General features: G+C 41.6%; 1 protein-coding gene across 1 annotated transcript; it reads right to left on the bottom strand.

Annotated features, from left to right (window-relative positions):
• Window positions 1-31,065: 31,065 nt before the first annotated feature.
• On the bottom strand, window positions 31,066-114,675 carry LOC134343748 (collagen alpha-1(XXVIII) chain-like). Its single transcript, XM_063042490.1, has 19 exons — window positions 114,604-114,675; window positions 112,409-112,480; window positions 99,810-99,878; window positions 92,201-92,272; window positions 78,074-78,142; window positions 71,154-71,222; window positions 70,947-71,015; window positions 69,468-69,536; window positions 68,315-68,383; window positions 67,324-67,392; window positions 65,492-65,560; window positions 61,790-61,870; window positions 61,650-61,685; window positions 60,051-60,087; window positions 48,660-49,214; window positions 45,786-45,967; window positions 43,753-43,978; window positions 36,616-36,791; window positions 31,066-32,114 (listed from the first exon to the last, which is right to left on the bottom strand). Exons 1-19 carry the CDS (start codon window positions 114,673-114,675, stop codon window positions 32,109-32,111), a joined length of 2,067 nt encoding a protein of 688 aa, XP_062898560.1. The 3' UTR covers window positions 31,066-32,108.
• Between the last annotated feature and the right edge of the window lie 3,874 nt (window positions 114,676-118,549).

Below are 118,549 nucleotides of genomic sequence, written 5' to 3'. Positions count from 1 at the left end.
ATAGAAAATAGGTGCAGGAGTAGGCCATTTGGCCCTTCGAGCCTGCACCACCATTCAGTATGATCATGACTGATCATCCAACTCAGAACCCTATACCTGCCTTCTCTCCATACCCCCGATCCCTTTAGCCACGAGGGCCATATCTAACGCCCTCTTAAATATAGCCAATGAACTGGCCTCAACTGTTTCCTGTGGCAGAGAATTTCACAGATTCACCACTCTCTGTGTGAAGAAGTTTTTCCTCATCTCAGTCCTAAAAGGCTTCCCCTTTATCCTTAAACTGTGACCCCTTGTTCTGGACTTCCCCAACATCGGGAACAATCTTCCTGCATCTAGCCTGTCCAATCCCTTTAGAATTTTATACGTTTCAATGAGATCCCCCCTCAATCTTCTAAATTCCCGCGAGTATAAGCCTAGTCGATCCAGTCTTTCATCATATGAAAGTCCTGCTATCTCAGGAATCAATCTGGTGAACCTTCTTTGTACTCCCTCTATGGCAAGAATGTCTTTCCTCACATTAGGGGACCAAAACTGCACACAATACTCCAGGTGTGCTCTCACCAAGGCCTTGTACAACTGCAGTAGTACCTCCCTGCTCCTGTACTCGAATCCTCTTGCTATGAATGCCAGCATACCATTCATCTTTTTCACCGCCTGCTGTACCTGCATGCCCACTTTCAATGACTGGTGTACAATGACACCCAGGTCTCATTGCACCTCCCCTTTTCCAAATCTGCCATCATTCAGATAATAATGTTTTCCTGTTCCTGCCACCAAAGTGGATAACCTCACATTTATCCACATTAACTGGCATCTGCCATGAATTTGCCCCCTCACCTAACCTATCCAAGTCACCCTGCATCCTCTTAGCATCTTCCTCACAGCTAACACTGCCACCCAGCTTCATGTCATCTGCAAACTTGGAGATGCTGCATTTAAGTCCCTCGTCTAAGTCATTAATATATATTGTAAAGAACTGGGGTCCCAGCACTGAGCCTTGCGGTACCCCACAAGTCACTGCCTGCCATTCTGAAAAGGTCCCGTTTATTCCCACTCCTTGCTACCTGTCTGCCAACCAATTCTCTATCCACATCAATACCATACCCCCAATACCGTGTGCTTTAAATTTGCACACTAATCTCCTGTGTGGGACCTTGTCAAAAGCCTTTTCAAAATCCAAATATACCACATCCACTGGTTCTCCCCTATCCACTCTACCAGTTACATCCTCAAAAAATTATATGAGATTCATCAGACATGATTTTCCATTCACAAATCCATGCTGATTTTGTCGGATGATTTCACCGCTTTACGAATATGTTGTTATCACATCTTTGATAACTGACTCTAGCATTTTCCCCACCACCGATGTCAGCCTAATCGGTCTATAATTACCCAGTTTCTCGCTCCTTTTTTAAAAAACGGAGTTACATTAGCCACCCTCCAATCCTCAGGAACTAATCCAGAATCTAAAGAGTTTTGAAAAATTATCACTAATGCATCCACTATTTCTTGGGCTACTTTCTTAAGCACTCTGGGATGCAGACCATCTGGCCCTGGGGATTTATCTGCCTTTAATCCCTTCAAATTACCTAACACCACTTCCCTACTAACATATATTTCCCTCAGTTCCTCCATCTCACTAGACCCTCGGTCCCCTATTACTTCCAGAAGATTATTTATGTCCTCCTTAGTGAAGACAGAACCAAAGTAGTAATTCAATTGGTCTGCCATGTCCTTGTTCCCCATAATCAATTCACCTGTTTCTGACTGTAAGCGACCTACATTTGTCATAACCAATCTTTTTTTTTCACATATCTATAAAAGCTTTTACAGTCAGTTTTTATGTTCCCTGCCAGCTTTCTCTCATAATCTTTTTTCCCTTTCCTAATTAAGCCCTTTGTCCTCCTCTACTGGACTCTGAATTTCTCCCAGTCCTCAGGTGTGCCGCTTTTTCTGGCTAATTTGTATGTTTCTTCTTTGGAATTGATACTATCCCTAATTTCCCTTGTCAGCCACGGGTGCACTACCTTCCCTGGTTTATTCTTTTGCCAAACTGGGATGAACAATTGTTGTAGTTCATCTATGTGATCTTTAAATGCTTGCCATTGCATATCCACCGTCAACCCTTTAAGTATCATTTGCCAGTCTATCTTAGCTAATTCATGACTCATACCTTCAAAGTCACCCTTCTTTAAGTTCAGAACCTTTTTTTTCTGAATTAACTATATCACTCTCCATCTTAATGAAGAATTCCACCATATTAAGGTCACTCTCACCCAAGGGGCCTCGCACGACAAGATTGCTACCTAACCCTTCCTCATTGCTCAATACCCAGTCTAGAATAGCCTGCTCTCTGGTTGGTTCCTCAACATATTGGTTCAAAAAACCATCCCGCATACATTCCAAGAAATCCTCTTCCTCAGCACTGTTACCAATTTGGTTCACCCAATCTATATGTAGATTGAAGTCACCCATTATAACTGCTATTCCTTTATTGCACGCATTTCTAATTTCCTGTTTAATGCCACCCCCAACCTCACTACTACTGTTAGGTGGCCTGTACACAACTCCCAACAGCGTTTTCTGCCCCTTAGTGTTATGCAGCTCTACCCATATCGATTCCACATCCTCCCAGCTAATGTCCTTCCTTTCTATTGCGTTAATCTCCTCTCTAACCAGCAATGCTATCCCACCTCCTTATCTTTCATGTCTACCCCTCCTGAATATTGAATATCCCTGAATGTTGAGCTCCTGTCCTTGGTCACCCTGGAGCCATGTCTCTGTGATCCCAACTATATCATATTCATTAATAACTATCTGCACATTCAATTCATCCACCTTGTTACTAATGCTCCTTTCATTGACACACAAAGCCTTCAGGCTTGCTTTTACAACACTCTTAGCCCTTATACAATTATGTCAAAAAGTGGCCCTTCTTGATTTTTGCCCTGGATTTGCCTGCCTGCCACTTTTACTTTTCACCTTACAACTTTTTGCTTCTATCCTCGTTTTACACCCCTCTCTCTCTCTGCACTTGTTCCCATCCTCCTGCCACATTAGTTTAAATCCTCCTGAACAACAGTAGCAAACGCTCCCCCTAGGACATTGGTTCCAGTTCAGCCCAGGTGCAGACTGTCCTGTTCGTACCGGTCCCACCTCCTCCAGAACTGGTTCCAATGTCCCAGAAATTTGAATCCCTCCCCCTTGCACCATTTTTCAAGCCACGTATTCATCTGATATATCCTCCTATTTCTACTCTGACTAGCACGTGGCACTGGTAGGAATCCAGAGATTATTACCTTTGTGGTCCTTTTTAGTTTATCTCCTAACTCCCTAAATTCACCTTGTAGGACCTCATCCCATTTTTTACCTATATCATTGGTACCTATGTGCACCACGACCACTGGCTGTTCACCCTCCCACTCTAGAATGTCCTGCAGCCGCTCAGAGACATCCTTGACCCTTGCACCAGGGAGGCAACATACCCTCCCGGAGTCTCGTTTGCGGCCGCGGAAACGCCTGTCTATTTCCCTTACAATCGAATCCCCTATCACTATAGATCTCCCACTCCTTTTCCTTCCCTCCTGTGCCGCAGAGCCACCCATGGTGCCATAAACTCGGCTGCTGCTGCCTTCCCCTGATGAGACATCTCCCCCCAACAGTATCCAAAACAGTATATCTGTTTAGGAGGGAGATGACCTCAGGGGACTCCTGCGCTACCTGCCTACTGCTACACTGTCTAGTGGCCATCCATTCCCTTTCTGCCTGTGTAGCCTTTACCTGGGGTGTGGCCAACTCACTGAACGTGTTATTCACGACTTTCTCAGCATCGCGGATGCTCCAGTATGAATCCAATTGCAGCTCCAGCCGCTCGATGCGGTCTGCCAGAAGCAGCAGCTGGACACATTTCCTGCACACATAGTCGTCAGGGACACTGGAAGTATCCTTGATTTCCCACATGCTGAAGTCACTGGGTAGAAAGCTGAAATTTTAAGGTTGTATTCTCCTCTCCAGTATGCAAACCAAACACTGACTTGGTGATCATTATACAGAACACTCAGTATGCAAGCAGGACTATAAGCTACTGTCGCATTCTCTATTTCACTCCTACTCTGACCCTTCTACCCTTGACCTTGTACATTGTTCCAGCAATGCTCAGTATTATCTCTGGGCCACCTCTTTATTTTATTGTTGATTATATTGTAGCCTAAACTCAAAGTTCAAAGTAAATTTATTATCAAAGTACATATGTCACCATATGCACCCGTGAGATTAATTTTCTTGTGTGAATTCACAGTAAATACAAAAAACACTATAGATTCACTGAAAGACCACGCCTATCGGGATGGACAACCAACCATCGTGCAAAAGATGAGAAATTGCAAATACAAAAAGAAAATAATAATAAATAAATAAGCAATGCATATCAAGAAAATGAAATGAGAGTCCATAGGTTGTGGGAGCAGTTCAGTGATGGGGCGAGTGAAGTTATCCCCTCTGGTTCAAGAGCCTGATGGTTGAGGACTATTAACTGTTCGTAAACAGTGGTGTGGATCCTGAGGCTTCTGTACCATTTTCCTGATGGCAGCAGCAAGAAGAGATCATGACCTGGGTGATGGATGCTGCTCTCCTGCAACGACGCCCCATGTAGGGTGTAGATGTGCTCAGTGGTGCATGATGGACTGAGCCATTTCCACTACTACTTGTAGTGTTGGTGTTTCCATAGCAGGCTGTGATAGAACCAGTCAGTATACTCTCCACCACATCTATAAAAGTTTGTCAAAATGTTAGATGACAGGCTGAGCCTTTGCTAACTTTTAAGAAAGTAGAAGCACTATCATACTTTCTTCATAATGGTACTTGCATATGGACCCAGGATAGATCCTCAGACATGTTAGCAGCGAAGAACTTTACGATGCTGACCTCTCCACATCTGATCCCCCTATGAGGACCAGCTCATGGACTTGATATTTCCTCCTAAAGTTTAGTCCAGATTTGCCACTTTGCCCATGAGATGGCTTTCTGGAGATCATACCTGGACCTCTAGGCTACTTGGTTACATGTAGGGATCTCCAGTCCATATTCCACACTCAAATCTGCCTCAAATGAATGCAATGTTTTTCATTCCACTTTCATAACTCAAATGATGTGTTTGAGCTAAAGTATATAATTTGCTCAATATCTGAATGTAGTTATACTTTTTTAAGGGCATGTAGAAAATTGTTGGATGAAAAATTGGTTTTCATACTGCTGGAGGGAAGAAAATAATTCTATGCAGTTTTAAATGAGTTTAATCCAGGTTGGAACATCAGTTTTGATGTTATTCAAACATTTTGCCCCTATTGCAGAGGTAAGCCATCCTTAATCTTCAATGCAAAATTTAAGCAAGTACATAAGGGATTGGTTCATGGCAGTTTGGTGTTTTGAGCAGTGGCCAATCAGCGATAGGGATTGATTCATGGCAGTTTGGTGTTTTGAGCAGTGGCCAATCAGCGATAGGGATTGATTCATGGCAGTTTGGTGTTTTGAGCAGTGGCCAATCAGTGATGGGGATTGATTCATGGTAGTTTGGTGTTTTGAGCAGTGGCCAATCAGTGATAGGGATTGATTCATGGCAGTTTGGTGTTTTGAGCAGTGGCCAATCAGTGATAGGGATTGATTGGCAAGAACAAATTAAAATAAGGTGGGGCAAGCGGAGAGGCCTTTGTTAGAGCGGCCATTGTTGGAGTGGACAGTGTAAGGTGGGATTTTGAGGTTTCACCAAGGAGAGGCTTGAGTGAGAGAAGACAATAAAATCTGCAAGGGATTTTTTTTCTCCCAGTTTATTTATTGTTTTCATTCAGTAAGAACAGTAGGGGTGACAGGCAGGATAATTGACAGCTCCTTTGCTGGATGTGGGAAGACAGAGAGACCTCCAGTGTCCCTGACTACAACACCTGCGAGTTGTGCAGCCAGCTGCAGCTTCTAACACTCTGTGTTAAAGAGCTGGAACTGGATGACCTCTGGGTCATCCTGGGAGGCTGAGGTGGTGATATATTGGACATATAGAGAAGTAGTTACACCCAAGGTGCAGGACACAGGAGACTGAGTGACAGTCAACAAGGGGAAAGAGGTTAAACAGCCAGTGCAGAGTACCCCTGTGAACGTTCTCCTCAAGAGGTATAAGACTTTGGATACTGTTGGGGGCAATGACCAAGCAGATAGAAGTGGTCATGTCTCTAGCACTGAGACTGGCTCTGCCTCAGAAGGGAAGGGGGTAGAAGAGGTGAGCTGTGGTGATAGGAAACTTGTTAGGGGAGCAGAAAGGAGGTTCTGTGGACAGGACCGAGATTCCCAGATGGTATGCTGCCTCCTATATGCCAGAGTTCGGGATATGTCTGACTGAGTCCTAAGCGTTCTTAAGTACGAAGGTGACTGCCATAAGTCATGGTCCATGTATGTACTAATGACATAGGTAGGAAGAGTGACAAGATTTTGCAAAGTGAGTTCAGGGAGTTAGGTGCAAAGTTAAAGGGCAGGATCTCCAGGGTTATGATCTCAGGATTGCTACCCATGCCACGTACTAGTGAGGCCAGAAGTAGGAAGATTTAACACGTGGCTGAGGAATTGGTGAAGAAGGGAGGGTGTTAGAATTTTGTATCATTGTGCTCTCTTCTAGGGAAGGTGCAACACGTTGCAATGTACAGATATGTGAATTTATAAGTCTAATTGCTTGTAGAAAGAAGCCGTCTCATATTCTGTTGGTCCTGGCTTTAATGCTGCAGTATTGTTTGCCAGACGGAAGCAGCTGAAACAGTTTATGTTTGGGGTGACTAGTGTCCCTGATGATCTTCCTGGCCTCCTTTATGCACCTGCTGCTGTAAATGTTCTCACTGGAGGGACGTTCACATCCACAGATGTGCTGGGCTGTCCGTACCACTCTCTGCAGTGCCCAGCGATCAAAGTTGGTGCAGTTCCCGTGCCAGGCAGTGACACAGCCAGTCAGTATGATCTCAATGACCATAAGACCATAAGACAAAGGAGCAGAAGTAGGCCATTTGGCCCATCGAGTCTGCTCCGCCATTTTATCATGAGCTGATCCATTTTATCCTATTTAGTCCCACTGCCCCGCCTTCTCACCATAACCTTTGATGCCCTGGCTACTCAGATACCTATCAATCTCTGCCTTAAAGACACCCAGTGACTTGGCCTCCACTGCTGCCCATGACAACAAATTCCATAGATTCACCACCCTCTGACTAAAAAAAATTTTTCGCATTTCTGTTCTGAAAGGACGCCCTTCAATCCTGAAGTCATGCCCTCTCATACTAGACTCCCCCATCATGGGAAACAACTTTGCCACATCCACTCTGTCCATGCCTTTTAACATTCGAAATGTTTCTATGAGGTCTCCCCTCATTCTTCTAAACTCCAAGGAATACAGTCCAAGAGCGGACAAACATTCCTCATATGTTAACCCTCTCATTCCCAGAATCATTCTAGTGAATCTTCTCTGTACCCTCTCCAATGTCAGCACATCCTTTCTTAAATAAGGAGACCAAAACTGCCCACAGTACTCCAAGTGAGGTCTCACCAGCGCCTTATAGAGCCTCAACATCACATCCCTGCTCCTATACTCTATTCCTCTAGAAATGAATGCCAACATTGCATTCGCCTTCTTCACTACCGACTCAACCTGGAGGTTAACTTTAAGGGAATCCTGTACGAGGACTCCCAAGTCCCGTTGCATCTCAGAACTTTGAATTCTTTCCCCATTTAAATGGTGCCCCTGTAGAAAGTCTTGAAGATTTGGAGGCTCATGCTGAACTTCTTCAGTTGCTTGAGGTGGAAGAGACGCTGTTACGCTTTTTATTTGCCACACAGCCGCAGTCCTTTAAATACACAACCTAAATGCAGCAAACATTTTCTTTTCTCTTTCCCTTGTCCTGGACAGTAACTTTCCAGCTTTTATATCTTTGAAGAACAGAACAAAAGCTAAACCTCTGGATGGATAGATCAGCAGATCCAAAATTATTCATGTCTTTGCTTCAGGAGTTCAAATTTAATCAAGATTTACCTGTCACATTTACTTTATTTTTGGCAAGTAAGTCATGGTAGTACATCATTTGCTTAAGGCAAGAGTAGATTAAGTTCAGGAGCCTTGTGACTTTTTCCTCAGCAGATACATGGTCAACAACCTTTAATTAGACATGCCAGCCAGTATAGCAATGCATCACCCATACTCAAATAAAACATGCAGTCAGTGAGATTGGATTACCATCTCTGAATTTGCAACAGTTAAATACCCTCTGAGTGGGATACCTCATCAGAACACTTGTGCATTTCACACCTAATCCTAGTAGATCTGAAGTGAACTCTGATTCACAGAGGCTCCTACCAGCAGCAGTTTTACCTTGTCTCAATCAAATCAAAAAACTTAAATAAAAATGTGATATTGCAAATGCTAGACAGCTAAACATCAGAACTGAAACTGTAGATAATTCAGATCTATTAGTGACTGTGAAAAGATGCAAAATCGTGTTTTGATGGAATAGTCCATTTGATGTTGTTGGGTAACATAATTGGGAGAAATGTATATAATTCACAACCATCGACATTGAAACATAGAAACATAGAAAATAGGTGCAGGAGTAGGCCATTCGGCCCTTCGAGCCTGCACCACCATTCAGTATGATCATGGCTGATCATCCAACTCAGAACCCTATACCTGCCTTCTCTCCATACCCCCTGATCCCTTTAGCCACAAGGGCCATATCTAACTCCCTCTTAAATATAGCCAATGAATTGGCCTCAACTGTTTCCTGTGGCAAAGAATTCCACAGATTCACCACTCTCTGTGTTAAGAAATTTATCCTCATCTCAGTCCTAAAAGGCTTCCCCTTTATCCTCAAACTGTGACCCCTCGTTCTGGACTTCCCCAACATCGGGAACAACCTTCCTTCACCTAGCAAGTCCAATCCCTTTAGAATTTTATACATTTCAATCAGATTCCCCCCTCAATCTTCTAAATTCCAGTGAGTATAAGCCTAGTCGATCCAGTCTTTCTTCATATGAAAGTCCTGCCATCCCAGGAATCAATCTGGTGAACCTTCTCTGTACTCCCTCTATGGCAAGAATGTCTTTCCTCAGATTAGGGGACCAGAATTGCACATAATACTCCAGGTGTGGTCTCACCAAGGCCTTGTACAACTGCAGTAGTACCTCCCTGCTCCTGTACTCGAATCCTCTTGCTATGAATGCCAGCATACCATTCGCCTTTTTCACCACCTGCTGTACCTGCATGCCCACTTTCAATGACTGGTGTACAATGACACCCAGGTCTCGTTGCACCTCCCCTTTTCCTAATCGGCCACCAGTCAGATAATAATCTGTTTTCCTGTTCTTTCCACCAAAGTGGATAACCTCACATTTATCCACATTAAATTACATCTGCCATGAATTTTCCCACTCACCTAACCCATCCAAGTCACCCTGCATCCTCTGAGCATCCTCCTCACAGCTAACACTGCCACCCAGCTTCATGTCATCCGCAAAATGGAGATGCTGCATTTAATTCCCTTGTCTAAGTCATTAATATATATTGTAAACAACTGGGGTCCCAGCACTGAGCCTTGCAGTACCCCACTAGTCACTGCCTGCCATTCTGAAAAGGTCCCGTTTATTCCCACTCTTTGCTTCCTGTCTGCCAACCAATTCTCCATCCACATCAATACCATACCTCCAATACCGTGTGCTTTAAGTTTGCACACTAATCTCCTGTGTGGGACCTTGTCAAAAGCCTTTTCAAAATCCAAATATACCACATCCACTGGTTCTCCCCTATCCACTCTACCAGTTACATCCTCAAAAAATTATATGAGATTCATCAGACATGATTTTCCTTTCACAAATCCATGCTGACTTTGTCCGATGATTTCACCGCTTTGCAAATGTGCTGTTATCACATCTTTGATAACTGACTCTAGCATTTTCCCCACCACCGATGTCAGGGTTACCGGTCTATAATTCCCCAGTTTCTCTCTCCCTCCTTTTTTAAAAAGCGGGGTTACATTAGCCACCTAATCCTCAGGAACTAGTCCAGAATCTAAAGAGTTTTGAAAAATTATCACTAATGCATCTACTATTTCTTGAGCCACTTCGTTAAGCACTCTGGGATGCAGACCATCTGGCCCTGGGGATTTATCTGCCTTTAATCCCTTCAATTTACCTAACACCACTTCCCTACTAACATGTATTTCCCTCAGTTCCTCCACCTCACTGGACCCTTGGTCCCCTACTATTTCCGGAAGATTATTTATGTCCTCCTTAGTGAAGACAGAATCAAAGTAGTTATTCAATTGGTCTGGCATGTCCTTGTTCCCCATGATCAATTCACCTGTTTCTGACTGTAAGCGACCTACATTTGTCATAACCAATCTTTTTTTTTCACATATCTATAAAAGCTTTTACAGTCAGTTTTTATGTTCCCTGCCAGCTTTTTCTCATAATCTTTTTTCCCTTTCCTAATTAAGCCCTTTGTCCTCCTCTGCTGGACTCTGAATTTCTCCCAGTCCTCAGGTGTGCCACTTTTTCTGGCTAATTTGTGCGTTTCTTCTTTGGAATTGATACTATCCCCAATTTCCCTAATCAGCCACGGGTGCACTACCTTCCCTGGTTTATTCTTTTGCCAAACTGGGATGAACAATTGTTGTAGTTCATCCATACGATCTTTAAATGTTTGCCATTGCATATCCACTGTCAACCCTTTAAGTATCATTTGCCAGCCTATCTTAGCTAATTCACGTCTTATACCTTCAAAGTTACCTTTCTTTAAGTTCAGAAAACACACATCAAAGTTGCTGGTGAACACAGCAGGCCAGGCAGCATCTCTAGGAAGAGGTACAGTCGACGTTTCAGGCCGAGACTCTTCGTCAGGACTAACCCTTTGTTACTGAATTAAGAATATCACTCTCCGTCCTAATGAAGAATGAGTTGGGGTTTCACTGTAAGAGGCTGGTCTGATGTGATTACGTTATTATGTAAAGATTTTTAGTGCAATTTTATGTTCAGGTTTTGGAGTTCAATAAATGTGTTATGGGTTTTCTTAAACATAAAATGCTTTATTTGCAAAACCCTACATTAGTGACCCAAATGCTCTAGGACGATACCAGAGCTATTGAGCAAGTCGGCCATTACGAGTGTCAGGTGATTTCATCCCTGATGCCATGACCACTTGGTTGGCCTCTCAACAGCGTTGCACCTTCCTCAGTAAATTCAACTCCTTTTCGCCTATTCCTACCTCCCATCATGGTGTACAGCACTCTTGGGTTCCTGTTGACCTGCATTCCACTTTGTTTGTTTTAATCTGCCATGATACACACCAACACCTCCTCAGGCCCCTTTACAAAGGCCCGTATAGTGTTTTGGAATGGGGAAAAAAGACTTTTATCATAGATAAGATGGGCAAACCTGAATATATTTCGATAGATTACTTTAACCCAGTGAACCAAGATTTAGAGTATTCTGCTGCCATCATGAGTGTGCCAACACGCCTCTGGATGAGCCAGAGCACCCGTTGTTCCTCCACCCATGGAACACAGGATCTGAGCCGGGTGACTCATTTGAGCTCTGTTCAGGCTCACGGTGCCCATTTTAGTCAATTCTTGGTGGTGAGGGGGTGGAGGGGCCCGTGTAGAGTAATGTAATTGGGAGAAATGTACGATATCCACAACCACCAACATTGAGTTGGGTTTCACTGTAAGAGTTTGGTCTAACGTGATGATGGTATCATGTAACGATTTTTAGCGTGATTTTCTGTTTAGATTTTGGAGTTCAATAAATGTGTTACAAATTTAATTAAACATGAAACACCTCACTTTGTTTTAGTTGCAAGAACCTACATCAGTCCGGTGTCTATAAGTACTGCCTAACCTGCTATGAATTGGGAGCCTTTACCATTGATCGAACAATTACTTTTTTCTAAGCAGGTTGCAGTCTACTTAAACCCCCATCTCCCTCACTGTGCATCGATAAGCTATTGATCCTCTTCACCAATATCATTCATCATTCTTTCGTCAAACCTTTTATAAAAGCTTATTTTTATATTGTGTACTTTGCAGACTAAATAAAGCCAGTTCCATGAAGCAGTGAATGACTATTGGGTTCTTTGTTCGTTTCTCTTAAACTTGAAAGGGAATAGAGGTGATGTTTTCACAGATTCTTAGCGCCACACAGCACAGAAGCTATCTCTTCATGCATCATGTCTATTCTGACCATCAGTCAGCTATCTACACAAATCTCTTGATCTATAGCCTACAATGCCCTGGTGATTCAGGTGTTCATTCAGATGCTTCCTAAATATATTAAGAGTACCTTCCTCTATCCTGGGCAGTGTGTTCTAGATTTCAACCATCTTCTAACTGAAACTGTCTTCCCTGTGATACCTTTTATGCTGCACATATGCTCTCTGGGCATAGAGTTTCTTACTTTCTAACATATTTATTCCTCTTGTAATGCTGTACACCTTTTTCAGGCCAATGCTCCCCTTTCCCCCCCCCCAAGTCTCAACGGCTCTAGAGAAACCAAACACAGTTTATTCAGTCCCTCTTTATTGCTGAATGTCCATCCCAAGTTAATCTTCTCTGCATGCTCATCCTATTGTATGGTGACCAGAGCTGCAAACAATACTCCAGCAGCAATCCAAACAATGTTTCATAAAGTTTTACTGAGACCTCCTTGCTCTTCTATCCTGTGTCCCCCCAACTAATGAAGGCAAATGTCCTGCATTCCTTCATGGTCTTTATCCACCAACACTAACACTCTGCAACTGGATCGGAGACTTCCTGAGCCCTGTGATCTGTAGCGACAGGCGACAACACCTCTGCCATGAATATTGTAAACATTGGTACTCTTTAGGCTACTACTCTTCTCCCTGTACATTCATGGCTGTTCAGCAAGGATTCAACTCCTTCCGCAAGTGCACAGTCGATGCCTCCATTGTGAGCTGTATCTCAGATAATGAGTTAAAGTGCAGGAAGGAGATAGAGAGCCTAAATATATCATTTCATGACAACAATCCTTCCCTCAATATCAAAAAAAAAATGGGGCTAGTCATTGTATTTAAGAAGGGGAGAAGTAGATATGCTTCTGTCTTCATCAGTTGTGCTGAGGAAGAGAGGCAGTTCTTAGGAGAGAAGATCACCTGTAGCCTGATCCAACAACACAGGTGCCACAGTCATGAAAGCTCACCAATGCCCCCACTTCATCAACAGGCTAAAGTAATCTTGCATGCCTCTGTCAACCCTTATCAATTGTTATTGATGCACTATTGAAAGCACCCTATCTGGATGCATCATGCTCCAGCCATGACCAGAAGAATCTGCAGAGATTTGTGGACACAGCCCAACACATCACAGAACCCAGTGTCCCCGTTGTGGATTCTGTCTATACTTCTTGCTGCCTCAGTAAAGCAGCCAGGATAACGGAGGAGCTCACCCACCCTGCACTGTGGGCAGGAGAGGCGGAAGCATGAAAACACATAACACCAGGCTCAAGGACAGCTTTCACCCTGCTGTTAGAAGACTACTAAATGGTTCTCTCATATGATAGGATGGGCTCACAGTCTATGTAGTTATGGCCTTGAGCTTTATTGTCTAACTGTACTGAACTTTCTCTGTAACTGTAGCACTTTGCATCAACACACATAGGCTGCATCATTGGAGGGAAATGAATCGCTACCAATTTGAGCTTAGACCGAAGGGAGCAGATGCTGGAGTAAAAGGTTGGGTGGGGGGGGGGCGCGGATATGGTAGCCAGTGATAGGTGAGCAGGAGAAGGGGAAAAAGGAATAATGTGAGAAGCTGGGAGCTGATAGGTGGGGGAGGCAAAGGGCTGAGGAAGAGGGAATCCAGTAGGAAAGGACAGTAGGACATGGAGTAAGGGAAGGAGAAGGAGGTGTGGAACCATAGGGAAGAAGTTGAAAGTGATGGGCAGGTTGTGAGGGTGGGGAGGGGAAAGAGACGGGGTAATGGAGCTGCAGGGATAGGAGAAATTACTGCAATTTAGGGAGTTTGATGTTCATGCCATCGGGTCCATACCTGCTCTTCCAATCTGTGTCTGACTTCAACGTGACAGTGCAGGAGGCCATGGGCACGTGTCAGAGTGGAACGGGAAGTGGGATTGAATTAGATGCTCAGCAGGAGATCCTAACTGTTATGGCAGATGGAATGAAGGTGCTTGAAGAAGTGATTCCTCCAATCTGCATCAGAGAGCAGGCTGCACGGGGAACAAAAAATGATAACATATGCAAGGCATTGCCTCAAATGGAAGGACTGTTTGTTATACAGATTCAGAATTATTCATCACATGTACATCAAAACATACAGTGAAATGTGTTGATTCAGAATCAGATTTAATATGTCATGACATTCATTGTTTTGCAACAGCAGTACATTGCACACACAATATTTTTAAACTATAAATCACAATAAGAAATATACATTATATATAAAATTAAAGGAAGGAAGTAGCGCAAAAAGGGGGCAAAAATTGAATAGTGAGGTAGTGTTCGTTTTTCATTAACACCCACAGGCCTGAGGATATCCTAGGGGCAGCTCTCAAGTCTTGCCACACATTCTGGCACCAAGTGCTGCCTGACTTGCAGAACGGCTCCAACATTTTGTATGTGTTTCTCAAGATTTCCAGCATTTGCAGAATCTCATATGTAAGCTTTTTGCTGTACCTCAGTTCCTGTGGCAATAACAAACCAATGCAATTCTTTCAGGGATGTTTGGACTTGTATATACTCCCTAGGCACTTCCCTTACTTAACGCCTCCATAATGCATCCTCACACACTTATCCAAATTAAATTACATCTGCCATTTCCCTGCCCAATGTAACAGCTGATCAATATCATTCAGTAGACTGGTTGCCTTCCTGACTATCAAGGATGGCATCGCTTTGCTTGTTACCTGCTCATTTACCAATCACACCTTATTATCTAATTTGCCAACGTACATAAGAAATGCAAAGATTCCAGCACCGATCCGCTTGATCACTTCAAATCATGAAAGCAAGCCCCTACTTCAGGTTTTGCTTGAGTTCTCACACATACCAAAGTTCAAAGTAAACTTATTATCTAAGTTGATCTATGCTACTGTATACTACCTTGGAATTCATTTTCTTGCAGGCATTTATTAAAAAATACAATAGAAATTTATGAAAAAACTATACACAAATATCAAATCATGAACACAAGTGATTCTGCAGATGCTGGACAAAGACTGACAAACACTAAAGAAGACAAACTATCCACACCCAAATCAGACCACAGTGCTTAAAAAGTATGAAAGCTTCTTCTTTACCTAGCAGCATATTTACCCATTGGCTGCTCCATCTTTAACTGTACTAATGTGTTACTCATGAAAATCTACCAAAGTGCTGGATTTAAATGCTTTCAAAGTATTGTTGCAATGGATTTTGCCTGTGTGGTTTAAAATTCATTAGCATTTCATCTGTCCTCATTTAGTTGTAGCCTTCGTCTTTTCACACCTGGCCTTTTCACTGTGACTGCCACTGGGAGTTCAGCAAATATCATTTGCTGTCAGAAGCATCCCCATCTGTTCCGTATGGATCAAATGGCTGCAATCTCCCATACTTTTCCAGCTCACTAACATATCCCTCACATTCAGTCCCTGTCACCTTTACTGTTCTGACTGGTGAACTTTCCATCACACTTACTGTCTCGTTGTTTACTCAGCAGCAATCCCAGAAAAGCATCACTAATGTAGCATGTATAATGATGGATTTGACATTCTACATTGCTGGTTAGTCAGACAGTATGATAGATTGTCTAACCAAACATCCTTTGTTGCAAACTGCTTAACGATTGTGGTTGAACCACAACATATAAAATGTCATATCACATAGTACATAACGTGAGGATACAGTTTACTACACTATCTGCTCTGCCTGTCACAGAGTAGTACAGCACAGAAACAGGCCCTTCGGCCCATCTATTTATACCAAAACCATTTAAGCTACCTGCTCCCAACAACCTGCACCCGGATCATATCCCCACTGTCCATGTACCTATCCACACTTCTCTTAAGTGTTGAAATCAAGCTCGCATGCACCACTTGTGCTGGCAGCTTATTCCACACTTTCCCGAACCTCTGATTGAAGAAATTTCGCATCACGTTTCCCTGAAACTTTTCACCTTTCACCCTTAACCCATGACCTCTGGTTGTACTCCCACACAACCTCAGTGAAAAAAGCCTGTTTGCATTTACCCTATCTATACCCTCATAATTTTGTATGCCTCTATCAAATCTCCTCTCAATCTTCAACGTTCTAAAGAGTACAGTCCTAACGTTTTCAATATTTTCTTATAACTCCAGACCTGGCAATATCCCTGTAAAGCTTCTCTGCACTCTTTCAACCTCGTTTATATGCTTCCTGCTGGTAGGTTGCCAAAACTGCACACAATACTCCAAATTAGGCCTCACCAAACTTCTTAAACAACTTTAACATAACATTGCATCTTCTGTACTCAACACATTGATTTATAGAAACATAGAAACATAGAAACATAGAAAATAGGTGCAGGAGTAGGCCATTCGGCCCTTCGAGCCTGCACCGCCATTTATTATGATCATGGCTGATCATCCAACTCAGAACCCAGCCTTCCCTCCATACCCCCTGACCCCTGTAGCCACAAGGGCCATATCTAACTTCCTTTTAAACATAGCTAACGAACTGGCCTCAACAGTTTGCTGTGGCAGAGAATTCCACAGATTCACCACTCTCTGTGTGAAGAAGTTTTTCCTAACCTCGGTCCTAAAAGGCTTCCCCTCTATCCTCAAACTGTGACCCCTCGTTCTAGACCTCCCCAACATCGGGAACAATCTTCCCGCATCTAGCCTGTCCAATCCCTTTAGGATCTTATACGTTTCAATCAGATCCCCCCTCAATCTTCTAAATTCCAACGAGTACAAGCCCAGTTCATCCAGTCTTTCTTCATATGAAAGACCTGCCATCCCAGGAATCAATCTGGTGAACCTTCTTTGTACTCCCTCTATGGTAAAGATGTCTTTCCTCAGATTAGGGGACCAAAACTGCACACAATACTCCAGGTGTGGTCTCACCAAGGCCTTGTACAACTGCAGTGGTACCTCCCTGCTCCTGTACTCGAATCCTCTCGCTATAAATGCCAGCATACCGTTCGCCTTTTTCACCGCCTGCTGTACCTGCATGCCCACTTTCAATGACTGGTGTATAATGACACCCAGGTCTCGTTGCACCTCCCCTTTTCCTAATCGGCCACCATTCAGATAATAATCTGTTTTCCTATTTTTGCCACCAAAGTGGATAACTTCACATTTATCCACATTAAATTGCATCTGCCATGAGTTTGCCCACTCACCCAACCTATCCAAGTCACCCTGCATCCTCTTAGCATCCTCCTCACTGCTAACACTGCCACCCAGCTTTGTGTCATCCGCAAACTTGGAGATGCTGCATTTAATTCCCTCATCCAAGTCATTAATATATATTGTAAACAACTGGGGTCCCAGCACTGAGCCTTGTGGTACCCCACTAGTCACCGCCTGCCATTCTGAAAAGGTCCCGTTTATTCCCACTCTTTGCTTCCTGTCTGCTAACCAATTCTCCACCCACACCAATACCTTACCCCCAATACCGTGTGCTTTAAGTTTGCACACTAATCTCCTATGTGGGACCTTGTCAAAAGCCTTTTGAAAATCCAAATATACCACATCCACTGGTTCTCCCCTATCCACTCTACTAGTTACATCCTCAAAAAATTCTATGAGATTCGTCAGACATGATTTTCCTTTCACAAATCCATGCTGACTTTGTCCGATCATTTCACCGCTTTCCAAATGTGCTGTTATCACATCCTTGATAACTGACTCCAGCAGTTTCCCCACCACCGACGTTAGGCTAACCGGCCTATAATTCCCCGGTTTCTCTCTCCCTCCTTTTTTAAAAAGTGGGGTTACATTAGCCACCCTCCAATCCTCAGGAACTAGTCCAGAATCTAACGAGTTTTGAAAAATTATCACTAATGCATCCACTATTTCTTGGGCCACTTCCTTAAGCACTCTGGGATGCAGACTATCTGGCCCTGGGGATTTATTTATGAAGGCCAATGCTTTCTTTATGATCTTATCCACCTGTGACGTGACTTTCAACAAATTATGTACCTGTGTTGCCAGATCCCTTTGTTCTACCACAATCCTCAGTACCCTACCATTCACCGTGCAAGACCTCCCTTGGCTGGTCCTATCAATGTGCAAAACCTCATACTTGTCTATGTTAAATTCCATCTACCATTTTTCATCCTATTTTTCCAGCTGATGCAGGTCCCTCTGCAAGCCATGATAGCCTTCCTCACTGTCCACTACACCCCCAATCTTGGTGTCATCCACAAATTTGCTGATCCAGTTAATATAGATCGTTGATACAGATGACAAACAGCAATGGACCCAGCGCCAGTCCCTGTGCCACACCACTAGTCACGGGCCTCCAGTCGGAGAGGCAACCATCTACCACCGCCCTCTGGCTTCTCCCACAAAGTGAATGTCTCATCCAATTTACTACCTCATCTTGAATGAATCTTCTTGACCAGCATCCCATACAGGACCTTTTTAAAAAGCCTTACCAAAAGTCCACATAGACAACATCCACTGCCTTGCCTTCATCCACTTTCCTGGTAACTTCTTTGAAAACCTCTATAAGAATGGTTAGACATGACCTACCACACACGAAGCCACACTGACTATCCTTGATCAGTGTATGTCTATCCAAATACTCATATACTGTATCTGTTCCCTTAAAATACCTTCCAATTACTTTCCCATAACTGATGTCCAACTCACTGACCTATAATTTCCTGGTTTATGATTAGAGCCTGTCTTAAACCATAGAACAACATTGGCTATCCTCCAATCCTCTGGTACCTCTCCTATCACTAAGGATGTTTTAAGTATCTCTGCTAGGGCCTTGCTAGCTTCTGCACTTTACTTTACTTTACTTGCATCTCGTAGGGAATGACAGAACACCTTGTCAGGCCTTGGGGATTTGTCCACCCTGACTTACTTCAGAGTAGCAAACAATCCTCCTCTGTATTCTGTCCAGGGTCCATGAAGTTGATAATGCTTTGCCTCACTTCCATAGACTCTGTGTCCATCTCCTGAGCAAATACAGATGCAAAGAATGCATTTAAGATCTCCCCCATCTGTTTTGGCTCCACACATGGATTACCATTCTGGTCTTCCACAGGACCAATTTTGTCCATAGCAATTCTTTTGCTCTTAGCATACCTGTAGAATCTTTAGGGTTCTCCTTCACCTTGTCTACTAGTGCAACTTCATGCCTTCATTTAGCCTTCCTGATTTCTTTCTTAAGTTTTCTCTTGCACCCCATAAGCACCACATTTGTTCCTACCTGCCTATACCTGCTATGCACCTCCTTTTTTTCTCTTAACCAGGGCCTCAATATCTCTTGAAAACCAAGGTCCCCTACACTTGTTATTTTTACTTTTTATTCTGACAGGCACATACAAGCTTTGTACTCTCAAAATTTCAGTTTTGAAGGCCTTCCACTTTCCAAGCACATCTTTTCCAGAAAACAACCTATCCCTATCCACACTTGCTTGATCATTTATGATACCATCAAAACTGGCTTTTCTCCAATTTAGAATCACAACCCACAGACCAGACCTATTTCTTGGCATATTTACTTTGAAACTAATATCGCTGTGGTCACTGGATGTAAAGTGTTCTCCTACACAACTTCTGCCAGCTGCCCTGTCTCATTTCCTAATATCAGATCCAGTATCACACATGCTGTCTTTTTGGGACTTCAACATGCTGATGAAGGAAACTTTCTTGAACACATTTGACAAACTATCCCATCTAGTCCTTGTACTGTACAGGAGTCCTAGACAATATGTGGAAAGTTAAAATCACCTACTATAACAACCTTATGTTTCTTTTAACAGTCTGTGCTCTCTTTACAAATTTCTTCCTCTAAGTCCCTAGAACTGTGTTGGTGGTCTGTAATAAAGCTCAATTAACATGGTCATACCTTTCCTATTTCTCAGTTCCACCCATAATGCCTCACTAGTTGAGTTCTCCAGTCTGTCCTGGTGGAGCTCTGCCGTGACATTTTCCCTGACTAGTAATGCCACCCTTCCTCACCTAAGCAACATCTGCCTCCACAGCCTCTCCACTAACTGTTCTGGAACTCTTGTTCGTATTCCCCCATCCCCCAACTCTATTTTAAACCCCACCTTGCAGAATTAACAAACCTTCCCGTGAGGATATTAGTCCCCTCCAGTTCAGGTGCAAACCATCTTTCTGTCTAAGTCCAACCTTCTCTGGAAGAGAGCCCAATAATCCAAAAGTCTTATGCCCTCCCTCCTACACCAACTCCTTAGTCAGGTATTAAACTCTATAATCTTCCTAGTTCTGGTCTCACTAGCATGTGGCACATGAAGCATCCTGAGATCACCACTCTGGGGATGCTGCCCCTTAACTTAGCACCTAGCTTCCTAAACTCCCTGTGCAGAGCCTCGTCACTCATCCTACCCATATCATTGATACCTAATGGTCCACGACTTCTGGTTGTTCACCCTCCTACTTAAGGATGCTAAGGATTTCATTTGAGATGTCCTGGACTCTGGTACCCAGGAGTCAACATACCATTGAGTGAAGCACCAAAACAGAGGTTGTGTAAAAGAAGGGCCACAGTTGTCTCTACTTCCTGAGGAGACTGAGGTCCTTTGGAGTATGCAGGCCTCTCCTTCATATGTTCTACCAGACTGTTGTCGCTAGTACAGTCTTCTATGCCGGGGGTCCCCAACGATGTTTATTATTGACAATATTCTTGCGGACCGGCCAACCGGAGGGGCGGGGGGTAGGGTTGCCAACGGACAACAGTGGCAGTCAAATACGTTGTGTTTACCCCGAAAAAACTATAATGACCATGAAGCCTTGCGCGGGTACCAGTGTGCATGCGTGACTTGTGCGTGCGTGTATGTGTCAATTTTTTTCTACAAATTGCTTTTGGCGATTCTGTTCGGGAGTGGGGGGAGTGTTAATCATGACCGGAATATAGGTGATAAGTGGCTAATACACTCAATTTCATTTCTAAAAGGGTTTATCTAACGAATTTAATATCAAACACACAGCGCATATTTTCCTCGCATGAATATAGTGATAAGTCAATTATCAGGGGAGAACAGGGGAGCTTGAAGTAAGTGTTGAACGAACTCCAGTAGAAGTGGTAGAGGCAGGTTCGATATTATCATTTAAAGAAAACTTGGATAGATATATGGACAGGAAAGGAATGGAGGGTTATGGGCTGAGTGCAGGTCAGTGGGACGAGGTGAGAGTAGCGTTCAGCACGGACTAGAGGGGCCAAGATCGCCTGTTTCCGTGCTGTAATTGTTATATGGTTATATGGTTATATAAGTCAATAGCATCTTAACATCTTAAGTAAGGTTTGGATATTAAACACACAGCACATATTTTGCCCATATGAACATATAAAATCATTGCAACACACCAATATCACTGAATCAATGGGAGCCCTGGGCTTGTTTTCCTCCAACAAGACGGTCCTATCGAGGGATGATGGGAGACAGCAATACTCGAATGGAGTTCTCATGTCCAGTCTATTCCGCAATTTAGTTTTCATTGCATTCATTGCAGAGATATGTTGGAAATGGAAGCAACGTTTTCCATGCTTTCGTGGCTATTTCAGGATATTCAGCCTTGACTTTGATCCGGAATGCCGGCAGAGGTGTTATGTCAAACATACTTTTCAGCCCGCCGTCATTTGCAAGCTCGAGGAGTTGATCTCCTTCCCGTGCTGACATGGATGACGCATGGGTCATGACCTCATGTGCGTTCAAGCTCAACAGTGACCGTAACAGGGATTGAGGAAAGGTGCAGCTGACTCATATTATCAAATCATATCGTTTCCTCGTGGCCTGGTAGCACCTGCTTTGCGGCCCAGTACCGGTCCGCGGCCCGGTGCTTGGGGACCGCTGTTCTATGCGGTATTGTGCTGGGGCAATGGCATCAACACGGGTGATGCCAACAGGCTCAATTAACTGATTGGAAAGGAGTCAAACTGGACAGACTGGAGGTTGTGGTAGAACAAAGGACCCTGCAGAAAATCGTGGGAATTCTGAACAATATTTCTCACCCTCTGCATGCCACCTTAGCTGAACAGAGGAGCACTTTTTGTAATAGACTAAGACAACTATGCTGCTCCAAAGAGTGCCAAATGAGGTCATTCTTATCCTCAGCCATTAGGCTCTATAATGAGTCAACCTATAGTCGAGAAAGTGATGACCCCCTCCTGTTAGACTGCTTGTGGTAACTTATTTGTTATTCCTTCTACTTCTCTTCTATCATTTATATCTGAGCACTTGTACTCCTATCATGACACTGTAATTTCCTTTGGGATCAATAATCTATTTATCAATCTCATTCTGACCCATAAAACCTCCTGTCTGTCCCCTAACTACTGAATCCCCTTTCAGTACAGCGTGCCTCTTCTCTCCCGCCCCCCACTTTTCCCTTCTGCTGGGACATATGTAGATTACATTTTACCATTTGGATTATCATCTAACAAGATAGCCGACTTGGTGTTGTGAAACTATATAATATGAATTTCAATTAATTAAATAATAATTCGGGGTATTGTGGCAGAATCAGACCGTCCCTGTTGAGCACCCACTTTTCCCTAGACTTGCTGGTGAAAACTGATTCCTGGTTCTCTTTGAAGACTGCAAAGTGCCATCTTCCTGGCAATTGCAAACACACAAAACTACCAAAACTTTATAGCCTTTTCAATTAATGTAATAAAAAAAAGTAAACAAATTTGAAGAACACAGTTAAAAGGCTTAAAGTATTTCGATTAGCTCAATTAATTAAAACAGGGAAATCTCAATTAAACTTACGTCCCGTACAGCTCCTCCCTTCCACTGAAGTTAATGTAGTCATCATTCTTGTGGAAGATTTACACAGTACAGGTTTAGTGAGCAGTTCCTTTAAGTTTTGAATGAAATTTACAGTCTGTCAATAAGATTATCATATTAGCTATTGGCCAGATGTTGCTCAACAAAGAGAAGTCTTTCATTTGCATCAAACAGTTGTGAATAAGTGAGTCAACTATTACACAAACATGAATTATCTAAGCAAGCGAAGTGGAAATAATGCGTACGTCATCATGAATGTGCTTAGGTTGACTTTCATAATTCCGAATGAGAGAAGATTAACATTAGTATTTACATTTTCTTCCCACTATAAAAACAGTTTGCTTCTCTGCCTGGCAGTTTTAGAGAGGATAAATTTTCTGCACATAAGATGTAATAACCCCACCACTGCCTGTAAGGAGTCTGTATATTCTCCCCATGATCGTGTGGGTTTATGGTCAGGCTCGGGTTAAATCGAGGGTTGCTGGGTGGTGTGGCTCCAAGGACTGGAAGGACCTATTCTGCACAGTATAAGTAAATAAATGAAAAAATTCAGGACTCTCAAGACACACAACATTTTTAAAATGCATTTATAAATACTCCATCTTATAGCTTTTCAAAAAAAGATGCTTGACAATATTTGCTGCATCATGGCTCTGTATAACTCAAATTAGAGGCTTTGTAACTCTCCATTCCTGGTCCTTGGAATCTTGGATTTTACTTTATTAATTTGTTTTATTAATGATTATATGTTAAATGAGAAGTCAGAGATGAGCTGGAGATCAGGCACTGGTGAAACTGAAAGCCGCTTTCATTGCCCAGCTACAAAGGACAAATGCACTGAACTATACGGCTGGTGGCTACGTTCTGAGGATCGTTGGTGTAAATTCATTTGAATGGATTTACAAACTTAATGAAAAAGTTAATTCCAGTGATTTGTTTATTTCTCCATATTTAATATATTAATTTCCCATGATTTAAACTATTTTAAACAAATTTCTTATTAAAATTTGTTTAAAAATTTCACACTATTCAAATCCCTTTGAACTTTTACAAATATCTCTTAAAGTCAATTTATTTCTTTATGCCAATAGAAGAAAATTGCTAATGATCTCCTGATTGCATCACTTCTTGACTGATGACTCCAGTCATTGAAAATGTGAAGTTAGATAAAACCATGAAAGGTAGTCATTAACCTACAATTCTGACACTGCTCCCCTGAGTATTCCAAGACTTCTGCAGAACTTTGCTTTTGGATAAAATTGTGATAAAAGTGTGAAAGTGCTATTGAATGGGTTGGCGTACCCTTTAGGTGAAATACAACTTCTAAGATGTCTCTACAGAAGCAGCAATATGGAAGCAGATATCCCACGAATTATGAGTTACCGGGTCACCATAGGCTCATAATGAATTAGCTAGTACTGCGAACAATATAACTCTACAATGCATGGGGAATAACGACGAAAAGGCCATTTCCAATAAATAAATACGTCTAGGATAGATTCAGGTAAACACAAAACATCAAAGTTTGAATGTTCCTTTGTAGGACTGTTACTTGTATGAATACTGACTCACCCATACAAATTTACCATTCACCAGGAAGCAATCATTCAGCTCACACCATTATAAACTTAGATTAAAGTTGTATTGACAAAATATTTTAAACTATAACAAACAAAATAAGAAAAGGGCCTATTACATATATATTGGCCAATAGTGTGCACATAATTGTTGGATCTCATTGTTACATAGTCAATTCAATTCAGTTCAATCCAACTGCATCTCAGTGTGGTATGGCAATTGTCCCATATCGGACTGCAAAGCACTCCAGCGGGTGGTGAAATCTGCCCAGTGGATTATCAGCACCCAATTGCCCACCATTGAGAGCATCTACCATAAATGCTGCCTGGGCAGGGTGAAAAGCATTATCAGGGATGTATCTCACCCTAACCATGGACTTTTTACTCTCCTCCCATCCGGTAGGCAATACAGGAGCCTCCGCTCCCGCACCAGCAGGCACAGGAAGAGCTTCTTCCCTGAGGCTGTGACACTGCTGAACCTCACATCACAGCGCTAAGCAGTATTGCATCCGTATTGTACTGTCGCAGTACTTTTATACTTGTGTGCTGTAGCACTTCTTTTATTCACAGTTATTTTGTAATTAACACTATTCTTTGCATTTCTGGTCAGATGCTAATTGCATTTCATTGGCTTTGTATCTGTACTTGGCACAATGACAATAAAGTTGAATCTAATCTAATCTAATTCACTTTGTTTACTCATGGTACGGAACAGTTCTGCCTGAAAACTCAGTGCAAGTGACACACAAACAAATATCCATGCAACGTTCAAGAAAAAGGTGTCAAACATTCTCCAACACACACACAGGTTGGGGGTGTTGTGGATAGTGTGGAGGGCTGTCAGAGGTTACAGCGGGACATTGATTAGGATGCAAAACTGGGCTGAGAAGTGGCAGATGGAGTTCAACCCAGATAAGTGTGAGGTGGTTCATTTTGGTAGGTCAAATAAGATGACAGAATATAGTATTAAAGGTAAGACTCTTGACAGTGTGGAGGATCAGAGGGATCTTGGGGTCTGAGTCCATAGGACGCTCAAAGCAGCTGCGCAGGTTGACTCTGTGGTTAAGAAGGCATACGGTGCATTGGCCTTCATCAATCATGGGATTGAGTTTAGGAGCCGAGAAGTAATGTTGCAGCTATATAGGACACACATCAAAGCTGCTGGTGAACACAGCAGGCCGGGCAGTCAGACCCCACTTGGAGTACTGTGCTCAGTTCTGGTCGCCTCACTATAGGAAGGATGTGGAAACCATAGAAAGGGTGCAGAGGAGATTTACAAGGATGTTGCCTGGATTGGGGAGCATGCCTTATGAGAATAGGTTGAGTAAACTCGGTCTTATCTCCTTGGAGCGACAGAGAATGAGAGGTGACCTGATAGAGGTGTATAAGATGATGAGAGGCATTGATCGTGTGGATAGTCAGAGGCTTTTCCCCAGGGCTGAAGTGGCTACCACGAGAGGGCATAGTTTTAAGGTGCTTGGAAGTAGGTACATAGGAGATGTCAGGGGTAAGTTTTTTTACGCAGAGAGTGGTGAGTGCGTGGAATGGGCTGACAGTGAGAGTAGTGGAGGCGGATACAATAGGATTTTTTAGGAGACTCCTGGACAGGGATATGGAACTCAGAAAAATAGAGGGCTATGGGTAACCCTAGGTAATTTCTAAGGTAAGGACATATTCAGTACAGCTTTGTGGGCCGAAGGGTTTGTATTGTGTTGTAGGTTTTCTATATTTTTATGTTTCTAAGTTCGTGTGATAACCAGCTAACTAGAAGAATTAGAATTAGAATTGACTTTATTTCTTACATCCTTCATATACATGAGGAGTGAAAATCTTTATGTTATGTCTCTGTCTAAATGTGCAATATGCAATCACGGTAATCTATAATAATTTATAATAAATAGAACAATGTAACATAGAAATACAATCAAATCAGCGGGAGTTAATCGGTCTTATGGCCTGGTGAAAGAAGCTGTCCTGGAGCCTGTTGGTCCTGGCTTTTATGCTGCGGTATTATTTCCCAGATGGTAGCAGCTGGAGTAGATTGTGATTGGGGTGATTCAGGTCCCCAATGATCCTACGGGCCCTTTTTACACATCTGACTTTGTAAATGTCCTGAATTATGGGAAGTTCACAACTACAGATGTGCTGGGCTGTCCGCACCACACTCAGCAGAATCCTGCAATTAAGGGAGGTACAGTTCCCGTACCAGGCAGTGATGCAGTCAGTCAGCGTGCTCTCATTTGTTCCCCTGACTGTATGTTCTCCATAAAATCATTGTCTGCATGAGGATTTTCCAACAGCAGTATGTGTTCTTCCAAATACGTCCTGTGCGCGTTTCACCATGTTCTTCTCCACAGTTCCTTCTTTCTCCTTCTTCAATCCTGCGCTTTCTCTTGAAAATGGCTATGCCTCCCATTCCCTCTAGAATGTTCCGGGACACTTTATTGGCCAAAATGCTAACAAGACAAATCCCATTGGCTAATACAACAAGCCTAACTTAATGAACTGAATTGCTTTAAACAGCAAAATATGAAATACCCAATTGTATAATGTAATTAGAGGAACACACTGGATTTTGAGAAAAACTGCAGAAAACAAAATACACAACAACATAACTGTATTAATAAAATAAAGCATGGTCTTAAACCAGGATATTACACCAGTAAGAATACAGACTTGCAATATACTTTGAAACTTTATTGGCTCAGTCAGAAATACACAGAAATTATACATTTAAGTGCATTTAGCCAAATTGCAAATATTTACTGGCATGTGAGTCATTCTTTGATTCTATTTTTGAGGAAATTTCTGCCAAATTTCAATGTTAATTTCAGCATTCAATAATACAAACTCAGGGTCAAAATGATTGATCTTTCAGCTACAGAAGTACTGTACGGTCTTTGGTGATAAGCTACAGACTAGTATGCACTTGCCCACACAAAAGGGTGGTAGTTATATAGAAGAATGTTAAAAAAGCACAGTCCTTGGTTTCTGAATTGTGACGTTAACATATTGATGAAAGATGCTCACTGCTAAATGTTTCCTTGATGCAAGTGCCACAAATCCAAGTATTGCAGATGCTAGGGGGACAAGAAAATGGGGAGAGATGAACAAAGGTGTTTGTAGAAGGTACTAAAGGGGCTATGAAGAAAAATGTCTTTACACAAGGAATGATTGGACTGTCAGGGGAAATGGTGTCAGATTCAATTGACCATTCAAAAGAAAACTGCATTAGTATATTAAGGATCGGACAACAGAAAGAGGACAGGGGTGGAATCAGCTGGATTGTTCCTGCATAGACCTATTATGGATTCAATGGGCTAAATGGCTTCTTTTTGTGTTATAATCATTCTGTGATTTCTAAAACTGGCAGAACAGAACATGGAAGATATATCCCTGGATATTATGCATCTACTGAAATGACATTTCTTTCTTCACAAGTAATTAGACTAGATCTTGTAAGGAGTTTTAGTTTTGTTACCAAGCAGTTTATTCACAATGTTAACTGCCCATGGTGTTTGTAAAGAGATGCCAAAAGATCAACCTGCATTATTTATAGCCCAAGGGGGACATTAGATTATCATTAGATATAGCTAAAATTCAGCTACTTTTTGCAGATCAGGTGCAAAACATTTTGAGCAGCCTGACTGGTCACAGTTTCTGAATATATGTAGCATTACTGAGCTAATATTTTTGGTATTTTTGGTTCTCAAGGTTTTCAACCATTAATTGTTAGTTAATGCAATTTCCTTTAAAAAACCTTTCCTTACTCGTAAAATACATTTTTTAACTATACACTATGTAACTCTAGAAGAAAATTATATAGCATCATACAACGGCTTTCAGAAATATTACAAAGCACCACTCAGATTGAAGTATATTATGCCATTCCCATAATGAGAATAAACATTGCAACCTGTTGTATGGATGGATACCCATAGTGACCGAACAGTCAGTAAAACTTCTTCTGGAATGATAAAAGTTGAAGGACAAGTACTGGTCATGCTAGGAGAGCTATTCTGTTGTACTGGAAGGATCTCAATCTACCTACTGTTTTATTTTTTGGCTCTCTTCCATTATGTCTTGTTTAAGTTTGGAGAAAATAAGAAGTCGGACGTTTGATACATCTTTTAAATTTGAGCAAACTTGGCGACCTTTTATTCAATATTTTCATATGATCTAATTCTTTTTACTCTTCCAGTCAAATTTTTTTCTCCGCAAAGTTTTAGATTTGAATAGAAGGGTTTTCCCTTTTTTTAACTGTATCCTCAAAATGGACTGCCGGGTCCCCTTTTTTTTTGTTTTAGGTTAGTTTAGTGGGTTTTTTCCCCTCAATAACAGGAAATGTTGAGTCTTTTTTTTCTATGAACTGTTAAGAGGAGAAGTGGTTCTCTTGTCTTTTTATATTAGCTTAATACTATATATGATTTTGACAGTGTATATTCCTTTCTTTGTTTGTACTATTATTGATATATGTACTTGAAATAACCTCTCCTCTGGTTTGTATATATCTTTATTCTTTTAAATCAATAAAAAAAAGATTGAAAGGACAAGTACTGGTCAGGACACTAGCCCAAAAATCCCATTTTTCTTTACTACCATCAAATCTTCAATTTCCACCTATCTTGAATGTGTTTTCTTTACAAACAGAAGGTGCTACAGTACTAAATTAAAATCAAACAATCTTTGTACGTAGTGAATAAAAATAAACTTTGAGTTAATGCATTTTGTTAAAATCTCTAAATAATAAACGGGAAATATTTTGTTAAGTTGAAATCATAAAAAATGTATCTTGCTTGAGAAGTCATTGACTAATGTCTTGGATTTATGTTACAAGTAGCAGAGAGAACAAAATTAGGAGAAATTTATTTAAAAGAGTGAGTCGTTGGATTATGGAATTGCTTTACTCGGAGGAGTCGAAATAAATGTCTGGAGTACAAAAATAAAGAACAATAGAGCAAGAGTGGGGCAACACATTTAATATCTAATTGCTTTAGCAAAAAGCTCTCTCTGACATGACAGATCAAGTGGCTTTCTATATTTGTCAGCTTTGATCATTTTAAATATTTGGACATCTATGCACGAGTAGTGTTTATGACTCTTTCCAAGGCACTCCACCAAACCAGCTAAATTGAAGATGGTTATAGAAATCAGCACTGTTCAACATATTTAAGCTACGGTCCCTAAGATTAAGATGCTGCACTAGAATTGGCACATGTTAGCCATAGTGTAAACTATATCCTATTTCCTGAAGAAAACAAAATAAAACAGAACACTAAAATAGTTAATTATTAGTTCAGTAACTCAGCTTAGTAACTACTCATGTCTATATTACTTTTTCTACACTTTGAATTTGACCTTTCACCTGTAGTTTCATGGCAAACTATTTCCCCTGTATATTATTTAGAGATTTTAACAAACTTCATTAACTTGATATTTTTCTACTCATTAATTATAAAGATTGTTTGATTTAATTCTTCCTTGAAATGTGTCAATTTCATGTCTGTGTCCTTTAAATTTCTCACACAGTTCAAATTAAATAACAAGTTATTTAATGCTTCATTAGGCAGCCTCTGTGGCAAGAGTAACTAATGATAGACTATTCATTTGAAGTGGTGACTTTTTCTCCATAGATACTGCTCAATGTGCTGAAAGTTTGTCTTTTTTTTGTTTTATTTTCCACTTCCATTATATTACTGTCCACAATATTCACTTAACCCAATCAGTGGCAACTTACTCAGTAGTAATTGGCCATTATAAATTTATTGATCTAACTAGCCTACATTTATGAGATTTGCACAAATTCAACTATTTATTTATTTCATGGGTTATTACTAAATGAGGGGAAATCATTTTAACTTTATCTTGTGGATAATGAGCAAACTAGCTAATAAAAATCATGCAAGGACATTCTCGCTCAGATCTTGTCTCTTCCAACAAATTCTGAGTTAGCAACATAATAACATTTAGACTCTTGTATGTCTTACGCCATTCATTTAGATTATGGCTGGCCTGAACTTCAAGTCTATTTATACTGGAGACTCCCAACTCCTCAGGAAGATTTCAGCTCTGTTTTACTCAGGAATACATGTAAAATGCATTTACAGGAGAAATTTTGGCACTTGGATCTCAGTTGCAAGTTTCACAATTTTATATTGGGAAGTAGCCTTCGAACGTTGGTGGTTGCCCAACAAGATAAAGATTACGTTAAAGTCATCCTATGTCTTGAACTGACCAAGTGGCTTTCTATTTTTGTCAGTTTTGATAATTCTAAATATTTGGACGTCCATGCACATGCAATATATGTGACACATTCCAAACCAGCTAAATTGAAGATGGTTAGAGAAATCAGCACTGTTCAACATATTTAAGCTACAGTCCCTAAGAATAGGATGCTGCACCAGAATTGGCACATGATAGCCATAGAGTAAACTACATCCTAATTCCTGAAGAAAACAAAATAAAGCATGATAATTTTAAAAAGGCTTTGGCTTTAATTTTTAGAAGGGTGTACTGATAGAGTTTGTTACAATTCCTTACAACAATTAAAGTGAAAGCTTTGAGGAAGAGAGGTGTCCAAAGCTAGAGAACATGAATTCAGAACGAACATTTTACCAACAGAATGTGGAATACACTGGCATAATTTTGAAATATATTCACAGTATGTGTATGCGGATGTCCCTGGGGAGACTATCCACAATTGCCCTTGAGAACAGGGGGATAAGTTTCCTTTTTGCCAAGTGAATGGCTTACAAAGCCATTGGGAGGACAATTCCAAATCAATCATATCATTGTAGTTCTGGAATCACATACAGTTCTGGCTAAGAGTAGCTTTCCCAGAAGACTTATGAATCAGATTAACATATATAAAAATCCAAATATTTTGTGGTCACTGATAATGAAATTATTTTTTAATTCCGGACATTTCTAACTGAACTTAAATCCCCCCGTTGTCTATGGTGGGATTTAAACAGTGTTCCAGTCTTCCGTCATTGGATCAGGCCAACACAAGATGAATAACATAGATGCATTTAAAGGGATTTTAAATAAGCACATGGAAGCAGGAATGAAGAGTTATGCCATTAAAGCTGAATGAATTAGTAAAGCGGTAAATGTGGATGGAGCAATAACACTAGCATAGGATTGTTGGACTAAAGGTCTTATATCAATGCTGTGAAATTCTATTCAATTCGAAGTAATCTAGAGAGAGTGCCTCTGGTAACAGGAATAATTTGGGGGAATTTTACCCACAAGAAATTCTGTTGATAATATCTTTCTCGTCAAATGAAAGTTGATCTGGCTGAACTAGGAGAACGCAACAGATTGTAAGTACATTTTGTTATAGCAGTCTTTACTGTGTTTTATTAACTACTGACTTTTAAATCCAATTTTATTTTGTGCTTCAACTCTCTGCAACACAAAAAATAATATAATTAGCTCCAAATTAAGAGAATGTTTTAGGTTCTGCAGAGTGGTGAATTTTCTCCAGGTCACAAGGATTCTCCTTAAAGACTTTAGAAATTAATCCTTCTATTCACTCCTGTAATCAAAAAAAAGTGTTATATCATTGTTACAAATTCAAAAACAGTATTCTGATTTGCAGGAACAAATCCTGTTATTTTCAGTGCAATATAAGAAAAAAAGTGCTTCCTATGAACACAAGGGCAACACACAAATAGTGAAAGAATACAAATTTTATATAATCAGATGATCATTAAAACAATGATCCCTATTTATCTGTTTCCAGCCCTCACAGACTTTGTGTTCCCATTTATCGCCCTCCTCTCCACACAACTCTGCTTGACTTTTTTATCGTTTATCTTGTCTGCCTCCACCTATCAACAGCCTGTCTCTGTCTCAACTCTGCCTCTTCCTGTTCCCTCACCTAACTCCTTCTGCCCATTATCCTTCACCTCTCCTCAGTCCACTCATCACAAGACCATAAGACATGGGTGCAGAGTTAGGCCATTCAGCCCATCGTGTCTGCTTCACCATTTGATCATGGCTGATTTGTAATCACCTGCCACCTCTCCCACCCTCTATATCAGTTGCTTCCCTCTCCACTCTCAGTCCAGCTGCAAGGACCCAGCCTGAAACATCTACCAGTCCTTCACAGCATTCGCCCCCACCCTGTCCTTTCCTCTGGATGCTGTTTGACGCACTGAGTTCTTCCAGCAATTTGCCTTTTTTTGTTATTTGAACATACATTACTTTGACAGTGGAATAGAGAGCACACAGTAGGACTATGGTAGAGATGAGAAACAACAAAATGCAGAAGGAAAATTGTGTCCATCTGGGCAGAGCATACATGGTTCTTGATGAAGGCTCACTGACAATTGCGATACTGAACTTCACCTATTATAATGCTTAGACAAGAAAGGCAGATAAACTGGGAGTGTTTATTCACACATGGAAATCTGTTATTTTTGCTATCGCACAGGTGTGGTTGAAAGACGGCAGAAATGACAATATAATATTGCAGGATATAGCATCTTCAGATGTGATGGGAGGATGTAAGATAAGAGGTGGCACTGTAGTATTAATTAAGGGATCCTTTACTACAGTAAGGGGAGATGTCCTAAAAGACTTTTCAAATGAGGCCAATGGGTGGGGGCTGGGAGGGAATTGTCAATGCTCTGCATCAAGATAAGAGTACAGAGGGGAGGCATTGAAACAAAAGGGGGGGGTGATCACTGCGTTTGTAAAGTCAGTGGAACACAGAAGAGTATAAATGTTCTGCCTTTCAGGCAATCGAATGTTAAGCACATTCAGCTTTTATTTTAATCAGCAGTTTCAGATCTATATTAGGTCACTTCCTATACAGCCAGGAAGTAGTAAGTATAAAACCATATTGGCTGGCAGGCCAGAGGTTTGCGTTAAGAGCGAAAGAAGTTTCTATCTGAAGCCATCTTGTTCTTTCCCCCAGCAGAAACATTTCTTGTAAGTTGATGTTATATTGTTTAGAAGTTAATCTAAAGGTATCAATAAGATTTTTCTGAACTAGAATGTTATTTTTAAGTTTATTAGACACTAATCCAGATGCTAATGGTTTACACATACTATTTACCTGTAGTATTTACTTGTTGAAATTTTATAATATTTAGCTACAGGAAACTGAACTAAGTTCTTCCTTACCTGAGTATATTTTGTTGTGTGAATGGAACAGTGTGGTGATTGCACTCGATTCAGTTTTTCAGTTTCACTCCTCATTCACTATGTCATGCCATTGAGCCTGCAATAAAACCAATGAGTTTGCACAAATACCCTGGCTCTCGTGTCACTTTTGAATGGAGTTTGGCTGACTGTCAAGCTGATGTTACAACACCTCAGTGAGGGCAGTACAATAAATGTGGGCGATAGGTCACTGCAGTAGAAGGAGCAGCATAGAATCTAATCCTTTGGAATGGAGTGAGGCAGTTTAGGGAGTATCATGGCAACTGACCTTAAAGGTAATTTTGGAAAAAGATGGATAGAGTGGAAATTAAGGTTCTGAACTAGGGAAAGACGTATTTCAAAGATAGGGCCTCGCAAAAGTGGGCTGAGAGCAGCCACCTACAAATAGGAAAGCGGGTATCATTCAGAAAGCAAGTTGTGAGATTTCAGGACTGACATTCCAATAAGAGTGAAAAGTAAGGATGGCAAGAAATCCTGGATGTTAAGGAAAGTCAGCAGCTGGTTAAGAAAAATTATGTATCTAAGGCAGGTATAGAGAACTGAAAATGGGGGAGGCTCGCTGGAAGTGTAGAAAGTGTGTATGGGGGGGGGTTAGTTATTTTTTAAAGAAGCAGTTAAAGATGCTGATCTGTGTGACACAAAATGCTGGAGGAACTCAGCAGACTAAGCTGCATCTATGGAAAAGATTACAGTCGACGTTTCAGCAGATTTTCTCTTGTTTCCAGTCTGTAGGTGGAGCCAGCAAATGTAAATTGGGGTTTAAATGAACACTTCTCAGCTGTGTCCACTAAGAAGTCAACCGTTGTACTTGGAGAATGCAGGGAGGAGGACAATATTCGACAATATTCCTTTGTCAATTGTGGGATAAATTTCTGCTTAAATGTTTGCCTTTGCTAATCTACTAGCTTTCCTTCATCCTTTTTTACCCCAATCATTCTTGGAAATTCTTTCTTCACACATTTCTAATTCTCTTACTTAGGGTGAAAATACAGGGTTTGCAGTTGAAGTGTCAGCTTCAAACTGTATCTGGAATTCTACCATACCGTGATCACTACTCCTTAGAGGAACCTTAACCACAAAAATCTCTTGTTAATTGTACCTCATTATACAAGACCAAATCTAAAAGAGTCTCTTCCTGGATAGGTCCTGTAATGTATTGATTTAAGAAACAATATCAGGTGTACTCCACAAATGCCTCTGGCACAGAATCCTTGCCAGCTTGACCTATTCGATCAAAGGACTATAATCATCTGTGACATTACAGTGTCCTTTTTAAAAATTGTTCAATATTTATCCATATATCCCTTATCCTGCTGCAAGGAACAGAGGCCCATAGACACCCTTCCCCCAGATATTCCTTGCTTCTGTCCAAGCCAATTCCACACCATGAATCTCTGAACACATATCATCCTTCACCACCACATAGATAGCTTCCTGGATTAACAACACGAGCCTGCCTCCTTTCTCTTTTCCACATTTCTTTTGGAATACTGAATAATTTAAAATATTGAGTTTCCAGTCCACATTTATGTAACAGCTATTACTTTAAATTAAACTGCTAGTTAATCTGGTTCCAATTTCAGATGTACATGCTTGATTACATATCCTATCTGCTTTCTTGTTGTGGTTTGATTTTATTCCCCCACTTCACTACTGGACACAAATGCTCTCTCCCTTTTGATTTAATATGCTTTGCATCATTTGAATCCCCCCTTCCCTCATGTTAGCTAAAGCTCTGTCTTGGTGTACATATCTAGGAACTGCTAAATGTGGCAGCACATTTTAAAGGTGGTTAAAAAGGCATATGGCATATCTTTTAATTAGCCAGGAGACAGAGGGTAAGAACAAGGTGATTATAGCATAACCTATACAACATTGCCTGGCTACAGCTGGGATATTATATCCAATCTGTTCTTCCTCCTTTGATTTGTGAAATGTCTTCACACACGTTACTTTGAGGATGGAGTAAACAGTTGGGATTTGAGTCATGTGTGTGAGATCCCCAGCTGCTCACAGATTAACTACATTGTGTTGTTTTATTTAATCATGGGATAGGAGCTGATTGTTTTCTTTCTTCACACTGTGCTGTCTGATCTGCTGAGTGGCTCAAATACTTCCCAGTTTATTTTAGATTTCACTGGGTGCTTCTGAGGCAAGTGGTGCCTTCTCATCTCACCTTGTTTCCTCAAGAAATGAGCAGTAATGGCTCACAAGAATATAAGAGGTAGGAGCAGGAGTCGGCCATCTGGCCCGTCCAGCTGCTCCGCCACTCAATAAGATCATGGCTGGTCTGGCCATGGACTCATCTCCACCCACCTGCCTTTTCCCCATAACCTTACTATGCAAAAAAACTATCCAACCTCATCTTAAATATATCTTCTGAGGTAGCCTCCACTGCTGCGTTGGGCAGAGAATTCCACAGATTCACCAGTCTCTGGTAAAGCAGTTCCTCCTCCTCTCCGTCCTAAATCTACTCCCCCGGCTCCTAATAATGCTGGATATTGCAACTTCAGGTAGATTGCTGGGATGAAGACTTGCACCGCGGTTTTACTTCAGGAAACTTTCTGTGCTAGGGCCTAGGCAGGCAGTGTTGAACTTCCATATGCAGCCTGTTTGGTCGTAGTGCTCGGACCCCTATCATTCCCACCCCGAGTACATTCTGTGCCCTCATTGCCTTCCATTTTTCTTCCCAAATATTAATATAGAAAAAATATGTTTTGATATTCTGTTATGAGATGAAATGTCTTTGCTAAGATAGAAGGGCTTGCTGAGCAAAAAAGGGCAGGGGCACTTTGAACATGTTAGATAGTAGTCACCTGGCACAGAAAACTCACTGAAACTCAACCTAGCCTGTAAATGGGACTCACCTCTGTAAACTTTAAGCATTTGCTGTGGCATTCATCCTGAGTCTGAAAGCGATTCTGATTTCCTCCACATCCTCCATACCAGAACTGTGCACATGAATTAGCTGCAGTATCATAGTACCACTTAATAACATAACTTCTGCATGGCCCTTGATCAAGTGGTTCATCACAGGCCAGATCTGTAGCCCAAAAACACATGAAAATGTTTCATGCAACTTCTCAAAACATGAAAATTAGTCATGAATTACAGTGCTCCTAGCCCACCTACCATCACTATCATATTTTCTCCCTTCACCTACCATTACGAGCAGATGGAAACAACTCCTCTCCATCTGCTCCATGACTAGCTCTGGTTTTCCCATTGGTATGGCATGGACTCGTTGAAGATGGAGTCCCACTTAAATAGCTTTGACTAGAGGCCAGTCTGGACATTGGAAGTTTTGGGAGGAGGGGATTTCAATCAGGTCCACTGACCGAGGATAAAAGGCAGCAGCAGATCAGTACAACGATAAAGAGTTTTGACCAACGACCAATCGGTGTTTGGGATTAATTAGCAAGAGCAAATTAAAGGAAGGCAGCGGCAATCATCTGAGTGTACAGAGTCAGTGTGGTGATATTGAGGCTTTAGCTCTTTGAGGCTTCTGCGAAGCGAGGCTTCAGTCAGAGAAAGAGAAAGAAAAGAAAAGCTCAGGTTTTTTCCTTCTCTTCTTTATATCTGCTCAGCTAGGGCAGCAGGGATGACAGGCAGGATAGTGGAATGCTCCTCTTGCGGGATGTGGGAAGGCAGGGAGACCTCCAGTGTCCATGATGACCACAACTGTGACAAGCGCATCCAGCTGCAGCTTCTAACAAGCAACATTAGGGAGTTGGAGCTGGAACTGGATGGAGTCCGGATCATTCAGGAGGCTGAGGGGGTGATGCTGTAGGTAGAATATGTAGAGAGGTAGTTACACTTAAGGTGCAGGACACAGGAAACTGGGGACAATCAGGAAAGGGAAAGGGGTTAAAGAGCCAGGGCAGGGAACTCCTTTGGGCATCCCCCTCAATAACAAGTATATCAGGATACTGTCGGAGGGCGATGACCTAACTGAGGAAAGGACAAGTGGCTGAGTCTGCCACTGTGACTCAGAAGGGAAAGGGGAAGAGCTGCAGGAGTAGTTTTGAGGAAGTAGAGAGGCTTTACAAGGACTTAGGAGAACGGACAAAGAAATGGCAGATGGAACACAGTATCGGAAAGTGTATGGTCATGCACTTTGGTAGAAGAAATGAAAGGGTTTACTATTTTCTAAATGGAGATAAAATACAAAAACACAGAGAGGTGCAAAGGGATTTGGGAGTCTACGTGTAGGATTCCTTAAAGGTTGAGTCTGTGGCAAGGAAGGCAGATGCAATGTTAGCATTCATTTCAGGAGGATTAGAATATAAAAGCAGGGATGTGATGTTGAGAATTTATAAAGCACTGGTGAGACCTCACTTGGAGTATTGTGAGCAGGTTTGGGCCCCTTATCTTAAAAGGATGTGCCGAAACTGAAGAGAGTTCAAAGGAGGTTCACAAAAATGATTCCAGGATTGAATGGCTTGTCATATGAAGAATGTTTGATGGCTCTGGGCCTGTATTCACTGGAATTCAGAAGAATGAGGGGTGATCTCATTGAAACCTATCAAATGGTGAAAGGCCTTGATAGAGTGGATCTGGAGAGGATGTTTCCTGTGGTGGGAGGGTCTAAGACCAGAAGACACAGCCTCAAAATAGAGGGGCATCCTTTTAGAATGGAGATGAGGAGGAATTTATTTAGTCAGAGAATGGTGAATCTGTGGAGGCCAAGTCTTTATGTATATTTATGGCAGGTGTTGATAGATTCTTGACTGGTCAGGGCATGAAGGGATAGGGGGGGAAGGGAGGAGATTGGAGCTGAGAGGAAAATTGGTTCAGCCTATCCCTGGCAGAGCAGACTCAATGGGCCAAATGGCCTAATTTTGCTCCTATATCTTATGGTCTTAAATAATATTTTACAAATAAACAATATACAAACAAGACAAAATCTGAAGATGCTGGAAATCCAGGCAACACACACACAAAATGCTGGAGGAACACAACAGGCCAGGCAACATCTATGGAAAAGAGTACAGTCAATGTTTTGGGCTGAGATCCTTCAGCAGGACTGGAGAAAAAAAGATGAGGAGTACATTTTAAAGATGGGGGGAGGAGGAGGAGAATCACAAGGTGATAGGTGAAACCAGGAGGGAGAAGGGTGAAGTAAAGAGCTGGGAAGTTGATTAGTGAAAGAGATACAGGGCTGGAGAAGCGGGTAATCTAATTGGAGAGGATAGAAGGCCATGGAAGAAAGAAAAGGGAAGGGAAGCACCAGAGGCTCGTGAGGGGCAGGGAAGGAGATGAAGTGAGAGAGGAAAAAGGGGATGGGGAATGGTGAAGGAGGAGGGGCATTACCAGAAGTTCGAGAAATCAATGTTCATGCCATCAGGTTGGAGGCTAATCTGACAGAATATAAGGTGTTGTTCCTCCAACCTGAGTGTGTCCTCATCACAACAGTAGACGAGGCCGTGGATAGACATATTGGATCGGGAATGGGAAGTGGAATTAAAATGGGTGGCCACTGGGAGATCCTGCTTCTTCTGGCGGATGGAGCATAGGTGCTTGGTGAAGCAATCTCCTGATTTACATCAGGTCTAAATGATGTGCAGGAGACCACACAGGGAGCACTGGACTCTGTAAGTGACCCCAACAGATTCACAAGTGAAGTGTCGCCTCACCTGGAAGGCCTGTTTGGGGTCCTGAATGGTAGTGAGGGAGGAGGTGTAGGGGCAGGTGTAGCACTTGTTCCACTTACAGGGATAAGTGCCAAGAGGGAGATCCGTGGGGAAAGACAAATGGTCAAGGGAATCGTATAGGGAGCGATCCCTGTGGAAAGCAGAAAGTGGGGCGTGCGACGTGCTTAATGGTGGTATCCCACAGGAGATGGTGGAAGTTCCAGAGAATTATGTGCTGGATGCAGAATCTGGTTGGGTGGTAGCTGGGGACAAGAGGAACCCCATCCCTGGATAGGGTGGCAGTAGGATGCCATGAGAGCAGGCATGCATGAGGGCAGCATTGATGATGGAGGAAGGGAAGCCCCTTTCTTTGAAGGAGGAGGGCACCTCCTTTGTTTTGGAATGAAAAGCCTCGTCCTGAGAGCAGCTGTGGTGGAGATGGAGGGATTGAGAGAAGGTGATGGCATTTTTACAAGTAACAAGGTGGGAAGGGGTATCGTCCAGGTAATTGTGAGAGTCCATGGGTTTACAATAGACATCAGTAGATAAGCTGTCTCCTGAGATACAGAGAGTTCAAGAAAGGGGAGGGAGGTGTCAGAAATGGACCAGGCAAATTTGAGGGAAGGGTGGAAATTGGAGGCAAAGTGGATGAAGTCAACGAGTTCAGCAAGGGTGCAGGAAGCAACACCAATGCAGTCACTGATGCAGCATAAGAAAAGTGGGGGATAGACACCAGTGTAGGCTTGGAACATAGACCATTCCACGTACTAGTAAATAGGCAGGCATGGCTTGCAGCCATGTGAGTGCCCATTGGTCCCAGCACAAACAACCCTGGCTTGTTGTAGACAGAAGAAGAAAGATTTTTTAAAGTTATCAGACAAAAAAAATATATTTACTTAAATAAGTTAAACATACTTCTCTGTTTTAATACTCACAGTTTGTTTTAATCTTAAACAAACAGCTGAAACAATGCTTGTAAGCCAACAGCAGGCTATCTCCACCCATTGAGTCCAATAATTTGATTAAGGCAGGGAGATTTACCCAACAAAAATGCATGACTGTTTAGTATAAAATCCAGGTCTCTGCCTAATTATTTTACCATTGTGTCAAGTACTATTTAAGAATTTTTTAAAAATCCTGAACTTCATTTAGCTAGGTTCACACGTTAATTTTCTGTGTAGGATTTGAAAAAAAAACTGGTAAATCAGGTTATAAGAGGCTATTCTGACAACAGAATCTATAAATGTGTTCTGTACTGTGAGTCTGTCAGGGGCTGCGCTTTGTATTGTACTGCTCACTCTGTATAATAACAGAAGTTGACAGGAGCCCTTGACAGGTGTTTTTCAGGATGTGAGTTGAGGGAAGCAGCTGAGCTATTTGCTTAGCAAAATTTGCCCCTCTGTGAACTTTCTCCTCCAGCACTTCTGGTGGAGTGAACATTGGTGGAACAGTGAAAGGATTTGATTTTTGCAGTACACCTTGGTCAGTGGGTCCAGGTCCTTCTCCAGGCCTTCCAAATGACCGCTGTGGTCTTGAAATTGGAAATGATTCTCCCTGCCTCAATAACATGTCTTCCGTAGTATAACACATTGTACTTTTGGAGTACAAAGTACAGGTTTGGCATAGGAAAGATGTAGTCAAACTGGAAAGAGTACAGAAAAGGATGTTGCCAGGACTAGAGGGCCTGAATTAGAGAGAGACAGACAGAGAGACAGACAAAAAGAGAGAGAGACACCAAGACCAAAACAATCACAGGTATTTATTCCTTGAAATGTAAGAGACTGAGAGGCAACCATTTAAAAGAGATTAAAATTGAGTTACAGATCATTAGATATAAGACCATAAGATGTAGGAGCAAAATTAAGCCATTCATCCCATTGAGTCTGCTCCACTACTCCATCATGGCTGATTTATTATCTCCCTCAAACACATTCTTCAGCCTTCTCCCCATAAACTTTGATATCCTTACTGTTCAGGACCATCAACCTCCGCTTTCAACATACTCACAACTGTCAGTGGCAATGAATTGCACAGATTCACCATCTTCTAACTAAAGAAATTCCTCCTCTTTTCTGTTCTAAAAGGACGTCCTTCTATTTTGAGGCTGTGCTCCCGGTCCTAGATACCCCCACAATTGGAAACATCCTCTCCACATTCACTCAGTCCAGGCTTCTCAGTATTCGATGGGCTTCAATGGGATCCTCCCGCATTCTTCCAAACTCCAGCGAGTACAGCCCCAGAGTCAAACGTTCTTCATATGTTAACCCTTTCATTCCTGGGATCATTCTCATGAACCTCCTCTGGACCCTCTCAAATGCCAGCATCTCCTTTCTTAGATAACGGGCACAAAATTGCTCACAACACTCCAAGTGTGGCCTGCCTTATAAAGCCTCAGCATTATATCCTTGCTTTTATATTCTAGTCCTCTCAAAATGAATGTTAACAATGCATTTGCCTTCCTCACCACTGACTCAACCTGCAAGATAATCTTTAGGGAATACTGTATGAGGACTCCCAACTCCCTTTGCAACTCTGATTTCAGAATCTTCTCCCCGCTTTATCTTTTGCCTCTCTCCATTCTTAAAGAGTGGAGTGTCATTTACAATTTTTCACTCCTCCGGAAGCAGTCCCCTGAATGCAAGAATACCTCTGCAGTTTCAGCACTAATTAAGCAGAGGCATGAGAAACTCTTTCAGTGGGAAGATACAAAGATTAGCTTTAATTGCAGCACGTACATCAGAACATTGAAACATAACAGTGAAATGCAGTGTTGGCATCAACATCCGACACAATCTGAGATGATCGGGGAGGGGGGCAGACCGCGTGTCGCCATACTTATACAACCTGCAAAGCCTACAGTAACTCGTACATCTTTGGAATATGTCAGGAAATCAGAGCACCCAGAGGAAACCCACAGCGGCGGTAACAGAACCCGGATCTTAGAGCTGCCACTGTAAGGCGAGACACTATCTGCTATGCTATGGTGCTCTAATATAGCGTTCTGACAAGATTTGTCTTTTTAAGAACATTGGAGATGCCTCCCCATAAGAAGTGTCAATAATGCTTGCAAATAGCAGTGATCTATTGTATCTGGATCATTGTTGTATTTTGGGGGACTTGGTGAGGAGTGGGGATCGTGGTGTGATGTTATTGGCAAGAAACTAGCAGAATTGCTGAGTAATTCTGACTTTATATTTGTAAGCAATGAAGCCTGTTGTGTATCCTCCATGCCATTGTCACCCTGGTATAGTTCACCTTCTCTCCTCCAACCATTCAGCTTTAAATGATCTCAAATAATTTTACCTGATTTCAACTCCTATAATCTAAAATGCCATTCGAAGTGTGTGTTCCACGGAGGGGTGAAGAAATTTCTGAAGATTTGAGTAGTCTGTTAAGCATTAACAGCTAAAAATCTCTGCCTATGTTCTATTTATCTTACAGGTAATATGTAGGTTAATGCTAGTCATTAGATTTTGCTTTAAGAATGAATATTGATTGGTTGTCTTGTTACTTTACCTTATTTATTAGTTCATCTTTTTTTTTTCCCTAAAGGGTGATTGTGGTCTTACTAGTTTAGAAGGTCCAATGGGAAACCCTGGAATTGGTATCCAGGGACAAAAGTAATTAACAGCGTACTCTTACAGTCTGCATTGAAAATAGATTTGGTTTGACAAATGCCTTTGCTCTCAGAAAAGCAATTTTTTTCATTTCTGCTGAGAATTTGTGAGACAAACTTTGTTACATAGTTAGCAATAAGAGCGAATATCAAAATTCCTAGGCTGTGTGCCACAACAAAATTAACCCTTCTATTAGCCGCCTTCTTGACAGCATTACCCAACCCACCAGTCATCCAACCAAATCCCATTGTGCTTTCGTGACAACATTTTAATATAATAAATTCCATAAATAAGGGGCCAGAAACTGCTCAAAACACTCCAAGTGTGGCCTGCCTTATAAAACCTTAGCATTACATCCTTGCTTTTATTTTCTAGTCCTCTCAAAATGAATGCTAACATTGCATTTACCTTCCTCACCACTGACTCAGCCTGCAAGTTGACCTTTAGAGAATCCTGCACGAGGACTCCCAGGTCTCTGTGCCCCTGATTTCCGTTTAGAAAACAGTTCACGCCTTTTATTCCTTCTACCAAGGCACATGACCACGCACTTCCCTACAATATATTCTATCCACCACTTCTTTGTCTATTCTCCCAACCTGTCTAAGTCCTTCTGCAGACTCCCTGCGTCTCAACACTATCTGCCCCTCTTTCTATTTTTTTTTCCCACAAATATGGTCAGAAAGGCATCGTGATAAATCTGGATAAACAGCCACTTAACTATTTTTATGTACCTTTGTGAATTATTTTTACGTACCTTTGTGAACTTCCTCCTCCAGCACTTCTGCTGTAGTGAATATTGGTGGAACAGTGGAAGGATTTGACTTTTGCAGTACACCTTGGTCAGTAGGTCCAGGCCCTTCTCCAGGCCTTCCAAGTGGTCCCTGTAGTCTTGGAAGTGGAAGTGCTTCTTTCTGCCTCGTAAGCAATTCCTCACTGCCATTTGTCTCTAGTTTGATTGCGCTAATTCCTGGAGAGCTGCGCTACAAAGAGAAACAGGGACACTTGAAAATATTCCAATAATTGAGATTACAGATACTTACAATCATCTGGATTTATGATTCTGACAGCTGAAAACAAAATGGAGTGGAGACGACTATCAGTGAAAAATCTTGTAAAGAATGGATTTCTCAAATGCACTGGTTTTAAAGGATTTTAATTTGCAAAGATTAAAAGTAGCATTAAATACTGAAATTTGAAGTACTATTTCTAATGGTGGCTGGGGAATAAGTTGCTCAGAAACCTGCTGAAGAGCTTGGTGTTATGTACCACACTCTGAAACAACACAAGGGAATGAGTGTACATGGACTTAATTTCCAAACATCTTTCTCGGCTCTGCTTGAACGAGGCTGATACATTAATTGAAACATCAGCAGGACGGGACCTGTCGCCAACACAAACATGAGGGAGCCTTTGCAATTGGGGGAGGAAGGGGGAAGCTGAGCGCAGGAACGAATTAAGTTTTTCTGGGAACGCCTGCAGCAGTTTTCCTACTCTTCCTGGCCCACATTAAGACTTGGAGACACAAGTGACTGCAGATGCTGAAATCTACACCACGAAAATATCTGCTAGAGGGACTCAGTGGGCCGTGTAGCTTAGAGGAACATGGTAGGTTGAGGAGTATTCCTGATGCAGGGTCTCAACGCAAAACATTGACAAACACCCTCCTGGCCTACCACCCCTCCCCAGATGCTGCTTGATGTGCTGAGTTCTTCCAGATGATCCTTTGCTTTTCCTGTTAATATCAGAAGCTAACTCTGCTGTAACTCTGTCTAGTAGTAGACTTTGTTCTGGTCAGAAACTTTCACCGCTCATCTGCTCAGCCTCCCGGCTAAACTTTGAAGTCGGGTCCAGAAAATATAGGAAGGCCTGATTGCGTACACTTCAAATAAACTTTCCTCCAAGTGTCAATTTTAAGATGTGCTGACTAATATCAGTGCCTGGCAGGAAGGCAGGGGCAATCGGGGAGGAAATACGTTCCTGTTTCTCAGCTGACTATATTCTGCCATGTTCTACACTGGGGCGAGGAGGGGGTGGATCAATAAATTTATGGGTTTTGGAGTCTAGTGGTTAGGAGAGCAGCAGATGTGGGTCTGCATCATTGATGCAAAGACATGTTTGAATCTCCTCTTGACAGTTGGGGAATTTAAATTCAGGTAGTTTTTTTTAAATCTGACATTTTAATTTGATCTATACTCTGTAAGAATAATCATGATACCACCAGATGCTAGTATAATTTCATTTGCTTCACGAAAATATTGTGAGGGAGCAACAGGCATTTTCTTTGGCTTAACCATTTCCTCTGTGTTTTAAAATTCAAAGTACATTTATCAAGGTATGTACGCATTGTAAAACTTTGAGATTTGTCTCCTTACAGGCAGCCACAAAACACAGAAACTCAAAAGAACCCATTCAAAAAATGACTGACAAGCACCCACTGTGCAGAGAAAGAAAAAAAATAACAAATTGTGCAAACAATAAAAGTAAGCAAGTAGCATTTAGAACAAAAATGAATCCTGAGGCACGACGCCCGGAGCAGCCGGAGCAGGCTACAGCCACAGGCTCAATTCAGCACAGAGTCGAGTAAATGTTGTACAGCAGCGAGTATTGGCAATCAGCAAAAGATAATAAATGTGGGTATTCCCATGACCGAATAAATAAATGTCCCTTTCCCTCTATGCCTGACTTGCTGAATATTTCCAGCTTTAACTTCACCTTCAGAAATCACCAACACATAGGATTAGGCTACTAAATGCTCGAAATGTATTTGCAATTCCATCTCTAATGCACCTCTGTGATGTATAGGTCATCCTCATGCACAATGTTGACGTGTAGGTTGTCAGAGGCTGGTGTTGGATAAACTGGACTGAAGGCAGGTGATACACCAGGAGGGAGCGTGGAACTAGAAACTGAACTGAACAGTGGATTGTCTTCTGGCTCACAGATCCTGACAAACAGTTTACTTTCAAGAGCTGAAATGGAAAAAGAAAACATTTTAAAAAATCATCCAACAACCTATTGAATCAAATCTCTTAAAAGCTGACAGATGAGCGGACTCATCACATCTTCTTCCAAACAATGAAAACAACGTTCTGGGACATTTTTGGTTGATTTTGAGAACTCAGGGAGATCTTATTTTTAAAAAGTTTTTTTTGTTTTTTTTTCTTCTTTCTTGAACGGCTACCCACTCTCTTGGCTGGAAGCAGGTTAGGTGGGAGAGTTGTTCCTGGACTTCTGTCAAGATCCTTTGAAACCTGCTGGGAGAAACTTAAGCAAACAGCTTGGGCTTCCTCTCCCACCAGCTTTTCCACCAACACCAAAACTATTGGCCTTCCGTCAATAAATAGTAAGATTTTCTGAGTATGTTACCGTGACAACCTAGTTTCTTTTATTACACACATATGCATTACATTCAAATGCGCAGGTCTGAACAGCTTCAGCTAACTTCTTCATAAATTATTGCAAGGGTGACAGGGTGGAGATACATCTCGACCAGAGGAGGTGTAAGGAGCTCCTTCCTTCTGCTAGCCTGCAGATCATCCTTGGACAAGGTACATCAGCTGCTTAGCCACAACCCCCCCCCCCCCCCCAGATCAGGGTCATGTGAAGCCATGGGAGCAGGTGGTGGATGGTCTTATGAGCAGCTAGTGCATATCACAAGTCCTCGTTAAGTGACCACTGACGTCAGGTAGACAATCTCTGAAGAATATTGATAATGACTGGTGTTACCCATCTTGTAAAGACACTGCCCAGAAGGCAGCAATGGCAAATCACTTCTTTAGTAAAATCTGCCAAGAACAATCATGGTCATGGAAAAACTATGATCGCCCATGTCATAAGACATGGCACATAATGATGATGACATAAGACATGGCACATAATGATGATGACATAAGACATGGCACATAATGATGAGATGATGATACTAAGGGATTGGATATATAGGTACTCAGACAAACAGGGCCTGGTTAAGGATAGTCAACATGATTTTCTCCATGGGAGGTTATGTCTAACCAATATTATAGCATTTTTTGAGGAAGTTATCAGGAAAGGCGATGGAGGAAAGGCAGTGGATGTTGTCTATATGCATGTCAGCAAGGCCTTTGACAAAGTCCTGCATAAGAGGATGGCCAAATAGCTTCAGTCACTTGGTATTTAAGATGAGATAGTAAATTGGGTTTGCAGGAGAAGTAAGAAAGTGGTTGTAGATGTTTGCCTCTCTGACTAGAGGAATGTGACTAGAGGTGTGCACAGGGTTCAGTGCTGGGTCCATTGTTGTTTGACATCTACAGTATATCAACGAACTGGATGATAATCTGATAAACTGGATCAGCAAATTTATGGATGACACCAAGATCGGGTGCGTAGTGAAAGGCTGTCGAAGTTTGCAGCAGGATCTGGACCAGATGGAAAAATGGGCTGAAAATGGCAGGTTGAATTTAATGCTGAACAGTATGAGATGCTGCACTTTCTGATGATGAAACAGGGTAGGACTTAGACAGTGAACAGTAGGATACTGAGGTGTATGGTAGAACAGAGGGATCTGGGAATATAGATAATTCCCTGAAAATGGGTAGACAGGGCCATAAAGAGAACATTTGGCACTTTGACCTTTATAAATGAAAGTATTGAGCACACGAGCTGGGATGTGATGTTGATGTTGCTTAAGACATTAGTGAGGCCTAATTTGGAGTATTGTGTGCAGTTCTGGTTACCTATCTACAGGAAGGATATCAATAAGATTGAACAAGTACAGAGAAAATCTATGAGGATGTTGCCAGGACTTGACTTGAGTTATAGGGAAAGGTTAAACAGGTTAGGACTTCATTCCCTGGAGAATGAGGAGAGATTTGATAGAGGCATATAATGTTATGAAGGGTATAGATAGCAAAAATGCATGCTGGCTTTTTCCTCCGAGTTTGGGTGAGACTAAAGCAGGAAGTCATAGGTTAAGAGTGAAAGGTGAAATATTTAAGGGGAAACTGAGAGGGATCTTCTTCTCTCAGGATAGTAGCATTGTGGAGCGAGCTGCCAGCAGAAGTTGTGGATGTGATTCAATTTCAGTATTTAAGACCAATTTGGGAAGTACATGAATGGGAGTGACATGGAGTGCTGTGGTCCAGATGCGGGTCGATGGGACTTGGCAAACTAACAGTTCAGCATGGACTAGATCAATTTCAGTGCTGTATTGTTCCATGTCTCTTTGACTGTTGTAAGATTGTTGCTGCTGTTTTCACATCTATAGTAGTACACTGACAATTAAAAGGTGAGGTTGGAGTTTATTTGGGGGGAGCTGGGAATGAGCAATGGGCTTGGAATCTCTTAAATGTAGGTGCCTGACTCTTGCCCAAAGCTGGGCCAATGATCTCAGTCCAGCAGGTGGAAATGACTGAGCAGAGCTGAACACTATTTCTAGGAACAGTGTCAGTAATCAGGAATGGAGTACTACAGAGGAAGAAGAGGTGATGAGAAAAAGATCACTACTAAACTAGCATGCAGTGCAAAGGCAATGAAACTGACTAAGTCATTGCAATGATTTTATCTTGCGATGTGACCCTTTTCTGGTAGGTAAAGCTTGGTGCTGAAATTATTATAGAATTACTTACATGCTCATTATTAAAATACCATGAAGCAAAATGCATACTTTACCAATTTCATACTTACTTGGAAGAGTCAAAAAGTCATCAATGAGATAAACATGTTCCTCATCAGGGTCAGATGCAATCAGATTCATTTCATTCTTAAAATTAGAGTAGAAAGGATCTGTTGCATTGGCTATCCCAATTGTAAACACCTCTGTGTGTACAGAATGGGCTTCTTTCACTGCTATTTCCAGATCTGTTGGATCTCTCATGTCCGTCTGTCCATCAGTTATTACTATTGCCACTTTGCGTGCTTCTTTCCTAGCTAACTTGAAAACTTGATTTGCTGTTTCTATGGCAGTTCCAGTGTAGGTGCCTTCTCCTAAGTATTGCATGTCCTGGATTAATGTTTTGACTTTCTCCAGATTTACGCCTTGCCATAAGTGAATGATTACTTCAGCTTCAAGGCTGTAAACTATTACACCAATCCGGATAGCTTCTCTGTTGCCAGTAACTCGGTCTATCAGAGCACCGACAAACTCTTTAACAATTTCAAAGTTTTCAGGTCCAACGCTTTCAGAACTGTCTATCACAAATACCAGTTCAACAGGTTTCTCTTTGCATTTCCTTCCACACTCTGAAATAAAGAATTAAATATCAACTTTTTGGATGTAGATTGAAAAGTATAAGAACACTATCAGTATTAATAATTACATATAAATGAAGGAGTAATTCCTTATCACCAAACGGAGATGACTTGCTGGGAAGCTTTGCTGGAGATTGAAATTTGGTTTAATATTGTCACATGTACCAAAGTACAGTGAAAAGTATGTCTTGCATATTACTTATACAGATCAAATCATTATGCAGTGCATGGCGCTAGAACAAGGTAAAACAATAACAGAGTGCAGAATAAAGTGCAACAGCTATAAAGAAAATGCAGTGCAGATAATAAGGTGCAAGATCATAATGGGGCAGATTGTGAGATCAAGGGTCCAGGGTGTGTTGCCTCCCAGGTGCTAGGGTACGGGATGTGTCGGATCGGGTCCTGAATATTCTAAAGGGGGAGGGTGAGCAGCCAGTTGTCTTGGTACATGTTGGTACCAATGACATAGATAGGACAAAGGAGGAGGTCCTGAAGAGAGATTTCCAGGAGTTAGGAAGGAAGCTGAGAAGCAGGACCTCCAGGGTAGTAATCTTGGGATTGCTACCTGTGCCATGTGCTAGCGAGGGCAAGAGTAGTCGGATCAGGCAGATGAATGCGTGGCTGAGAGACTGGTGTAGGGGGCAGGGCTTCAGATTCTTGGATAATTGGGATCTCTTCTGGGAGAAGTATGACCTGTTCAAAAAGGACAGGTTACACCTGAACCCGAAGGGGACCAATATCCTGGCGGGAAAGTTTAATAGAGGTGTTAGGGAGGGTTTAAACTAATTTGGCAGGGGGATGGGAACCGGAATGATAGAGCGGAGGAAGGGGAAAACAGAAATAAATCTAAGATAGTGAGCAGTAAAGATGTCAGGAAAGACAGGCAGGTGATGGGGCAAATTTATAGCCATTGGGATGAGTTGCAGTGCAATAAAGTTGCAGTGAAATCAAATCAAAAAGTATCAAATACTGGTCTTAAGGTGTTGTACTTAAATACAAGCAGCATAAGGAATAAGGTGGATGATCTTGTACAGCTACAGATTGGCAGGTATGATATTGTGGCCATCACTGAGACCTGGCTAAAGGATGCATGTCTCTGGGAGCTGAACGTCCAAGGATACACGGTGTATCGGAAGGATAGGAAGGTAGGCAGAGGGGGAGGCGTGGCTTTATTGGTAAGAAATGATATCAAATCATTAGAAAGAGGTGATATAGGATCGGAAGGTGCAGAATCTTTATGGGTTGAACTAAGAAATAGTAGGGGTAAAAGGACCCTGATGGCAGTTATTTATAGGCCTCCAAACAGCTGCAGGGATGTGGACTACAAATTACAACTGGAAATAGAAAAGGCTTGTCAGAAGGGCAGTGTTATGATAATTGTGGGGGATTTTAACATGCGAGTAGATTGGGAAAATCAGGTCAGCACTGGATCTCAAGAGAGAGAATTTGTAGAATGTCTGCGAGATGGCTTTTTAGAACAGCTTGTTGTTGAGCCCACTAGGGGATCGGCTGTACCGGATTGGGTATTGTGTAATGAACCGGAGGTGATTGGAGAGATTGAGGTGAAGGAACCCTTAGGAGGCAGTGATCATAACATGATTGAGTTCACTGTGAAATTAGAAAAAGAGCCGAAATCTGATGTGTCGGTATTTCAGTGGAGTAAAGGAAATTACAGTGGCATGAGAGAGGAACTGGCCAAAGTTGACTGGAAAGAGACACTGGCGGGAAAGACAGCAGAGCAGCAGTGGCTGGAGTTTATGCGAGAAATGAGGAATGTGCAAGACAGGTATATTCCAAAAAAGAAGAAATTTTCAAGTGGAAAAAGCATGCAACCATGGTTGACAAGAGAAGTCAAAGCCAAAGTTAAAGCAAAAGAGAGGGCATACAAGGAAGCAAAAATTAGTGGGAAGAGAGAGGATTGGGAAGTTTTTAAAACCTTACAAAAGGAAACCAAGAAGGTCATTAAGAGAGAAAAGATTAACTATGAAAGGAAGCTAGCAAATAATATTGAAGAGGATACTAAAAGCTTTTTCAAGTATATAAAGAGTAAAAGACAGGTGAGAGTAGATATAGGACCGATAGAAAATGATACTGGAGAAATTGTAATGGGAGATGAGATGGCAGAGGAACTGAACAAGTATTTTGCATCAGTCTTCACTGAGGAAGACAGCAGTATACCGGACACTCAAGGGTGGCAGGGAAGAGAAGTGTGCGCAGTCACAATTACGACAGAGAAAGTACTCAGGAAGCTGAATAGGCTAAAGGTAGATAAATCTCCTGGACCAGATGGAATGCACTCTCGTGTTCTGAAGGAAGTAACTGTGGAGATTGCGGAGGCATTAGCGATGATCTTTCAAAAGTCGATAGATTCTGGCATGGTTCCGGAAGACTGGAAAATTGCAAATGTCACTCCGCTATTTAAGAAGGGGGCAAGGAAGCAAAAAGGAAATTATAGACCCGTTAGCGTGACATCCGTGGTTGGGAAGTTGTTGGAGTCGATTGTCAAGGATGAGGTTACGGAGTACCTGGAGGCATATGACAAGATAGGCAGAACTCAGCATGGATTCCTTAAAGGAAAATCCTGCCTGACAAACCTATTACAATTTTTTGAGGAAATTACCAGTAGGCTAGACAAGGGAGATGCAGTGGATGTTGTATATTTGGATTTTCAGAAGGCCTTTGACAAGGTGCCACATATGAGGCTACTTAACAAGATAAGAGCCCATGAAATTATGGGAAAGTTACATACGTGGATAGAGCATTGGCTGATTGGCAGGAAAAAGAGAGTGGGAATAAAGGGATCCTACTCTGGTTGGCTGCCGGTTACCAGTGGTGTTCTGCAGGGATCGGTGTTGGGGCCACTTCTTTTTACATTGTACATCAACGATTTAGATTATGGAATAGATGGCTTTGTGGCTAAGTTTGCTGACGATACGAAGATAGGTGGAGGGGCCGGTAGTGCTGAGGAAACGGAGAGTCTGCAGACAGACTTGGATAGATTGGAAGAATGGGCAGAGAAGTGGCAAATAATTAGTGGCAGAGACTTGGACCAGCTGGAAAAATGGGCTAAAAAATGGCAGATGGAGTTTAATACTGACAAGTGTGAGGTATTGCACGTTGGAAGGACAAACCAACGTAGAACATACAGGGTTAATGGTAAGGCACTGAGGAGTGCAGTGGAACAGAGGGATCTGGGAATACAGATACAAAATTCCCTAAAAGTGGCGTCACAGGTAGATGGGGTCGTAAAGAGAGCTTTTGGTACATTGGCCTTTATTAATCAAAGTATTGAGTATAAGAGCTGGAATGTTATGATGAGGTTGTATAAGGCATTGGTGAGGCTGAATCTGGAGTATTGTGTTCAGTTTTGGTCACCAAATTACAGGAAGGATATAAATAAGGTTGAAAGAGTGCAGAGAATGTTTACAAGGATGTTGCCAGGACTTGAGAAACTCAGTTACAGAGAAAGGTTGAATAGGTTAGGACTTTATTCCCTGGAGCGCAGAAGAATGAGGGGAGATTTGATAGAGGTATATAAAATTATGATGGGTATAGATAGAGTGAATGCAAGCAGGCTTTTTCCACTGAGGCAAGGGGAGAAAAAAAACCAGAGGACATGGGTTTAGGGTGAGGGGGGAAAAGTTTAAAGGGAACATTAGTGGGGGCTTCTTCACACAGAGAGTGGTGGGAGTGTGGAATGAGCTGTCAGATGAGGTGGTAAATGCGGGTTCTTTTTTAACATTTAAGAATAAATTGGACAGATACATGGATGGGAGGTGTATGGAGGGATATGGTCCGTGTGCAGGTCAGTGGGACTAGGCAGAAAATGGTTTGGCACAGCCAAGAAGGGCCAAAAGGCCTGTTTCTGTGCTGTAGTTTCTATGGTTTCTATGGTAAATGAAGTACAATTTTGGAAAGTGTATGGTTATGCACTTTGGCAGAAAAAATAAACGGGCAGACTATTATTTAAATGGGGAAAGAATTCAAAGTTCTGAGATGCAACGGGACTTGGGAGTCCTTGTACAGGATACCCTTAAAGTTAACCTCCAGGTTGAGTCAGTAGTGAAGAAGGCGAATGCAATGTTGGCATTCATTTCTAGAGAAATAGAGTATAGGAGCAGGGATGTGATGTTGAGGCTCTATAAGCCGCTGGTGAGACCTCATTTGGAGTACTGTGGGCAGTTTTGGTCTCCTTATTTAAGAAAGGATGTGCTGACATTGGAGAAGGTACAGAGAAGATTCACTAGAATGATTCCGGGAATGAGAGGGTTAACATATGAGGAACGTTTGTCCGCTCTTGGACTGTATTCCTTGGAGTTTAGAAGAATGAGGGGAGACCTCATAGAAACATTTCGAATGTTAAAAGGCGTGGACAGAGTGGATGTGGCAAAGTTGTTTCCCATGATGGGGGAGTCTAGTACGAGAGGGCATGACTTAAGGATTGAAGGGCGCCCTTTCAGAACAGAAATGCGAAGAAATTTTTTCAGTCAGAGGGTGGTGAATCTATGGAATTTGTTGCCACGGGCAGCTGTGGAGGCCAAGTCATTGGGTGTATTTAAGGCAGAGATTGATAGGTATCTGAGTAGCCAGGGCATCGAAGGTTATGGTGAGAAGGCAGGGGAGTGGGACTAAATAGGAGAAAATGGATCAGCTCATGATAAAATGGCAGAGCAGACTCGATGGGCCAAACGGCCTACTTCTGCTCCTTTGTCTTATGGTCTTATGGTATCATAAATTAATCTAACTTTAATTATTAGAGCAACACACAAAAATTGCTGGAGGAGCTCTTTAGGTCAGGCAGCATCTATTGAAATGAATATATAGTTAACATTTCTGGCCAAGACCCTTCACCAGGACTGCAAGGAAAGGGGAAGATGCCAGAAGAAGGTGGGGGGAGGGGCAGGAGTACAAGCTAGAAGCTGACAGTTGAAGCCAGGTGGGCGGGAAGGGGGGTTGAAGCAAGGAGCTGGAAGGTGATCGGTGGAAAAGGTAAAGGACTGGAGGAGAAGAAATCTGAAATGGACCTTGGGAGAAAGGGAAAGAGGAGAGGCACAAGGGGATGGTGATAGGCAGGTGAGGAGAACAGGCAAGGGGGGGGGCAGAGGGAGGAATTGAAGAAGAGGGAAGGGGGAAAAAATTACCAGAAGTTGGAAATATTGATGTTCACACCATCATATTGGAGGCTACATCAACAAAATATATGATGTTGCTCCTCCATTCTGAGAGTGGGGGGGGGGAGTAAAGATGTGTTTGGTGGTAGGATCCCATTGAAAATGGCAGAAGCTGTGGAGAATGATGTGTTGGATGCAGAGACTCATGGGGTGTTAGGCAAGAGGAAGGCAGTGGGAAGATGGGGTGATTGCGGAGGCTCAGGAAATGGAGGAGATACAGGTGAGGGCAACATCAATGGTGGAGGAAAGGAAACCTTGCTCTTTGAAGGATGAGAACACCTCTGATATCCTGGGAACAGGTGTGGTAGAGACGAAGGAACTGAGAAAAGTGACTTGGTGGGAAGAGGATAGACGTGTGAACCTTTAGGTTTATAAAAATTATTGGTTAAGAATTTATCTCCAGATATGAAGACAGAGAGATCGAGAAAGGGGAGAGAGGTATCAGAAAGGGGAGAGAGGTATCAGAAATGGACCAAGTAAAATTAAGGGTAGGGTGGAAGTTGGAGGCAAAGTTGATGAAATTGATGAGCTCAGGATGGGTGCATGAAGCAGCACCAATGCAATTGTCAATGTTGTGCAGAAAGAGTTGAGGAGTTGTAGTGCAGTAGAGCAGGAAAGATTTGAAACATGGACTATTCCACATAGCCAACAAAAAGCCAGCCATGTCTGGGGCCCATGCTGGTGTTCATTGCTACACCTTGAGTTTGGAGAGAGTCGGAGGAGCTAAAAAAGAAATTGTTGAGGGTAAGGACCAGTTCCGCCAGGCAGGTGAAGGTAGTGGTGAAGGGACACTAGTCCGGTCTGTTGTTGAGAAGGAAGTGGAGAGCTTTAAAGCCTTTTGAGGGGTAATAGAAGTGTATAGGGACTTAATTATTTCATTGCTTCAATCAACTTCTGTAAGTATGACAATTTATTGGATGCTATTACACCCAGAGAAGTTATCCTCGAGAACCATGCAAGAAGCATGTTGTTGAAGGTATTGTTATAGTCCCAATGTTGGTTTTTGAGCATTTGCTGCCAATCCTTGAGCAGCTGTTTGTGAGGTGCTGCCTCACCTTTGGTCCTAGATAATTTCAACATAGAGCTGACTATATCAGCGTAAATCTCGATCATAAGAGTGAAAGGTTTCCTCCTTCCAAAAGACATTAGTGAACCAGTAGCGCAATGGTCACCATTACTGATATTATTTTGTTTTCACCGTCAGCTACCATCAGAACATTAGATCATAAAACAGTTTTCACTGCTGCTGACATCGGCAGATGAACATTAATAACTTCCTTCAATTCCTCACCAAAAGCAACTTGATTTTGTATAGGGTCCCTGAGTTGCAAGATCTCCCTCCGTGTTTTCCAAAGCTGAGTGGAATGTCAGCAGAAAGCACGACTGCCAGTGGGTGAATAATAAGAAGATGAGAAATGGAAATGAGCAAGAGCCTGGAGGAGGGTGAAGCTTGCCTGTAGATGTACAGACTGGCAAGGCCACGCTGAGACTGAAAAGTGGTGAGAACCAATGTAGATCATCAAGCACGGAGGAGATGAGGGAACTCCATGGGGAAAATTTTAGTACTAGCAGTAAATTCTGGGTGAACTCCTGTTTACCAAGTGTGAAAGATGAGAAGCTAGCTAGGAAGGTATTTTAACAGTCAGGCTTAGTGATAACAAAGGAGGGATTCGATAGCAAGTAAGCTGAGACTGGAGTGGAATAGAGTCGAGTTCAAGCGAAGGGAAGAAAAGAAAGTTTGGTTTCAATTCAATTTAATGGTTAAAGTGGTGAACTGTCTGGATATGCTCTTGGTCATGAGCCAAGTCAGTAGCTGAGAACATAATACAAATGTCATTCCACTCTTTAAGAAAGGAGGAAAGCAGCAGAAAGGAAATTATAGACCAGTTAGCCTGACCTCAGTGGCTGGGAAGAGTCAATTGTTAAGGATGAGGTTATGGAGTACTTGGTGACATAGGACAAGATAGGAGAAAGTCAGCATGGTTTCCTTCAGGGGAAATCCTGCCTGACGAACCTGTTGGAATTCTTTAAGGAAATTATAAGTAGGATAAAGGGGATGCAGTGGATGTTGTATATTTGGACTTTCAGAAGGCCTTTGACAAGGTGCCGCACATGAGGCTGCTTAACAAGTTAAGAGCCCATGGTATTACAGGAAAGTTATTAACATGGTTAGAGCATTGGCTGATTGGTAAGAGGCAGAGAGTGGGAATAACAGAATCCTTTTCTAGTTGGCTGTCAGTGGCATGGTGTTCTGCAGGGGTCACTGCTGGGACCACTTCTTTTATGCTGTATATCAATGATGTAGCTGATGGAAAACATGGGTTTGTCACCATGTTTGCAGATGATATAAAGATTGGTGGAGGGGCAGGTAGAAACAGGTAGGATGCAAAAGGACTTAGACAGATTAGGAGAATAGGCAAGAGAGTGGCAAATGAAATACAATGTTGGAAAATGCATGGTCATGCATTTGGTAAATGTGCAGACTATTATCTAAATGTGGGGAAAACCCAAAAATCTGAGATGCAAAGGGACTTGGGAGTCCTTGTGCAGAATTCCCTAAAGGTTAACTTGCAGGTAGAGTCGGTGGTGAGGAAGGCAAATGCAATATTAGCACTCATTTCAAGAGGTCTAGAATATAAGAGTAGGGATGTGAGGCTGAGGCTTTATAAGGCACTGGTGAGGCCTCGCCTTGAGTGTTGTGAACAGTTTTGGGCTCCTTAGCTAAGAATAGATGTGCTGGCATTGGGGTGGGTCCAGAGGAGGTTCACAAGGATGATTCCAGGAATGAAAGGGTTATCATATGAGGAACGTTTCATAGCTCTGGGTCTGTACTCGCTGGAATTTAGAAGGATGAGGAGTGATTTCATTGAAACCTTTCAAATGTTGAAACGCTTAGACAGAGTAGATGTGGAAAGGATGTTTCCCATGATGGGGAGTCTAGGACAAGAGGACACAGCCTCAGGATAGAGGGGCATCTATTTAAAACAGAGATGTGGAGAAATTTCTTTAGCCAGAGGATGGTGAATTTGTGGAATTTATTACCACAGGCAGCTGTGGAGGCCAGGTCATTGGGTGTATTTAAGGCAGAGCTTGATAGGTTCGTAATTGGACACAGCATCAAAGATTATTGGAGGAAGACTGAGGAGTGGGGCTGAGGAGGGGAGAAAAGGATCAGTCATGATTGAATGGCAGAGCAGACACGATGGGCCAAATGACCTAATTTTGCTCCTATGTCTTATGATCTTGTATTTGTGGCAGGAAATAAGACAATGGCTTTGGCTTTCCTTAAGTAATTTCAATTTATTTAACAGTGAATGCTAGAGAATGATCAGGTCCAACACTTCCCACTGTGTGGCAGATCAGAAGTGGCATCACGGACAATGGAGGTAGGAGTCGTTTGGCTCTGGGCATCACAAGTGTAGAAGTAAAACCTGAAGTGTGTTCGGGTGGTACAATAAATGAATGAGAAATGGAGTCAAGTGGTGAGGGGTTATGCTGAGGAATTGTAATGATGGATACTTCCGGTGGGTGGTGGGGGGGGTGACAGATGGGGAGGTGGGGGGATGAACTCCGGAACGTGTCATAGTGCAGCAGTTGGCCAGATTTCCATCTCAGGTCCTAATCTAATGTCGGACCACCCAGTATCCCTATTGAAGTCCTGATTTCCAGCACTAGCACCGGCCTGAGTTGTCAGTGACAGCTTCTGCCCAGTCCCTATTGGCTGCTGTGCAACTCCCATGGAGTCTCCACAGAATCCAGCAGGGCAGCAAATTTTACCATAACAGCAAAGACAGGGAAGTTCCCTTTCAACTCCATGTCAGCTCCAGGGGGAAAGATAAGTAGTCATGTCTTTATTTTTCATCACATTAGTTTTAATGATTTTAATTAATTTTCAGTGCACAAGTTGTTTTTCCGCTTTCTAATTGTTAATGAAAGATTGATTTACTTGTCTTGAGTGATAGCTTTGGCAGCGAGTGATTTTGGGACAGCTAAGATTCAGTGGCTATCGATGTGCTTCCGAGAGTCCACGTGGCTGTCTGTGCACACTAGCTCAAGCACTATTGTGGGGAGCTAAACTCCCAGTCAAAGACTGACCTGTACTGGAACATACTGTATATTAGAGCACAAGGGCATGGGGCCAGTGATTTAGGGGTAAAGGGAGACGTGCTCCATTATTTTATAGGAATATTTAAACTGCTTAAACAAAATTATCACAGATGTTAAATACCCATATGAGCAGGAGCATTGTGGATATCAGACTAAAGAGGAAATTTAATATGTTGATCTGGATGAAAAGTTTGCATTAGTCATTATATGCATAACTTGGGCATGCAGGAAAATCCATCTTTGCTTCCAGACTGCTAATATCCAAACGTAAAGATATTGATTCTGCTTTTAGAACTGACAATAAGCATTACAATAAGATTAATGAGCATTATGACAACTATTGCACTGGTTAGAGATAAACTCAGAACCTCATTGTAAATGATTTAATGTAATACTTTGGATTTCGATTGTTAAATATGTCAAATGGCAGTTCTTTTATGAAGCAAATTAATGACAAGAAAGGTAAATACATCAAGTGGCACCATTTTTATATATAGTTTAATTGCCCTTTGGATCCTTTGTTTAAAAAAATAATTCAATCAGAAAAAAACAGCTATGTTCTTAAACTGAAACCTTAAACTGACCATGAAATTGTTTACGAATAATGATGAAGGTGATTGTAAGCTAAGTAGTTGTTGATACAAGTCTACTACATATTTTGTGTTGGTGAAGTTGCTCAATTGATAAAGCATTGGATAGTGGATTTATTGTGAGGTGCTCTCTATGAATATTTAATTTCTGCAAGCAGAGCAACATTTGCTTTTTCAGAAGCCTTAGAGTACCACTCAGAATTTCAATGCAAATGTCAACATTATAAATTAATACTGATACGTTCTCCAAATGTCCCAGTTTAATCATGATGTTCCAATACTAAAGATTAATTTAATTCCTACACCCCTTTCTGGACTTCTTGAATTTCATAATATCTGACATTTATTGAACCAAATGTTAGCCATGCTCCACTGTAGCTCCAATCTGATGGGAGAGTTGGGTGGCTTGAGGAACAATTGAGGAATGTTTTTATCCCTAAATTCTATCATATATCTGCCTTTGGTGTCAAGACAACAAGCAATGACAATAGTGAAATACAATGTGTACTCACACTCAGTGAAAAACATTTGAAAAGAGAGCATGACTCATTTGGTTCGAGTGTCTAACTTTAGCAGAGTACACAACTCAATCTTTATTCGCTCTCATTTGAACACAAACATGAGAAAGTCTGCAAAAGCTGGAAATCCAAAGCAACACATGCAAAATGCTGGAGGAACTCAGCAAGTCAGGCAGCACCTATGGAAATGAGTAATTAGTCAATATTTTGGGCTGAAACCCTTTGTTATGACTCCTGAAGGAGAGCCTCAATCTGAAACATTAACTGCTTATTCATTTCCATCGATGCTGCTGACTTGCTGAGTTCCTCCAGCAGTTTGTGGATGTTCATTTGAACAAAATGCCCTTTCATATTCATGATCAATTGGTTTAAATAGAAAATGGACAACTGCTTTAAAAGTACCTTATATCATATTGAGTTATTTTATACACTTCTACTTACCACAGATCATTCTAATCAACCTGATTACTTCCTCTCTCTAAAGAAAAGATGGAAAGATAAAATTGTCTTTATATTTTTAATACATTGAGGCCACACATTAACACGGTCTTCTAAACCAAACATGAATTAGCTCATTATACAGTACTGTTCAACCTTTGAGCAAACCCATAGAAAATAATGACAAGGTGTTTCCCTGAAGTGGTCTGAGATAATTTTCCCCAAGTTAGATCCGCCTAGCAATCATTTCCAGATGAAAACTGTAGAACCCAAACCTCTGTATCAGAGCACCTGATGTATGCTTATGTCAAAGACGTAGCTGCTGATGTTGCTAGTTATACCAACCTATTTTAATCTTTGCCAAGTGTTTCTGATTGCACCTTGTGATCTTGGTTGTTCACTCACCGTACAACTAAGAATCAATTCACTACTTTGCTGCTTTTTCCATTGTTTATAGGGGCATTACACTGGTGATGATGGGGTTTTTAACTAGGCTTCTTCAGAAATGAACAAAGGTCACCAAGCAACAGTAAGCATTTTAAGCATTGGTGTTTGGCTGCTTCATTGCTGATAGCACCCCATGACCTGAGTAATGTTGGGGGTGGGGGGTATCTGAACCTTGGAGCATGAAACAAAAGTCATCAGCTAAGACTCCATTCCCAGAGAGTCTGCAGAGATGAGACATCCACCTAGACTGCTCATATGAAGGGCTTTGGTGGAACACTGTCAGTATAGATGTCAACCTCCCCAGTATGCAAGTCTGTTCTTAGTTAGTGGAAGCAAGGAGTTGGTGCATTTATAATGGTGTGGAGCTCTCCTTTAATATCTTGTGAACTCATAAAATCTTTAATGCACCACTGTCACCTCCTTTTTCTGGCCTCAAGTGATCTCCTGTCCTCTCCTGACACTACTGGAATCAGTCTCATTTATAAGGCCTTGAATGTCCCTTTGTGTGAAGGTCCAACAGACCAGCTGGTGCTTTGCTAACAACAACTCATTTAAAAATTAACTGTGAAAATAGAATTTTGTAGCAGCTGCCATTCGTGAAATCAACACAGTTTAGGATATTGTTCATTGCATTCCAAGGTTTCATGAAGTTGCCAAATTTCCATTACAAAGACATACAATTGCAATGTAGCTGAGAGATCAAAATGTAAGATATTTAATCGGGGTGGAAAACACCAAGATTATCTCTAATTCACTATAGTTACATATTCCTTGGAATGAAATAACAAGAATCATCCATAATGAACACATTTTTAAAGATAATAAATAGTCCTTCGTGCTTTTGCAGAATGTTCAAAAGCATACCCTTACAAAGAATCTTTTGAGAATATAATGCAAATGGAGTAAGTTCAAAGGGTTCACTTAGTTGCTGTACCTTGATGGAAACCCTGAAGGTATAAATGTCTAAAAAAGAGCAATTAATCCTTTTCTCAGGAGTAGCAGCCAGTCTTCTGCTTAAACAAATGAGTGATTGATGAGCACTGTGGAAATTAAGCTTGTTGCTATATTAAAGTAGCAAATTCTCTCAATCCTGTCCTCACTCAATACAGTGCTCCTTTGAAGACACTCAGCAAAACGTCTGGTGTAGATACTTACTGTGAAACCAGGTTCACCCTTCTCACCCTTCTTTCCCTACGGATTTAGAAATTACAAGACATCATTTCCCATGCATTATATTTGTTCACAAAATCAAACGAGGCAATCTTGCACGATTTATTTGGAAATAAGTATCTTACTGGATTGCCATCAATGCCAGGGATTCCTTCATCACCTTTGTTTCCTTTACTCCCTCTTTCTCCTTGATATCCACGATCTCCCTATGAGAAGAACGTGTAAGTATTAAATACATTTCTACCAAAAATCAACAGTAATGGTTCGATTAACTCACAGCGTACAAATATAAAGTCTTCAAATCTGACTGAGGCCAAATTAAAAGTTGATCTCTTTCTATCACTCAGTGTTGCACATTTTCAAAATTTTCTATTTTATTTCACTTTTAACACATTTTGTTTCTTTATGACTTCTATAAACACAGTAACTGAATCTTGAAATAATCCTGAAAGGAATGTGTTTTCTCCAGATAGCAACACTTTTCTTGGCCCTCGAAAAAAGCCTTTGACCCAAAATAATGCACACGTATTTCACGAAGCATTCAGAGAAAATGGGCTGCGGAAGATGAAAAGATATTTCAACAAGCCTCTATAAGGAGATACAGCAATGCATTTTTGAGAATGTGGTCATGACTGGTTTGTTCCCTGCTTTGTCTTTAATGTGAAGTTCGAGATACTTTTCAAGTATATCCAGTGGTCAAGTGCTAAGGTTGTGAAAGGTCAAAGCCATCACTGAGGCACACCAAGTTCAGAGAAACGTTGATCCCTGTGGGTAAAAATGTAACATGAAATGTATGGCAATATAGAGTGGGCATTGTGAGTTGGGTTTGGAAATGAAATAATTTGCAATGGAAGCGCACCAACTATAACTGGGCTGACAGAAATGACCAGACCAAGAAGACTGTAATATGTGTAGAAGTCAGACTTTGAGTGGAATGGTATGCATTGATCAAGTTAATCATATAATTGATCCTGTAGTGCAATCATATCACTAGAAGAATGATGGTAGCATTGATTAACAAAATTACTAGAAAATGATCTCATTAAAATGGATGTAAAATTAGGATTAAAAGTTAATACAGTGCTTCTAATCCTATCACAGAGAAATAAAATGTTGTGTTACCACAATTATTCCTGCAATCGTGATAACATTACATTTAACATAAAACGGACAGAGCCCTCAATCTTTTAATATATCCTTAATAGAAATTACAGCTTTTTAATTCCCTTCATATGAAAAATATTTTAACATTGAAATATTCTTTGTCTATACTCTTTCTTCTTAATGAGGCATCAGCTACCATTAGAGTATAGAACACTACGGCACAGAAGTAGGCTCTTCGGCCCATCTAGCCTGTGCCAAACCAATAAATTGGCCAGTCCCATTGAATTGCACCTGGACCATAGTTCGCCATAGACCTCCCATTCATGTACCTATCCAAATTTCTCCTGAGCATTGTGACCAACCTCGCATCCACCAATCATGCTGGCAACTCGTTCCAAACTCTCACTGCGCTCTGAGTGAAGAAGTTCCCCTTCATGTTCCCCTTAACCATTTCACCTTTTACCCTTAACCCATGGCCTCCAGTTGTAGTCTCACCCAAACTCAATGCAAAAAGCCTCCTTGCATTTATCCTATCTATAACCATCGTAATTTTGTATACCTCTATCCTCTTTTGAATAAAGTACTAAACTATTCAACTGTTCCTGATAACTCAGGTCCTCATGTCCCAGCAACATCCTTGTAAATTTTCTCTGTACTCTTTCAATCTTATTGCCAAGTTTCCTGCAGGCAGGTGATTAAAACTGCACACAAAGCTCTAAATTAGGCCCCACCAACGTCTTATACAATTCCAACATAACATCCTAACGCCTGTACTCTATATATTGATTTATGGAGGGCAATGTGCCAGAAGCTTTCTTTACAACCCTATCTACCTGTGACACCACTTTCAAGGAACTATGGACCTATATTTCCAGATCTCTCTGTTCTACCACAGTTCTCAGTGCCTAATACCACTCACTGCGTAAGTCCTACCCTGGTATGTCCTCCCGAAGTGCAACACCTCACATTTATCTGCATCAATTTCCATCTGCCATTTTTCAGGCCATTTTGCCAGCTGGTCTAGATCCCACTGCAAGCTTTCATACTTTTCCTTGCTGTCCTCTACATCTCCAATCTTGTCATCATCAACTATATTTAAATCAACGATAAGAATGATAACGTAGTAAACACAACCTCCCAAATCTACAAGATAGGTGGAGGAGCAGGCAGTGTGGAGAAAACAGAGAGCCTGCTGAGAGACTTAGATCATTTAGGGGAATGGGCAAAGAAGTGGCAAATGAAATACAATATTGGAAATTGTATGGTCATGCACTTTGGTGAAAGAAATAAACAGGCAGCCTATTATTTAGATGGGGAGAGAATTCAACATGCAGAAATGCAAATGGACTTGAGAGTCCTTGTGCAAGATACCCTAAAGGTTAACCTCCAGATTAAGTCGATGATGAAGAAGGCGAATGCAATGTTGGCATTCATTTCTAGAAGTATAGAATATAAGAGCAGGAATATGATGTTGAGGCTCTATAAGGCACTTGTGAGACCACATATGGAGTATTTTGTGCAGTTTTGGGCTCCTTATTTTAGAAAGGATATACTGACATTGGAGAGGGTTCAGAGAAGATTCACAAGAATGATTCCAGGAATGAAAGGGTTACCATATGAGGAATATCTGGCAGCTCTTGAGCTGTACTCCCTGGAGTTTGGGAGAATGAGGGGGGATCTCATAGAAGCACTTCAAATGTTAAAAGGCCTCAACAGATTAGATATGGCGAAGTTATTTCCCATGGTAGGGAATTCTAGGACAAGAGGGCACGACTTCGGGATTGAAGGACGTCAATTTAGAACTGAGATGCGGAGAAATTACCTTAGTCAGAGACTGGTAAATCTGTGGAATTTGTTGCCACGAGCAGTTGTGAAGGCCAAGTCATTGGGTGTATTTAAGGCAGAGACAGTTATGTTCTTGATTAGCCGGGGCATCAAAGGGTATGGGGAGAAGAAAGGGGAGTGGGGATGACTGTAAGGATTGAATCAGCCCATGATTGAATGGTGGAGCAGAATCGATTAGCCAAATGGCCTACTTCTGCTCCTATATCTTATGATCTTATGGAATCCTTTTGAATGTTGAAAGGCCTGGACAGAGTAGATGTGGAAAGGATGTTTCCCATGGTGGGGGAGTCTAGGACAAAAGGGCACAGCCTCATGATAGACCGGTATCCATTTAAAACAGAGATGCAGAGAAATTTCTTTAGCCAGAGTATGGTGAATTTGAGGAATTTGTTACCACAGGCAGCAGTGGAAGCCAGATTGTTGGGTGTACTTAAGGCAGAGCTTGATAGATTTGTGATTGGACATGGCATCAAAAGTTATGGGAAGAAGGTCGAGGAGCGGGGCTGAGGAGAGGGAAGAAAGGATCAGGCATGATTGAATGGCGGAGCAGACTCGATGGGTCAATTGGCCTAATACTATGCCTATGTCATATGGTCTTACGGTCAATAGATGACGCCAACAGATTCGCAGGAGAGCTGTTGCCTCACCTGGAAGGACTGTTTGGGGCCCTGAATGAAGGTGACCGAGCAAGTGCAGCACTTGGGCTGCTTGCAGGGATAAATGCCAGGAGGGAGATTAGTGGGGAGAGGTGAATGGACAACCTTCCTAACTGGTTTAAGAGACTGTACCTCTATGAATTAAAATAGATCTTGAAGTTTCAAATAAATGAGTAAGCATTCTTAAGAATAATACTGAAAGTGGCAGAAGTTTTTATTTACCTTTTGTCCTGGTATACCTTCACCTACTGGCCCTCTAGGACCCATCAAACCAGGAGATCCTGGCGCTCCCTGCAGAGGCAAAATTTACTCATTACATGCTGCATATTGATATGATGCTGAGATGCTGATACCAGACAGCTTTATGTTCTTGAATATAACAGGGCTTTGACTTACACATCCACAGCAGCAGGAAATACCCTACCTTCCACCCCTCTATTACTGCTATGAAGGATAACCAGCTAGTTGCAGGTTGTTAGCTGGTGCTTACTACAGACTGTGGCTATGCTTCAATTATTCAGTGGTGTGCAGGAACCTTTAGATGTTGAAGTACTTTGAGTTGACTTCAAGCTTCCTGAGAGAACCCTTGGTCCCAAAGATTAGCAAGCATTCCACTTAGAGGTGGTTTTACGGTGGGGAAAGGGGAAGAAGATAGGAGCACCCTGTCAGATGGAAGCTATGCAAAGTTATGGTGAGCTGCACCTCATAAAGCCTGTATTTCAGGAAGAAATAGCCCACAGACCTTGTCCATTGTCCAGCTATTACTCCAAACTCGGGGCAGGATGGGAACAGCTCTGTATCAAGCTCTTTCCAGCTGCATGAAAATTATTTTCAATATCTTCTGGATTACTGGCCATTGATGTGTAAGGAAAATCAGCAATGCACTTTATTTTAAGAGAGCTATTTAAATTTGACCTCTCTTGCCAGAGGGCATTAGGTTAAACAAAATGTTCAAGAACAAAACTGCAGGTGCTCGAAATCTAAAACAGGAACAGAAAATGCTTAGCAGAACAAGCACCACAGGTAGGGAGAGAAACAGAGAAACACAAGTGCATTGAATCAAGCACTCATCATCCAAACTGGAAAATGGGAAACCATTTGTTGAGAGGGGCTGGGTACTGAGAATAAAGGGGATGCCTTCAGGGTAACAGAAAACCGACAGCAAATGTTGGACTGTGGGGTTTTAGGAAGAGACAGAGGAACCTGGGAGGAGTGACACAAGGAGTACTGAGCGTTTCAAAAAAAGTTACACTCCTGATCAATAGAACTCCATTCCTCCCTGCACCAGCAGATGCACCATATAATAGATGAACTACCTCAGTACTTTTTCAGAACCAGAATCAGAATTAGGTTTAATATCACTAGCACATGTTGTGAAATCTGTTAACTAAGTGGCAGCAGTACAAAGCAATACAAAATAATATAGAAAGAAAAAAAAGTAAATAAGTAAATCAATTACAGTAAGTGTGTATGAATGTGTGTGTATGTATGTTTATTTATTTATTTATTTAAAATAGTGCAAAAATAGAAATAATAAAAGTGTGGTAGTGTCCAAGGGTTCAATGTCCATTTAGGAATCAGATGGCAGAGGTGAAGAAGCTGATCCTGAATCATTGAGTGGGAACCTTCAGGTTTCCGTACCTCCTACCTGATGGTAACAATGAGAAGACAGCATGTCCTTGGGTGATGGGGGTCCTTAATAATGGACACCTCTTTTCTGAGGCACTGCTCCTTGAAGATCTCTTTTTGCACTAATTATTTAATTGTATATATAGTAATTTATTATTATGTATGGCAATGTAGTACTGCTGCAAAACAACACATTTCACAACATATGCCAGTGATATTAAACCTGATTCGGATTCTAATAATCCTTCTTGTGCATTGCTGGTCCATCTGTGCTTTCATCCCAGTGTTCGCCTGCAATGCCAGTCCAGCAGCTGGCAGATGGCTGTGGAATGTAGACAAGATCAAATGTCCCTGGCTTCGAAGGCCCAGATTCAGGCAGCTGATAAATTAGGACTTGATGCTGCTTAAGTGCTCTGTTTCATTACCTTTGGTCCTTGTATGCTATTTCCTTGGGGCCCCTTTGGGCCAGGAAAACCCATCCTTCCAATCGAGCCCTAATAATGTATAAATAGACAACAGAGTCAATTAAAGTAACATATTTCCTTGGCCTAGGTGATATTTTCAGGTCAACTCTGATGCAATATATCGTAACCCCTTGACTTATGAGTTTTTTATGTTGTTCTTGTATCGGAATAGATAAGGGAGTGTGTTTACTTTCATACAGCATTTTCTTTCCAAATCAGTAACAAATACATTCAATGTATAAGAACAGTGAACTCTTATAATGGTTCAGAAAATCATTCCAGAAATTATCAGTGGCCTGCCACATTCCCAGGACAGATAAGACACTGTGTAAACTTCTTCCGATCGTGCTTGTTCATTGGCCTTCGCAGTTTCCCTTTTTTTGTTTAAAGGGTACCTGTTGAAAACACTTAAGCATAACCAAAATGCTCAGAAAATTACTTCAACAAAAGAGTACATGGCTCTGTATTGTTTTTCCCACATAACTTTTCAGTTACAATCTGGTGGAAGGTGATAATATTTTAATTTCATTTTTTTGCAGTTTTAAACAAAAACCTTTCATCCACACTGAAAACTCTATTCCAGAGGTTCTATTTCAGCTACTTTATCACCAAGCTCATGGCCCGCTGAATAATCTTAACAATTTTGCAGAAATTGTACTAGTTTTCAAGTGACAACCCTATTTAAGTTCAGCTTGATCAAAATCAAACAACTCAATTTGATTGGGTGTTTCCTCTCAGATCCCACAGTCATTGGAATTTGACCCTGAAGTGATTGAAAATATGATTTACTCCAGGTTAAATCTATTTCTGATCATACATTCTTACATTGATATGTTAACAACTGGCTGATAATTTCCAATATGCACCCTCTAAATATTAGTTTAGGAAAATGAGTAACAAAGACACAACCATTTAGATATGCAAGGGTTACATTTTGGTTGTCAAAACTAACCTTTTCACCAGGATATCCTTTTCCTGGAATTCCAACTGGGCCTGGTGGTCCTGGAGGGCCATTTTCACCCTGAAAACGATATTTCAAGTTCAAGTTCCAAGTTTAATTTTATTAGCATTCAATCATACTCACGTATACAGCTAAACAAAACATCGTTCTTCTGGGGCAACAATGCAAAACACAGTACGTATAGTCACACACAACACAGGTAGTTACCGTCCAGCACATACAGTCACAAGATAATATTAGCACAAGACTCTAAGTGATGTAGCCTGAAGATTGACATGTTGCCGAAAAGTGCAAGGTCCATATTTATGTAAGACTCTATGATGTTACTGGCACTATCATAATAAAAGAAGCAGTCATATAAATCCTTGAATAGAAGATGAAAAGTGACTAATGCAGGATGAGAATGTGTCTATGAGTTGGGGTATGGAGTCGGGAGGGCATTCAGACAGGGTGTATATTTTTGCTGGGTGGCAGCCGGCTGTTAAGAAGTATAACGACTGGGGGAGGAAGCTGTTACCCAGCCTGACAGTTCTGGTTCTTGAGCTGTGATACCTTCTGCCTGACAGCAGGAGGTCAAAGTGACTGTGGGAATGACAGGAGGGGTCTTTGGCAACACTGGAGGCACTACGTAAACAGGGCTTCAGAATCAGGTCTAATATCACCAGCATACGTCGTGAAATTTGTTAAATTTGCAGCAGCAGTATAATGTAATACATAATAGAAAAATTGAATTACAGTAAGTACATATATGCAACTGTTAAATTAAGTAAGTAGTGCAAAAATAGAAATGAAAGGAAGAAGTGAGGTGGTGTTCGTGGGTTGAATGTCCATTCAGAAACCGGATGGCGGGGGGAAGAAGCTGTTCCTGAATCATCAAGTGTGTGCCTTCAGTCTTCTGAACCTCAGTCCCGATAGTGGCAATGTGTAGAGGTCATGTCCTGGGTGTTGGGGTTCCCTAATACTTCACTCAGCGATTTTGATTTTGACCATTGCTCAAGTGTTCAAGTGTGGCGTTTTTTTGGACAACAAATGGTATCAATGATTTGCTGTTACTACTTATCCCTCCTCCCATTACCATCCTATTGTGGACAATAAATTGTCAACTGTTTATTTCTGAAACTGAAAAGCACAAAAGCAGGTTTACCTTTGGTCCGGGAAAACCTTTGCCATCATTTCCTGGATCACCATGTGGACCTGGCAGTCCTGGTACACCCTAAAATAAAATGTGTAAATACTTTTGTATTCGTAGAAACGCTAGACGAATTTAGGCAAATGGATTATTACATGACTATTGTATTTGATGGTTGTGGAAATCAAGAATATTAATATATTGCCTAATTCATAATTTATGTGTGAAATTATGGAAAACACATGTTTATTTATGTAAATGACAAACATTTCAACATTACAGGCAGATAGGTGAAAAGAGGTCAATAGGCATTTTAAAATAGCCTGTCTACTATGGTGTAATTGTATACTACAGAATTGTAGAAACAGAAAACCATACCCAATTCATAGTACAATACAAGCTATTTCATAGTATGTTCATAATGCACTCTATTTTCAAAATTTGTTCAATGGAATTGATTTTCAGAAGTGGAGTTCAACATACTGCTGCTACTATGAATTGTCAGTTATGTTTTGAAGTGTTGTGTAGTTAAATTTAAAACAAACAAGTAAATTGCAATTTATCTGAAAGACTATCATGATTTGTTTACTAAAAGTACTGGGATGATTTTCCTATCTTACTGGGTAAACTTTTAAAATTATTTATGCAGGTTGAAGCTTCCATGGACTAACCTTCGTGCAGATAGTTCACTTCTCTGGAAGAGCATTCAGCTTCTGATCAACATCTTTGCCAAACCTAAACATACTCTTCCCTTACAACTTGTACTATTCTGATTGCCATGATAGAAAAATGGAGGAGAAGCAGATCATATTTTTGTGACAATGCCTCTCAAACAAGGCAGGGGCATATCATGGCATCCATGAAAAACGTTGTACCGACTTAGACATATATCGGCATGCCAGGTCAGATATTTGGACCTCTCTCTATACTACCAATTTAAGAGAACCTCCACCACAGGTAAAAAAGTTTATTTACGTTGTTAAGGACATCTAGGAATGCTGCCACATCCCAAAGGAAGATTAATTGGAAAATCCTGTGTTGAGAATCAATTAAAATCAATTGCTTTGTCACCAATTTTGCAATTTTTATTTTAAGTAGTGATTTTCATATATTAGCTCACTGAGCTTTACAGAGGCCATTTTAAAGACTATCAGAAAATTTCACTGAGTTTGTACGAGCATGTATTTTGAACTCATGGCTAATAACATTAACATATTCTATTCATCAGCTTTGACAGTGTTGCTTCTTTCAGTTTTGATACTCATTTCTGAACCATCCCAGTTCTGAAAAATAGCCCAGTTAATGGCATTTTGGCACCAACTCAATGGCTGCAAACATAGACTTCATGACTTGCAAAATAAAAATCTGAAAGCAATGTATTCATCTGATTTCACTCTAGGGACTCATCACTAGGTAGGTCCTACAAGTTCTGTGTTTATGATAACTCTGCAAAAGTTAAAGAAAACATTTCATTAAAGCTACCACAATACTTGCCTGAGGGCCAGGATAACCATCTCCTTTGGCTCCAGCTGGTCCAGGTAATCCAGGATCTCCATGACGTCCCTAAAACAGAGACAGTAAAGAGTTGAAATTTACTCCAATCTTAATATATGCCAGACATCATTTTAAAAGTAAAATTAATTCAAATATCAAGGATATGCAATCTTCAGACCTATTCGTTTTTGTGACAACATCCATTACCTTGGGTCCCGTTAAGCCAACCCCTGGGTCCCCAATAGGACCTTGTGGCCCTGGTGGCCCTCGATCCCCCTGCAACAAAAGCAAGTTAGGTGTACAGTCATTTTCAAAGAAAATAGTTTAGATATCAATATGTATGATTCTCTGGTTATCTTGGTGAGCAGATATAACGCATAGGGTTAAAATCCTCAAATTACAAAACACCTAACTGGAGGTATGGAAACCATTTTGATGAGTGTTGCATCCATACAATAAACCGTTGGATTCTCGTAACTCACATATTGCTCTGTATTTTCAAATTATATCTGCCTTTCAAATTAAATCTAATTACATTTGTTTTTTGAAACAGATTTGTTCCAGCACTGGCAGTCATCTTCTTGCTGAGCTTCTGTTGCACAATTTGATCAAAGCAGTAGGAAAAATTCAATGTGCTATAACCAACTGGTAAGTTATCTGTCTAGTCAGCTGCTGTATAAACCCTGTCCTTGCCTTCAGAAACCTTTAAAGAACAAAATGAAAATCGAGTGAATGAATCAAGAAATACACAAAGCTTTATTTTCTTTTGCCAAAATATTGCTATGGCACAAATAAATAATTATGAATTTATGCTAAGGCCCAGAGCATAACCCATCTTCATATGGTTACTTTCATACTGTCAGTATATCCAACACCAAATGCATTAGTTTGATAGTACCAGTAAGTTGTGAAGTTGAGCATTGCTCAGGTATCTGCACACACATACTAATTTGATATCCAAGTATACTATTATGATTCCTAGTACAAAAAAAATACTGCTCTGAGACAACACGTCTGCCTTCTTGGCTGAAACATTTTGAAGACCAGAGTAATGACCATTCTCTCAACCAACAGATCATAAAATTAATTATCTGGTCTTTCATTCTATTATTAAATGTAGATCCTTGTTATGTACACCTTGTTAGCTACATTTGTTTACATGTCAATAGTAAATATATAAGTTTGCTTATATATTAATAGTAACTTTCCAAAGTAACTTTTATGAGCATATGAAAGGTGGCTACATAAATTAGAATTCTTACTCCTTGACTAGTTCTCAGTTTTTACAACATCAGTATTGACTATGCCAACAAATGAGCAGAATTCAAACATTGTCCATATTTTAATTCTGAGTTGAGTGATCCTTTTCAATGAATGCCATGGAATATAGGGGCATACATAGCTCAACTCATTACATTTTCTTTAAGAATGTGACACCTGTATAAAAGTAAGATGGATTCATAGATTTGCTAAAGGAAGAAGTGAGAAATCATCTCAAATCCAGTTATATCAATTGTTGCGAGTCTGTGGCAAACAAGTCTACAAATTTCCTTGCTGATCTGAGATGTCAAATAGTTAAATTTAGTAGGACTGTTTTGTAATTATAGGTATATCTCTGATAATATTATTAGCTGTGCAATTATATTGGTAACAAACTAATAATTTCTTTCCATTTCTGGAACAAATAAAATTCAGATACCAATTCTATGTTTCACTAGCCCAGAGCAATGCCTGGTTTTGTTCACCCTTTATCCCTTCTAAATAGGAAGACAGTCTCTGGATAAAATGTTAAGCAAAAGTCAAAAATGAACTCCTTCAACACAACATGTAGTAATTTTATTGATTTGTTTTGTCCAGTCTATCCTTAATTTGATTTGGAGACATAAGAGACTGCAGATGCTGAAATCTGGAACAACACACAATTTGATCTGACCCCGTTGGCAATACTCTCACAGCTAAGTCACAAGTCTGGGTTTAAGCTCTTTCAAGCCTTTGGTCTCAGTAGTCTGGAGTACCACTTCTGGCACAATCATTTTACATTTTTTAGTCAGAAAAACAGCAGCACTGACAATTTCACATTGAAGCATCAATTAGAAGAAACACGGGTCTGGATGTGATTGTAATCTATCATAGCTCATTAGTTCCAGGAAGTTCAGTCTTGTAGATAAATATAAAATGCAGTTGAAATATATATATATTTATGTCAGAATTTTGTGAAAAGGGATATTTTGATATTTCCACTGCCTGAATCTGTGTTTTAAGCACTTTGCTTTTGTGTATTTTTCTGCTTTTGCATTAATCAGTCCAGTTTTGAGGAAAAATGTCTGATTACGTAACTTTTCTAAATGCACAAAGGAGCCCAGAATACTCTTGGCACATTCAATGTCACAGACACCCGGAGTATAATTGCAAGCCCCAGCAATGCACATTCAGAATGGAGTAGTTTCTCCAAGCGTTTCCCTTATAAGGAACTCTCTGCTTCAGTCTTGGTGAGCCAATTGTCCAATACAAAAAATGTCAGTTTCCTGACACAATTTTCTGTTTGGCCTTTTTTCAGAAATGTTGCTTATAGCTTGATTGCTGGTGTAGACTCAAGGGGGCATTTCAAATAAAAATTTAAAAATCTCTCCACTAAAGCTGCCTTGATCTACATGCTCCCCCTGCAACTAAGGGAAATTCTAGTGTGCCTTCAGATCCAGGTGGAACATGATAACAATTCATTTTTACCTCAGCACTCATTCCCTACAATCCAACATCACCCCCCTCTTCACATCAATCATAAGTAACAACCGCGTCGCCTTAGCATACTCATAACCATAAACTTTAAAATGTGTGTAAGGAAGAGGAAGATCCCAATTAAGGCAAGTGTTGGACCTGGATATATCATGTGGCTCAGTACGAGAACAGCATTAGATTTACTCCAGATGTGTAAGGCTCAGTCCTAGGACAGCAATGGCCACAAAATTGTCTAAATTTTGTCCAAGAGCAATGTAACATATAAGCTAATAAAAAGATAATTACTGACAAAGAGTACTTGGGCTAAGAGATCTAATTCTCTGCAACCTTTGCTATATCTTTTATCTCATTTCACGTTCTATTTTTCTGCATTGCCCATTTACTCCCTTTGCTGTCCTGGCTGCATTAACAAATTCCTAGCTACTGTGGACCTACTTTATGATCCAATATTTCTACTACTTTACCATTATGGCGATGACTTAGCAGAACTTTACGAGGTGCGAGGAGCTTTCTGAAAGTCAAGAGATCACATAACTAGTTACAGTAAAACTCTGCTATCCAATCATTTGGAAATCCTAAGGGTTTCACATTTGCCCTATCAGGGTCCCAGTTTCTATGCCCTCTTTCCATTCGCTGGAGTCTTGGTTCCTATACTCTCTTTGCCTTCGCTGAAGCCTTGGTTCTAGAACTCATTTGGAACTGACTACTTCACTGTAAAATGTATTATTCTATTCTATAACACTTTAGAAACTTGAACTAAGAATGGGGTTGGAGTATTAGTAGATTATTATTCCACAGTCCAGAAAAATCTGCTAGTCTAGCATCACCAAAGAACGCTGGGTTAATGGCACTTTACTGTACATAATGAAAACTCTGCTTGTCCCGTTCAGGACTCCTCTCTCAACTACTTTCTGTATATTGACAACTGCATTGGACAAAAATGAAAGATTTAACTACGTTTGCTGCCAATTTCTGTCCTGCTCTACCTGGCTCATGCCCAATCTGCCTGCATATTTATGATTCATCTCTGATTCTTCCCTTTCCTTTTTGGATCTCTCAAGGGAGAGACTTGCAACAAACATCTATTATAAACCTAAAGATTCATACAGATATCGACTATACTTCCTCCCACCTTCCCTCCTGTAGGGACTCCACTCCATCCTCCTAGTTCCTCTATATCTATAATATTTGCTCTAAGGTTGAGACTTCCCACGCAAGCACTTCTGACCCATCTTCCTTTTACCTGTACTAGTGGCTTTCCCTTTCTTGAAGACAGATTCCTTGTCTCACTTATTTCTCAACTCCCCTCCCTCCACCCAGGAAGAAAGTGGTTGCCCTCGTACGCACTTTTCATCCCATCATTCTTCACATTTTCTGCCATCTTCATCAAGATTCCACCATCGGACACATCTTCTGTTCCCCTTCCCTTTTAGCATTTTGTGGAGACTGCTCCCAAAGTTGCTCCGTGGTCCATTCACCGACCATTCTCCATCCTGCAGCATCTTCCCATACAAACACAGCAAACACTGCACCTGTCCATTCACCTGTCCCTTCCCGCCCTCCAGGTACTCAGGAGAGGAAGTGATTCACTTGTATTTCTGCCATTCCAGTGCATTTCACAATCTGGTCTCCCTAATCTTAGAGAAATCAAATACAAAAGGGCGACTTATGTTCAGCCTGCCAGAACAAACTTGAGCAACCTATTGCCCACCTCTTTAATCATCCACCCTCTTCTGTGCTATTATACTAAAGTCCAACATAAGCTTGAGGCTAAACACCTCATCTTCAGGGCATGTTGTGACCTGCATATCAAGTTCTTCTAACAGTGAATAACTCACTTCCTCTAGAAATGGAAATATTTGTTTTAAGATATTCATCAGTGACAATAGGCCTGACATTTACCTCTCTGTTGTTATATAAAGATGAGCTATCTACAACACATCACACATTTCTTTGTTGTTCTCTAACATTCCCCATAACATCTCATGCCCTGCCCTGACCTTATCACATATATTCCCTTTCTCTTGCTCATCCCTTCCTCAAACTTAAAATAATTTATTCTCTCTTTCCCAGTTCTGATAAAGGGACTCCAATCTGATTAACTATTTCATTCTTTCCACATATGCTGCCTGATGTGCATTTCCAGCACTCTCTAATTGTGTTTCGGATTTTTTCAACATTTCAATTTCATTTTTGATTTTTATTTTCTATTGGGATTTCACTTTTTACTCTCTCTTTAAATATTCTGCTTCATTTTTTTCCACATTCAAAAGCTTCATCAAAACTAATTCTTTCTGATGGAATTTTTGCTTTCAGTTATCCATCCCTAATTTCTAACTACTGCCCAATGAATTAAACACCACTTTATGACGTGCAGGAGTCAGGCCTGATAATTATAAGAGGGGTCAGGAAATTGAATAGCCTAGGCTCACATCATTAGTTCCACTCCTTGCCTAAAATTATAACCAGAACTTGTTTAGCAACACATCAATTTGAAATTGACACTATCAAAAACGTAGTGATCAGCTGTTGTTTATAAAACTGTACTCACAATTAGTGGCCACTTTATTAGCTACACCTCACAGCAGCTCACTAATACAAATATCTAATCAGCAAAGCATGTGGGCAGCAACTCAATGCAGACACAGTAAAAATGTTCAGTTGTTTAGACCAAACATCAGAATGAGGAAGAAATGTGATCTAAGTGATATTGATTGTGGAATGATGGTTGATGTCAGACAGGGTGGTTTGAGTATCTCAGAAACTGCTGATCTCCTGGGATTTCACACACCGCAATCTCTAGAGTTTACAAAGAATGGTGCAAAAAAAAACAAAAAACAAATCCCATGAGTGGCAGTTCTGTTGAAGAAAACATTGTGTTAATGAGAGTCCTCAGAGAAGAATGGTCAGACTGGTTGCCAAGCTGACAGGAAGGTGACAGTATCTCACATAACCACATGCTACAACAGTGGTGTGCAAAAGAGCATCTCTGAATGCACAAGACGTTGAATTTTGGAGTAGATGGTCCACAGCAACAGAAGACAATGAACATGCACTGCAGCTACTTTATCAAGTACAGGAGGTACCTAATAAAGTGTTCACTGACTGTTGATGGCTGCTTTCAAACAAATCTAAAATATTTAGGGTCAAAATCCATAGGGAAGTGAAAACATAAAATGAGAGTTTAAGTCATGTAGCCAAGATGAATATCTCTTACTTCCATTTGAATACCTACTAGAATAACACTTATCTTGACATAAGGATTCATCTTGAAAGAACTCAAGCAATACAGAACTCACTGATGATCTTAGAATTTTTTAAATGTAAAAGAAAATATCGCTTCCAGAGAATAGAGCTGAGCACAACCTGGATAAGAATTATAAAAATAGTTCTGCTCATTAAGAGTTGAAATCATAAGGTACTTTTCCAACATGAAAAATAAATATTTGGAAACCAATTTTCACATGACTGGACTTATAATTAAAATTTTCAGGGATGGATAAGATGAACAAGGGAAATAAAACAAAGGCTCTAGGTGGATTAGAGATCAGCCATGAACTAACTGACCGATGGAATAGATCAAAGGGCTGAATGCATTTCTATTTTTGTGATCATATGTGATCATGTGTTCATGTGCAAAGTGTCTCTGTTATTAAGGTGAACAAAGAAACACAGGGAACGTCACATCTCCAGTCTCCTAGCTGAGAGCATCAGTTTATTAGCATTACTGTAGAACTAGCAGCTTTAGAACCACACACACCTACCTACCTACCTACTTCCAACTGACACTGCTCAATTGTTACAGAAGGCTCAGGAGCTTGAAGCCTCATACAGCCAGATTTGGGAACAGCTTCTTTCCAACTGTGATAAGACTGCTGAATGGATCCTGACCTGGATCTGGGCCATACCCTCCAAATATCTGGACCTGCCTCTCAGTTTTTTTTTGTACTACCTTACTTTCCATTTTTCTATTTTCTATTTATGATTTATAATTAAAATTTTTAATATTTACTAATTTTTACTATTTTTAATATTTGTAATCCAGGGAGCGGGAAGCGCAGAATCAAATATCGCTGTGATGATTGTACGTTCTAGTATCAATTGTTTGACGACAATAAAGTATAAAGTATAAGTACAAGTACTAACGAGCCACCATTTTGATCTGTCCACCACAGGCTTCCTATCTGAACTCTGGGACTTCAACTTAAGACACATTCAGGGTAATTTTCAAGTTCTCTCTTAGTTTCAAAGTTCCCATTCCAGTAGTATTATGCACCAATTCTAAAAGCATTCTATGACAGTGAAGACAGTTTTGGTTAATTAAGACTGCCTTCATTGCCATAGAATGCCTTCGCTCTGATAGCATTTTAACACAATTGACCCGGTTTTACCTTTGGTCCTGCAACCCCTTTTCCTGCAGGTCCTGGTAATCCAACCTCACCACGCAGACCAGGCTCCCCCTGTAATTAAAAGGAAATGAGGTCATTACAGTGCTTTCAAATCCTCAGCAAACTCAACTCTGAAGCCGGTTCATAAGCAAGCTGTAAACCCCTCAATAATGGAAACTTGAAAACAACTGTATTTTCCGCAGAGAGTAATTATGAATTGCTTTGATTTGGTCACAGCAATCAGCGCTGTCACCTCGAACTCTCAGGACCCAGAGTCAGGAGTGTAGACTATGTGCAGTTTGTGTGTTCTGTTGGGTGGTACAGTTTTCTCCCACATCTGGAACGTTAATTGGTTCCTGTAAATTATCCCTTAATATAGTGGCAAAAAAGTCAAAGAGAACTTGAAGTGCATGTGAGAACAAAAGAGTTTTTGCATTCTTCCAGTGATGGTGTGGCTTTCCTCCACGTGCTGCACTTTCCTCCCACATCCCAAAGACATACCGGTGGACTGATTGCCCTTTATAAATTTCACCTGGCGCAGATGGGAAGCAAGAGAGTCAGGGGTAATTGGCATGTGAAAGCCAACAGTTTACAGGTAAATGTGGGGGAGTGCACTGAATGGATTACTTTCAGAATCAGACCAACTGGATTAGTTCCACATCTATGAGATTTGATAAAATTGTGGGACTACAGGGAAATAAAGAGAGGAGTAATGGAACTGAGGGAATTTTTCCTAGTCCTAACGAAGGGTCTCGGCCTGAAACGTCGACTGCACCTCTTCCTAGAGATGCTGCCTGGCCTGCTGCGTTCACCAGCAACTTTTATGTGTGTTGCTTGAATTTCCAGCATCTGCAGAATTCCTGTTGTTTGAATTTTTCCTAGTGTTGGGATAAATCTGATAGACCAAATTACCTCCTTCTATGTTAAAATTAATAATTCCCATACAACACATAGCTTTCTGTGTTTCCTTCTGTAAATTTATCCAAAAGTCATGATAAGAGCTTAGTAATTTTATTGACATGAAAAATGAATTTTCCCCATTTATTAAATAATGTCAATCATATAGAATTGAACAGAATGAAATTTTATAGTATGAACATGCATGCTATTAGAAAACATCTTAATAATATATCTGTGTCTTTCATCTCCCATTTTTCCCATCAGCCAGTAACTACTACTGATCTTTACACTATCATTCATGCATCCACCATCATTTAGATTCTTATACCTCCTGTTTTTGACCTTTCTGTGTTACAACAGACCATGTGGACAAAATACTAGATTCGTGGCATATACTGTACAATACAGGTTCATGCCCTTTGGCCCAGCTCAAGGTGCCCCTCAGACTATCCAATCTGTCTGGGTTTGGCCTGTATCCCTCTAAACCTTTCCTATCCAGAAGTTGACTAGGAATTGGATGAATTATGTAGCAGGTGTATTATTAACTGAGAACAGATTGTCCATCTAGTTTGTCTTCAAACTTCCTGAAGTTGTTGCTGACTGTACCGTATAGCTTACAGTATAATAAGGGACTGCTTTGTTTTAGGAACACATTGTTGAATGCACTATTAGGCGCATATTGAGCATGCGCTATTGATCTGTGTGTGTGTGTGCCAAGTTCAGATTCTGTGAGTAAAGAACCATGAACCTTAGCTCCCATCTCCAACATTTTTATTAATGGCATTGTTGTGTAACCAGGCCACATACACAACAAATTGGCGACGAGGTTAAGGAACCTACATCGTATCAGAATGCAGTGTTTTAATTGGTAACGACACTTGGAAGAAGAGTGCAAGGAATGAGCTAAGGAGCGGGAGAGGGAGGCAGATCGAGGCCGTGAGTCTCAAAGGAAGTGAGAGCACAGCCGGGTCGGGAACGTCCGGAGACCAAGAGATACAGTCGGAGCCGCAGCACGTCCAGCCGAGACCACAGCCCGCGCTGACGCCCAGGGGCTGAGGGTCTGCCTGCCCCAGAAGGAAGATAAAAAGGAGCAACACACACATCTAGATGGAGTGTGCAAAAAGGACATGTGAGTCAGAAAGAAAACAAGGGGAAAACAGAGCTAAATTAACAAAGATGGCAATGATTGGAACCATTACAACATTTGATAGTGGCATTGAAGACTGGGCAACTTACATTGAGAGAGTGGAGTTATATTGTGAGGCTAACAGTGTTAATGATGAAAAGGAAGCCAGCGTCTTTCTTAGTATTATGGGAGCAAAAACATACGGGCGGCTACGAAGCTTGTTAACCCCTGAAAAGCCAGCTGACAAAACATTCAAGCAAATAGTAGACACTCTCCAACCCCAAGCCACTGGTCATTGCTGAAAGATTTAAATTTCACAAACAGAATCAGAGCAAAAATGAAAGCATTTCTGAATATTGTGCTGAATTGCACAAATTATCAGAACATTGTCAATTTGGAGCTGGTCTATCGGACGCATTGAGGGACAGGTTAATGTGTGGCGTGCACTGTGAAACCACATAGAAGAAGCTCCTGGGTGAAAAAGACCTTCCATTGGAGAAGGCGCTGAACATTGCATTATCAATGGAAAAAGCAGCATGGGGTGCTTCAGAGATACAACAAAAATCTCTGGAATATGCTACAAATAAAATGTCATTGAACAGAAATGAAGGAAAGAGATGTTACCGTTGTGGGAACATGGCACATGACCCTGATGAGTGTTGGTTTAAAGACAAAGAATGCAGAAACTGGCAAACAGGGCCACACTAGCAGAGTATGCAAAGCTAGTAAACAGCAGAAAAAGGAGAAAATTCAGAAAAACAAGAAACCCCAGAAAGGAAAACACATCAATGTACACAAAATGGAAGAAAGCAGTTCTGATGAAAACGACTCAGATGGAAGTTAATTGTCTTGTCGGCAACTTCACAGCATGGAAGAGACAGATGATCAAAGAGTAATATGGATCACTCCACAAGTGGCGGGCGTGAGACTAAAATTGGAGTTGGACAAAGGCTCAGCTTTAACAGTGATCACTGTACACGACTACAAACGATTGTTTTCTCACATACCTCTGAAATGAACTAAACTACTGCTAAAGACTTACACAGGACAGAAAATGCATCCCAAAGGTAAAATAAAAGTGACAGTGACCTACGGAGACAAAACACAGCAGCTGAACCTCTATGTACTGAAATATGGAGGACCACTGTTGCTGGGACGTGAATGGCTCAGGAAAATCCGGTTGGATTGGCACACCATCAATGCACTAGATGTGTCAACAAAGGAGGGCAGCTCGACGGGGAAGATGTCCGCAGCCTCTCCTCTCACCCTTTGTCGACTATTACAACAACGAGGGGGAGCTAGACAGCATCGACATTGAGAATGAACGCAGTATCCGTGGCCGCGAATCGGATGAAGATACAGAGGATGCAAGGGAGACAGATATTGCCAATAAGCAGGATGATGAAGACTACCTGGAAGTAAAAGAGCAGATGTAACAGGAGAAATCGACATCTCTCAAAAGACAGCTACAGCAGTTACAGGAAGGCACTTTGCAGGAGTATCAGAAAAGGATGAAGAAACTAGATCAACCATACAAGGAAAGAATACGAAATGCAGAGCTCTTTCCGCAACTGAAGACAGAACAAGTGGAAAGGAATTATATTAAAGAGAAGAAAGCAGCAGTGAAGGATTTTGAAGACAAAAAGATTTAAGTTAGAAGAAAAGAAAAAGATGATTGAGAATGAGAGGCTAACAATTGGACTCACAGGAGATTCTGTGGAGGTAAAGTTAATAATGACTAGAAAACTAAGGAGGAGACGTAATGACCCTGTTCCAATTACCGACAAGAGACGAAAACCTGCACCTGTGCAGTTAAATTACTTGTTAACAGATGAACACATAATGGAAGTTCTGTGAGCTCTCAAAAAGCTTAAGTCTCTGAAAAGACTAGCATCTCCACTCAAATAGAACAGCTTTCGCACAAGGTAAATCTCAAACCAGTCATTTCCTCCATTGAGAATCAAACACTTAATCTTTTGCAGGAAAGTTTCTTTTACACGTACATATTTTGAATCCTCAGCCAATGTGTCTCGTTTTTCACAAAGAAGTTGGGAAACAGCATCAAAACAGAAGCGAATTATGGCAACAAACTGTAAGGTTTCTATTGTTGTATTTTCACACTTATGCTGAATGTGCACCTGAAGGAATTCTCCCTCTTGAGCCAGACAGATAGCACTGCAGGTAATCCTTAATATCAGCAAAACTGTACTTTAACAGCAGTTTAAGAACAATGGAACGAACAGCAGGATTTCAATCAACTGCTTTATCAAATGGTGAACGATTACTGGTAAAGTACTGATCTTTCTGTGAGTCATTGGATTGCCCCGACTTTTGAATAACTAGCAGAGACAGCAGATCACCAATCACTTCTTTGTTGGTGGCAAGTCATCTTTGAAGCAGACCAAGGAAACCGAAGCTACAAAAAATGTATCACACATTAAGGTGATGTGTGTGGCTTAAATTTCCAGCATCTGCAGATTTCCTTGTGTTTGCTTTTTTAAAAAATGTATCACACCTCTTGCGAAATATGACTAATTTTGCTACAGCTTCACTTATTTCTTCTGTTACCGCTGGTACATAATCATCATCTGGAGAAGTATGGCACAGTGGGCAGAGTCATTGTCCTGATTGAAGACTCCACTTTATACATTTTAAACAGTAAAAATGATCACATGGAAACAGGATGGGATCGTTGAGTTCTCCTAAGCAAATTGTACATTCTTTCAGATCATACCTGAAGAACAGACATCTTGCACTATTTTTACAGTCCCTGAGGACCTGAACCACAGCCTGAAAGAGCCCTCAGGATCTCACATCAGAGTTGCTGTTCAAACTCTTTGCAAGTTGACCAGCGTAGAATGCAACCTTGTCCTCCAATTTATCATGTTTTCTTTAACTCCCAAAATGATGTGTTCCACAAAAAGTGATGGCATCTCCGTCTCCTCCTGAGCATCTTCCCAGCACTCCTGCTGAATCACCAGCACCAAGACATGAAGCACGAATAGGATATAGAAAGTTATATTATGCTAAGAGATGGTATCATAAAGGTCAGGCTATCTATTTGGAATCTAAGGAGAATATGAAGGTTGGAACAAATGAGATGTGGATAAGGAAGACAAGCGATAGCACAGAGATGCGTATATATCCAGGAAAGCTTCAGAGAGGAGTCTTCATTATATGGAGGCGATCTGCCCCCTAGAACTCTTAGCAAGTTGGAGGCACATATCTTCTTAACTCCCTATGCTCAGAGGTAAACTTTTCATGACCTTTATATGGAAATCTGTATTAAAACAAACAAGTTTATTGACAGACGTTACCCGGAGAGGCAGAGAAGACCCCCTCGGAGCCTTGAGTTATAAATGGGTCTTAGACCAAAAGTTAAAAAGAAAAGGCTTGTTATAATTTGATATTATTAAGTTACTAAGTAAACAAATGGTAGGCACTTGTATGTTAAGGGTAAACATATTTGTTTAGCATAGTGCCCCAGTAAAAAAAAGTTGATGCACTATTAAAATAAAAGGGGAGGAGTGTATCATATAGCCTACAGTATAATAAGGGACTACTTTATGTTTAAGTAACACGTCGTTGAATGCGCTATTAGGCACGTATTGAGCATGCGCTATTAGGCGTGTATTGATCTGTACGTGTGTGCCGAGCTCAGTTTCTGCAAGTAAAGCACCACGAAACTTAGCTTCCATCTCCAGCCTTTTTATTAATAGCATTGTTGTGTAACCAGGCCACATACACAACACTGACCATTCAAAGCAATTAATATCTATTCAAAATCGATAACAGATCATGTGGAAAATCTGACTTATGGAAAGCTTTGGGAACATAAAGTCTCAAGTTACCTCTTCCTTACAAGCACACCACAAGTTGCACCTTGTTTTCTCATCCTGATTCCTGCTCACAGAATGATATTTTTTGAAAGAAATATATTTAATTTGTATCTTAATTAGCCAACATTTATCAGCAAATCCATATTCTTCATGAATTAATTTCACAGCTTGAAAGTGCCTACGTTGAATGATCTCATTAATTTAATGTTGAATGTACTGCTCTTCGACTCCATCTTCAGGTTCTGATCACAAAAAGCAGAAATAGCTGGTCAAGGTCTACAGCTTTTCAACCGAATAAAACAATTCATATTCCACTTAACTTTCACTGTTCCACTGGGAATCTGTCAACTTTACCAATAACTCCACAACATCTGGCCTCTATTCTGTCAGCTAATCTGTTTGCCATTCATCAGATCAATGCTGCCATACATTTTCTACATTCTAACAAATGGAACTTTACACATTGATTTATGTGTTTGTTGTTCAGTCGTTGAGTCCAACTCTTCGTGACCTCATGGACTCTTGCACACCAAGCCTTCTTGTTGGAAACTGCCTCTCTAAGACCCCCCAAGGTCATATGCATTGTCTGAGTAATATTATCTGTCCATCATAGCCTCTGTCGTCCTCCTTCTTTTACCTTCTGTTTTACCTAACATGAGAGACTTCTCCAAGAAATCCTGTCTTCTCACGATGTGGCCAAAATATCTGAGCTCTTGTCTCGTAATCAAGCCTCCTAGTGAGCAGTCTGGCAGTATTTCTTCAGGTATTGTCTTGTTGGATCTTCTTGCTGTCCAACGAACTCTTAACGCTTTCCTCCAGCTTCTAATAATTTATAATACAGCAGAATTTCACCTAACCAATAACTACATGCCAGGAAACTTCTTAGCCTGTTTCTTGATATCAAGGATAACTTGTTTCCACTCCAGTCCTGAGAGTTCAAAGGTGACTATTGAGTCAAATGTGGGATCACAGATTTTGCCACAGCTCAGCATGTGGGTGAGAAGTTAGGGAACTGAGGCACGTTCACTGTTGCTAATGCTGGGTTTCTGTCTGCTCCCAATGCACAAATTTGAGATTCTCTGTGCCATCCCAAATGTACCATCTCCACTGTGAGCAATCATTGTCCAGAGTCCCCCAGGAGTCAATGGAGATCTTCCAAGGATTTTGGTTTTGAGAATATCCTTGAATGGTGTCTTCTGTCCATCTGTTGAGCATGAAAATGTCATACCCTGACCTAAGGAGCCAATTTGAGTTTCACTGGGGATGGTGACTTGGAAGAGGACACTGATATTGACTCAGAGAGAAAGAAGAGACTGCAGATGTTGGAATCTGAAACTACGAACAATCTGTTGGAGAAACTCAGCAGGCTGAGTAATATCTGGGGAGGAAAGAAATTGTCAACATTTCAGATTGAAACCCTTCATGGGGACCCTGAGTTTCATTCATGGGCTGTTGAGGCATTTTGTGGAAACAGCATTAGTGACAATTCTCCAGTGCTCTGGGTAGAAGCTTAAGTCTCTGAAACCCAAAGGAGGAGAAGCATCCTTGCTTCATCATTGCTTCCGACACGACTCCCTTGTCCATTCGTTCCCCCCCCCATCCCTCCCCACTGATCTCCCTCCTGGCACTTATCCTTGTAAGCGGAACAAGTGCTACACATGCCCCTACACTTCCTCCCTTACCACCATTCAGGGCCCCAGACAGTCCTTCCAGGTGAGGCGACACTTCACCTGTGAGTCGGCTGGGGTGATATACTGCGTCCGGTGCTCCCGATGCGGCCCTCTATATGTTGGTGAGACCTGACGAAGACTGGGAGACCGCTTTGCTGAACACCTATGCTCTGTCCGCCAGAGAAAGCAGGATCTCCCAGTGACCACACATTTTAATTCCACACCCCATTCCCATTCTGACATGTCTATCCATGGCCTCCTCTACTGTAAAGATGAAGCCACACTCAGCTTGAAGGAGCAACACCTTATATTCCATCTGGGTAGCCTCCAATCTTATGGCATGAACATTGACTTCTCAAACTTCCGCTAATGCCCCACCTCCCCCTCGTACCCCATCCGTTATTTATTTATATACACACATTCTTTCTCTCTCTCTCCCTTTTCTCCCTCTTCTCCCTCTGTCCCTCTGACTATACCTCTTGCCCATCCTCTGGGTTCCCCCCCCCCAACTTTTCTTTCTCCCTGGGCCTCTTGTCCCATGATCCTCTTGTATCCCTTTTGCCAATCACCTGTCCAGCTCTTGGCTCTATCCCTCCCCCTCCTGTCTTCTCCTATCATTTTGGATCTCCCTCTCCCCCTCCCACTTTCAAATCCCTTACTAACTCTTCCTTCAGTTAGTCCTGATGAAGGGTCTCGGCCTGAAACGTCGACTGTACTTCTTCCTAGAGATGCTGCCTGGCCTGCTGCGTTCACCAGCAACTTTGATGTGTGAAGCATCATTGCTGTCCAGTAGACCTTGGATTTTGTGCTAGATGTTCAAATGCCTTTTCCCTTGAATAGCCAAAAACTCTTCCAGAACACTGGAAGTGACAGAAAGTTTAATCATTGTTGACTGCCTTTGCTGAGAAATGGTTCCCAGTAATATAATTTTCATGGTTGAAAGGTTTAGAATGACAGCCACTCACCACAGAACTTATTTTATTTTATTAGAGGTAGAGTGCAGAACAAGCTCTTCTGGCCCAACAAGCCACAACGCCCAGCAACCCTCTATTTAACCCTAGCCTAATCACAGGACAATTTACAATTAACCTACTAACTTTGGACTGTGGGAGGAAACGGGAGCACCTAAAGGAAGCTCATGCACTGAAGGGAAGAACCTATAAACTTCTTACAGATGGCTCCAGAATTGAACTCTGATCTCCGTCACCCCAAGCTGTGAGAGTATTATGGTAACCACTGTACTATGTGGCACCCCATCCAGTTTCTATCCTGCTCTATCCTGAATGGATTCTCAATATTTCTGGATTTCAGTGCTTTAAAAGGGATAGAGAGGGTGGAAAAGGGGAGGAGGGGTGGCATTACTGGTCAGGGATACTATTACAGCTACAGAAAGGGTGGGTAATGTAGCAGGATCCTCTTTTGAGTCAGTATGGGTGGAAGTCAGGAACAGGAACGAGTAGTTACTCTACTGGGGGCATTCTATAGGTCCCCTGGTAGCAGCAGAGATACAGAGGTGCAGATTGGGAGGTAGATTTTGGAAAGGTGCAAAAATAACAGGGTTGTTATCATGAGTGACTTTAACTTCCCTAAGATTGATTGGCACTTGATTAGTTCCAAGGGTTTAGATGGGGCAGAGTTTGTTAAGTGTGTCCAGGACAGGTTCCTGTCTCAGTGTGTGGACAGGCCGACTAGAGGGAATGCCATACTAGATCTAGTACTAGGTAATGAACCGGGTCAGGTCACAAATCTCTCAGTGGATGAGCATCTGGGGGACAGTGACCACCGCTCCCTGGCCCTTAGCATTATCATGGAAAAGGATAGAATCAGAGAGGACAGGAAAATTTTTAATTGGGGAAGGGCAAATTATGAGGCTATAAGACTAGAACTTGCGGGTGTGAATTGGGATGATGTTTTTGCAGGGAAATGCACTATGGACATGTGGTCGATGTTTAGAGATCTCTTGCAGGATGTTAGGGATAAATTTGTCCGGGTGAGGAAGATAAAGAATGGTAGGGTGAAGGAACCATGGGTGACAAGTGAGGTGGAAAATCTAGTCAGGTGGAAGAAGGCAGCATACATGAGGTTTAGGAAGCAAGGATCAGATGGGTCTATTGAGGAATATAGGGAAGCAAGAAAGGAGCTTAAGAAGGGGCTGAGAAGAGCAAGAGGGAGCATGAGAAGGCCTTGGCGAGTAGGGTAAAGGAAAACCCCAAGGCATTCTTCAATTATATGAAGAAAAAAAGGATGACAGGACTGGAGGTAGGACCGATTAGGGATAAAGGTGGGAAGATGTGCCTGGAAGCTGTGGAAGTGAGCAAGGTCCTCAATCAATACTTCTCTTCGGTATTCACCAATGAGAGGGAACTTGATGATGGTGAGGACAATATGAGTGAGGTTGATGTTCTGGAGCATGTTGATATTAAGGGAGAGGGGGTGTTGGAGTTGTTAAAATACATTTGGATGGATAAATCCCTGGGGCCTGACGGAATATTCCCCAGTCTGCTCCACGAGGTGAGGGAAGAGATTGCTGAGCCTCTGGCGAGGATCTTTATGTCCTCGTTGTCCACGGGAATGGTACCGGAGGATTGGTGGGAGGCGAATGTCGTCCCCTTGTTCAAAAAAGGTAGTAGGGATAGTCTGGGTAATTATAGACCCGTGAGCCTTACATCTGTGCTGGGAAAGCTGTTGGAAAAGATTCTTAGAGATAGGATCTCTGGGCATTTAGAGAATCGTGGTCTGATCAGGGACAGTCAGCATAGCTTTGTGAAGGGCAGATCGTGTCTAACAAGCCTGATAGAGTTCTTTGAGGAGGTGACCAGGTATATAGATGAGGGTAGTGCAGTGGATGTGATCTATATGGATTTTAGTAAGGCATTTGACAAGGTTCCACGCGGTAGGCTTGTTCAGAAAGTCAGAAAGCATGGGATCCAGGGAAGTTTGGCCAGGTGGATTCAGAATTGGTTTGTCTGCAGAAGGCAAAGGGTCGTGGTGGAGGGAGTACATTCATATTAGAGGATTGTGACTAGTGGTGTCCCACAAGGATCTGTTCTGCGACCTCTACTTTTTGTGATTTTTATTAATGACCTGGATGTGGGGATAGAAAGGTGGGTTGGCAAGTTTGCAGATGACACAAAGGTTGGTGGTGTTGTAGATAGTGTAGAGGATTGTCAAAGATTGCAGAGAGACATTGATAGGATGCAGAAGTGGGCTGAGAAGTGGCAGATGGAGTTCAACCCGGAGAAGTGTGAGGTGGTACACTTTGGAAGGACAAACTCCAAGGCAGAGTACAAAGTAAATGGCAGGATACTTGGTAGTGTGGAGGAGCAGAGGGATCTGGGGGTACATATCCACAGAACCCTGAAAGTTGCCTCACAGGTGGATAGGATAGTTAAGAAAGCTTATGGTGTGTTAGCTTTCATAAGTCGAGGGATAGAGTTTAAGAGCCGCGATGTAATGATGCGGCTCTATAAAACTCTGGTTAGGCCACACTTAGAGTACTGTATCCAGTTCTGGTCACCTCACTGTAGGAAGGATGTGGAAGCATTGGAAAGGGTACAGAGGAGATTTACCAGGATGCTGCCTGGTTTAGAGAGTATGCATTATGATCAGAGATTAAGGGAGCTAGGGCTTTACTCTTTGGAGAGAAGGAAGATGAGAGGAGACATGATAGAGGTGTACAAGATAATAAGAGGAATAGTTAGAGTGGATAGCCAGTGCCTCTTCCCTGGGGCACCACTGCTCAATACAAGAGGACATGGCTTTAAGGTAAGGGGTGGGAAGTTCAAGGGGGATATTAGAGGAAGGTTTTTTAATCGGAGAGTGGTTGGTGTGTGGAATGCACTGCCTGAGTCAGTGGTGGAGGCAGATACATTAGTGAAGTTTAAGAGACTACTAGACAGGTATATGGAGGAATCTAAGGTGGGGGCTTATATGGGAGGCAGGGTGTGAGGGTCAGCACAACATTGTGGGCCGAAGGGCCTGTACTGTGCTGTACTATTCTATGTTGTATGTGCTCTTGTAGCCACATATAGTTGGCCAATAATTACCCCTGTGATATTGAAGACTCTGTGATGCCAACGGCAGTGAAGATTGTGGGTAGACGGTTAGACTCTCCCGAGACAATGCAAGAAATGACAATGATAATTATGATGGTGTTTGGACTGAAGGTACTGACCAATGAACTACTAAGCAAGTCGATGTCTTTAATCTAAGATGATTAGACTCCAAAATACACCAAAATGCTTTTTTATGTTGAGTGTGATTCTAGTTGATTCATTTTTATTATGATTTCTCAATACTATAAGAAGTTACATTTTGCCTTGATATTAGGAGGGAAGGGAGGGAACATCGACTCAGACCATGAGAGGCCTGCATCAGGCATTTTCATACCTTACAAGGCGCATATTGGAAGTCTATGTGGGGCGCCACTCCTCACACAGACTAGAGCAATGTGTGATTAAATTCCTTGCTCAAGGGCACAAACACGCTGCCACAGCTGAGGCTCAAACTAGCGACCTTGAGGTAATTAGACGAACGCCTTAACCGCTTGGCCACGTGCCCAGAATTCAATCCCAACACATATTAGGGGAATTAGGGGAATAATATCTATATCCTTTTTTGGATTTCAGCTCTTTAGGATTAAGGATAAAGTGATGTGTGGAACCACTTGATCCTCTGGAACCTAATCTGAGCATCTGTGAAGAGATTACTGATGAAAATTGCACGACATTGTCATTTAGAATGTTTGGCCATTTCTCAGATGCTTAGCGCATCTTTCCACTGAACTCTAATTGACAATTGCACATATTCAGGTCTTGTTACTGGCACCATCAGCTCTTCAGGTGTAGTTCCAAAGCTACCACAATGGGCACATATTGTGAAGCTGAGGCAATCCTCTTACGTTTGTATCTATCATCCATTAGAAATGCTACTACTGACTATGCATTGATTTCTTTACTTGCAGTTTTAATTTCCCTAAGTTACTGGAAAGGTCCTTTGTTACACCATAAAAGACTGTCAGCAAGGAAGATCCTTTCATAATTGGCACTATTGGCTTGCTTTTATCATTTTATCTCTGTACAGATGTTCCAGGATATTATCGTTACTTTAGAATTTAATTCACAATGTATGATCTTATATTTTCCTACCACAGAAGAAAACAATCAGTGGCAGCTGCCTTGCTGCAGTCCTCGGCATCATTCCAGTAATTCCTCTGATTTCTGTAGCATTTTATAATTCATATAATTTCTATAAATTCCTGTCTTATTCCCTGAAAAATCCTGAAATGCATTTTATCAAGTCCCTCAAATTATTCCACCCCAAATTTACAAAACTCTTCGCCAGTCACGCTGAATCTATAGTGAGATCGGTGTGGCACCTTTCACCTGCAACATGTTCCAGTTTCCTTTCCGGAAGAAATAAATCAGATGTTCTCTTTGTGGTAAAATCTGAAGCCAAAAAACTCCTCCGTTGCTTCAGCAGCATGTGCACCATCTGGTGACATATCCTCATCCAAATGCACCACGACTGGCTCTGCTCTCCGCCTTTCTGTTGGACATGTCACTGAAACCCCTCTCACTGAACTTTCATGAGGGAATTGCATACAGAATTACTGTTTCCATCAGTCTCGTTGATAAGCTGGTAAACTCTCTTCTGATTCCATCCCACTGCCTCATCTCCCTTACTGATCTCCAATCAGAACTCAACAGCCCTGTAATGAATGCTGTTAGGAAAGTATTAATAAACCATGGAAACTACAAGTATGGTGATGGAACAGTACAGAGCATTTTCCCCACACGTAATAGGGCCAGAATTCAATCCAAACTCTTTGCACCCCTGAATTCGGCATTAGGTCATTTGAACTACTGAAATCCTTTTTGCCCAATGTTCTGATAAATGTTCCTATTGTTATGCACTGGGCGCAGAAAATTATCCGTATTGTCTATGCCTATTGTGGGAGGTGGTGCATAATTTGTGCTTCTAGTCAACTTCATATAAGATGCAATTATTAACATAATTATATATGAACATCTGTTTCAAATGAGCTTAGTCAAATTGTGCATCGCCTGGTAAGCAGGTCATTATCTAACTTTGTTTAATCAGGGAGAGATCAGCCAATGGAATTAAACATTAAAAGCTCAGTTAAATAGGGTCACAGTGCTGTCTCAAACCTCCAGAGACTGGATGCTACGAGTGTAAACCAGATAGATTCTCAAGTGATCACTGTGTGGCTTCCTTGCATGCACCACTTTCCTCCCCAAAGATGAACTGAGCTGGATAATGAGTTAACTAACTACTGTAAACTGCAATTGGGGAGGCAAAGGGAATGGAAAGGTTGATAGGGATGTGGGAGGAAAAAATGGGATTCGTATAAGATTGATGCTTTAGAGTTAGCTTGAACACAATGAGCCAAGAGGCCTTTTTCTGTGCTGTATGACTTTTCTACAACTGGTTTTACAGTGCCATAAATTATTTTAGTATCAGTTAGAAATGGGTTATTTTATTGGAGAGCTAAATTACTATTTACAAGTAAAATTTACCTGGACAGCATTTTCCATTTGGTTCTGAAGAATAAGACCAATAAAAAGGAATTTACCTTGGGTCCAGTAGGTCCAGCTGGTCCAGGATATCCAAGAAAACCACTGGGTCCCCTTTTACCAGGTTCACCCTGGAACACAATAAGAAAATTCCAGAATGACAAACTTACACAGTTACAAACAAAAATCCACAAATCCATTTTTCAACTTTATTTCTATGTGGAACTCTGTTTGTTGCAGAAAACTCTAAGGGTGCATCCCTCAAATACTGCTTAGTAGTTTGTGAAGACAAACTTGCTCACACTGTGTAGCCGGTTGAACTTGTCAGATTCACTAAAAAATAATAAGAAATTTTTTTTGTTTTTACAGCAATGTTTTCCTAATCTCTATCAAATTTGAGAAATTTACTTTGGGGTTTCAGTGTCTGCATAAGACTGATGCAAGGGAACTGTTGCCCAAACACCTCACTAAATTAAAAATAAAATCACTCTCTGATGTCTCACTGGCGGTACACGTCTTCAGTGTTCCTGAAAAGCAGAGAAGTTTATATTATATTATACATTTGAAAATAAATAATTTCATTTTAATCTTGCTGTAATAAGCCTAGTCCTGATATTCCAGTGCCATGTTTTCAAATAGTGGGGCAAGATCCTCAGCTATACATTTTACTTTTCACCACATGCAGTTTTAACCCGACAAGGTGCTTCTGTTTTTAAAACAATATATTCACCCAGACTAGTTGATAGGATTGATTCCCAATCAAATAGAGACCAATATAGCCAAGGCAGCAACAATGAACAAGGATCGTACTGCTGTATTAGTGGAAAGAGGGATAAGGGCAACAACCCCAACTCAGGGGATGCTTGGTCCTGATCATGACCCTACAGACAGAGGTGGTGCCAGGACAGCAGCTAAGTTTGGGGGCCCAGGAAGAAGCACTTAATGGTCTATTTGGCCTAAAGGATGTGTTGATACTGTCCTCTGCTCTATATAATAAAAGAAGCAGAACAAGAAGTGTGTTGTTTGAGCCATCTTACCTACTTACCCCACCAACCAAAAGGTTGGGCTTGATCTTTCACCTCCATGACACTTTCCTGCACTAACACCATTTCCCCTGCATCCCTTAATGTCTAACAATTTATCAGACTCTGTCTTGAATATACTCAGTGACTGAGCCTTCCTGGCTTGGGTAGAAAATTCCCATGGTATATTACTTCTTGTCCCAATCCTGAAGAACCCCTTATTTTGAGACCATGTTCTCTGCTTCCAAATATCCCAACCAGGCAAATCATCAGTTCCACATCAGTCTCAGCAACTATATACAAACTTCGCACATTTCAATGAAATCACTGCTTTTTTTTAAGGCATCCGTTAGTCTTGTGAGACCATGGATCTGTGCCTGGAAAATCTTCACTCTCCAGGGCGCAGGCCTGGGCAAGGTTGTATGGAAGACCGGCGGTTGCCCATGCTGCAAGTCTCCCCTCTCCACGACACCGATGTTGTTGAAAGGAAGGGCAAGGGCCGATATAGCTTGGCTCCGGTGTCGTCGCAGAGCACTGTGTAGTTAAGTGCCTTGCTCAAGGACACAACACGCTGCCTTGGCTGGGGCTCGTACTCATGACCTTCAGGTCCCCAGTCGAATGCCTTAACCACCTGGCCACGTGCCCACAAATCACTCCTTACTCTTCTAAATTCAAGACCTAGTCAGCTTAGCGGTTTCTTATATGCCATTCCAGAAATCTGTCTAGTGAATATGATTAAACTCAGTCCATGGAAGGTAGGGACATCAGAGCTATATGCAATATTCCAGATGCTGCACCAGATCTTGGTATCTGCAATCTTAACTCAAATCTTCCTGCAAACAAAGGCCAACATACTATTTATCCTCTAAACTGCTTGCTGATCTGTGATTTGTATACAAGCACACCTAGTCCATTTGGACATAAATATCTTTTAATCTCTCACCTTTTATAGAATGCTGCAACTTTCAAATTTTTGAATTTTAAGGAGATTATCTTTTTTTTTCATTCTTCTGTGTGGCTCAAATGTGTAAAGCGGGTTAAACATGATGCTCATAGCCTCATTATGTATGCATTTCATACATCTGAAAAATTAACTCTGTTTATCTTTTCACAGATTCTGCCTGACCTCCAGAATGTTTTCACCATTTTCTGCTTTAATTTCAGATTTCTAACATACGTAGTTTGGTTCTTCTTTGAATCCTTAGTTTCATTATAATGTCCCTTACACCAGGGGTTCCCAACCTTCTTTGCACCGTGGACTGATTTAATATTGACAATATTCTTGTGGACCGGCTGACCGGGGGAGTGGGGGTGGGTGTTAATTAATCACAACCGGAACATAGTTGATAAGTCAACTATAAGTCACTTATAAGTGGCCTAATGCACTCAATTTTGTTTCTAAAGGGGTTTATCTAATGAATTTAATATTAAACACACAGCGCATATTTTCCTCGCTTGAATATAGTGATAAGTTAATCATAACAGTGGTCCCAAACCTCCGGGCCGTGGGCCGATACATTGCTGTGAAGGATGCAGCGGTACAGCGGTGGCCAGAACGCACCCAGGACATCTTTAAGAAAAAAGCTGAAATAAACAAGCTAATTGATTGGGTGCTGCCCGGCGCGTAAATGTCGGCCCAGATCAGAGGCGATGCAAATTGGCAATCACCTCTGATCTGAGCCGACATTTACGTGCCGGGCAGCACCTAATCAATTAGCTTGTTTATTTTGACCTTTTTCTTAAAGATGTGCTGAGTGTGTTCTGGCCACCGCTGTACCGCTGTATTCTTCGCAGCCCCGAGTTTGGGGACAACTGAATTACAAGTCACTTTTAAGTCAATAGCATCATAACATTTTAAGTAATGTTTGGATATTAAACACACAGCGCATATTTTCCTTGTATGAACATATAAAATCATTGCAACACACCAATATCGCTGAATCAGTGGGAGCCCTGGGCTTGTTTCCCTGCAACAAGATGGTCCCATCGAGAGGTGATGATGGGAGACAGTGATAGTCGAAGGGGGTTCCTTATGTCCAGCCTATTCAGCAATTTAGTTTTCATTGCATTCATTGCAGAAAACTCTGCTTTGCAGCGATATGATGTTGGAAATGGAAGCAACGTTTTCAGTGCTTTTGTGGCTATCTCAGGATATTCAGCCTTGACTTTGATCCTGAATGCCGGCAGAGATGTTATGTCAAACATGCTTTTCAGCCCGCCGTCATTTGCAGTCCACCCATTTTTAGGAGTGAGCGCTATTCTAATACATTTTAATCTTGGTCAATATTCTTGATCACTCAACCATATCTTGATACTGAAAAAACATAGTGGAAATTAGAGGCAATCAGTAGGTTTTTTTTGTTGTTGAGAGGGTTAATAAATCAGCCATGGTGGAATGGTGGAGCAGATTTAATGGGCTGAATGGCCTAATTCTGCTTGTATGTCTTAGGTCTTATTGTGCTGGCTCTAGTTCTCACATATTTAGACCAACAGCTGTCAAGCTAATCACTAAGACTATTCCACAGAGGAACAAAAATTCCAATATGGAAAATATGTCAAATTAAAGGGCAGCAGCTTTTCCTCTGGGGCAGGGGGGAATTACCTAGGCTACAGCATGTTTCCGCTGTAGACCTCCGTCAACTCAGTTTCATCCTTTTGATCTGCTGGTCTCTTTTCTCTTTGGATGGCCTTTTTATACTGGCAAATTGCAATTATGTCCTTCTGACATCTTTCATTGCTTCACTGAAGTGATCTTTTGTATGATTTGACAATGTGCTCTTTGTCTATTTTGTAGTTTGAATTTCCTCTCTGTGATTAAACTAGCTTGCTTATTGTGATCCTTTTCTCCACCAATTAATTTGTTTTCGGTTCTAATGAAAGTTATGTTCAACATGTTAAGCTATCCTTTCTCTTCACTAACACCAGTAGATTTCTCAAACTTGCTTCGATTTCCAAGATTTAATGCTACTTTTGTTTTGGTCTGGTGGTGCTTTCTATGAGGAGGTCTCATCAGTCATAGGGTTCGGCTGGAAATATTAGTTGAACTTAGCATCAAATTTTGCAGCAGGGTCTTTAACTGTACGTTTATATAATTCATGTTTATCATGTGAATATGGTAGGAACAATTTTTCTTGTCTTTGGAACCGTGTAATATTATCAGGGCAACACAGAGTAAAATGATGCAAAGGCCATTTTTATTGGCATTAGCATCAACTTTGTCCTACAAGTTGAATAAATACTTATGAATACTTCCCAATGTATGCATTATTTATTTCAACACAGATGGAGGCATTTAGCCTTTTGGAACCATGCTATCTCCCAGCAGAGCAATCCCATCAATCCCAATCCCTTTTTGCTTAAATCCCTGTACCACTGCAATCTATGACCTCACACCCATGCCAAAAACTTCTTTTTGATTCATTTTACCACTCATCTGCATTAACAGACAACTTCCAGTAGCCAATTAACTACCAGCACACCTTTGGTTAATTATAGACAAGTGGACATTAAAGAGGAAAGCAAACAGATCTAATTGTTACTAATTAAACCTTTACCCACTTTCATTGTGCCTAATTCTCCAGTCCAAAGATGTGACTTGAATGAACATGGTAAATGGTTTGTTTAGCCATTCATGATCAAATCTGGCTGGATCACGTGAAGCCCCATTAAAACCTACCCAAGGATTGGTTCCTGGGATGGCAGATTTGTTGTAGCAACAGTGACTAAGCAAACCAGTCCTATTTGCTGGGACCATCCAAGAAGGCAGAAAAATAACCCCAGGCATCTCTTCTACATTGCAAGCTATCATCTTCTGCTTTTCTCCCTGAGGAGCTCACAAAACCTGAGATCATACAGGGTGCTATCTCTGCTGTTTGTCTCCTTTTCTCTGCAGTTTTGGATCTGACATCTAAGGTATCCACCATGCTCCAATCCCAAAATTTCCCCCCTTCACTCCCTCTTACTCTTTGTGAAGCCTATTATCTAATGCATTTCAAAAGAGATCATTTTTCTTGGAACTCTCTTCCACAGAGAGCAGTAGAAACAGTCTGAATAATTGTTAAGGGCAAAGTAGATAGGTATTTGATAAGCAAGGGTGTATAAGGCAATGGTCATTGGTAATTGGTTTAACATTGTCATATGTACAAAAATGTTGCTGATCTTTCATCAAAGAAGTTGGAGATAAAGCAAGTTTTCTATGCAGAGAAAAGAGAAGAGGGAAATAACAAAAAGAAACCCCATTATATTGAAGAAGGCAAGAGAGAATATATGAGAAGGCAACAGAGGATGGTGATGTTGGGGCAGGGGAAGCACAGAGAAAATCATACTATACTACACTTAAACAAAAACAAAATATATTGTTTAGATAAGTTACTCTTTGCCTAGGCACAATGAAAGAAAGTTAGAAGTTTTATTGGAGGAGTTGGCAGATAGTGAATGCCATTTTGGTGACTTAATACTTCATTTTCTAATAAAAATCATGGTTGTCTATTTGTTCTTTGGATGGTTACACTTATTTGTAAAAAAAAAGGATCATTTGTAATAATATTACTCAAGGGTGATAAAACAAAACTGAAAAATATTAAAGAATATTATTCATTTTGTCTCCATTAAGCTTTTAATAAAAGGAGGTATTGCCAGTTCTAATAAATAATACTAATAACGGTAAATTTTCTTTCAGTGGTGGCAGAATCATATTCTTTCATTTGTATGTTTACAGAATTAGGAGCTCTTGGGATGCTTTGGGCATTTTGTGAAGGACAGAGGACTGTTTTCTTACCAATTGCTGTCTCATTCCTCACAATTTCTGTCTAATTACCAGGTAGATCATTCCTTGTATACATAGAGAGAAGGTACAAAAGGAATAAAGAACAACACAACACAGAATAGAGCGTTACATTTCTAGAGAATGTGCAACACAAACATACAAAGAGGGTGCAAGGGTCATGACGAGGTATACTGAAAACTTAAGAGTTTGTCTCTTTTGCACTATATATTTTTATTGTAACTTTTTTATGCCTTTTACAGCTGCCACAAAATAAATTTCATGACATACAGTATGTCAGTAACAATAAACTTAATCCTGATTCTGAATCTAAAGCACACGAGGTCTGATTGAGAGTCTTGTGACAGCAGGATAGAAATGTCCTCGAGTTTGGTGGTACATGTCCCAAGCTTTAGTACAGGTTGTAGTGGGTAGATGGGAATGTGGAGTTGAACTTAGAATCAGATCAACTATGATCTTATTAAATGGCAGAACAGATCTGAGGGACCAAATGGCCTAGTCCGGTTCCTAAATCATACATACTTTTTGCTAGGGGCTAAGTGATACACAGACATCCCATCTCTCCCGGAAATTCCGGGAGTCTCCCGCATATGAATAGTGGCTCCCTGATGCCTGCAAATTATGTACAGTATCACGGAAATCAATTTTTTTGAGAGCGAGCGAGTGAGAGCGCGAGAGAACAAGAGAGACAGCAAGCGAGAGCGCGAGCGAGAGAGAGAGAGAGAGCGCGCCATGGCAGAGTGTTCCAAAAAAAATATAAAACGTACGTCACCCCAGACTACACTAAAGTGTACCCCTGCCTAATAGGGGTCAAAAATAATGACAGTGTTGCTCGCTCCACTGTTTGCAACAGTGACTTTTCTATTGCCCATGGTGGGTTAAGGCTGTAAAAGACATGTTGAGGTGAGTGTAACAGGTGTCATTCGTTTATTAGCACAGTTAACATTATTTAAACTAGTTGGCTAGCTGCTAAGGAGCTACTCTATTGCAGACATCCCACCTGTCCCAGAAGTCTCCCACAAATTGATGGTGCTACCTCCCTGAAATGAGATTTTGCAGGGTGGGATGTCTGGATACAATAGAAACTGACCCCATCTTCAAGCTCACCTGGACTTTGGGAGTCCATATGCATGATCAGAAACTGCATTTTTTGTTTTTTCCAAATTTAAAAAAATAACATAAATAGTTACAAGTGTGTGTGTTACACATATTTGCCTGGGGACCAGAGCTGTATTTGTTGCCTTACTCATCAGAATGCTGTAGAGTCTGATACAGATGTAGCAGTCCTCAATAGCAAAGACATAGACAAGGTTGGATTGTTACATTTGTTAGATCGAGCATTACCAATAGAAATTATCTGCAAATCAGTTTACAGTAGATGCCACAATTCCATCATTGCCCCTTCTGCTGGTCCCTTGAAGGAGACCAAGTTCAGACAGAATACTGCTGCTGCTAACTAAGACGTGTTAACATTTTATTCGTTCTTTAGACAAACAGTTTAATAGAAGATGCCTAAGTGTTATCATCATTTTTTACTATTTTGTTTTCTTCAATCTAAACTTCGAAGCTCAAATTATGAAATTGCTTCTAATATCCATGTTAAACCACCAAACAAGCACACTGGGTAAAAGCAGAGCACCATTGGCTGTGGAAATAAAATTCATTTTGAGCTAAAAGTGAGTTGGAAATGAGCTTACTGCACTCACTTAAGGGCAGGCTGGCAAAACTGGAATTCATTCTAAACCTGTGGACAAACTCGTTGAAAATCAGCAGGTCAGTCAGTGCACAGTCTCAATACATTCAATATTTAAAATGCCATAAATTAAAGCAGAACCCTTGATGCTAAACGATTAAGAATTTTACCTGTTTTCCTGGCACTCCTTTAATGCCAAATCCCGGTGGGCCAGCTGAACCTGGATTTCCCTGGTCACCCTAGCAAAATAAAATGAGCATTTACTGTTCAGTAATCATGAAAGATCAAATGATAAAACAAAGTAAATTGAAGGTAAATTGCACTGTCCTTTAACAGCAGTATTGACAACAATTTGTAATGCATGGCCTAACCATTTGTAGTGATGAAAGTCAATGGGATATTATATATACTGTGATCATTTTATGTCTAAAGTGGAAATTTAAATGTTCAATCATATCAGTTTTGTATAAGATAATTACAAATGTTACATGTGAAGGGATCACAAATATAATTACCAAACCAGCATACTTTCTGGAACATAACATTAAAGCTTATTTAACCGACTCAGCAGCAATTAATTCATCAATACTATTGAAAGAGTTAGTTAAAATTCACCATTTCTGTTTTCTCTTTTACTTGTTTTATTATTAATCAACAAACAACAAAAATATAACTACAGACTCAGATACTTACATAGAATGTGTACAATATTTTAAATCTTATAGATTTCCGTTCCTTAAGGTTGGCATAGCTGAGGGGAATAATAGGGATAAGCTCCCAATAGCGTGCATCTCAAATAGTCTCTGACAACCAAGTCCAACTCCTGGCCTTCACATGTGGCTTAGCTACTAAGCCCAGCAGGAATGTTTCTACTGACAGGAAAAGGGGCAAAGGTGGGTTACTTGCACCTTAAAGCCAGTTTCTTTGGGCAGATGGGTCTTATCAGCCATGGTTGGCAGCTCATCTAGGAGAAGAAAGACTCTGATCTCAAATCTCTGCTGCCTTGCAGCTACACCCACTCATGGGGGATGATTCACGAGTAAACCCTGAAGAGAGGTCCAGAGCTGGAGTCCCTACGTTGAGTTCAGTGCTGACTGGCAACTCCGGCAATGCTGCTGGTGCCGAACTGTATCGGTCTCTGCCATTCCTTTGAATTCATCAGCTGCGTGGAGAAGGGAAGCCTAATGCATAGGCTGCAGCTTACTCTCCATATCGTACTGCGCTGGCTTGCATAGAGCTGGGATGCAACATTCATGGTCAACCCCGATCTACGGAGGGCCTACTATAGCAATATTTCATAAGTATTTTATAAGGAAAATTAAAATGTTAACCACATGTATATACAATTCACATGAATCATATTACTTCAAAAAACGTTCAAAGCATTTCTACTTGCTGCCATCAATTAAGATCAACAATTCTTTTACTTGAATAAAAGTCTATGAATTATTTTGAAATAAATTGCTCTATCTGGGGATCAATCTAGAAAATATAATTGAATCACAATAAAAATGAAGAATATTTTTCCTGCCAAATACAACAAGGGCCACCACACTACATTCTGATCATCAGTACCACAATGAATACTCCCAAGCTACTTAAGACAAGGCCTGGATGTGGTTAAAAACTCTGTCTGTAATGTGCTACTTCTATATATAGTATCCTCAAAAGAGCTTTCTTTATTAGTAGCCTGCCAGGCCTAAAAGTTACAGTTCAAAGGAGACTCAGGGTCTTACAGATGCTATAATCTGGAGCAGAAAAAAACAAACAGCTGGAGGAATTTGGTGGGTTAAGCAGCATCTGTGGAGACAAAGGAATGTTTCAGGTCGAGTGCCAGCACAGGGAATTGGAATTCACACCTCTTAGTGCATTAAGAGTAATACAAACAGTGTTAGCTCCCAGTCAGGAGACACCCAAAACAAAGAAACTGGGAAAAATGTGCAAAAAAAATACACAATCTGGCTTCTGCCTCCCCCCTCCCTTTCTAGTGCTTATGCAAGGTCTCAGCCTGAAAAACATCGACTGTTTATTCCCCTCCATGGATGCTGCTGTGGCAAGGTTGAAATCTGTTCAATTTAGTTACAATTGTTCAAATAGTATTTAAGAAGAGGTAAAATATATTCAATGTGAATATCATCTCATATTGAAAAAAGAGGAATATCTTAAAAACATGCAAATGTATTCAGTTGAGAACTCTGAGAATCTGTGTGTAAGGTGTTCATTTATAGCATTGAGCACTGAATCTGCCATTGACTTGCACTCAATCTTCAGCACACGATTGATTGCTGATGCCTGCCTGAACAGGGGGAAGGGCAGCACACGTTATACTCATTCACCATAAAGTGACCGATGCAACAACATTACAGAGTTTAAGTTTCATTTGTCTCCCCTTCTCAGCGTTGCTACACTGCCTGCAGCATTTTGCGTATGTTGCTCAAGATTTCAGCAACTGCAGAATCTCTTCTGTTAACAAAAAAAATAGAGGTGGTTTTCACCAGTATTTGTGTGATAAAACTTTATCTGTACAGTTGTATGCAGAACATATAACGTTGTGTAGAGGCAGAGCCAGTACACAAAATGAGACTTGCGCATTCTCAACGAGCAATTTAAAATGAGTCGGAGCAGATGCAGGATATTCTGGTGGGGGGGGGGGGTGAGGAACAGCCAGAGGTCGCAATGCATATTGGCACCAATGACATAGGCGGGGAAGGGGAAGAGGTCCTACGCGGTGAGTATATCAAGTCAGCAAAGGGGCTGAAGAGGAAGACCTCCAGATCGCTCCCAGTGCCACGGGCTAGTGCGGGTAGGAGTGGGCTGACAGCACGGATGATTGAGTGGCAGTGGAGACGGCGCAGGGGACAGGGTTTCCAGTTCTTAGATCATTGGAACCTTTTCTGGGAAGGCATGATCTGTACAGGAGGGATGGGTTGCACCTGAACTGGAAGAGAACCAAGATCCAGGCCAGGAGGTTTGCTGATGCTACTCGGGAGAGTTTAAACTTGTTTTGCAGAGAACTGGGAACCGGAGCACCATGTCGGGAAGGGAAGGATTGGACCAGGAGGTAGGTGTCAGGGAAAATATTGAAAGCAAAATTGAAATAGAAACATAGAAAATAGGTGCAGGAGTAGGCCATTCGGCCCTTCGAGCCTGCACCGCCATTTATTATGATCATGGCCGATCATCCAACTCAGAACCCCACCCCAGCCTTCCCTCCATACCCCCTGGCCCCCGTAGCCACAAGGGCCATATCTAACTCCCTCTTAAATATAGCCAATGAACTGGCCTCAACAGTTTCCTGTGGCAGAGAATTCCACAGATTCACCACTCTCTGTGTGAAGAAGTTTTTCCTAATCTCGGTCCTAAAAGGCTACCCCTCTATCCTCAAACTGTGGCCCCTCGTTCTGGACTTCCCCAACATCGGGAACAATCTTCCTGCATCTAGCCTGTCCAATCCCTTTAGGATCTTATACGTTTCAATCAGATCCCCCCTCAATCTTCTAAATTCCAACGAGTACAAGCCCAGTTCATCCAGTCTTTCTTCATATGAAAGTCCTGCCATCCCAGGAATCAATCTGGTGAACCTTCTTTGTACTCCCTCCATGGCAAAGATGTCTTTCCTCAGATTAGGGGACCAAAACTGCACACAATACTCCAGGTGTGGTCTCACCAAGGCCTTGTACAACTGCAGTAGTACCTCCCTGCTCCTGTACTCGAATCCTCTCGCTATAAATGCCAGCATACCATTCGCCTTTTTCACCGCCTGCTGTACTTGCATGCCCACTTTCAATGACTGGTGTATAATGACACCCAGGTCTCGTTGCACCTCCCCTTTTCCTAATCGGCCACCATTCAGATAATAATCTGTTTTCCTATTTTTGCCACCAAAGTGGATAACTTCACATTTATCCACATTAAATTGCATCTGCCATGAATTTGCCCACACACCCAACCTATCCAAGTCACCCTGCATCCTCTTAGCATCCTCCTCACTGCTAACACTGCCACCCAGCTTCGTGTCATCCGCAAACTTGGAGATGCTGCATTTAATTCCCTCATCCAAGTCATTAATATATATTGTAAACAACTGGGGTCCCAGCACTGAGCCTTGCGGTACCCCACTAGTCACCGCCTGCCATTCTGAAAATAACAGGTATGATGAATCAAATAGTTTAAAGTGTACATATTTTGATGCTAGGAATACTATGGGTAAGGGTGATGAACTTAGAGCATTGATCAGTACATGAAACTACAATGCCATGGCCATTGCTAAAACTTGATTGAGAGAGGAGCAGGAATGGGTGATTAATGTACAAGGAATAGGAAGGGTGAAACCACACTGATGGTATTGTGCTACAGACACCCTAATAGCAACAGGGACATTGAGGAACAGATATGTAATCAGATTAAGGAAACGTGTAACAATATTAGGGTTGTTGTCATGGGGGATTTCAACTTCCCAAATATAAACTGAGAACTTCTTAGTACTGGAGGTTTAGATGTGGCTGATTTTTTTAAGTGTATCCCGGAAGGTTTCTTAAAATCATCATGTGGATGGTCCAATGAGAGGAGGGGCCGTACTGGACCTGGTGTTGGGTAATGAGCCTGGCCAGGTGACTGACCATTCAGTGGGTGAGCACTTAGGGAACGGTGACAACTTCTTAACACTCAGGATAGCTATAGACAAGGATAGATATGGTCCTTGTGGGAGAGTTTTAAGTTGGAGTAGGGCAAATTACGAGGGCATTAGTTAGGGTCTAAGAAGCATTAATTGGGAATACCTTTTCTCTGGTAATTCCACATCAGACATGTGGAGGGTGTTTAAAGATTAATTGCACAGAGCACAGGAAAAGTATGTCCCTGTTAGAAGGAAGGACAGGGATGGGAAGATGAAATCTTGGATGTCAAGAGAGGTGATGAATTTAGTCAGGAGGTCAGTGTGGAATGTACATTAGGGCATTTAGATGTCAAGGAAGAGGAAATATTGGGCCTCCTAATAAGTATTAAGGTGGATTAAGACCCAGCACCTGATGGGATTTACCCCAGGTTAATGAAAGAGGCAAGAGACGAGATTGCTGGGCCCTTGACCAGTATCTTTGTGTTCTTTCCAGCCACAGGCGAGGTCCCGGAGGACAGGCGATTGGCTAATGTTGTACCTCTATTTAAGAGGAGAACAAAGGAAAATCCTGGGAACTATAGACTGGTGAGTCTCACGTCAGTTGCAGCGAAATTGCTGGGGAAAAGTCTTAGGGATAGATATGTGAGCATTTGGAAACCCATGGCCTGATTCGGGAGAGCCAGCATAGCTTTGTGTGTGGCAAGTCATGCCTTACCAACTTGATTGAGTTTTTTGGCAAGGTGACGAGAGAGATTGATGGGGGCAGGGCAGTCAATGTTGTCTACATGGATTTTAGTAAGGCGTTTGACAAAGTCCCTCATGGGAGACTGATCCAGAAGATTAAAATGTATGGGATCTGCGGCGAGTTGGCTGTTTGCGTAGAAGACAGAGGTTGGTGGTGGAAGGGACTTATTTGAGCTGGAAGTTTGTAATTAGTGGAGTCCCACAGGGATCTGTGCTGGGACGTCTGCTGTGTTGATGTATATAAAAGACCTGGATGAGAATGTAGAGAGGTGGGTTCGTATATTTGCAGATGATACTAAGATTGGTAGAGTCGTAGGTAGCGTAGAAGACTGGCAAAGAATACAGCACGATATAGATCAGTTACAAATATGGGCTCAGAAATGGCGGATGGAGTTTACCCCAGAGAAGTGTGAGGTGTTGCACCTCAGTAGGGCAAATGCAAGGAGATAGCACACTTGTAAGGGCAAAGTCCTGAAGAGTGTTGCTGAGCGGAGAGAACTTGGGAGCCAAGTTCATAGCGCCTTGAAATTGGCTACACAGGTTGAGAAGGTGGTTAAGAAGGCTTATGGAATGCTTGCGTTGATTAGTCGAGGCATTGAGTTCAAAAGTCAGGAGGTTATGTTGCAACTTACAGAACTTTGGTTCGGCCACATCTGCAGTATTGCATACAGTTCTGGTCACCCTATTAAATGAAGGACGTTGAGGCTTCGGAGAGGTAGCAGAAGAGGTTTACCAGGATGCTGCCTGGTTTAGAGGGCATGTGCTATCACGAGAGGCTTGATAAACTTGATTGTTTTCTCTGAAGTGTCGGAGGCTGAGGGGAGATCTGATAGAGGTTTACAAGATTATGAGAGGCGTAGATAGTGTGGACAGAGAGTATCTATTTCCCAGGGTTGAAATGTCTAATACCAGAGGGCATGCATTGAAGGTGAGAGGGGGTAGGTTGAAGGGGGATGTGAGGGGTAAGTTTTTTTACTTGGAGGCTGGTGGATGCCTGGAATGCACTACCTGGTTCGGTGGTAGAGGCAAATACATTGGAGGCTTTTAAGAGACGTTTGGATAGGCACATGGGTGTAAGGAATTTGGAGGGATAGGGACATTGTGTAGGAAGGAGGGATTAGTGTTTGGGTGTTTTTGATTTGCTTTCTCGCTGGTTCAGCACAACATTGTGAGCCAAAGGGCCTGTTCCTGTGCTCTATTCTTCTATGTTCAATGAGTCAGCAGCTACTGTGAGATAAACATCAATTAGGGACTCTTTAATTCCTGCAGATTAGCTGCTTGTTGATTTTTGTTTCTGTGACTGCCAACCCAAATTTGTAGATTGCACTCACTAACATTTAAATACGAGCAAATCTACAGGTGCTGGAAATCTGAAGCAACACACACAAAATGCTGGGGGAGCTCCGCAGGGCAGGCAGCATCTATGGAAATGAATAAACAGTCAACCCTTTGGGCTGAGACCATTCTTCAGGACTGAGAAGGAAGGGGGAAGATGCCAGAATAAAAAAGTTAGGGGAGGGGAAGGAGGCTAGCTGGAAGGTGATAGGTGAAGCCAGGTTAGGGAAAAGCTAAAGGCCAAAAAGGAAGGAATCTGATAGGAGTGGAGACTGCACCATAGGAGAAAGCAAAGGGGGTGGGGGGGAGAGGTTATCAGGGGGAAGTAACAGGCAGTTGAGCAGAGGTACAATTTAGAGTGGGGAATTGGGGGGGGGGAGAATTTGTTTACTGGAAAGAGAAGTTGATATTTGCGCCATTAGCTTGGAGACCACTCAGACGGAATATAAGGTGTTGCTCCTCCACCCTGTGGGTGGCCTCAACTTGACGCAAGGGGACGCTATGGACTTGGCACATCGGAATGAGAATGGGATTTGGAATTAAAATGTTTGGCAACTGGGAAATCTTGCTTCTGGCGGATGGTGCGTCACAATATTTGCAACTGCAGAAATGACGACTTCATTTGTGACTGACACTGGGCAAATAATAGTCTCACTCAGTTAAATCACATCTGGAAGAGCCCAGACAAGTTTCCCAACTTGCACCTTAAAAATCTGCACTCATTCCAAATCAGATGGCACTTTCATGAAATATATCTTACCTGGCAGGATGAATGCCGAAACTCACTTTATTCAGAGACTTTGACCACTGAGAAAACTATCTCTATTCTCTTTGGGTTCAAATCAAACTAAAGTATCAAAGGTGAGATGGCAGTGGATGTTTGATGCATATCAGTTCGTTAAGTGTGAATTTACAGAAAAGAGGTAACTAGAAATCTTTAACAAAAAAGAAAGGTTTAGATTGACATAAAGGATAAAAACAGAGAAAACACATCCATTTCAAAGGCAGAGGAAAGGACAATTGACCAGTGAGACTGTAGCAAGTGAGTTGGTTATTTAATTATTATCCAGGGAAGAGGTGGGGCTCACTGTTTTAAATTTTCAGTTGTAGGTCACCAGATTTTTCAGGCCTTGGGAAAGCCTGAGGTGAGAGGTGGTGGGGGGCGGAGTTTCATGTACCACTGCACTGTCAATCAGGAAGAGGAAGATTCTTTCACAGTAATAGGCCACCAATAAACCACCAGTCAACCTCCACTAGAGGTTCTCTGATCACTGTCAGATCACACAGCTACTTTCAAACCATCATCATCAGCACCATTTGCCCAAGCATCTGTGCTAACCCATCACCATAATACTCACACTGCAGTCAATATACCCAACCGCTTCTCACTCCACAACCTGAATCTCCAGGCTGAAAGTTTTCAGCTTTTCTCATCTGCTCTTGAACCTTTCAACCCTGTAGCTCTGCCCACGAAGTCTCTGTCCTGTCAGTCAGGTTTGCATGTGTACTGGAGAATCACTTAAAGCTTCCCTTCAGTGCGACTCTAGGATACCCGTTCTTTTGTGTTTCCTACAAAGCTAAAATCCAAAGCTAGCTAAACTGAATACTTCACTTCATTGGATGTTATTTCAAATCATAATTTAGGATTCCATGTTGAAATAGAGTGAATGACAACAATAGACAATAGGTGCAGGAGTAGGCCATTCGGCCCTTTGAGCCAGCACCGCCATTCACTATGATCATGGCTGATCATCCACTATCAGTATCCAGTTCCTGCCTTATCCCCATAACCTTTGATTCCGCTATCTTTAAGAGCTCCATCCATCTCTTTTTTGAAAGCATCCAGAGACTTGGCCTCCACAGCCTTCTGGGGCAGAGTATTCCATATATCCACCACTCTCTGGGTGAAAGAGTTTTTCCTCAACTCCATTCCAAATGGCCTACCCCTAATTCTTAAACTGTGGCCTCTGGTTCTGGACTGACCCATCAGCGGGAACATGCTTCCTGCCTGCAGTGTGTCCAATCCCTTAATAATCTTATATGTTTCAATAAGATCCCCTCTCAGCCTTCTAAATTCCAGAGTATACAAGCCCAGTCGCTCCAATCTTTCGACATATGACAGTCCCGCCATCCCGGGAATTAACCTTGTGAACCTACACTGCTCTCCTTCAATAACAAGAATGTCCTTCCTCAAATTTGGAGACCAAAATTGCACACAGTATCCAGGTGTGGTCTCACCAGGGCCCTGTACAACTGCAGAAGGACCTCTTTGCTCTTATACTCAATTCCCCTTGTTATGAAGGCCAGCACGCCATTAGCTTTCTTCACTGCCTGCTGTACTTGCATGCTTGCTTTCAGTGACTGATGTACAAGAACACCTAGATCTCATTATGCTTCCTCTTTTCCTAACTTGACACCATTTAGATAATAATCTGCCTTCCTGTTCTTACCACCAAAGTGGATAACCTCACATTTATCCACATTAAACTGCATCTGCCATGCATCTGCCCACTCACCCAGCCTGTCCAAGTCACCCTGTATTCTCATAACATCCTCCTCATATTTCACACTGCCACCCAGCTTTGTGTCATTGGCAAATTTGCTAATGTTACTTTTAATTCCCTCATCTAAATCATTAATATATATTGTAAACAGCTGCGGTCCCAGCACTGAACCCTGCAGAACCCCATTTGTCACCGCCTGCCATTCCGAAAGGGACCCGTTAATCACTATTCTTTGTTTTCTGTCAGCCAGCCAATTTTCAGTCCATGTCAGTATTCTGCCCCCAATACCATGTGCCCTAATTTTGCCCACTAATCTCCTATGTGGGACTTTATCAAAGGCTTTCTGAAAGTTCAGGTACATTACATCCACTGGCTCTTCCTTGTCCATTTTCATAGTTACATCCTCAAAAAATTCTAGAAGATTAGTCAAGCTTGATTTCCCCTTCGTAAATCCATGCTGACTCGGACCAATCCTGTTACTACTATCCAGATGTGTCGTAATTTCATCTTTTATAATTGACTCCAGCATCTTTCCCACCACCGACATCAGACTAACCGGTCTATAATTCCCTATTTTCTCTCTTCCTCCCTTCTTGAAGAGAGGGACATCGTTAGCCACCCTCCAATCCACAGGAACTGATCCTGAATCTATAGCACATTGAAAAATGATTACCAATGCATTCACGATTTCTAAAGCCACCTCCTTAAGTACCCTGGGATGCAGGCCATCAGGTCCCCGGGACTTATCAGCCTTCAGACCTAACAGCCTATCCAACACCATTTCCTGCCTAATATAAATTTCCTTCAATTCATCCATTACCCTAAGTCCTTTGGCCACTATTACATCTGGGAGATTGTTTGTGTCTTCCCTAGTGAAGACAGATCCAAAGTACCTGTTCAACTCGTCTGCCATTTCCTTGTTCCCCATAATAAATTCACCTGCTTCTGTCTTCAAGGGCCCAATTTTGGTCTTAACTATTTTTTTCCTTTTCACATACCTAAAGAAGCTTTTACTATTCTCCTTTATATTCTTGGCTAGTTTACCTTTGTACCTCATTTTTTCTCCGTGTATTGCCTTTTTAGTTACCTTCTGTTGCTCTTTAAAAGTTTCCCAATCCTCCGGCTTCCCACTCGTCTTTGCTATGTTACACTTCTCTTTTATTTTTATACTGTCCATTACTTCCCTTAGGATCTTTCTTCCTCTTTGGACAAACTGATCCTGCACCTTCCGCATTATTCCCAGAAACACTTACTATTGTTGTTCCACTGTCATCCCTGCTAGGGTATTGTTCCCATTGAACTTTGGCCAGCTCCTCCCTCATAGCACCCTAGTTCCCTTTGTTCAACTGTGATACTGACACTTCCAAGTTTCCCTTCTCCCTCTCAAATTATAGATTAAAATTTATCATATTATGGTCAATCACTACCTCCTAATGGCTCCTTTACCTCGAGGTCCCTGATCAAATCCGGTTCATTGCACAACACTAAATCTAGAATTGCGTTCTCTCTGGTAGGCTCCAGTACAAGCTGTTCTAAGAATCCATCTCGGAGGGACTCCACAAACTCCCTTTCTTGGGGTCCAGTACCAACCTGATTCCTCCAGTCTACCTGCATATTAAAGTCCCCCATAACAACTGTAGCATTACCTTTGCGATGTGCCAATTTTAACTCTTGATTCAACTTACACCCTACATCCAGACTACTGTTTGGGGGCCTGTAGATAACTCCCATTCGGGTCTTTCTACCCTTAGAATTTCTCAGTTCTATCCATACTGACTCTACATCTCCTGATTCTACGTCCCCCCTCGCAAGGGACTGAATATCATTCCTCACCAACAGAGCCACCCCACCCCCTCTGCCCATCAGTCTGTCCTTTCGATAGGACGTATACCCTTGAGTATTCATTTGCCAGGCCCTGTCCACTTGAAGCCATGTCTCTGTTATTCCCACAACACCATACTTACCAATTTCCAACTGTGTCTCAAGCTCATCCACTTTATTTCTTATACTCCGTGCATTCATATACAGTACTTTTAATTCATTACTCCCCTCACCTCCCATATCAACTCCTATTTCACTTGGCCATACTGTACGATCCCTTCTTGAGCTTTCTGCTCTGTTGATTCTGCTGTCTTTCTTAACTTTTCTTATTCTCACTTTCCCTTTATCTCCATCCTTATGTTTCCAGTTCGTCCCCTCCCCCCCACTATTTAGTTTAAACACACCCGTGTTGCAGAGGCAAACCTGCCTGACAGAATGCTGGTGCCCCGCTTACTAAGGTGCAACCCGTCCCTTTTGTACAATTCATCCTGACCCCGAAACATACCCCAGTGGTCCAAGAATGTAAATCCTTGCTTCCTGCACCAGTTCCTCAGCCACACATTCAGATCCATTATCTCCCTGTTCTTGACCACTCCAGCACGGAGAACTGGAAGCAAACCAGAGATAACCACCCTGGAAGTCCTGCTTTTCAGCCTTCTTCCGAGTTCTCTGAAGTCGTGCTGTAGAATGTCTTTCCTCTTCTTCCCCACGTCATTTGTGCCGACATGCACCACCACTTCCGGATGTTCTCCTTCACCCTTGAGGATTCCTTGCAATCGGTCCGTGACACCCTGGATCCCGGCACCAGGGAGGCAACACACTAGCCTTAAATCTTGCCTGTTGCCACAGAAACCCCTTTCTGTACCTCTCAGTATGGAGTCCCCTACTACCACGGTTCTGCCTGACGTCTGTCTCCTCGGGTTTGCCTCAGCGCCAATTGTTGACTCGCAGACCCATCCGCCTCTCAGACTGGCACTGTCTTCTGTCCCAACAGCTTCCAAGAGGGAGAACCTGTTTACGAGAGGTATATCCTCCGGGGTCTCCGGTACTTCAAGCATCCTTTCTTTGCTCATCATCGTCCTGCTTCTCTCTTCCTGTATCCTGGGTGTAATGACCTCACTGTAGGTCCTGTCCAGAAAACTCTCATTCTCCTGGATTAACCTAATGTCATCCAGTTGCCTCTCCACTGCTGCAACACAGTCCTTCAGAAGCTGAAACTGGACACATTTTCCGACAACGAGACAGATAAAACACCACACATAAAAATTTTTTTCTACTGGCACATTGTGACACAAATCCAGGTTGAGCAAACATTCTGTTGCTAAATCAACAACTGTTGGACAGGAAAATCAGGCTTGGAAGATGAAGCAAAGCATTTGAAGTTCCATCACTAACGGAATGTTTTAAATCATATACCTACGGGTGTGGTCATAATGTCTGCTGCTACCTGCATGCAGTTTTAGTTCATATTGCTTAGGAATTTGTTCATAACTACATGTTCATAAACATTATGAAGATACAGAATGAAAACTTTGAAAGCTAACAATAACAGTGGAGAAACTTAATGGGCCATTGATAGCTGGAGGAAAGCCTGGTTTACTCTTTAGTCTGGTGCTAAACTCTAATATCATGGGTGTTTAGGTAAAGGGCTGCCAGCTCTGTACAGAACATGCTAATGGTATGAATTACTGCTGCCTTGAAAAGGAGGGAGAACAAAGAAAAAGAGAAGTGGTATAAATATTCATAGTACCTTTGCTCCTTTCGATCCCAAATCACCAGGAATTCCAGGAGTTCCTGCTGCACCTGGCACACCAGGATCTCCCTGAAAAAAATTATCAGTGGCATCATTTGAAATAGAGTCAAGGTCCTATTTATTTTCAATGATTTATCAAATTACAATCAGAACAGACAATAGCCTGAAAATTGTACATCTATCTCCATTTTAAACATTTCAGTTAACTTATCAAGAATCACTGCTTCATGAAGTTAACATTCCAGGTTGTATGAATAGGTGTTTTCAGAATTTGCCCTTAAACAGTCTTGGTTTAATTTTAAGATATTACTTCCTGTACTAGGCTCCTTCTCTGTGATTTTCCTTCTAGCCTGTTAAATATTTTAAGAAAATCATGCTATGACCTTCAATGCATAAAAGAGAATACTAAACTGGTTCATACAGTTCATCTATACAGGCTTCAGAATGTAACAGAAAGCTGGCTTCCAACGATCTTTCAGGATTCATGGAACACGTGAGCAAAGGCATTTGAAAAAGTTTAACAGATACTTTGGCCTAATACCAGTGCCCCTTTAGATGGAGTTATCTGAAGATACCCTGAATTTCCACTTGGAGCAAATGGACACCAGAGTAGCATAGCAGTTACCATGACACCACTACAGCTCAGGGCATCGCGGAGTTCGAAGTTCAATTCCAGCACCATTCTGTGAGGAGTCTCTGTTCTTCCTCCCTGTGGAATGTGTGGGTTTTCCACAGTGCTCCAGTTTCCTGCGACAGTCCAAAGACATACTGGCTAGGTTAATTGGTCATTGTAAATTGTCCCGTGATTAGGTTGGGGTTAATCGGGGTTGTGGGGTTGCTGGGGGGCTTGGCTAAAAGGGCTGGAAGGGCAGACTCCGCCCTGTATTGCTAAATAAAATAAATAAATTCACCACAATAATCATCCATTGGAGACATCAGTCAGGAGAACACCACCAGTCCAATTTGAGGCATCAGCAACGGAAAGGGTAAGTGGCTGCAAGTTCCTGGCTGTCAGCATTTCCAAAGGATCTGCCCTGGGCCGAGCCCAATTGATGAAATCATTAAAAATCTTTAATACTTTGTTAGGAGTTTGAGTAGATTTGGTATGTCACCAAAGACTTTTGCAGATTTCTGTGGATGCACAGTGCAGACCATTCTGACTGGTTGCATCAAAACTTGGTATACAGGTTCCAATGCACAAGATCACAAGAGGCTGCAGATGCCTATATGCACTTAGGCAGCTCCATCACCACCCTCTCCAACATCAAGGACATCTTCAAGAAGGTGGCATCCATCACTCATGAGCCTCAACATCTGGAACATGCACTCTTCTGGGTACTGTCATCGGGGTGGGGGGGAACAAATATGAGCCTGAAGACCCTCACTCATTGATTCAGTGACAGTTTTTTAACCTTATACCATCAGATTTGTCAATGGTCCATGAATACATAGAACACAGAACAGTACAGCACAGGAAGAAGCTATTCAGCCCACAATGTTGTATCCAACCAGCTAAAAAGCAAATCAAAAACACACAAACACTAATCCCAACTACCAACACCATGTCCCTATCCCACCATTTCTTTACATCCATGTGCCTATCCAAATATCTATTAAAAGCATCCAACGTATTTGCCTCTAGCACCATACCAGGCAGCACATTCCTGGCATCCACCACTCTGAGTAAAAAACTTGCCCCTCTCACCTTCAATACATGCCCTCTGGTATTATCCTGGGAAAAAGATACTCCCCGTCTACTCTATCTATGCCTTTCATAAACTTACAAACCTCTATCAGATTTCCCCTCTGCCTCCGCCGCTCCACAGAAAATAACCCAAGTTGATCCAGCTTCTCATCAGCATGTGCCCTCTAAACCAGGCAGCATCCTGATAAACCTCTTCTACACCCTCTCTAGAGCCTCAACATCCTTCCCATAAGGGGAGGGGGGTGACCAGAACTGTATGTAATACTCCAGTTGTGGCCTCACCAGAGTTCTATAAAGTTGCAACATAAGCTCTTGACTTTTGGACTCAGTGTCTTGACTAATAAAAGCAAGCATTCCATAGGCCGCCTTAACCATCCTATCGACCTGCGTGGCCACTTTCAAAGACCAATGAACTTAGGACCCCAAGATCTCTCTGCTAAGCAACACTGTTAAAGATCTTGCCCTTAACAGTGTACTGTCTCCTTACATTTGCCGCACCAAGGTGCAACCCCTCACATTTGTCTGGGTTAAACTCTATCTGCCATTTCTCCGCCCCCATGTCTGCAATTGATCTATATAGTTTTGTATTCTTGCCAGTCTTCTACACTGTCTACAACTCCACCAATCTTGGCATCATTTGCAAATTTACAAATCCATCCATCTACATTTTTATCCACGTCTTTTATATACATCACAAACAGCAGACGTCCCAGCACAGATCCCTGTATAACACCATTAATTTCAGACCTCTAGCTCGAATAAGTACCTTCAACCACTATGTGCAAACCAGTTCTGAATCCAAACAGCAATTCACGGAGTCTTGATCGCCTGGATTAGCCTTCCATGAGGAAATTTGTCAAACACCTTACTAAAATCCACTGACTTACCTTCATCACTCTCTCTCACCTTGTCAAAAATCTCAATCAGGCTGGTAAAGTACGTCCTGCTACACACAAAGCCAGGCTGGCTCTTCTTAATTAGGCCATGGGCTTCCAAATCCTCATATATATCCTATCCCTGGAATTTTCTCCAGCAAATTTCCATACAACTGATGTGAGACTCACCAGTCTATAGTTCCCAGGATCTTCTCTTGTTAAATACAGCTACAAAATTAGCCACTTGCCAGTCCTCCAGGACCTTGCCTGTGGCTAGAGAGGACACGAAGATACCAGTCAAAGGCCCAGAAATCTCATCTTTTGCCTCCTTCAATATCCTGGGCTGAATCCCATCAGTTCCTGGGAACTTATCCACCTTAATACTCATTCAGAAGTCTTAACACTTCCTCCTCCTTGACCTCTAAACACCCTAATATATTTCTACACTCAGTTCCAATCTCCTGGTCCTCCGTATCTTTTTCCTTGGTAAATACTGAAGCAAAGTACTCATTACATACCTCATACACGTTCTCCACTTCCAAGCAAATGTTCCCCCCTTTATCCTGGAGTGGTCCCACCCTCTCCCTAGCTATCCTCTTGCTCTGATGTATGCATAGAGTGCCTTGGGATTCAGCTCTATCCTACTTGCCAAGGATGCTTCATGGCCCTTCCTGGTTTTCCTAAATCCCTTTTTTAGTTCTTTTCTGGCTCCTTTATGCTCTTCACGTGCGTTGTTTGATCCTAACTTCCGAAGCTATACATACTTTTCCTTTTTCTCCTTGACTAAATTCATCACCTCTCTTGACATCCAAGGTTCTCTTATCATTCCATGCCCATCCTCCCTTCTAACAGGAACATACCATTCCTGTACTCTCTGCAGATGATCGCTAAGTGGACACACCTTGGGAACACCTTTTCTTTGGTGGACTTACCAGAGAAAAGGAGTTCCCAATTAACTCTTCTTAGTTTCTGCCTAATGCTCTCATCATTTGTCCTACTCCAATTTAAAATTCTCCCAAAGGACCTTATTTATCTTAATTTATAACTATCCTGAAAGTCAGTGTTCTCCCACTGAAAGGTCAGTCACCTGGCCAGGCTCATTACCCAACACCATTTTCAGTACGACTACCTTTTCATTTTGTTATATTGAAATACTTACTTATTTTATAGTTTACAGTAATTTTATGTCTTTGCACAGAACAAATTTCACAACATACAAGTCAATGGTAATAAATATGATTCTGATTTATAAATGCAACAACAATAATTGGATATCTCATAATATTTCTCCATGAAGTACACACATTTTGAGATAATTTTTTTTGTTGCTAAATATATTAAGAACTGTAATTGGTGATGTAAAAGTCATAAACAGGTTAAAACATACTCACTTTAGGACCTGGAGGTCCTCTTTCTCCCAATCCTCTTTGACCCTTCTCTCCAGGGAATCCTCGTTCTCCCTGTTATGTAGTATATTAGTTATTTGATATATTTAATATTATTTAACTTGTATAATGATTACCAAATTGCAATGAAATACTTTTTAAACATTTCATTCACTTTAATACAAATGTCAGAAATTAATGGAGAACAACACTATTTGAAAAACAGCTTTTCTTGGTTCCTGAGATCCAAGTATTGAAATAATTGATCAGAGCAGTACAGAGGTGTTGTATTTCACCAAGTTAGCAGTGCAGTCGAAGGTCCACTGTCCGGGTCTTTGGATTGGGCAGTGGGCTTTGTTGCTAATTTTGCACTGTTAACAGTTACTTTTAATGAATTAGACTCAATATTATGGAATATCAGAAGGACTTCAACTCATTTATATTGTTAGAAAAACATAGCTTATTTCAACAAAAGCGGAATATAAAATTCAAAAGTTAATGAAGAATCCATGTAAAACATTATTTCAATCTCAATAAAACTATTTGAAGCGCAACACATCTCACTAAAATAAGGATATAGAAGCTTCAGAAAGGGTACAGCACCATTTTGCTAGCCTGCTACCTAATGTAAGGAAGGTGGTGGTGGTATCCGTTAGTGTTGCGAGACCATGGATCAGCGCCTTGCAAGGTTCTATGGAAGACCGGCAGTTGCCCATGCAGCAAGTCTTCCCTCTCCACGACACCAATGTTGTCCAATGGTAGGGCAAGAGCTGATACAGCTTGGCACCAGTGTCGTCGCAAGAGTTGCCAGAACGAGGTTGAAGGCAACGTCGGACTCCAGCTCCGGATTTGTCCTCAGGGTTTACTCCCGAAGCCTTTACCATGAGTGGGTATGGCCGCAAGGCAGTGGAGGTTTGAAATCAGAGTTTTCCCTCTCTCTTAGATGGACTGCCTTCCCAGGCTGTCGAGCTCCATCTACCCGAAGCACTGGTTTTAAGGCGCCAGGACCCGCCTTCACCCCTTCTCCTGTCAGTAGAACAGTTCCGCCGGGCTTAGAGGCTAAGCTACACAAGAAGGCCAGGAGATAGACTTGGTTGTCCGAGGCTATTTGAGGCACATGCCGTGAGGAGCACTTTTAGGTAGTGGGAGCTTGTCCCCACTTCCACTCCTCAGCTTGACAACCTAAGGAAGGTAGTTTAGGACAAATACAACATCATAGAGTCTGGTATCTGAGTTTAACCAAAAGGGACCAATGATGAAAGATCTGATGTAATTGACTTACAACAGAGGACAAGGGGCATAAATAGGGGAAATGAACTCAGTCTCTTTCCCAGAGTTAGGGAATCAAGAATAGAAGGCACAGGCTTAAGGTGAAGGGAAGAGATTTAATAGAAACTTGAAGATTAATTTCTTTTTACACAAAGGGTGGGTGTATATGGAATGAGCTATCGGAGGAAATAGTTGAGGGACATACAGTAAGAACTTTTAAAAGGCAATTGTAAAGGTACATGGATTGGAATGTTATGGGCCAAACATTGGCAACTGGGACTAGCCAGGTCAGGATGGACCAATTGGCCCGTTTCTGTGTTGTATATCTCTTTATGGCTCTGCGATAAGCTAAACTTATTGGCAAGAACAATTGTCACATTTCTAAGTCAGTCCTTGAAGGTGGCACCAGAGGTTTTTGTAGACCCTGGCAACAACTTCTAGCCGTACAGAAAACAGCTTATTCTTCCTTTCCTATGTCTTTCTTTTCTCATCAAGATGGCTGGGATTCTGTCAGAGTCCATGATCCATAGTGATAGCTCAAACTGCAGTTCTCTGTAAGTTCACCGGCCTGGCATTTTGATATCTCCAGGATGGGTCTGGAAGTCTGGGTGCAATGGGTCTGGAAGGCTGGGTGTAGCCCCATAGATGACCCTGTTCTTCACCAATTTCACCAACTGAAGCAATGAGACAGCAGCTGTCAGAAGAAGGCCCCTGTACTCATGCGATTATCCCTCCCTCTCTCCCTTTCTTGTCGGTCCCCAAGAATGGGGGGGGCGGGGTGGACTTGGAGAAGCAAAGTGGAAGGCTGTAACATTGGAACAGCAAGCTGCTGGTCTCCTGCTCTCGTTGTTGCAGGAGTGATCTTTCTCTCCCTCACTTGTGAGAGAGAACCTATCTGAGATAG

Source organism: Mobula hypostoma, chromosome 3 (assembly GCF_963921235.1).
Source record: "Mobula hypostoma chromosome 3, sMobHyp1.1, whole genome shotgun sequence".
Classification (NCBI taxonomy): Eukaryota; Metazoa; Chordata; class Chondrichthyes; order Myliobatiformes; family Myliobatidae; genus Mobula; species Mobula hypostoma.
This window is presented reverse-complemented; position numbering and strand designations above follow the sequence as displayed.

Excerpts from the sequence above, each read along its gene's own strand:
- LOC134343748 (XM_063042490.1), bottom strand. The coding sequence starts at position 114,675 with ATGGGGGCGGAGAAATGGCAGATAGAGTTTAACCCAGACAAATGTGAG. Across the intron at positions 65,561-67,323 it reads ATAGCATACAAGGACCAAAG|GGAGCGCCAGGATCTCCTGG; the intron begins GTAATGAAACAG and ends TTGCCTCTGCAG. Across the intron at positions 45,968-48,659 it reads TGACTTTTTGACTCTTCCAA|CTCTTGAAAGTAAACTGTTT; the intron begins GTAAGTATGAAA and ends TTTCCATTTCAG.